The sequence below is a fragment of the Lithobates pipiens genome, unplaced genomic scaffold (assembly GCF_037356315.1).
Source record: "Lithobates pipiens isolate NorthernLeopardFrog02 unplaced genomic scaffold, aLitPip1_a1.2 Scaffold_3, whole genome shotgun sequence".
Taxonomy (NCBI): Eukaryota; Metazoa; Chordata; class Amphibia; order Anura; family Ranidae; genus Lithobates; species Lithobates pipiens.
The window spans coordinates 219,542,763-219,686,941 of record NW_027507790.1 but is presented as its reverse complement, the minus strand read 5'-3'; positions in this window follow the sequence as shown (position 1 = coordinate 219,686,941).

Genomic DNA, 144,179 nt, shown 5'->3' with positions numbered 1-144,179 from the left:
CCAAGCTATTTGCTGAGAGGCATGTTGAGTCCATGGAATATTTTATATTTTGCCACAAGTTGCGGGAAAATTACAAACTTTTTTTTTTTTTTTTTTTTTTCACAAAGTTGTCACTAAATGATATATTGCTCATGCATGCCATGGGCATATGTGAAATGACACCCCAAAATAAATTCTGCTGCTTCTCCTGAGTACGGGGATACCACATATGTGGGACTTTTTGGGAGCCTAGCCGCGTACGGGGCCCCGAAAACCAAGCACCGCCTTCAGGCTTTCTAAGGGCGTAATTTTTTGAGTTCACTTCTCACTACCTATTACAGTTTTGAAGGCCATAAAATGCCAAGATGGCACAAAACCCCCACAAATGACCCCATTTTAGAAAGTAGACACCCCAAGCTATTTGCTGAGAGGCATGTTGAGTCCATGGAATATTTTATATTTTGCCACAAGTTGCGGGAAAATTACAAACTTTTTTTTTTTTTCACAAAGTTGTCACTAAATGATATATTGCTCACGCATGCCATGGGCATATGTGAAATGACACCCCAAAATAAATTCTGCTGCTTCTCCTGAGTACGGGGATACCACATATGTGGGACTTTTTGGGAGCCTAGCCGCGTACGGGGCCCCAAAAACCAAGCACCGCCTTCAGGCTTTCTAAGGGCGTTACAGTTTTGAAGGCCATAAAATGCCAAGATGGCACAAACCCCCCCCCCCAAATGACCCCATTTTAGAAAGTAGACACCCCTAAATTTAGGGGTACACTAGTGAGACTAGGTAATAAATATACAAAGTGCCCTGAAACTATAAAAAAATAACTAACCAACCAGCGTCACCTGTAACAGTTATATGGTGATCACTGGTGAAAGGGTTAACTAGGGGGCAATCAGGGGGCTTTATGCGGTAGTATATGGGGGTCCCTGGCGCTATAAAAAGCTGCGGCGAACCTAAATACCTACCTGCCTAACTAGCGTCACCTGTGACACTAATACAGCGATCAGAAAAACGATCGCTTATTAGGCTGGGTTCACACTGGAGCGATGCGGGAACGCCACGAATGCGCGGCGGGTTCCCGCATCGCATGCCTCCCGGCGGCAGTTCACACTGCCCTATGCGAACTGCTGGGAGTGTCAGTGAAATGTTAATGACACCCCCAGATCAGTTCGCATATCGCAGTGCGATCTGCAAACTTGGATCGCATGGTGTGAACACCCATGCGATCCGATTCTGCTGCGGACCAAAAAAAGGGTCCCGTGCGAGTTTGCGGCGGGTGCGGCGGGTGCGACACGAATTCAGCCATACTATCTGTATAGCTGAACTCGAATCGCACAGAGATCGGATGTGATTTGCACTGCAGTGCGGTGCGAATCACATCCGTTCTCATAAACCGCTGCAATGTGAACCCAGCCTTAGTGACACTGGCGACGGGGGGTGATCACGGGGTTAAACCTTTATTGGGGGGGTTAGGGGGGTACCTTAGAACTAAAGGGGGCTAACCCTAACTGCCCTAACAGTTATTAGTCACAAATGACACCTGCCGGGTGATCAGGGGGTTAAACCTTTATTAGGTAATAAATGGCGGGTGCCCTGAAACTATAAAAAAATAACTAACCAACCAGCGTCACCTGTAACAGTTATATGGTGATCACTGGTGAAAGGGTTAACTAGGGGGCAATCAGGGGGCTTTATGCGGTAGTATATGGGGGTCCCTAGCGCTATAAAAAGCTGCGGCGAACCTAAATACCTACCTGCCTAACTAGCGTCACCTGTGACACTAATACGGCGATCAGAAAAATGATCGCTTATTAGGCTGGGTTCACACTGGAGCGATGCGGAAACGCCGCGAATCCGCGGCGGGTTCCCGCATCGCATGCCTCCCGGCGGCAGTTCACACTGCCCTATGCGAACTGCTGGGAGTGTCAGTGAAATGTTACTGACACCCCCAGATCAGTTCGCATATCGCAGTGCGATCTGCAAACTCGGATCGCATGGTGTGAACACCCATGCGATCCGATTCTGCTGCGGGCCAAAAAAAGGGTCCCGTGCGAATTTGTGGCGGGTGCGGCGGGTGTGGCGGGTGCGGCGGGTGCGGCGAATGGCTGAACTCGAATCGCACAGAGATCGGATGTGATTTGCACTGCAGTGCGGTGCGAATCACATTCGTTCTCATAAACCGCTGCAATGTGAACCCAGCCTTAGTGACACTGGCGACGGGGGGTGATCACGGGGTTAAACCTTTATTGGGGGGGTTAGGGGGGTACATTAGAACTAAAGGGGGCTAACCCTAACTGCCCTAACAGTTATTACAGTCACAAATGACACCAATGCAAAAAAAAAAAAAAAATGACATTGGTGTCACTGTGACTGGGGGGGCAGGGGTAATTGGGGGGGTGATCGGGGGGTAAAGGAGGGGTGTGAGTGTGCCTGGCATGTTCTACTGTGTGTGGGATGTGTTGGTGCAACTCACTGATCCGCTCTCCTCCGTGTCGGAACGAAAAATACCGACACGGAGGAGAGAATACATCACTTCCTCTCCTGTGTTTACATTACAGGAGAGGAAGTGATGTCACCGGGGATTTCCATTCGTCGGGAGCGATCGCGAGGGGGTGGCCATGAATGAATGGCCGTCCCCTCGTCCGGGATCGCTCCCGAACGAAAACCGACCGCCGCAGGCACCGGGCGGGGGCCCGATCGGGCCCCCGACCCGCGGGAGGCAAATCACGTACATGTACGTGCTTATGCCTGCCCGTGCCATTCTGCCGACGTACATCGGCGTGCGGCGGTCGGCAAGTGGTTAACCACTTCAGCCCTGGACCATTTTGCTGGTCAAAGACCAGACCACTTTTTGCGATTCGACACGGCGTCGCTTTAACTGACAATTGCGCGGTCGTGCGACGTGGCTCCTAAACAAAATTGACGTCCTTTTTTTCCCACAAATAGAGATTTCTTTTGGTGGTATTTGATCACCCCTACGGTTTTTATTTTTTGCGCTATAAATAAAAATAAAGCGTCAATTTTGAAACAAATGAATTATTTTTTACTTTTTGTTATAATAAATATCCCCCAAAAAATATATAAAAAAAAAATGTTTCCCTCAGTTTAGGCCAATACGTATTCTTCTACATATTTTTGGTAAAAAAAATTGCAATAAGCGTGTCATGGTTTTGCAATACCTGTTTCCATGTGTTCATCTCTAGAGACCAGCCGACCCTCACCTGACTGCTTTTGTAATCCATCCTCTGGCATGACTCCACCCTAGCTCCTATCAGAGAGCTCTATATTAACCTGTGCACTGCAGGCCAACCCTGCTGATCAACCTTTGTGTGTTAACTTCCTGTTACCTGCCGTGTGCTCTTCTGTTGTTCTGTTACCGACTTTGGCGTGTCCTTGACTATCCCTGTTTGCCTGTGATCCTGACCTATTGGTGTGTCCCTGACTATTCCTGTCTGCTTGTGGCCCCGACCTTAGCTTTATCCCTCACTATCTCTATCCTCCTGTTGCCTACTGTGGGTGCGAGCTGGGGGACCCTGGGGGTCGCGACCTGGAGCCAGTTGCAGCCCAGTTACAGCCCAGTCCATCCTCACCTTTAGAGGCTCTGGTGAACACCTGCTGGCTCTTAGACTCCGTGCCCCAGGGAATCTTAACCCCGGTGGGATCCCCCGTCCGCAGTAGTCAGCCGTAGGGTCCACAACCTTGCGGTGCACTCCTGATCCCTACGGTGTGCATCTGTCACCTCGCCTCGAGGTGACCTGACAAAGCGATTATAGTTGGTTTGCGCAAAAGTTATAGCGTTTACAAAATAGGGGATAGTTTTACGGCATTTTTATTAATAATTTTTTTTTACTAGTAATGGCAGCGATCAGCGATTTTTATTGTGACTGAGACATTATGGCGGACACATCGGACATTTTTGGGACCATTGCCATTTATACAGCAATCACTGCTATATAAATGCAGTGATTCCTGTGTAAATGACACTGGCAGTGAAGGGGTTAACCAGTGGGTGGCAGTGTAGGGGTTAAGTGTTCCTTGGGGTGTGTTACTAATTGTGGGGGGCTGGGCTTCAATTTAGTGAACACTGATCTCTGCTCCAATAACATGGAACAGAGATCAGCGTCACTAGTTGCTAGGCAGAATGGGGAAATGCTGTTTACAACGGCATTTCCTTGTTCAGCTGCCCCGTGAGACGATTGCGGGTATGCCCGCGGTGATCGAGTCCACGGGACCCACGACTGGACTCACGGGGGTCCCGACCAGCACACGAGTGCACAGCCGGCGGCGCACTCGCGATGGTAGGGCGGCATTACAGATTGGACGTACCTGTACACCAATATGCCTGCCCAGTGCCATTCTGCCGATGTACATCGGCGTGCGCTGGTCGGGAACCGGTTAAAATTATTATAAAACTTTGGCTTTTTTTTTTTTAATAACAAACGTTATACTTACCTGCTCTGTGCAAGGGTTTCTTCTTTTCTGGGGTCCCCCTGCAGCACTCCTGGCTCCTCCTCTTCGTCTGGGCGCTCTCCCGGGATCCTGGGGGGCGGGCCGAGTCCTGCTGTCTGTGTCAAAGGACGCAGCTTGACTCGGCCCAGGATCCCGTGTCACTGGGTTTCATTGACAAGAAGAAGAATGCTGTGCATCCCTGTTTTCCGTTTCAGAGACAAATTGGGGCCGAATCTATGCCTGAATTTGGCCCTGAAATGGAGACAAAGACGCATTTCTGTGCAAGTGCGCTCCGTAGCCGTCCTAGAGATATGTCAACCGGTTCCATAGAGAGTCATTGGCTCCTACTGCTATCAATCTATCCAATGAGGACCCAAGACAGCACTGGCGCTGCTGTGCTTGTCCCCATCGCTGGAACGATCAGGCTCAGGTAAGAAAAGGGAGGTGGGGGGGGGGGGGGTTGCTACAGCACAAAAGGTTTTTCACCTTAATGCATAGAATGCATTAGGCTGGGTTCACACCTATGCTAATTGGAAGTGGGTTTCCCCGCATCCAGATCGTATAGCAGGAGAATGTGATCGACTCTCTATGAAGCCAGTTCACATATCTCCGGGGCGGCTGCAGATCGCACTGCACAGAAATGCTGTGCGTCTTTATCGCCATTTCATGGCTGAATTCAGGCATAGATTTGGCCCTGATTCGTCCCTGAAACAGAGAAAAGGGACGCACAGTTCTTGTACAATCCGCAGCCGGTTCCAGTGTGAACCAAGCCTTAAGGTGAAAAATTGTGAGGGTTTACAACCCCTTTCATTTTCTATGAAATCCATAGACAAAAAGGCATATAGCACTTACCCCCGAAGGAGCCGCTTAACCCCTTCACACCGACCGTACGCAAATATGTAACCCCACTGGACTGGGCTTTTTTCAGCACACGGCGCACTCCCAGCACAGAGACCGAGGTTTCTGTAAAAAAAATAAAAAAAAATACCTAGATGAAGGTTTTCTCTAGGTCAGTGGCAGGTATAGTGTTTGAATCAAAGTTAGGGTCAAAGATCAGGGTCAGGATTTAATTTTATTTATTTTATTTTATTTATTTTATTTTATTTTTAGTATTAGTGTGTTTTAGGAAGGATAAAAAAAGCAAAATGTGCACTATTGTTTTTGGGCTGTACTACGGGTACAAACAACAACAAACATACACATATGTGGTATTACTGCGATCGTTAGGAGCAGGAGAATTTTATTTGCGCTGTTCTTTGGTGGAAGGCTGGTAGTAGCAATATTCTTGTGACCACGACTCTGAAAACAGCTCTGTGCTCTCTTACACACTTGGCTGGGCTGAGGATATAGTTGTATATACCTGTATATGTATATACGGTATAACTGCTGTATACAGTTTCTCACAAAAGTGAGCACACCCCTCACATTTTTGTAAATATTTTATTATATATTTTCATGTGACAACACTGATGAAATGACACTTTGCTACAATGTAAAGTAGTGAGTGTACAGCTTGTATAACAGTGTAAATTTGCTGTCCCCTCAAAATAACTCAACACACAGCCATTAATGCCTAAACCGCTGGTAACAAAAGTAAGCATATTACATGAGCACAGTGTGGAGGTGGAAAGACCCATTTATATAATAAATGAGTTTGAGGTACAGTAATAATTATACTTGTGGGTTTATTTGATCAGAGAGATTATTTATAATGTTTGAGTTCTGCACTTTTTTTATCCTGACTTATGTATTTTATGTGAGTGAAACACATACACAATGCTAGCACGCTCTTTATTATTGAAGGAGATTGCTGTGGGGTGACATTAACCACTTCAATACAGGGCACTTAAACACCTTCCTGCCCAGACCAATTTTGAGCTTTCAGCGCTGTCGCACTTTGAATGACAATTGCGCGGTCATGCTACACTGTACCCAAATGAAATTTTTATCATTTTTTTCCCACAAATAGAGCTTTCTTTTGGTGGTATTTGATCACCTCTACGGTTTTTATTTTTTGCACTACAAATAAAAAAATACCGAAAATTTTGAAAAAAAAAATGTTTTTTTTTGTTTCAGTTTCAAAACTTTGTAAATAAGTACGTTTTCTCCTTCACTGATGGGCACTGATGGGGCTACACTGATGGGCACTGATAAGGTGGCACTGATGGGCACCAATGTGGCACCAATGAAGTGGCACTGATAGGCGGCACTGATGGGCGACACGGATGGGCGACACGGATGGGCAACACGGACGGACACTGATAGGTGGCACAAATTGGCACTGATAGCTGGCACGGATGGGCGGCACGGATGGGCATGGATAGGCGGCACAGGTGGGCATGGATAGGCGGCACAGGTGGGCATAGATAGGCGGCACAGGTGGGCATGGATAGGCGGCACAGGTGGGCACTCATAGGCGGCACAGGTGGGCACTCATAGGCGGCACAGGTGGGCACTCAGGCGGCACAGGTGGGCACTCAGGCGGCACAGGTGGGCACTCAGGCGGCACAGGTGGGCACTCATAGGCGGCATCGGTGTTATAGTAATGGATGCCAATCAGTGCCAAACAATAATGCATGCCAATCAGTGATGCCCATTGTGGGCACTGATTGGCATCCATTATGGGCACTGGTTGGCACCCATTGTGCTGACTGGCATCCCTGGTGGTCTAGGGAGGATTATGGATTTTATTACCTTTTCCCTGGTGGTCTAGTGGTGTCCCTGGTGGTCCAGTGTGGGCATCCTCGGGGGGGCTGTGCTGATAATCGATCAGCACAGACCCCCCCTGTCAGAGGAGCAGCCGATCGGCTCTCCTCTACTCGCGTCTGACAGACGCGAGTGAGGGAAAGCCGATCACCGGCTCTTCCCATTTACACTGTGATCAGCCGTGATTGGACACGGCTGATCACATGGTAAAGAGTCTCCGTCGGAGACTCTTTACCGAGATCGTAGTTGCCGGGTGTCAGACTGACACCCCGCAACAACGATCGCCGCGATGCCCGCCCCCGGGGGCGCGCAGCGGCTCATAATCCTAATCACGTCATATGACGACCGGTTAGGATTATGAAACCACTTTGCCGCCGTCAATTCCCTATAGGGCGGGCGGCAAGTGGTTAATTTGTATATACTTAGGCCCATGGTGATTGTATAAGAACAAGTTGTGAGGTGTAAAAGTTTTTTCAAAGCACCCTGTTCTAATTACATAATTCAGCCACCATGGTGCCAAGATATAGGGGGAAAGTGTTAGTTGTTGAGGAACAGGGTTAAAGATATGAATTGTTTTCAAATCTCTTCAGTGGAGATAAAACAGCATTACCCACATTCCTGACACTCGTTAAAACTGGGCGAGCTACTTGTATAGCACCCTCCTAGTTCAGGGTAGGCTGCTAGGAAAATTTTGTTGGCTCTTCTGTAGGCAGAGGAGTTGATTACTTTAGGCTGTTCAGTGTCTACATACGCTGTTGTTCCACTACTCCCCCCTGTCTTTTGGAGATCAGTAGAAGTATAGAGGGAGCGAGAGCAGAACAAGCAGCTCATATATTCATGGGTCTCTAGCCAATCCTTGGAGAGGACTGTCTAGTAGGTGGATGGGGAATCTATAAATATTTTGAGGCCTAGCTGTCAAGGTGCAGAGTTCCAGGGTCCAACCATCTGGAGGAAACCCCTGTGCTGGGCGCTCTGTCCCTGGGACAGAGACAAGATAGAGAGAAGCCTCAGGAGTCTAGTCAAGACATCAAGGTCCCAGCTAGGCTTAGCTGAAGGCCCTACTAGAGAGAGAAACAAACTGGGTCAGAGTCTGGATAAGAGCCAGGAGGTCAAGTGTGAGGAAGCTCCACTATTCTTTGACTGAGTACTTGACCCTGCTACACAGTGGAGAAGTGACTATAAGGTGATTTTCATTACAAGTCAACAAGTCAGTGCTGGGATATAGATAGGGATAAAAAAAGGGGGGTATGGCGCTGCCTCATATATACACCTTCATCTTTTTAATATTCGTGATAAATTCATGTAGCGCTGATATTTTTACCTTTTACTGCTTTACAATGTAAGTCTATGGGCAGTGTTAAATAGCCCTGTACACACGGTCGGAGAATCTGTCGGAATGCGTCTTATCGGACCGTGTCGTCAGATAATCCGACTGTGTGTGGTATGCATCGGACTGATTCCGTCCGAATCTCCGTCCGACCCATTTTTCCAACATGTTGGAAATATTTCCCGACCAACTGGGCCAGTCGGACCTAATCCGATCATGTGTATATCATTTTGATCAGACCAAGTGCCACGCATGCTCAGATCAAATTCCTACATCACAGCTATTGGCTACTAGCCTGAATGTAGTCCCATCGTAACGAAATTACGTCATCACGTTCTGAAAGATCGGATTCTTCGCTAACTTGGCCCGACCGTGTGTGTGCAACAGTTTCGGACACAATCCGTCGGACTAAATACGACGGGCAAAATCTGACGGATTTGGTTGGCAGAATCTCCGACCGTGTGTACAGGGGCTTATAGCTTAGTAATTGGTGCCATCTAGCGGCTAAATACAGAAAATGGACTTCAATTCGTTTCCTTTTTCAAGCACTAGAAAGATAACAGGAAGTGACTGTTGTTTACATTTTTACTAAGACCTATCTACCCAGAATGCCAGGTGACCTACCCATGATCACCCTGTACTGAACTGCATGCTGGGTAGGCTATAAAAGGAGACGAACGGCCATTTTTTCTCTCTTCTGGGTGCATGGCCTGCCTGTGAGGACCTGTGAGGAGGTTTTCACAGCACTGCGGCCTGCTCGGTTTGGAGCAGCAATCTAAAGCCAGAAGAGGACTTCACACCACATTGTGCTGGGATAGCAGTGTGGTCGGATCGGGAAGGATCCAGAGGCAGCCTGACGGAGGTAACTGAGAGCTTCTGGTGACCTTGTGAAGCGGAACAGCGTGACAGCGTGGCCTCAGCAAATGGACTGAGATCAGCGGAGTGGAGCTGTCTTACTCTTCAGACCCAGTTTGGTGAGAGGGCTTTTGCCCACAGTTTCCCAACACACTTTGTTACACACCTACACAATGACACAGTGTTGCTGGGACCTGTAGTCCCACAGAGGAGAACCTAACAGAGACTGAGTTTAAGCAGGCCTCATGCCTATTCATCACAACACTATTAGCACTGTGTTATTCCAAAGCAATTACACCAAAGGGAATTACATGTAGATTACTATTGGATTACAATTGTTATAAATACAAATAGCTAGCAGAAGACTGACGACTAAAGAGACTGCATCTGTTATTGCAAGGCCTTGCATCCTATTAAAGTAGGGGGAGCTCCCTTGTAGTGGTGTTATACTTCATTATTGACCCTGCATTTCTGTAGTAAACCGAGTGTGCTGGAAGTGGGAAGATGCCCAGAGTAAGGGTTAGTCACTCTGAGTAGGGATGAGCCGAACACCCCCCGGTTCGGTTCGCACCAGAACTTTCAAACGGACCCCAAATTCGTACGAACTTTAGAACCCCATTGAAGTCTATGGAACTCGAACGTTCTAAATTAAAAGTGCTAATTTTAACGGCTAATATGCAAGATACTGTCCTAAAAAGGGTTTGGGGGACCTGGCTCCTGCCCCAGGGGTCATGGGTCAATGCCTAAAATGTTTTTAAAAATGGCCGTTTTGGCGGGAGCACTGATTTAAATGACGATTAAAGTGAAAAAAAAAAGTGAAATATTCCTTTAAATATCGTGCCTGGGAGGTGTCTGTAGTATGCCTGTGAAGTGCCACATGTTTCCCGTGTTTAGAACAGTCCCCGCACAAAATGACATTAAACGGAAATAACATCATTTAAAACTGCTTGCGGTTTTAATGTTATATCTGGTTCCTGCAATATGGTTGAAAATCATTGAGAAAAATGGCATGGGTAGCCCTCCCTGCCCATTACCAGCCCCTTTGGGTCTTGTACGCATATTAAGGGGAACCCCGTACCCATATTAAAAAAAGAAAATGCGTGTGGCCCCCAGGACCTATATACTCAGAACAGCAGTATACAGGCGGTGCAAACAAGACAGGGACTGTGTAGGTTTGTTGTGTTAAGTTGAATCTGTTTGTAATTTTCAACTGGTACATTTTTAAAGTGTAGCTCCAGTCAAAAAAACTATTTTTAAGCTTTTTGGAAAACATATGGAAGGGTTATCACCCCTGTATAATTTGTTTTGTCGTCCATCTTTTTTCATCTCACTTGCTGTTGTCTCCTTCCGTTTGCAAGTAGGAGATGTTTGTAAGTTGGATGTTTGAAAGTAGGGGCCTGCCCTATATGCTCTGCAGAAATGGCGGAACAAGGTGTTGGTTTTGCCACAACATTGTAAGCCCTGAAAGTGACTCTTGGTGGGCGTTGGAGCACCCTGCTGTGAACGATTATATCAAGAATTGTAATTACATGCCATTGTTGAACAGTGGTAGAAAAATTGACCTTTGGTGGTTGTGGTGCTGGTGCCACAACACTATAAGTCCTCACAGTTACTCTGGGTGGGCACAGGAATGGGCCCTCCTGTGAAATATTATATCAAGAATTGTAATTACATGTCCCTGTTAAACAGGGGCAGAAAAATTGGGCCTTAGGCACTGGTGCTGGTGCCACGACACTGCAACCTCTCCCATATACTCTAGTTTTAGTGCAGGAATTAGCCCTGCTGCAAAGCATTGCATCAAAAATTGTAATTAAACGCCCCTGTTAAACAGGGGCAGAAAAATTGGGCCTTAGGCACTGGTGCTGGTGCCACGACACTGCAACCTCTCCCATATACTCTAGTTTTATTGCAGGAATTAGCCCTGCTGCAAAGCATTGCATCAAAAATTGTAATTAAACACCCCTGTTAAACAGGGGCAGAAAAATTGGGCTTTAGGCACTGGTGCTGGTGCCAAGACACTGCAACCTCTCCCATATACTCTAGTTTTATTGCAGGAATTAGTCCTGCTGCAAAGCATTGCATCAAAAATTTTAATTAAACGCCCCTGTTATCTCTTTGTAGACTTAAACTGCTTCCCCTTGGGGATCCGGCGAACTTTAAGCCTCCTTGACAACCTGGACCCTAAACTGTGTATTTTTTCTTTTTTTAAGTCTCCCCGTTCTTTTCACCCACTCTAGAGGGCATTTACCCAAGGGCTACAGAATGTAATTATTTAGTTGGTATACTTAGATCGTTTGGTCTGATAGGACCTGTTCGGGTCCGCTTATTACAACACAAGAGGAAGGTTAAACAGGGGCAGAAAAATTGGGCTGATGGCATCACCCAGAACCAGAAATGTTCTTCCAACATATCAGCGGAGGAGGAAGAGGATAGACAATCAACATAACAGGACAGTCACTCAGCATCAGCATAGGCAGTCTTGAAGGGATGTGATATTTCAAAAAAAATTATTCGGTTACATCAGCTTCAGGTGCTTGGTAGCTGTGGGTGATCCAAGACTGATTCATCTTGATGAAGGTCAGTCGATCAACTGATTCGGTGGACAGGCGCACCCTGTGATCGATAACAAAGCCACCAGCAGCACTGAAGGTGCGTTCCGAAAGAACGCTGGATGCAGGACAGGCCAGTAGCTCAATTGCATACTGTGCAAGCTCTGGCCAGTGATCCATCCTCAAGACCCAGTAAGCCAGAGGATTTTCAGTGGGAAAGGTGTCCAAATCTGACCTTGCCCCTAGGTATTCCTGCACCATGTAAATCAGACGCTGGCGATGGTTGCTGGAACCGATCATACCTTGGGGCTGCGGACTAAAAAATTGTCTGAAAGCATCAGTCAGACGGCCACCTTCTCCACCGCTCCTTCTGACCGATGCCTCAGCAACACGTTGTCCAGGACCAGGAGTTTGTAACCTCCCAGTCTCTGGGAACGCGTTGCACAGACCTTTCTGCAAGGCCTCCCGGAGATGTCTCATCCTCTGCTCCCTCTGCGATGGCAAGATAAGGTCGGCAACCTTACCCTTGTACCGTGGATCAAGGAGAGTGGCGAGCCAGTAATGGTCCCTCTCCTTGATCCAAAGAATACGAGGATCCTTCCGCAGGCTTTGCAGGATCAGGGAGGCCATGCAGCGTAGGTTAGCTGAGGCATTCGGTCCGGAGTCCTCTGGGTCACTAAGGACAACATGATCCGCAGCTACCTCCTCCCAGCCACGTACAAGTCCACGTGTTTCTTGGGACTGTAAATCATCCCTACAAGACTGCTGCTGCTGCTGCTGAGTGCCAGCCTCCACCTCCATGCTGACACAATCATCCTCCTCCTCCTCTTCCTCCTCCTCATCCTCTTCCTGTGTGATGGGTGGCACAGCAGGAACACTGTCTGGATAAAGGGGGCCTTGAGAGGCAAGGAAGTCCTCCTCTTCCTGCCTCTGTTCTGCCTCAAGTGCCCTGTCCATTATTCCACGCAGCGTATGCTCCAAGAGGTGGACAAGAGGTACAGTGTCACTGATGCATGCAGTGTCACTGCTCACCATCCTTGTGGCCTCCTCAAACGGTGACAGGACAGTGCATGCATCCCTGATCATGCCCCACTGGCGTGGTGAGAAAAAACCGAGCTCCCCTGACCCTGTCCTGGTGCCGTAGTCGCACAGGTACTCATTGATGGCCCTCTGCTGCGTGTGCAGCCGCTGCAGCATGGCCAACGTTGAGTTCCACCTGGTGGGCATGTCACATATAAGGTGGTTCTTGGGCAGGTTCAACTCCTTTTGGAGCTCAGCCAGCCGAGCACAGGCATTAAATGATCGGTGGAAATGCACACAGACTTTCCTGGCCTGCTTCAGGACATCCTGTAAGCCCGGGTCCCTGCCCAAGAACCGCTGCACCACCAGGTTAAGGACGTGAGCTACACAGGGCACATGGGTCAGTTGTCCCTGTCGGAGGGTGGAGAGGAGGTTGGTGCCATTGTCGCAAACCACCATTCCTGGCTTAAGCTGGCGTGGCGTCAACCACCTCTCGGCCTGCCCCTGCAGAGCTGACAAAACATCCACCCCAGTGTGGCTCCTGTCCCCCAAACAAACCAGCGCAAGCACGGCATGGTATCTTTTTGCCTGCGTACTTGCGTAGCCCCTGGAATGCCTACGGAGCACCGCTGGTTCTGAGGACAGAACACTGGAAAAGGCCATGGAGGAAGAAGAAGAGGAGGGGGTGGAGGAGAGAGGTGTTACAACCAATAGTAGCATTTTGGAGGCGTGGTGGTGGAGCAACCTCCAACACTACTGCACCTTGTCCTGCATCCTTCCCAGCTGCCAGAAGAGTGACCCAATGGGCCGTGAAAGACAGGTAACGTCCCTGTCCATGCCTGCTGGACCATGAGTCAGCGGTAATATGCACCTTACCGCTGACCGCCCTGTCCAGTGAGGCAAGGACATTGCTTTCCACATGCCGGTAGAGAGCCGGAATCGCCTTCCGTGAGAAAAAGTGGCGTTTGGGGACCTGCCACTGAGGAACCGCACATTGTACAAACTCACGGAAGGGGGCCGAGTCTACCAACTGAAAAGGCAGCAGTTGAAGTGCTAGCAATTTAGCCAAGCTAGCATTCAACCGCTGGGCATGTGGATGGCTGGGAGTGAACTTCTTTCGCCGGTCCAGCAGCTGGGGCAGGGACATTTGCCTGCTATAATCGGACGTGGGTGTACTGCTAGCAGAGTGCCCGGAAGCACTTGGCTGTGACACACCTAATTCTACACCTTCATTCCTCTCAGAGCAGGTTTCAGAGAGGACTGAAGGTCTAGTGGGGTTGGAGATGCCAGCTGATGAGGAGCAAGGAGAGGTCCGCTTTGTTCTTTGGTGTGGGTCTTTGAGGTACGCTTGCCAACGAGCTGCATGGCAGGTCAACATATGTCTGGTCAAGCATGTGGTGCCCAAGCAGCTGATGTTTTGGCCACGCGAGATACGCTTGAGACATATGTTGCAAATAGCAGCGGTGCGATCTGATGCACTCGTCTCAAAAAGGCCCACACCAAAGAACTTTTAGAATAACGCGCAGAGGCAGCGCCCTGCACAGGCGGAGCTCTGCGGTGTGATTCAGTCGGTGTGCTGCCCCTAAGCTGGCCCCCGGAGGGCATCCTGCCTCGTTGGACATGTGCCTCCTCCTCTCTCCTACCAGGCACCCACGTGGAGTCAGTGCCCTCATCATCCCCTCCCTCTTCATCGCTGTAGCAAACCTGGCAGTATGCTGCAGCTTGTGGAACATGACTGCCAGATTGCTGTCCTTCTTGAGCATCCCCTCTCTCTGCATTCACGCTACTGCCTTCCTCTAGCTGAGTGTCATCATCAGAGCCTACAAAACACTGGGCATCCTCCTGGAGCATGTACCCAACACTGTGCTCAAAGAGTTCAGGAGACTCCTCAGGAGGATGTGGTGGGTCTAGGGAAGGAGTCACTGATGATGACATTGAGACGAGGGAAGATGATGCGTTGGCAGCTGCTTTGCTAGTACCCTGAGACTGGGTGAGAGAGGATGAGGAGGATGAAGAGGGCTTGGTCATCCACTCTACCAAGTCGTTGGCATGTTGCGGCTCAACATGTCCAGCTGCCGAAAATAAGGACAAGCATGTTCCATGGCCACGTGCTGATGACAATGCACCGCGTCCATGACCAGCACTGTTGTCTCTAGACACAGAGCCTGCTTGCCCTCTTTTATTGGCTCGCGCCTGTCTGCCTCTCCTTGCTGGCCTTCCAGACATGGTAATGGCCTGAAGGGAGTTGGGTAAAACAGCATTTGGGTAGTGTATATTGTGCTGGAGGCACACAACACCCACTAACTCCTGCAGATGCCTTTATTATAGAACACCAGCAATAAAGGGTAGATAAAGGGGTATACTGTACTGGAGGCACACAACACCCACTAAGCCCTGCAGATGGCTCTATTAGAGAACAGCAATAAAGGGTAGATACAGGTGTATATTGTGCTGGAGGCACACAACACCCACTAATTCCTGCAGATGCCTTTATTATAGAACACCAGAGATAAAGGGGTATACTGTACTGGAGGCACACAACACCCACTAAGCCCTGTAGATGGCTCTATTAGAGAACAGCAATAAAGGGTAGATACAGGTGTATATTGTGCTGGAGGCACACAACACCCACTAACTCCTGCAGATGCCTTTATTATAGAACACCAGCAATAAAGGGTAAATACAGATGTATACTGTGCTGTGCTGGAGGCACACACAACTTCCAATAACTCCTGCAGATGGCAGATGGCTCAAATAGAGCAGAGCTATGTAGGTGGATATAGCGGTGTGTACTGGGTACAGAGCACGCAGACAGCACGCACAAGCTCCTAACACTGACTGCAAGCTCTATTATAAAAGATAGATATATCGCTAGCTATATAGGTGAGGTGAATATAGCGGTGTATACTGCGGTCAGGGCACGCAGACAACAACCACTACAGAAGAGCAAGATCGAAAAATCGGCCAATAACGATCGGTGTATACTGTGTTGAAGGTACACAGAACACCCACTAACTGCTTCAGATGCCAACACACTACACAAGGCCGCCGCGCTGGCGGCCTTATATAGTGTGGGGCGTGTACTACACAGCCTGAGCTATGATTGGCTCTCCTCGCTGTTGGCGCTATGATTGGCCAAGCATGCGGGTCACAGTGCATGCTTGGCCAATCATGAGCCAGCAAAGCACTGCGCCATCGCAGTGCATTGTGGGCCATGAGCGCCACACGAATTTGGCGCGAACAGCCCATAATATTTGGAATTCGCCGAACGGGCGAACAGCCGATGTTCGAGTCGAACGTATGTTCGACTCCAACACGAAGCTCATCCCTAACTCTGAGCACTAGTCCCAATTGGAGACACATTCTCAGGAATCACTTAAGACAACTGTACATGTGCATACTGTTGTGTGTTCCTACTGTGCGGTCACATTATGTTGGTGTGACAGTGCAACTGTTGTAATTACCATTTTACATTACCGAATACAAGTTCCAGTAAAAATACGTTTCTGGTTAAGTACTTTGGTGTAGAGTGTTGTTCCTTTTTCAGCAGCAGGTGGAACTATCCGATACCCAGGTAATAACAAAGTTATACTGTTATTATATCGCATATTGTGGGTTTATCCTTCACCATTAGTTCCACACCAACATTGCACCACAGCTGGGTCAAGTCAGTGGGGGTTCACTAGCAGAGTACAGGCCCAATCATATTCAGCAGCTCCTTCGGGGGTCAGTGCTACATTCAGAAAAGCAAAATATTTCCAAAAAAGTATTTTACAAAGGAATATATATACTGTATGTGCAAAAAATAGTCCAAATACATTTCTTCAATAAATCTTAACAAAGAAAAAATCCAATCACCGTGATTCAAATGATCATCTTTGATGATCAAGCAATGTGACTTAGGAGAAACATATATACAAACATAGCGCAATAAGTTTAATGCTAGTCTATACAGTACAAGCAAGTAAGTAAAGCAATGCACACTTACATTAGGTTGTGCTATAAGTTAGCACCGACATGTACAGCTTAGAATAGGTTTGCACACTGTTCTATCAGCTGTGGCGTGTGTTTCAAAGCAAAGGGTCAGGAACCAACAAATCCGGATATGACGTCAGTGGGGAGCGGACATGCAGCCTCTATGCATTTCGTGTTATACACATCATCAGGAAGCTTGGTGCAGCCAGGAGTTGTGCAAGACAACCAGAAACATGCCCTACACAGAGACAGTGCTTAATACAGCCAAGAACAGTGCAAGACAGCCAGGAATTGTACTTAATGACTATAAGAAGGTACATTGCAGCCTAAGGGTGACATGTCCGCTGACATCTGATCCGCTTCAATCCGAAAAAGTGTGACGGAGAAAAAACTTACTTTTCCATCCGTCTGCGGATCGGATCGGGTGACGACGGACTCTGTAGTCCGTTGTCATCTGATCTCCCATAGGGGAGAGCGCCGCTCTGACAGGTCCATCCCTGCGCAGTGTGCAGAGACAGACCTGTCATCTTCCCGCTCAGCGGGGATCGACGGAACGATCTCCGCTGAGCAAGCGGATGTCCACGGAGCGCATTATCACGGATCCGTCCCATGTGAAAGAGTCCTAAAGTTGTGCAATACAGCTTGTAACTTGTAGAGAACAGTAAAGCCCCGTACACACGAGAGAACTTATGTCCGACAGACTTCCGAAGGAGTTCTGCCGGAGTTCTGCCGGAGTTCTGCCGGAGTTCCGACAGAGTTCTGACGGACTTTTCGACTGAACGGACTTGGCCACACACAATCACACTAAACTCCGACGGATTCGAACGTGATGACGTACGACTGGACTCGAATAAGCAAGTTCATAGCCAGTAGCCAATAGCTGCCCTAGCGTCGGTTTTAGTCCGTCGGAATAGCATACACACGAGCAAATTTTTCGGAGGGACCGGGTCCGGCGGAGTTCCGTCGGAAAAATTTGAAGCATGTTCCATATTCTAAAGTCCGTCAGACTTTGGCGAATCAAAAGTCCGTTGCAGCCCACACACGATCGAATAGTCTGACGGAATCAGTCCGTCGGACTTTGGATGTTGAAAAGTCCGCTCGTGTGTACGCAGCATTAGAAACCTAGTAGTCCTCAAGTTCTACAGTTTTACAGTTTGGGGTATCCCCTGCTCCCCATCCCTATCCAAGTTCTTGTTTGCTAAAAACCCTAAAAAGAAACCCCAGACTGATTCTTGAGAATTTGAAATAATGCCAAAAATGCCCTGTGCCTGGTTGTACATGCTGTGAGTGGTGGAAATAGGCCCAATTACCAGCGGCTCCTGCAAGGGTAGCGCTAACTTGGATGGGTGCTGAAATGTCTTCAACACCTATGAAGCTTCTCATGTATTCAGGTCATGGTATACAGTACCTTTAAAAAGTATTCATACCCCTTGAATTGTTCCACATTTTGTCATACTACAATCAAAACGTAAATGTATTTTATTAAGATTTTATGTGATAGACCAACACAAAGTGGCACATAATTGGGAAGTGGATGGAAATGATAAATGTTTTTTCAACATTCTTTATAAATAAGTGTGTGAAAAGTGTGGCGTGCATTTGTATTCAGCCCCCCTGAGTCAATACTTTGTAAAACCACCTTTCACTGCAATTACAGCTGCAAGTCTTTTTGGAGATGTCTCTACCAGCTTTGCACATCTAGAAAGTGACATTTTTTTGCCCATTCTTCTTTGAAAAATAGCTCAAGCTCTGTTAGATTGGATGAAGAGCGTCTGTGACCAGCAATTTTCAAGGCTTGCCACAAATTCTCAATTGGATTTAGGTCTGGACTTTGACTGGGCCATTCTAACACATGAATATGCTTTGATCTAAACCATTAGATTGAAGCTCTGGCTGTATGTTTAGGGTCGTTGTCCAGCTGGAAGGTGAACCTCTACCTCAGTTTCAAGTCTTTTGCAGAATCAGGTTTTCTTCTAAGATTGCCCTGTATTTGGCTCCATCCATCTTCCCATCAACTCTGACCAGCTTCCCTGTCCCTGCTGAAGAAAAGCATCCCCACAACATGATGCTGCAACCACCATGTTTCACGGCAGGGATGATGTGTTCAGGGTGATGTGCAGTGTTAGTTTTCCGCCACACATAGCGTTTTGCTTTTAGGCCCGAAATTTAAACGTTGGTCTTATCTGACCAGAGCCCCTTCTTCCACGTTTGCTGTGTCCCCTACATGGCTTCTCACAAACTGCAAATGGGACTTCTTATTGCTTTTTTTCAACAATGCCTTTATTCTTGTCATTCTTCCATAAAGGCAAGATTTGAGGAGTGCATGACTATTAAGCCCCATACACACTATCAGATTGTCTGCTGATTTTTTCCTTCAGGTTTACCAAAACCATGTAGTACAAGGGCCTGCCTGATTGCATACACATTGAAACCCCTAAGGTTTGACCTCATATTATGTGGTTTTGGTAAATCTGATGGAAAAAATCAGCAGACAATCTGATAGTGTGTATGGGGCTTTAGTTGTCCTGTGGACAGATTCCCCCACCTGAGCTGTGGATCTCTGCAGCTCCTCCACAGTCACCATGGACCTCTTGGCTTCTCTCTGATTAATGCTCTCCTTGCCCGGCCTGTCAGTTTAGGTGGACAGCCATGTCTTGATAGATATGCAGTTGTGCCATATGCTTTCCATTTTCAGATGATAGATTGAACAGTGCTCCGTGAAATGTTCAAAGCTTGGGATATTTTCTTTATAACCTAACCCTGCTTTAAACTTCTCCACAACTTTATCCCTGGCCTGTCTGGTGTGTTTCTTGGCCTTCGCGATGCTATTTGTTCACTAAGGTTCTCTAACAAACCTCTGCGGACTTCACAGAACAGCTGTATTTATACTGAGATTAAATTACACACAGGTGGACTCTATTTACTAAGTAGGTGACTTCTGAAGGCAATTGGTTCCACTAGATTTTAGCTAGGGGTATCAGAGTAAAGGGGGCTGAATACAAATGCATGTCACACTTTTCAGATATTTATTTGTAAAAAAAAAAATTGGTATCCATTTATCATTTTCCTTCCACTTCACAATTATGTGCCACTTTGTATTGGTCTATCACATAAAATCCCCCAAAAAATACATTTGTTTTTGGTTGTAACATGACAAAATGTTATCAAGGGGTATGAATACTTTTTCGAGGCACTGAAGTCATGGTAGAGTTTTCAATTGTACAGAACAAGTGTAGTTGAACATGAACAACTACTACTAACTATACTACACCCTGGATAAATGAGAACCTTCACAGACAACACAAGTGCTAGTTAATCTATCCTGTCCTGTACAATATACAAATCATGTTGCAGGTACAGTACTCTATAAGTGTTAAACCTGGTCCAGGACCCATCTTCACCCTTCTTTCCCTGTTAGTGTCTAATCTCGTATCATGCATCACACAGAACTAACCAATGACACTTTCCACTCTTCTCTGTAAATATAGCAACTGAAGACGTGAAACAAATGATTATTTTCCTAAAAATAACAGTGAAATAATACAATTAGCTGTTATTACAAGGTTTTCAGACAGATAGCGGTGGAGATTAACATTTGTCTGATTACTGCTCATGAAAAAGATTTATTAAGCAAATTACAAAACAACTTTAGCAAACTGTTTCCACCCAAAACTATTCTGTCATTCGCTGTTGATTCCAGATGGGTAAAGGAAAGGTTCCCTTTGTATAATACTCACATGAATCACTTCACAAATTGTTCCCGGAGAAAATGACTCTATATCTTGTTGACAGAAGATGATTCGGGGGGCCAGGTAACATGTTTTGCGTTGAAAGTCTAGAAGACATAATCACATGCACAGGATAGTACAATCCATCTAAATCAAGGCAAAATGGATCTTCCAGGAAAAATAAATCATTTTGTCCCTTGGAGCAGCTGCGAGGAATAGAGGACAGCTGATTATAAGGACATTTACTAGAATGATGATGTACATGGTGATTGCCAGTCAGCAGAGGTCTTATTAATTACTTCCATCCTCCCAAATTATAATTTATCACCATGTGACATGGGCCAAGGACCTAAGCAGTTCATTGTGGGAGTAAAACTTGAGCAAACCCAAACACTGTCACATGAGGAAGAATGGCCAACACCATCCAACAAGGACCGTTCCCAGGGTTTGGATTTCCAATTTTGATGGAGAAATGGAATGGAAGAGGAGTGGTAGGGAAGGTCAGTATCACTGGCACCTGTCACTTTGTCTTCAATAGGTTTGAACACGGAAGCTTTTTTTTTTTACAGAAACAGACTGACAGCATAAACGGGATTGGCTTGACTCTTAGCATGTCTCAACAGTAAAAGACAAAGCTAAAACTGCTATAGATAAAAGATAGTGAAATTAAATTCAAAACGTGAAGATATGCTATGTCATGGAGAACATTTTGAAGTGTTATAAGTACCTAAAGAATACCCTGAAAATCTACCTTTTGTCTTAAATTCCTCCTTAGAAAATAGCAGTGTACTTCCCGATACGTGAGTGTGCCTAGGTACTCCTTTATCTACCCCATCATAGATGCATATGTGTAGGTGGAGATCTAAATCCGTCCTGCCCCTGACTGCTAGTCTCAAGATATTTGGATTGAGATTTGATGATGTCAGTGGCGTAACTAGAACCTTCAGGGCCCCGATGCAAGAAACCATGAAGGGCCCCCCTGAACCCCAGCCAGGGCCCTTCCCTCCGAGTCCGGCGGTGGAACTCCATGGCGTGGTCACAGGTATGACCTTTGTGAGCCCTGTAGTTGCACCACTGGCATCAGTAGTTTTTTTTTATTATTTTTATTTTTTATTTTTAGGTGCCCCATCTGGCTGGGGAGAACAGACATCGGACTGAGCGGCAATGCATGGAGCAGGAGAGGGGTACTCTGAGGAGCTGGCCGAGGACACAGGTCATGCGGAGAATGCACAACTAAAGAGCAGCCTGTGCGATAGTCAAGCATGGAGCTCTGCTAGTCACTCTCCACCTCCAGCCACCCGTGTGCATGGTGCACTGGTACCCCTAGCTGCCTATGCTGCTGCCAGCCATATGTAGAGGGGGCTGCATGGGCCCCGTGCAGCACAGGGCCCAGTTGCGGTCGCAACTGCTGCACCCCCTATAGTTACGCCCCTGGATGATGTTACTACTATGCTGCTCACTGTTCTTCTTCCTGAAAGCTCTGACATGAGGAAGTAAGGACCTGCCTCTACCAAGATGACCTCCTCTATAGGACAAAGCATGGTAAGCCAGTAATGGGGAAAAGATCAGCTACAGGGAGACCACAGGTAATACTACTGATGACTAGTCATTTCTCCTTTGCCTGCCTTTTTGTGCTGAGCTTCCAGAGTTCAGTTCCTCTTTAAAAAAAATTGGCAGTTATTTTATGAGTTGACTCTGTAAGGGCCTGTGTCTATGGGCTTTTGATTGCTCCAAACAGTTTTTCTATTGCCATACATGGAAAAAAAAAAAAAAAAAAACAGGAAAAACAGGTAAGCTGCAGGTCAGAAGGTGGTCAAAATTCAGGTCAAATGCACTTGTTAATGTTTATATGATGGCAAATGATTATATAATGCCAGGATTTAGAACTTGACTGGCATTATGATTTTACTATTTTAAGCAGGATCTTTCTGTAATACCTGTTATTTATCTTTTCCAGGTTGCAATGACTGTATCATGGTGTCCAACATCTGCCAGGAACCACTGTGGTAACAATGTCATGATAAAATACTGTAGCGGGGTCTCTTTAAGGACTATAAAACTACTGTTCCCAGAACCCCGCTGGTTCCCAGGATGTTTTGAGTTATGCCCCAGAGACTTATGGGGGAGGGCATATAAGGAGGGGGAGAGGCCTAGTTCGCTCTCTTTGGACACCCCCCCTCTCCTAGCAAGAGGAGAGCTGTGCTGAACTGCTGAGGCACAAGGCCTGAAGCCAAAGAGCTCTCTGCCAGCCTAGTTGCACCTGAGAGACATTTTCTCATTCCTTGCTGCAGTACACCAGAAGGATTGAAGACTCGGAGGTCGTGGATTCCTGTTCCTAGACGAAAAGGCAGAGAAACCGGACTTGGACTTGTCCGGGTGGTGAGAGCTGTTTAAAGACAGATGCTTTATCTTTATTATTCGTTTGGATTACAAAGTTGTTCTTCAAGTGCACCACCGAAAATTCGGACGCATGGCAATTCGTATTTCGGATCCTCCCGAATGTACGAATTTAGGGAAATTCATACGAATTTGAGATTCGTACGAAACGAATCGCACATGTCTAGTGACCATTTCCGCTGACATCCGATCCACTAAATTCAGACGTATGGCAAAACTTTGCATCCGTCCTGGCGATTCGTATCAGATGAGATCTGATGAAAACAGACATGCTGTCTGTTTCGTCCGATCCCTCCAATAGGAATCAGCGGCACTCTGACAGGCCCCTCCCCGCTCAGTGAGCAGAGACGGACCTGTCATCCGCCGGCTCAGCAGAGATCAATGGAGAGATCTCCTGCTGAGCTGGCAAACTCTGCGGAGCAGATCCGCCTCGTGTGAATGAGGCCTAAGACATTGACTAACACAGTCATGACTTTCAGAGGCGGAGGCATGGTGAGATTTATAGTTTCACCACAGCTGGAGTGCCAAGGTTGCCTCCCACTGGGGTAGATCTTTCTTGAATAATAAAAATAATACAGTATTCTGTAGTATGTCATAAATGTATGCATGCAGACCTGATTAATTGGAGTTTACCAGCAACACAGAGCAGAGACACAGGAAATGAGTGGGGACAGGGACAGAGCACAGGCACAGCTAAACCAAAAAGAAAACTGTTCGGAGTTTCATTTTAAAATACAATTTTAAGCAAATGTATCTTTTGGATGTTGCTAATGCATTTTACTTTAGCTGGGAGTCCTCCTTTAAAGAATCTCTTGAAGGGAAACTTATGGAAAAGCCGGCAATACATCTGCTGTGATCTATGTTATCTATAACCTACAGAACCATTAGAAATAAGACACACACTATAAAATAAGAGTAAGGAAGCTGTCACTTCATTCCGTCACAGCGAATGATTTAAGTCACATGAAAACATGGCAGCCGTCTGCAGACACATTGATTTATTCACAATGAGACCAGCTGAAGGTTGAAGTTTTATGTAGCAGATCAATGACATCCTAAATTAAACCATTTCTCTGTACGTGAAACCTGCCGACACTTTCTTTGATTCTCCAACCCTTTATCCGCATCTTATAGAGCGCACAAGCTGCAGTGCTGACTCCAAACTTTTAACTTGCTAGAATTTTACTGCTTGTCAACTCAAATAGTGCTGATGAGACAAAGGTGGCAAAGCTGGCAAGATTTATGTATTAATTGTTTGTTATACCAGTGGGATTCCTCCTGAAAGGCCAAGTAAATTAAGGGATAAAGTTAAGGCTCGGACAAATCAGATGAAGAATAGACTGAAATACAGGAGAAAAGTGGGCACGAGAATAAGTTAATATTTAAGAAGTTCTATAAAAAATGTAAAGCTTTAAATAAGAATTACAGGTATGAATATATTTACATAGTTACAGTGCCTTGAAATAGTATTCATACCCCTTGAAATTTTCTACATTATGTCATGTTACAACCAAAAATGTAAATGTATTTTATTGGGATTTTATGTGATAGACAAACCCAACGTGGCACATGTGAAGTGGAAGGAAAGTTATAAATAGTTTTCAATTTTTTTTACTAATAAATATCTGAAAAGTGTGACGTGCATTTGCCCCCTGTACTCTGATACCCCTAACTAAAATCTAGTTGAATCAATTGCCTTCAGAAGTCACCTAATTAGTAAATAGAGTCCACCTGTGCATAATTTAATCTCAGTATAAATACAGCTGTTCTGTAAAGTCCTCAGAGGTTTGATAGAGAACCCTAGTGAACAAATGGCATCATGAAGGCCAAGAAACAAACCAGACAGGTCAGGGATAAAGTGTTGGAGAAGTTTAAAGCGGATTTGGTGATAAAGAAAATATCCCAAGCTTTGAACATCTCATGGAGCACTGTTAAATCCATCATCCGAAAATGGAAAGAGTATGGCATAACTGCAAACCTACCAAGACACGGAGAGCATTAATCAGAGAAGAAACCAAAAGGCCCATAGTAACTGTGAAGGAGCTGCAGAGATCCACAGCTCAGGTGGGAGAATCTGTCCACAGGACATCTATTAGTCGTCCACTCCACAAATCTGGCCTTTATGGAAGAGTGGCAAGAAGAAAGCCATTGTTGAAAGAAAGCCATAAGAAGTCTTGTTTACCATGTGGAGGACACAGCAAACATGTGGAAGAAGGTGCTCAGATCAGATGAGACTACAACTGAACTTTTTGGCCTAAAAGCAAAACGCCATGTGTGTAACACTGCACATCACCTTGAACACACTATCCTCATCCTGAAACATGGCGGTGACAGCATCATGTTGTGGGGATGGTTTTCATCAGCAGGAACAGGGAAGCTGGTCAGAGTTGATGGAGCCAAATACAGGGCAATCGTAGAAGAAAACCTGTTAGAGTCTGCAAAAGACTTGAGACTGGGGCAGAGGTTCACCTTCCAGCAAGGCAGCAACCCTAAACATACAGCCAGAGATACAATGGAATGGTTTAGATCAAAGCAAATTCATGTGTTGGGATGGCCCAGTCAAAGTCCAGACGTAAATCCAATTGAGAATCTGTGGCAAGACTTGAAAATTGCTGTTCACAGACGCTCTCCATCCAATCTGACAGAGCTCAAGCTATATCTCAAAGAAGAATGAGCAAAAATGTCACTCTCTAGATGTGCAAAGCTGATAGAGACTTGCAGCTGTAATTACAGTAATAATGAGCAAACTCTATGTTTTTTTTTCAAATTTAAGTTGTCTGTGCTGCAGTTTGGCTCAGGCTAATTAGTCCAAAGTTCTGGTTTCTGTACAAGTTCAGCTGGGTTGCGCTAATTTCCACTTGGCCGTAGGTGTCGCTATCACCACCGGTAAGTGTAGAAATGCAACAGGCTGGATGCATTGAATACCACCTTTGCTCGGAGATAGCCCAGTGGGAGTGCTTCATCCGCTGTGCATTCTGGGCGCGGGTATTTAAGCTAGTGACGCCATTTTGAGGAGTCTCTTTTCTGGGGTTCACTATCCTGACCTCCTGGCCTGGAGTGTATGCTGCATGTTCCCGTGCCTGGGTGCCGGCTGGCCCAAGGCTTTGCAACTGAGAGAGTAGGCCCAAAAGTTTTGGGGCCTACTGATCCAGGGGTGGTCCTGTGCTGTCTTGCCTGTGAGGAGAAACCAAGCGACTGGAGGATCCAGGGGAAGACTTTTCCAGGAGAGGACCGAGCGTCAAGGCTGGTATCTCTGGAAGAGCCTGGAGACTCGGTTGGAGGACGCAACCCGGGTCATCAGTCACACGGTATTGCCGGGACGGCTGAGGGAAACTGGTACTGTGTGACAGTTCTTTAATTTCTCAAGAAATCTCATTTAAATTGACAAGTCTGTGGCAGAGACTTTGTTTGAGCATCCCACAGGCTGCTAGGTCAGTGAGAGAGGCCCATCCAGTGATTGCTGGATCCGGTTTGTGGAAGCTGTTTGTCCTCTGGATAAGGAAAATACATATAACCCGCAATTACCAGGTACCTGAACTCCCCTTAACCCTCTAACCCTCTAACCCTCTATTGAAAGACTTTATGTTTATCCTAAATAAATCTTGAAAAAAGGACCAAGTGTCGGAGCTCACGTTAACCACTTGCCAACCAGCCGCCGCAGTTGTACTGCAGTAGAATGGTACGGCTGGGCAAAACAACATTATTTAACGTCGCTTCGCCCTGTGGCCACTAGGGGCCCCTGCTCACCCATGGAGCCAATGCGAGTGCCTGGCGGTCATGATCACCGCCGGGCTCCTGCGATCGCTCGGGGCACACCGAGAACCGGGATCTGGGTGTGTAAATACAGTTTCTGGTTCTCTGAGGGGAGAAGAGACAGATCGTCTGTTCATACAGAGTATGAACAGACGATCTGTATGAACGTCTGTTCATACAGAGACTCGACGAGGCAACATCTGAATAAGAAGAAGAGAAGAACAGAAGAACAGAAGGCGTCGGCGGCGACAGAAGACCGGGCCACCGCCTGTAAAAGAGCTAGAAGAAGGCGCGGTGGCCCGGCAGAAGAACTGAAGAGGGGGACAAGACCCCCGAAGTCGGAAGAAGAGGCCGGCGGCGAGGAAGAAAGCCGGGCTCCTCCGCTAGTAAAAGAGCTACAAGAAGATAGCGGAGGAGTCCGGCGAGAAGACCCCCGAAGACGGAAGACCCCCAGAGCTGTGCAATAAACTATTTTTACCCTGTGTTGTGTTTTTTTTTGTACTTTTTTTCACAGATGAATGGGTAGGGGTACATTATACCCCATACTCATTCACATAGGGTGGGGGGGCGGTATCCGGGGGCCCCCTTATTAAAGGGGGCTCCCGGATTCTGATAAGCCCCCCGCCCGTAGACCCCGACAACCAACGGCCAGGGTTGTCAGGAAGAGGCCCTTGTCCTCATCAACATGGGGACAAGGTGCTTTGGGGTGGGGGGGCACCCCCCATGTTGAGGGCACGCGGCCTGGTACGGCTCAGGAGGTGGGGGCACTCGCTCGTCCCCCCCTTTCCTGCCCGGCCGGGTAGCGTGCTCGGACAAGGGTCTGATGTGGACCTGGGGGGGATCCCCACGCCAATTTTTTTCAGCGTTGGGGTTCCCCTTTAAGTCCATACCAGGTGGCGGGGTCAGCGACATCTCCTTCGCGGTCCCCACCTACCTGGAGACCCGCTCGAAATTAGCAGACTTTTCTCCGGGCGGGAAAAGTCCGCTCATTTCAAAAGTACGGCGGACTGGCATACGCACGGCCGGATTGCCCACCAAAATGCAAGTCCGGCGGGAAGATTGGAGTGCAAAACTACTTTCTAAGGCTGCGTACACACGAGAGGATTGTCCGTCCAACTTAGTCCGCTGAAACGTGTTTCAGCGGACAATCCGCTCGTGTGTGGGCTTCAGCGGACTTTTTCAGCGGACAGTCTGGCGGACTAAGTCTTTCGGAATTTCCGTAATATTGTCCGTCCAAACTTGGTTTCAGCGGACAATCCGCTCGTGAGTAGGCTAGTTCGACGGACTAAGTATGGCGCATGCTCAGAAAGGATTTACACGGCCGAAGGTTGCATTGCAGTGTATTGGACGTCGAATTTCTAGTCCCGTCGTACGTGCCGTACACGTCATCGTGCAAGCTTTCAGCGGACTGTCTGTTCGTCGTGTGTGGTCAAGTCCGTTCATTCAAAAGTAGGACGGACTGTCTGTCGGATTGTCTGACGAACTTAGTTGGCCAGACAATCCGCCCGTGTGTACGCGGCCTAAGTCCGCCGTACTTTCGGGTCAAAAAAGTACGCCGGAGGCTACACACGGGGGGATTGTCCGGCGGACTTGAGTTTGCCGGACTTTTCCACCCGATTGTTTGATCGTGTGTACGCGGCATTTGAGAATGATGTTGGAGGAGAAGGCCTGGCTCAAGTCTCCGCTCTAATTCATCCCAAAGGTGTTCTATTGGATTAAGGTCAGGATACTGTGCAAGCCAGTCATGTTCCTTCACCCCATTTATTGAAAAGTCAGCAGGAACGCTCTGATTCGTTTCATGCTAAGGTACAGTGCTTTCTCAAAGAATGCCATAGACTACACTCACAAACTCATTGGGGTTGGTTTAAGAAAGTCAAACAGACTGTGCATTCTTCAAGTACATTTGCTCCGGAGCTTAGTAAATGTGATGAAGCTCTGCTGACTTCCATAATCCAATCTTGTGCAAGCAAAAATTCATTTATTTTTCCCTTGCGTGTGATTGAGTATTCTTTGCAAATTGAAAATTCATTCATCATATCATTTACTAAGCTCTGGGGCAACTGCAGTTGCACAGTGCACAGTCTATTTCCCTTTGGTAAATCAATCACAGTGTATAGACGTATCAATCAATTCCCTCATGAAAATTAACACTTTTTTAATTTCTACTATACTACTTCAGTGTGTTTTAAACCCATATTCAACATTTTCACCATTTAGTTACTCTTTTGCATGGATTTTTTTTTTCTCCTTCTCCTCCCTTTCTTCTCCTTTTTTTTCTTTTTTTCTTTTGCATTGCTGTAGGCCATATTTGTACATTCATTGTATTTAATATTTTAATTGTTATTCATTAATTGTTATGCTTTTTTGTTCCTTGTTCCTTCTACACACCTAAGGCTTTGCATATCTTGTAATTTTATGTCTATTGAATATTCTCGTACTTTTCCTGATGAAGCCGACCTGGCAAAACATGTTGAAATAGTGGGACAAGAGAATAAACCTGTATGTGACCCCAGTTCTCTTGGCAGTTAGGCTTAAGATGTGTGTTATACCCAGAATGTTGACTGTAACTGTGGTCCTTACTTTTATCTTGTTTATGTTTAATAAATGATTTATATATTGCTTTTTTACATTGTTGTCTGTTTGGGTATATGGTGTACCTTTAAAATCCCAGTTCCTCAACTTTTTGTGTCTTTTCATGGATATTTCATTTAAATTCAAGGAATTACGGTCAGTAAAATGTTCTTCCAGCAGAGGTCTGCATCTCATGTTTGTGCTGTGACTCAGATTCTAGTATATTGTAATCAATTTATATCTATCAAAATATTAAGAAATGTACAATTTCATTATTATTCAGTAATATTTTTTTGTCAATATTCAGTGTCTCCCCTTAAATCAGGTGTTCACATCAGAATTCTTCCGTATCTTTGTATGCTATAGACATACACCCCAATTTTACACTGTACAGCCACAGGTGGTCTTTTACCCTTAGGCTGGCCATATAGGAGTCATTTTTTTTTTCACTCAACATATTGAACGCAAAGACTTGATTCACACATTCAACGTGGAGGGGGGGAAGCCCTCCCACTGAGCTTTTGTACTTCGACAGCTGGGAGACTTCTCCGCAACCAGAATACACTGATCAACATCACATGGATTGAAATTCATCTAGTCCCAGCTAAACCAGCTGAATTTTGTTTCCTGTAAGGCCGGCTTTAAAGAGAACTGCGTTTACATGCTTGTTTGTCATTAATCCTGCTTCCCTAGTGTACACAGAAGGGCAGCAAGGTACAAGAGCATCAGGCAATAGCAGAGTCAAACACAAGCCGGGATCAGGTAGGCAGGCGGAGGTCAAGGAGAAGGTTCAAGTCCTTCTTTACCCTGTGCCCGTACTTATGCACAGGCATGCGTCTGTTAGCCGGACTTCTCTTACAGATTCATGAGACTCCATTTAATTTGTCTAAGTCTAACTAGTGATATCTCTCAACAGGTTCAATTAAAGAGTATATCCCCTCTGTGGAATACTGATACTTTGCAAAAACTGTCCATTCGGTGGATTTTGCAGTCTTGTTTATCTTATTATATTGATTTAATATATTAAATGTTCTTTTTGTCTGTTTTTTGGGAAATTGTACACAAAGTCCACAATAAGCTCCTGAGGAAGCCATGTTGATGGTGAAACATGTAGAGCTGAAAATCCTTTGCACCATGATCGTGTGAATTTTCAAATGTTGATTTTAACATTTTTTATGTTTATTTAATAAAAAATTTGTATATTTTGATTTTGTTTCTATTTGCACAATTTTGCACCTCAAAACTCCCATTTTCATATTTTTTTGATAATGTCCTTATTTTGGGGAGGCAGTGCATTATAATAAGACCTCCCATCCTTAGATAAAAATGTATTGTTATCATTCATGAACTTTGTATAAATATACAAAGGAACTTCATAAATGCTGATTCAGTCATAATTTTAAGTACATGTCCAAGCATACACTGTTTTTCCCTTTGCAATGCTGCAAATACAGAAAACTTTCCTTTGATCTGCCAGAAACCCAGTGAGCTCCTAACTTCCTGTTTGGGTTTGCAACACACTGCCTTTGCTGCACTGAAATCTCAAGCAATGTTGTTGTGTGTGCCTGAGTTCTCCTATGCTGGAATGTAGAATACCTTCCTCCATTGGAATTACTGTAATGTAAGGGGAGGCGTTCTGTGATCTGGCAGGTAAGAAATTAGGCAGGCCTGACAATACTGCTTTGGGATTTCTTATCAGCAGATACAGAGTTGTCAGCTCAATAGAGGATTTACCCTGATTCCTCGAAAATAAGACCTAGCGTGATTGTCGGTGATGGCTGCAATATAAGCCCTACCCCCCAAATAAGCCCTACCCTGTTTCCCTGAAAATAAGCCCTACCCTGAAGGTAAGATCTACAAGGACTTTAACTAGGGCTTATTTTGGGGGTAGGGCTTATATTGCAGCCATGACTGACAATCAGGCTAGGTCTTATTTTGGGGGAAACAGGGTAGGAACTCAGTGGACTTCTGGCAGGTTCAATCGTTGTTTTTCAGTATTTGCAGCATTTTTTAAAACATAGGGGAAATGTGCATGCATTGAAGATATCTCTACTGCATATGTTTTATAAGTCTTGTTTTGCAAAAAAAAAAGTAGTGGTAAAGTGCTTCATTTTCTCATGAATATAATAGTCCACTTTTAGTCTAAATCCTTTGGGCAAAAGTACTTGGAATCACAGTGCAGTCCTGCCAGTTCATTAAAAAAAATCACCTTTCAAGCTTTTAACTGTAAGCAGTCACCTTAATGCCATTACACTGTATCGTAAAAAAGCAGATAAAAGAAAATGTTCCCCACTGTTCTGTACATCCCCACAGCACTCTATTACATACACATTAATGGCTGACTATTATTGCTGTATGGGTAGCAATATATAGGGTGGAATAAGTGCTCAGTGCTTTTAACTACTGTGTATTTTACCTTGCATCAAAATGCGAAGTTCACCTTTTATTTAACCACTTGGGATCCGCGCTATTGCAAAATGACGGCAATAGCGCGGACCCACATTTTCGGGACTACGTCTATTGACGTAGTCCCGGTTACGAGCGGCCTGCGCGCCCCCTGAGGGGCGCGCGCGGCGCGCTCTGTGATCGGCGAGTCCGTGAGACTCGCCTGATCACCGATCCGTGTAAGGGGTCGATCCCGACCCCTTATCACGTGATCAGCTGTCAGCCAATGACAGCTGATCATGTGATAAAACGGAGCCGGTAATCGGCTAGTATTCCTCCTCGCGCTGACAGCGCGAGGAGAAAAAAAAAAAGCCGATCGCCGGCGGCCGTGTTCGGGACATCAGTCCCGATCACGGCCAGCAATTTAAAAGGACACCTGCCCCCTGCCAGTGCCCACCTGCCACCCGCAGTGCCATCCTGAAATAAAGTAAGTGCCCCCCTGTCAGTGCCACCCAGCAGTGCCCATAGTGCCCACAGTGCCACCCAGCAGTGCCCACAGTGCCACCCAGCAGTGCCCACAGTGCCACCCACAGTGCCACCCAGCAGTGCCACCCACAGTGCCACCCAAAATCTGCCTCAGGTGCTGCACCCCAGTGCCGCCCATCAGTGCCCAGCAGTGCCGCCCATCAGTGCCCAGCAGTGCCGCCCATCAGTGCCCAGCAGTGCCACCTATCAGAGCCACCTATCAGTGCCACCTATCAGTGCCCATCAGTCCCATCTATCTGTGGTACCTATCAGTGCCCATCCGTGCCACCCATCCGTGCCACTTATCCGTGCCACCCATCCGTGCCATCTTATCTGTGCCCATCTTTGCCCATCAGTGCCGCCTTATCTGTGCCCATCGGTGCCACCTTATCTGTGCCTATTAGTGCCGCCTTAACTATGCCTATCAGTGCCCACCAGTGCAGCCTATCAGTGCCCACCAATGCAGCCCATCAGTGCCCACCAATGCAGCCCATCAGTGCCCACCAATGCAGCCTATCAGTGCCGCCTAATCAGCGCACTTCAATGAAGGAGAAAAATGACCCGTTTGCAAAATTTTATAACAAACTATTAAAACATGATTTTTTTTTTTTTTTTTTTTTGCATCTTTTTTTGTTTGTTTAGCAAAAAATAAAACTCCGAGCTGTAACTAAATACCACCAAAAGAAAGCTCTATTTGTGGGAAAAAAATGATAAAAAATTCATTTGGGTACAGTGTTGTATGGCCGCGCAATTGTCATTCAAAGTGCATCAGCGCTGAAAGCTGAAAATTGGTCTGGGACTGAGGGGGGTTTAAGTGCCCAGTAAGCAAGTGGTTAAACTCGCGCATACAAAAATGTGGAAAAAAGGAGAAAAATAAAAAAATATACTTACCCAACACCCTGGTTTTACCAACAGTGCCCAGGTGAAGGTGAAGTCATTGGCCTTTCAGTGGGATTTTGAGAAAGCTGAAGATCCCAAATCTCCCCAGAAAGCACTTCTGAACTGTGCTGAAGTCTTGTGAGATTTGGGATCCTCAGCTATCCCAGCATCTTGGCGGAAGACTGTGTGACCATTAATCCAAAAGGAGAGAAAACTGTGGAGGAATGAGGGACATAGGGATTTAGTTCCAAAAGAGGCACATATGACCTTATTTAAGAGATTCAGAGTGCGATCTTAAATTGTCGTTAACAACAGAATGATCTAAGATTTGGCAACTGGTACCAAAAAGTATATTTTATTCTTTATAAATAGTTGTAAAATGACAATACGTATAAAATGGCCTAAAACCCCCACCACCACTGGCTCTAACCATCTCGTATAAAGGAAGTTAGATGTTAAATGCTTCATAAGAATAGATGTCAACAATCACTTAATGGTATCTTCAATGAGCCTGAATTCTGTTCTCATTGCAATGAACCATCACAGTGGAAAACTATCATGCACTGTTCACTGCCAGGACACACGTGTATTATAATCTCATAAACAGTGATCGTTAATAAGGAGATTTCTGAATGTAATGTCCAAAAGTGATATCACGGCATAATGTACGGGGGGGGGGGGGGTGTGTGGTGGTTGTATCAACGACACTAATGCCGCGTACACACGATCGGAATTCCGGCCAGAAAAAGACAGATGAGAGCTTTTCATCGGAAAATGCGACCGTGTGTACGCTCCATCAGAATTTAGCTGTCCGAATTTCCGCCAGCCAAAAATTGATTACATGTTCTCAATTTTCCCAACAGAAAAACGTTCTATTAGTAATTCCGATCGTGCTTATGCAATTCCGACACGCCAAAAATCACGCATGCTCAGATTCAACTACGAGACAGAAGCTATTGGCTAATGGCTATTGAACTTCCTTTTTCTAGTCACGTCGTACATGTTGTATGTCACCGCGTTATAAATGATCGGAATTTGATGTGACCATGTGTAGGCAAAACAGCTTGAGCCGAATTCCGTCGGAATTCCGTCGGGAAAACCATCAGAGCTTTTTCCGATGAGAATTTCTGAACGTGTGTACGCGGCATAAGGCTGCTGATGAGGAGGCTGTCATCCAGTACGAAGTAAGTCAGCAGCAATAGGCTAAGGTGAAACTTCAGAAGCAAATTGTGAGAAGTGTACGAGTGCCAGAATATAATTACTTGTAGCAAAAGCCCCGCTAGATTTAGGGTTCATCCCTGGCTGACTAATTTAGGAAAAAAGCTAGGCAGGAGTTCTGCTTTAACAGATGTCTAGTACATGGTTGAGGGGCTCTTGATTTTGTATGAAAAGGATAAAAATGTATCTCATCTCCCAGTTTCCCCCAATCACCCCAACCTCAATACCCATTCTCTTCTTATTGCCTATGGCTTGTCTCCTCTCTCTGTGTGCTTTGATTCACCTCTATTCCTCAACATTGAATTATTTATTTAATGTTGGTTCATGCAGAAATGTTGTGATGTTTTATTATCTCTATACAACATCACTCGGTTGCACCTGACCTACGTATATTGATTTAACGCCTTCCAATGCAGTAGCCCCTGCGTGGGCATGACTATTGTTATGTTTATTCTTTTCTATGAAAACTTCAATAAAATCCTTGAATGAGAAAAAAGGTACAAATAAAACAAAATTTAAAAAAAGTTGCAAAAGAAGCTATGGTATGACAAAGTATTGTCATACATTAGTCAGCGAAGAGAACAAGGCACTGTCAACGAGCTGGCTCAAATATGTATTACCGATACAATAAAGGTTAGCATAGGATGGAACCAGACTATCTAAGAGTTGCTCCTGTAGGTAAGTGGCTAAATGAAAAAGACAAGATTAAATGTAGCTTGAGCATAGTAAAAACATGGTATTTTAGCATCCCCACATTATCCCCACATTATCAAATGGTTAGCTGAACTTCTTTGAAATCTTCAAAATGGAGGCAATGATCTTAGGCACTTTGTCCCAATATTTTAGAATCTTTGTCATCACAGTGCAAGGTATCACATATATTATTCCATTGACTCTGTGGGACCTCATCTTGGAATTTTCTGCATTCCAGAAATCTCAGTTTGAACCCATGCAAGATATTCCTTTAGTCCTTTTGACTCGGAAGGTTATATCCTGGTTGCCATTACTTTGGCTCACAAAACGTCAGAATTGGCCGCTTTCTCTGTAAGGAACCATTCCTGGTGCTCCACTCTGACAAGGTGGTTCTATAGCCTCTGCCATTATTTTGACCTGTGAAGATTTCTTTGTCCTATCTCAAAGACTTTATGTTGCTTTTTTTTGTCCTAAGTCGCAGACACCAGGGACAAGGCTCTTGACACTTTGGATGTGCTTTGTGCTATCAGGTGTTTTTCTTAAGGTCGGCTGATATGGTTTGTCGGTCGGGTTCCCTCTTTGTGCTTCCTGAAGGCCCAGAGAAGGGTCACACAACATCCAAGTTTTTAATCTATGAATAGATTCATCAGCTTTTTTTTCAAGCTTGGGGTTTAAAAGTTCCATTGTTTCCAGTGATGGCTCATTCTATGAGTGTGGGTGCTTCCTAGGCTATTTGACATCAGGCATTTGTAGCTCAAGTTTTTAAATTGTTATCTGGTCTTTGGTTCACTCTTTTACTATGTTTACCAGGTGGATGTTAGAGCCACTGCATGAGGTTCTGACATGTTTTGGGTTGGTTGTTTGAGGCCAGTTGGCTTGTTGCCGTGTTGCCCTTCCCTCATGCTCAGTGCTTTGGGCCATCCCTATTGTAATGAATATGAAGATGTTCTGTGTGTCGTGATGCACAATAAAGAAACAAGGGTTTGACCCATTACATACTTGCAAGGAAAAAAGTCTTCTAGCCCCACTCCAAGCAGATGAAGATTTTCGAAGTTATGTGGTAAATCTTCCTTGAAGTGACCTACTGAGGCCATTGTAGGGCAGGATTGACAGAATCAGAGACTCCCCTGTCTCTCAAGTCAACAGCTATGCCATTAAAAACAAGTGACTCTAAGAAGGATAGAGATCAGACCTTGTGACAGAAGGTCAGGTCAATCCGGAAGATTGACCTGACATTAGAGATTAGAGATTAGAGATTAGAGAGAATTTCTTCCAGTAAGATATTTTTCGGTCAGATCAGATGACCATCTCAAGTCAATGGTGCTGTAGACAATCCAGGCCAATTGTTTTGGGTGTAGGTGGGGAATACAGTTGATTAGACATGATAGTTAAACCTATCAAATCGCCACTGTTTCCTTACAAAAAGGCCTCCCTTCTCTCTAGGCCAAAAAAATAATGTTTAGCCAGGCAATCATGTGTATGGCAAAGCCAGGAAAATAGTGGTGTCAACACAACTCATTGTCCTCCTAGGTGTATGAAAATTTCAGAGAGGAAAGAAAGAAAGGAAGATGACAGCCCTGGACTTTCAAGCTGGGAATATGAACCTGTATTTCATATTAATAAAGAGTACCAAAACAGTAGTCAAATTTGTCAGAGAATCCTTTACATTACAGGACATAGAGCACCTTTATATGTATGACAATAAGGTTAACCTGCCACCTTCAGGTGATTGCTCACTGGCCAAAAGAAAAAAGGAGAGGAAATCCTGCTAGGCATAGCACCTCCCAGCCAGGCAAGGCTTCAGTTTTTTGCTAGTGTGCAAAGGTGATGGTCACGTCTGTGCAGTCTCTGCGCAAAACTGAATAGCTAGCTTCTCAACGTTTCTATCCAGGATTAGGAGACTGGCTTATTTCTGGATCCATTGACTATGGTTTTGCAATGCCCAGGGAAATGGTGCCCGGACCCCGCACTGGACAAAGTGGGGACAGTCTATAAGGTTGCTGGTTGGCAATGAATCCTGCAGAATGGGACCATGTGCAATGATGTATTGCCCTTTGGACCAGTAGAGTGAAATACAGGTCCAGAGCAATGATCCGCAGCTGGGTAGTCGAGTCCCTGAGGGCCCTCAGTGGAAGAGACCACCCTGATGGCTGAAGAATGGACCCCAAACACCCTAGGGGGTTCTGCAGTTGAAATGGTGAGTGTCCTGTAGTAACCTTAGTGCCTGCTGGTAGCCTTAGTGACTTAGTAACCCCCCCCCCCCCTAACCTAGGAGACACAAAGAAATGTTTTTTAGTATTTAGTGGCCTAATTTATTTTTTAACAGAACTGTACTAGCATGCTGCCCCAAGCTCTACATAGCAGTAACAGAGCTTGGGGGCAATCCGGAAAGCTTGAGGCACCAAAAGGCAGAGAGTATCTCTCCACCCCCTGGAAATTCCTTCAGGACTGTCAAGCCACACCAACAACATACTTGCAAGGAGGAAATACCCTAGCCGAACACCAAGCAAAATAAGATTTCCAAGCTCAGTGGTAAATCTACCTAGAAGTCGCTTTCCAAGCCTTAGTAGGGTAGAAATGACCATAACAGAGATGGGCCTGGCTCTCAAGACCTTGACCTCAATCACCTTGCCACTTTGTTGTCAGAGCCATTTAAGTGGTTTTACACACATGCACACAGGCCCTAAGATTACACATTGAGGATATGTTCTAGAAAAAATTACGTACTTTTGTTTTGGAACTATGCTTGCTGCTTCACTTTCCAGTTGGGGTGGACAGGGAGCCCTCACTGTAGTGGTCACATGACCACTCATGTCAGTAATGCTTTATCCCTCATCCACTGATGGTACTGCGCATGTATCCACCTGTCCAAGGCCTGGCATTTCATATTTACGTAATTACTTTTTCACTTTGATAACACAGTGCATGTACACCTTTCCAGGGTTAAAGCACACAAACCTTAGCAACAAGACATGACTACCCTCATCCCTAGTGGCATGAAAACGGGGCGTATGTGTGCCCATCACAGGTTGAAGTGTACATGTAAGGGTGGCTCTATGGGACCCTGAAAGGCAGTAGAGCCACTCTCAAGGTGGAAATAGAGTACAGAAACTTCAAATGAAGATTGCAAAAAAGTGACAGGCTGCAGAGAGAAAGAAAAGAGCAAACATGGTGAGTCTTGTAGTCTGCTTCTATATATCAAATTTCACATTGGGGGTTTAATATCACTTTAAGTGCAATAATCTACAGCAAGAAATTAGAATCCATCATCTGCTGGTCTGACTCCTGCAACATAAATTCTGATTGGTTGTTCTTTTTTTTTTACTAAGGTCACTTGTGCTTCCTGAACTACTAGGTCTAGAAAAAGAGCACTTTTCACGTCTGGTTTTGAAACGGTCTTGACTCCCTTTGACTATCCTGTATTTAATATATTTCTAAACATTTTGTGACCAAAAATAAATTCTGCTTTATTGGGATGGGGAATGTGGGAGTAAGCACTGTAAAGATGAGAAATTTCCCTTTCTATTTTCTTGTTCTGTAGCTCCTGGTTGCGGAGGAGTCTGAATCATCCAGATATACAGGACATGCTGTGACTCCCGCTAATGGCTCTGATGTTACATCTTCGTTTTTTTATACACTGTACTGAGCAGCTTATTATTGTAATTATATACAGATAAATCTGGAATGTTTTTTCATTCCTTAAATGCTCCTGTAATCTTCCTCTTTGAAATGATGCTATTAGGGCACACCAGGATATCGAGCCCAACAAATTAGCGATGTGGAATACACTTATCATCCTCGTGTTGGTTAATGTGTCAGGAAGTAACATACTTTTACTTGCAGGATGCATGTACTTTGTGTTCTTTTGTCATCATGTAAACAGCATGGAGTGCTCTGTACTAGAGTTAAAATGATGCAGGACGCTGAAAATAAACAAGTAAATCAAAGCAACAACAAGAACAAAAAAATTATGGAAATGTATTTTACATGATATTTTTTTTTGCTATCATTTTGGCCGTTTCAGGACAAGCCCCATGGGCCATCATTATTATATTATATAGTTAGTCTGGTTGAAAAAGACACAAGTCCATCCAGTATAACCAATAAAAGGGAAAAAAATTATACAATCCTATATACACAATCCTATACCGACAGTTGATCCAGAGGAAGGCAAAAAAACAGCAAATCATGATCAATTTACTCCAGCAGGGGGAAAAAATCCTTCCTGATCCCCCAAGAGGCAATCGGATTTTTCTTGGATCAACTTTACCTACAGTGCCCTGCAAAAGTATTAACCCTCCTTGGCATTTTTTTTTTGCCTCACAACCTGGAATTAACATGGATTATTTGAGGATTGGCATCATTTAATTTGCAGAACATGCCCACAACTTTGAAGATTTTTTTTTATTTTATTCTGAAGCAAACAACAAATAGGATAAAATAACAGAAAAAGTCAATGTGCATAACTATTCATCCCCCCCAAAGTCAATACTTTGTGGAGCTACCTTTTTGCGGCTATCACAGCTCCAAGTCACTTTGGATAAGTCTCTATGAGCTTACCACATCTTACCACTGGGATGTTTTCCCATTCCTCCTTGCAAAACGGCTCCAGCTCTTTCAAGTTGGATGGTTTGTGCTTGTAAACAGCAATCTTTAAGTCTGACCACAGATTTTCTATTGGATTGAGATCTGGGCTTTGACTAGGCCATTCCAACACATTTACATGTTTCCCCTTAAGCCACTCAAGTGTTGCTTTAGCAGGGTGTTTGGGGACATTGTCCTTCTGGAAGGTGAACCTCCGTCCTAGCCTCAAATCACAGAGTGGTACAGGTTTTGCTCAAGAATATCCCTGTATTTAGCACCATCCATCTTTCCCTCAACTCTGAGGAGTTTCCCAGTCCCGACTGCTGAAAAAAATCCCCACAGCATGATGCTGCCACCACCATGTTTCACTGTGGGGATGGAGTTCTTTGTGTAATGTGATGTGTTGGGTTTGGGTCAGATATAGCGTTTTCTTAGATGGCTAAAAAGTGAAATTTTAGTGTAGTGGATGACATTTTGGGCAAAGTGTCATTCATGTGTAAATTTATTTTTTTGCCTCAGAACAGTAGGGGTTCTGAGGGTTAATTATGTAGGTTAACTTTGACATCAGTTTGGCTTTGAGGTCACGTGTTTGGGAGAGGAGTTTGTGAGGCCCGTGTGGTCTGTTCTTGTTTCCAGGACCGGGGTAGCCCCGCGAGGAGTCCCGGTCACGGGTTGTTCGACATCCCGCAACATGCTTCTGTTGGTTACCCCCCAATAGACCCGTCTGGTCTGGGGTAGGGATCCGTCTGTTCCCGAGTCTCGGAACCGGCTGGTCCGAGGCGCAGTAACTGAGGGAGGATTCAAGGTGTCCGGGTGTGCTCTCGGCTTAGAGGGGCACCACAGCTCGTGAAAGTGACCGGGGGAGGACTCTTCGGAGGAGGGCCGACAAGTGGCATCCTGAGAAGTGCCTGGTTACTGAGTTGGGAAGGACATTGATGAATCCAAGCTTTTTCCAGTACTATCAAGGAGATAGAGAACGTTCCAGGTACTGAGGAAAAAAGTTCCTGTTCACTATCAGTTATAACTTGTACACATTCAGAGGAATTTTCCTCAACAATTGCCAATTTTAAAAAGATACATAAACAAGGAATATTGATGCATTGATGTAATAGCAGTCATAGTACATGGGCATCATACTACCCGACGCGTTTTGCGAGATCCAGCTCGCTCTTCAGGGGTGGATGTGTGCAACAATGTGCCTAGGATGAAAAAGTATATATTTGGCAATATGGCACAGTATTAATTATAAAGGCACATGGTAGGAGGGGTTGTGGATCCCCATACTCACCAGTGAGCTTGACCATGGCTACAGGTGTGCAGCTCCAAGAGGGCGGAGTCAGATGGGACACGCCAGGGGCCAAACAGAGAGCAGGCATGGCATGGATATAGAGATGTATCCCTAGAGACCTCATTAGTCCATAAAGAGTATAGGCAGTGAACATAAGTGTGTTTGTCAGGAATCTAAAGTAATGGAATCAATAAGTATTAACAGAAAGATACGTATATATGAATGAAAGGCCTGAGCCAAAGATAGTAGGGACATAGAGATGGTTAGAAACATAGGATAGCAGAGGGATACTAACAAGTGACAAGATAGGAAAAGAGAGAGAGGCGAGAAATGTAGAGTGTGATTGTGTAATGATAGCGTACTGATGTATCCCTAGAGACCTCGTTAGTCCATAAAAAGTATAGGCTATAAACATGAGTATGTTTGTCAGGCACCTGAAGTAGTAAAGTAAAATCAATGAGTATTGGCATAAAGATATGTATACATAAGTAAAAGGCCTGGGCCATGGATGGTGGAAAAAATAGTATAGCAGAGGGATACTAGCAATAGGAATATTTTATATTTTGGGAAAATGACAAACTTTATTTTAATTTTTTTTGCACTTTTTGTCACTAAATGATATATTACTCAAACATGCCATGGGCATATGTGAAATTATACCCCAAAATACATTCTGCTGCTTCTGCTGCGTATGGGGATACCAAATGCGAGACTTTTTGGGAGCCTAGCTGTGTACAGGAGCCCAAAAACCAAATCACCGCCTTCAGGATTTCTAAGGGCGTAAAATGGTGATTTCACTTCCTCACTACCTATCGCAGTTTTGGAGGCCATGAAATGTCAGGATAGCACAAAACCCCCTAAATGACCCCATAGACACGTCAAGCTATTTGCTGAGAGGCATGTTGAGTCCATGGAATATTTTATATTTTGCCACAAGTTTTGGGAATATTTATTCATTTATTTACACAAAGTTGTCACTAAACTATATATTGCTCAAACACGGCACGGGTATATGTGGAATTACATCCCAAAATACATTCTGATGCTTCTCTTGAGTATGGAGATACCTCATGTGTGAGGCTTTTTGGGAGCCTAGCCTTCAGGCTTTCTAAAGGCGTAAAATTGTGATTTTACTCCTCACTACCTATCACAGTTTCAGAGGCCCTTAAAGGCCCTTAGCACAACCCCCCCCCCCCCCCCAAATGATCCCATTTTGGAAAGTAGACACCCCGAGGTATTTGCTAAGAGGTATGGTGAGTATTTTGCAGCTCTCATTTGTTTTTGAAAATGAAGAAAGAACAGAATTTTGTTGTTAAATTTTTTCAAATTTCAAAACTTTGTGACAAAAAGTGAGATCTGCAAAATACTCAACATGCACCTCAGCAGATAGCTTGGGGTATCTACTTTCCAAAATGGGGTCATGGGGGGGGGGGGGGGAGTTGTGCTATCTGGGCATTTCATGGCCTCCAAAACTGTGATAGGCAATGAGGAGTGAAATCAAAACTTTACGCCCTTAGAAAACCTGAAGGAGGTGATTGGTTTTCGGGGTCCTGTACGCGGCTAGACTGCCAAAAAGTCCCACACAAGTGGTATGTCCATTCTCAGGAGAAGTAGCAGAATGCATTTTGGGGTGTAATTCTACATACCATGCTATGTTTAAACAATATATATAATTTAGCGACAACTTTGTGTAAAAAAATTTAAATAATTTTCCCGAAACTTGTGGAAAAATATAAAATATTCCATGGACTCAACATTCCTATCAGCAAATAGCTTGGGGTGTCTATTTTCCAAAAAGGGGTCATGGGGGGGGGGGGGTTTAACTGCACTGGCACTTTATGCACAACATTAGAAGCTTATGTCACACATCACCCATTCTTCTAACCACTTAAAGACACTTTCTGACACTTTTTTGTTTACATGAAAAAAATTACGGTATTTTTTTTTGCTAGAAAATTACTTTGAACCCCCAAACATGATGTTTTTTTGTTTGTTTTTTAAGCAAAGGCCCTACAGATTAAAATGGTGGGTGTTACAGATTAAAATGGTGGGTGTTCGTAAAAAAACACTTTTTTTTTAATTTCAATGAACTAAAACACACTATATTGCCCAAATGTTTGATGAAATAAATATGATCTTTTGCCGAGTACATGAATACCAAACACGACATGCTATTTAAATTTGCGCAAAACTACATACATTTTTAAAAGCCTTTAAAATCCTTTACATGTTACCACTTTAGATTTACAGAGGAGGTCTACTGCTAAAATTACTGCCCTCAATCTGACCTTTGCGGTGATACTTCACATGCATGGTGCAATTGATGTTTATATATGACACCAGACCGACGCTTGGGTTCGCCTTTGCACGTGAGCATGGGGATGGGGGGGGGGGGTACAATAGATATAGAACAATAGAGAGCAAACAATAGAGAGCAGACATTTTTTGTGTTTTTGTGGGGTTTTTTGCACTTTTATATAAACTGTAAACATTCTGGATTTGGGTCTCTCAAAATGTGATGGTCATCTCATCTTTCGAGACCCTTTTTAAGTGTGCCCTATGACTGTGCAATACTGTACTCCACTAGTGTGTGGTAGCGTTTGAAACAGTCATCGATGCTAAGACCAGGTTGGTCAGGACAGGAGGGACAATAAAAGTGGGTGTCATGCCTAAATCTGCAGTTTCTGCAGACATGACATTTTATTTGGGGATTTCTTTGGGTAGGGGTACCAGGGAGGACATACGGATGCCTCTCATGCAGCCGGCTCACTGTATTTGCATTGGGAAGGTGGGCCACAGCACCGTCTGGAAACAGAAGGGCTGTGATGATCTCTTCCTGGAATTTAAGGAAGGATCCAGTTCGTCCAGAAGCTTTGTATAACACATAAGCATTCAGCAGAGCCAATTGGAATAAGTATACAGACAATTGTGTACCAGCATCTGGTATTACGGGCAATTTGGCATGGCGCCAACAACTGGTCATTGAGGTCCACCCCTCCCATGTTAGGGTTGTATTCGTGGACAGAGAGGGGTTTCTCCACAACACCAGTCGCTGTAGGAATTTGGACTGTCGTATCTGTGTGAAGCGAGGAAAGAACGAAAACATTACATGTATCCCTCCACTTCACTGCTAACAAATTATTAAATTTCAAGCAGGCTCTCTCCCCCCATCTAAGTCGGGATTCTACAAGCCGACGATTAGATCGCACGGTGCCATGTGCGCCAATTCCACAATAAAAACAGTGACTAAAAAGTGGCAAGCTTGTGTTATAATTGTCCACATACAAGTGGTACCCCTTTCCGAATAAGGGTGACACCAAGTCCCACACAATCTTACCAGCGCTCCCTATGTAGTTTGGGCAGTTCTCAGGCTCCACGTGACTATCTCTTCCCTCATAAACCATAAAACTATATGTATACCCTGTTGCCCTGTCACAGAGTTTATACATCTTGACCCCATATCAAGGACTCATCAATGCAGAAAACGTAATCAGGGTCTTATCAACGCAGACTCTGTGATAAACAAGGCGCTTGGTTAAAGTGGTTTACAAGGGGCTGAATCTTGTGGAGCCGTTCGTATCCAGGGTCACCGCGAGGACAACAGAGTTCATTGTCATTGAAATGCATGAACCGCAAGATCTACTCGTATCATGTCCTAGTCATGGAGGCAGAGAACACGGGCATATGGTGAATTGGGTCAGTGGACCAATATGACCGCAACTCACTTTTTTTAGTTATGCCCATGAGGAGGGATAGGCCCAGGAAGGTCTTCAAATTTGGAGACTGTAACAGGTCTCCAATCTCTGGCAAGGGCCAAATGGGAATTAGCGGCGATTAATTGACCAGCATACAAATTGCTTTGGTCCACAACAGATCTATAGAAATCTTCCATGAAAAACAGCAATTGAAAAACAAGTGACATAAAATCAACTGTTTCCACCTGAATTCCGGGTTGGCCAGTGAATGGGGAAAGTACAGATGCAGCAGAAGTGGTGGGCTCCCAATTCAGATTGGCAAAGGCAGCAGGAAGGGCACTATGGGCTAGATGGGCCTGTGTTTGTCTTCTTGGTGGCTGCAGGAATCTACTTGTGCTAGCCACCTCACCAGCTTGAACTGCAATTTTGGGATTCGCCACGTCACCAAGTGTTACTGCAGTGCTGGATGTACGAGCAGGATGTACTAGGCCGCTGGTGCTTGCTAGTTCACCAGAAGTATGAGCGGCACTAGTATTGGCTCTCTGCTCCGTACAAGAGCCCTCCGGTTCTTGCACCTCAACAACAGCAGAAGAATGGGGTCAGGTACACCTGACCTTGGCAAGGACCACTACTCCTTCAGAGCTATCTGTCAGGGTGCCGCTGCTGTCTACTGGTTCGTACTCTGAAACAGAACCATACAGATAGGTAACTTCCTCTTCACTCTCATCTGTCAGGCTCAGAAACGTGTAGGCTTCTTCACTACTGTACCTTCGATTGGACATTTTAGCCTCTAAATTGACTGGTACATTAGCGCGACTCACAGGAAAAAAAGAGCACCTGACTGTCAGTGACGGCTTCAAATGTTACCAAAAAAACTGTTAGCATTTGCAGGGATAAGGCCTGACTCTGTGAATGCTGCAGTTATGTGTTTAGTGCAGGCATGTCCAAAGTCCGGCCCGCGGGCCAATCGCGGCCCGCGGTCCGGTTTTGGACGGCCCGTCTGGTTGTTTAAACATATATATCTTTTGTGGCCCCTGGTGATCTCTCAGCGCTGGGGCCACAAAAGATATATAGTCCAGCTATGTCGGAGGGAGGAGGCGGGACGAGTGCCGTGCACACAGGAGGGGAATTTCCTGTTTACACTGCAGCCTCTGTAATAGGAAGTCCCGTCTCTGCCATTGGACGACTGTGCTGTCCATCAAAGGTGGCGGGACTTTCTCTTAAAGAGGCCGTTGTGTAAACAGGAGATTCTCCTGTAAGATGTCTTTGGCACTCGTCCTGCCCTCCTCCATGGTTGCACTGATGGTAATGGTGGCTGCATTCCTGGCAATTGCAATTGTGGAGCTGCATTCCTGGCAATGGTGAGTGAATTCCTAGCAATGGTGGCTGCATTCCTGGCAATGGTGGGTGAATTCCTAGCAATGGTGGCTGCATTCCTGGCAATGGTGGCTGCATTCCTGGCAATGGTGGGTGAAATTCCCGGCAATGGTGGGTGAAATTCCCGGCAATGGTGGCTGCATTCCTGGCAATGGTGGGTGAAATTCCCGGCAATGGTGGCTGCATTCCTGGAAATGGTGGCTGCATTCCTGGCAATGGAGAGTGAATTCCTGGCAATGGCGAGTGAATCCCTGGCAATGGTGACTGCATTCCCGGCATGGTGGCTGCATTCCCGGCAATTGTGGCTGCATTCCTGGCAATGGTGAGTGAATTCCTAGCAATGGTGGCTGCATTCCTGGCAATGGTGGCTGCATTCCTGGCAATGGTGGGTGAAATTCCCGGCAATGGTGGGTGAAATTCCCAGCAATGGTGGCTGCATTCCTGGCAATGGTGGGTGAAATTCCCGGCAATGGTGGCTGCATTCCTGGCAATGGTGGGTGAAATTCGCGGCAATGGTGGCTGCATTCCTGGAAATGGTGGCTGCATTCCTGGCAATGGTGGCAGCATTCCCGGCAATGGAGAGTGAATTCCTGGCAATGGCAGGTGAATCCCTGGCAATGGTGGCTGCATTCCTGGCAATGGGGGCAGCATTCCCGGCAATGGTGGCTGCATTCCCGGCAATGGTGACTGCATTCCTGGCAATGGTGGCTGCATTCCCGGCAATGGTGGCTGCATTCCCGGCAATGGTGGCTGCATTCCCGGCAATTGTGGCTGCATTCCCGGCAATGGTGGCTGCAATCCCGGCAATGGTGGCTGCATTCCTGGCAATGGTGGCAGCATTCCCAGCAATGGTGGCAGCATTCCTGGCAATGGTGAGTGAATTCCTGGCAATGGCGGGTGAATTCCTGGCAATGGTGGCTGCATTCCTGGCAATGGTGGGTGAATTCCTGGCAATGGCGGGTGAATCCCTGGCAATAGTGGGTGAATCCCTGGCAATGGTGGCTGCAATTTTCCGGAAGCTTCCCTCTTAAAGTGAAGGTGCGTGTTATACACCAATAAATACGGTGTATCCAAATAATACACTTGAGTTCATCTATTCACCACACACAGCCACAAAGGCAAGAGAATTCTTGTTGGGCCGTGTATTAGTGCTCGGACGAACACACTTAGGCCGCGTACACACGCGGGGACTGTTCGGCCAACTTTGTCCGTCAAACAGTTTCGGCAAACAGTCCGCTCAAAATTAGCATGGACGGACATGGCCACACACGACGTACGAACAGTTTGCTGAAACCGTGCGCGATGACGTGAACGGCACGTACGACGGGACGAAAAATACGATGTCCTATACACTGCATTATAACTTTCGGCGTGTAAATCCTTTCTGAGCATGCGCGGAACTTAGTTTGTCGAACAAGCCTACACACGAGGGAACTGTTCGCTGAAACAAGGTTTCAGCGGACAGTTTTTCGGAAATTCCGAAAAACCTTGTTCAGCGGACTGTTCGCTGAAACTGTCCGCTGAACGCCCACACACGGGCGGACTGTCCGCCGAAACACTGTTCAGCGGACAAAGTTGGCCGAACAGTCCCCGCGTGTGTACGCGGCCTTAGACCGAATGTTAATGGTTCAAAGAATGTCAGGCAAAATGGTCGGCCCTCGTGCATGTTCACTTCATCAAATCTGGCCCTCTTTGAAAAAAGTTTGGACATCCCTGGTTTAGTGTTTTGTAAGTGACAGTAATCGATTGATACTGTAATTGGGTGGGCTGGGCGGAGGGGCTAAACACAGGTACTAGCAGGTATCTGGGCTGCTCCCGCTAACACTGCAATTTTTGGAAACTAAACTAAACTATTGGGGACGCTAATATAGTTCTGACCAGATCAAAGATCTCAATCCGTTCAGACACTATACTACTAAGGGAGGTGCGTGCGTGGGTGTTAGCACTACTGGTACTAATCTGACGCTAAAACCTAACTGATATAACCCGCAGGGTGATCAGGGGGTTAAACCTTTTATTAGGTAATGTACGGCGGGTGCCCTGACGCTATAAAAACGAACTAACTAGCATCAACCATGACACTAATACGGTGATCACTGGTGGCAAGGGGTGATCAAGGGGTTAAAACTTTATTAGGGGGGTTTATGGGGTCCCTAGACTTATCTAGGGCTACTACCAAGTACCCCAACACTGATTATTGTCACAAATAACACCAGTACAGTGAGCAAAGATAAATATGAACACTGCACTGAGTGACACAGTGACAGAGAGTGAAGGGTTCAACTGGAGGGGGGGTGACCGGGGGATGACAAGTGTACCTATGTGTACTGTGTCAGTGTAGTGTTGGTGCAACTTACTCTGAGATGTCTTCTCGCCTTTCTCTGGAACGGAAAAGAGTTCCACGAGGGGAGAGGACATCACTTCCCCTGCCTGTGTAAGTGTAAACACGGATTTCATTCGCCAGAACTGATCACCAGGTCCAGGCCTGGAGACTGATCGGTTCTGAAGCGAATACAATCGTCGAGGCAGCCGCACACAACTGGTGCCCAAAACTAAACTGCATATTCCAGATGAGGTTTTACTACTGATTTGTACAGGGAAAAATTTAATCTCTTTCTTTGGAATATCTCTCCTAATACAAGACATAAATTTGCTCGCTTTGGAAACCGCAGCTTGCATTGCATGCTATTATTAAGCTTATGATCTACTGAACACCCATATCCATCTCCACCATTGACTCCCCCAGCTGTTCTCCTCCTAGTATGTATGATGCATGCATATTCTTAGCCCCCAAGTGCAAAACTTACATTTACCAACATTAAACCTCATTTGCCACATAGTTGCCCAATTAAACAATGCATTGAGGTTGGCTTGTATGTTGGAGACATCCTGTAAGGACGTTATTCCACTGCATAGCTTGGTGTCATCTGCAAAGACTAAAATGGTACTTTTAATCCCAGACCTTGTATCATTTATATATGTATTAAAACATAAGAGTCCCAACGTTGAATCTGGGTACACCATTAACAACTCAAAACCATTCAGAATATGACTCACTAACCCCTTCCCGACCAGCCGCCAGAGTTATACTGCGGCAAGTTGGCTCCCCTGCGTGAGCCGTCGTAGCTGTACATCGGCTCTTTAAGACACTGTGGCAGGCGCGTGCATGCTACAGCGTTTCCTCTGAGCCGATGTGTGTGCCCGGCGGGTGCAATGACCGCCAGGCACCCACGATCACTCGTGACAGAGCGAGAACCGAGATCTGTGTGTAAATACACAAATCCCGGTTCTGTCAGGGGAGAGGAGAGAGATTGTGTGTTCCCACCAAGTAGGAACAACGGTCTCTCTCCTCCTCTAGTCAGCCACATTCCCCCCACAGTTAGAACAGGGAACACATTTAACCCCTTAATCACCCCCTAGTGTTAACACCTTCCGTGGCAGTGACATTTATACAGTAATCAGTGGCTATTTATAGCACTGATCGCTGTATAAATGTCAATGGTCCCAAAAAAGTGTCTGATTTGTCTGCCGCAATGTATCAGTCCCAATAAAAATTGCAGATCGCCGCCATGACTAACAATAAAAAAATAATAATGAAAATGCTATAAATCTATCCCCCATTGTGTAGATGCTATAACCTTTGCACAAACCAATATACACTTATTGCGTTTTTTTAGGGAACTCTGGACTTTTTAAATGATAGGCTTTGTTCTCTGTTTATGTCATTCCAGACCTGTATACTTTAAATGCATTCCAATAGGAATACACAAGGTTGTGAGGTTTGTTTAAGGGTTGCCAGCCTGAGTTGGAAGTTTGCCTATAAGCTTTTCTTATATATAGGAGCTTATTGGATATTTATTTCCCCTTTTTGCTAGTGTTTTGAGACCTAAGAGGTGTCGGCGCCTCCTTTTCTCCCCCTGCCTGGGGCTGTGTCCGTGACTCCCTGGTGAAGCTCCCTGGCTTGTGTGATTGCTCGGCATATACTATGCTTGCCCACCCAGTGTCTGGCTGCATAGAGAAAAATCTATTTTTAGATCCTCCTGAGTTACACTCTATTCATTAATTGTAAGTTAATAAGATCAATATATATGTGATTATTATGGTAGAATCAATGTATGATCAACATGTTTTTTGAATGTATATATATTTTTTCTAATTACCCCTTTTTTAATGCAACCCTTAAAGAAGCTGACAAAGGCGAAACGTGCTTGGGTGTGCTTTCCCTTTCTTGTGTGTGGTGTATGGGGGTTTCCAAATATCAGTACAATATATTGTTTACATACATAAAGAGGATCTCGATCTTCAGGGGTGATTTGGGTTTGAATATAAGTTGTATACACTTCCTATGGTTTTAAAAAGGATGTGTATCTCTAATAATACATATTTTTAAACAATTTTTTTTATAAAAATCTTTTTTAATCTATGACTGTGTACTGGTAACTAGTCTGAGAGGGGGTTCAATGCCTTCAAAGTTCAATTTGTTCGTCCTTTGCTATTGAAATCTTCCAATGGGGACACTAATTCTGGTGACTCCCATGGAATTCCCTCATTTTGGTGGGATGTTCTCTCAGATCCATGCCATGGTTTGGCTATAAGACAGGAAGTGAAGAGAAATCTCCCAAAAGGGACGCAGATTGCAAAAAAAAAAAAACTTGACAGGGGTTATAACCCTCCCTCACACTATCCAAAATGAAAAAGAAAAGGTTGCCTTCAGTTTTACTTTAAGCATTCACATTTGGCAGCAAAAGCTACCAAATAGAATTCTTGTCCTTCAAAAAGAGTTAGAACATTATTATGGCATTTAAAGCAGTTATTGTTGATTCAGTTGACACATATACAGATTGCAAAACTGTGTTTGATCTAAAAGGTTTCAGGGCTTAAAGTGGCTGTAAAAAAAAATGAAGTGACTGTTCTCAGGTGATACACAGAGATGAAACAAATCCTCCTACATAAGTTGTACCTGTTGATCTACAGTCTTCTCACTTTTACGTCCGGTCAAAGCCCAGAATTTATAAAGCTTGTCTGAGCTGTCAGAAAAAAGGGGGCCGGAAGCTTAAATTACACACTGCAGAGCTCAGCATGGAGGGTTCTAAAAGTTGATTGGAGGGAAGGGATACACTCCCCTTCACACAGCAACAGACCTGAGGTTTTTTTTTATTATTATTAATTTATTAAGATAAAATTGTATGTGTTTTCTTAATAAACCTCCAATAACACTGCCCTGTAAAAAAAAATTAACCTAAATCATAAACTCAAACAATAATAAATAGTGATAAATAAATGTTTTAACAATTAATCTATAACAGTGGAAAAAAAATCTTGCTGCCTCCTTTATAAAGAAATATATCTCTCCCGTGAAATCAATTCAATATTAATATATTCCAGAAGGTGCTAGAACAATGCTAGAAATTCAAAGCATGAAGTGTTAAGCCCCATACATACTATCAGATTTTCTGCTGAGTTTTGTCTTCAGCTTTACCAATACCATGTAGTGCAAGGGCCTGCCTGATTGCATACAAATTGAAACTCCTAAGGTTTGACCTCATATTATATGGTTTTGGTAAATCTGAAGGAAAAAAAATCATTAGAAAATCTAAAAGTGTGTATGGGGCTTTAATGTTCATTAAAAAGTCAGTGCAAAAGTCCCATGCATAATATACTGGCTGGTCTGAGTAATTCAAAAACTGCTGATCTACTGGGATTTTCACAGAGAATGGCCTGAAAAAAAGAAAATATCCAGTGAGCGGCAGTTGTGTGGACGAAAATGCCTTGTTGAGGGGTCAGGTGAGAATGGGCAGACTGGTTTGAGATGGTAGAAAGGCAATAGTAACTCAAATAACCACTTGTTACAGCCAAGGTATACAGAACACTATCTCTGAATGCACAACATCAAAATTTGAAGCAGAGGCTGCTCTGTAATTAGACAGTCGCCTAAGGAATCGCACTCCCAGGGGCCTTGCGGGCGCCTAATTTTCCTGTGATTAGTACTAATGTCAGCACCGGCGGCTCTGCCCACCTCCCCCCCCCCCCGCCGCCAGGACTCCTCAGGGGCGGACTGACCAATCGGGCACTGCCTGGGGCAATCATGGAGCATCCTGGTCCAGTGGCAGCAGGAGCAGGGAGCAGGACAGCAAAGGCCTCTAGGTGCCAGCACCTGGCTCCAGGTGCGATCTCAACAAGGTGCTCGGGCAGCCATAGGGCACACAGCTGCTGAGGTAGCTGGGCTGCTTCTTCAGCCTGCACTGCTCACCTGATTGCCAATTCAGTTCAGCAGTCAGGGACAGAAACTACTCAGCAGCAAAGCCCCATGACTGTGAAGGGGAAGGAGCTTCCATGGATTCAATCTTCTGATGCTGCCTGGCCGTCCAGGAAAATTAGGCTACAATTCACACAGAAAGTGAGTGCCTGGCCACGCAGCCCTTCTGTGCTCCTGGATAGAAAGAGCGGCGGTGCCTCTGCATATAGAAGAATTGATCTTTCCATATTCCTCCTGCAGCCGCTGAATGTCTGCAGGAGGGGGAGGAGAAACAAGCATTCACTGACTGCTCCTCCTATACAGCTATTATTTGCTGCCCCCTGGTTCCGCCCCCCCCATGATCTCCTCTGGCCTGACCCCTGTGCTCTCCTCTCCACCATGCTCTCAGTCCCCCATGTGCTCCCTGGTTTGCCCCCCATGATCTCCTCCACCCCCAGTGCTCTACACCCCATCATGCTCTCGGTCCCCCCTCCATGTGCTCTCTGGCTCTGCTCTCCTATGATCTCCTCCGGCCCCCCTGTGCACTCCACCCCACCATGCTCTCGGCCCCCACATGTGCTCCCTGGCTCCACCCCCCATGATCTCCTCCAGCCCCCCTGTGCTCCCCACATCTGCTTTCCAGCCCCCCCATCTGCTCTCCGCCCACCCATGCTCTCCACCTGACCTTGCTTTCCAGCTCTCCACACAGTGATCTCTGCCCCCCCCCCCCCCATGTGCTCCCTGGCTCCCCCAGTGCTTTCCGCCGCACTGTGCTTTCCAAACTCCCATGTGCTCCATGGCTCTTCTTTCTAGTGATCTCCACCCCACTGTGCTCCCCAGCCCCTGTGGTCTCCAGCTCTCCAATGTTCCAGTCTCCTTTCTCCCACTGGCTGCTGCAGGGGATCTGTCAGGATGGAGAGCGGGGAAGGAACCAGTCTTATGGACTGCTCAGTCTAAAATGCCTGGGCCCCTTTTTTTTGTCCATCTGGGCCTGGTAGGGAAGGTGAGCTGCATCAGTAGCAAGGACCGGTAGCCTTGGAGGGAGAAGAGCTCTTAAGACCTCCCAGGACCAGAGGACAGGCTAACTGGGGCAAAGAAAATGAGGATGAGCAGAAGGTGCTGGCGGTCAGGGACCACTCAATCTCACAGCAAACAGATCCTCTAGAAGGAGCAAAACACTGTCCCCACAGGAACAAGAATGGACCCTGCCTGCTGCTGGGCTTCATGAACATCCTTCTGGCATGGAAGGTAATGTACCAAGCATCACACAAACCTTCCTACAGACAGGGACTGCAGACTGGGACACGGGGCACAGGAGGGGCTGCAGACAGGGACAGGGCTAGGGATCTCTCTATCACCCCTCTCTCTTTCTCACCTTCCCCTCTCCCTGACATTGGCTGCATATGTCTGATGGGTGAGGAGTTTGCCTTGGAAGTGGTGCTGATCACCTGTGTGCTAAATCTGTGCATCTTTCTGTAGCTATTTTTCTTGCTTGAATTATTTTTTCCATTATGGGCAGAGTGGGGCCTCATGTCTAAGTTTTGCCTAAGGCCTCACAAAGCCTAGAGCTGCCTCTACCATGAAGCAGATGGGCTACAGAAGCAGAAGACCACACCCGGTACCACTCCTGTCAGCTAAGAACAGGAAACTGAGGCTACAATTCGCACGGCTCACCAAAATTGGACAATAGAAGATTTGAAAAACATTGCCTGGTCTGATGAGTCGTGATTTCAGCGGAGACATTCAGATGGTAGGGTCAGAATTTGGTGTACACAACATGAAAGCATAGATCCATCCTGCCTTGTATCAACAGTTCAGACTGGTGGTGGCGTAATGGTGTGGGAGATATTTTCTTGCCATACTTTGGGCTCCTTAGTACCAATTGAGCATCGTTTAAACACCACGGCCTACCAGAGTATTGTTGCTGACCATGTCCATCCCTTTATGACTACAGTGTACCCATCTTCTGATGGCTCCTTCCAGCAGGATAATGCACCATGTCACAAAGCTCAAATCATCTCACCACTGGTTTCTTGAACATGACAATGAGGTCACTGTACTCCAATGGCCTCCACAGTCACCAGATCTCATCCAATAGAGCACCTTTGGGATGTGGTGGAACGGAATATTCACATCATGGATGTGTGGCCGACAAATCTGCAGCAACTGCGTGATGCTATCATGTCAATATGGACTAAAATGTCTGAGGAATGTTTGGAACACCTTGTTAAATCTATGCCACAAAGAATTAAGGCAGCTCTGAGGGCAAAAGGGGGTCCAACCCGGTACTAGCAAGGTGTACCTAATAAAGTGGCTGATGAGTGTATATAACTGTAGTGCGTGTGGCTGATGTAGTGGGGGGGTATTATAAAGGTGGAAAGTAGACTTTACCTCACCTGTTACAGCTAATGCCGCGTACACACGACCGAATTGTCCGGCGGACTTAGTCCGCCAGACCGCATTACGCCGGACAATTCGATCGTGTGTGGGCTCCAGCGGACTTTCTCATGGTAAAGTCCGGCAGACTAAGAAAGTAGTTTTGACTCAAAATTTGTCCGCCGGACTTGGCTTTCAGTGGACAATCCATTCGTCAGTGTGCTAGTCTGGCAGACTAAGAATGACGCATGCTCAGAAGCAAGTACGAGAAGGAAGCTATTGGCTATTGAACTTCCTTTTTCTAGTCCCGTCATAGGTGCTGTACGTCATCGCGTTAGAAATCGCCGGACGTTCGGAGTGTCCAAGTCCGTTCGTTAGAAAGCCCGGCGGATTGTTTGCCGGACTAAGTCCGCCGGACAATTCGGTCATGTGTATGCGGCATATCAAAAAGAAAGGAAACCTACCTGCCATGCAACAGTATGGTTGTTCTTTGGTTGAACTGGATGGACTTGTGTCTTTTTTTTAAACCAGACTTACTATGTTAGCAGGCAGAGGGCAGGGTAGGCTATTTTGAAGGTGGAAAGTCAAGTAGACAACATTCTATCAGTACAGTACAACAGGCTGGAGGTCAAGGCAGACAACAGAAGAAACATAAAGGGATCCAAAGGAAAAGGCAGGGTCAAAGTCACACCAAAGCCAAAAGGAACTTTTTGCTCAAACTCTATATCAGTGCACTGATTTGAATTTTCCTTCCCAAAATAGTACCTGCACTTAACTGCCTCACAACTTAATCTTTAACTCATCCCTTCAATTACTGACATATCAGGTTAATTAGATTCAGCCGGTGCCTTACCTTTCATTTATCAGCCTCCCTGTATAATTTATTTGAGTCAGTAATTAAACGGATGAGCTTGCAACCCCGCTAACCTCCTTGTGCTGCCATGGTAACACAGAGGTACAAAGTACAAGGTTTAGTGACACCGGCCCATTTGAAGATTGAAATCCTTTTTTCCCCCCCTTATTTCCCCTTATTTAGCACAGCAGAGGAAGATCTGCACCAATGCTAGACTCCAAATAGTGCATTGGCAGTGTGCATGTGTATATATCAATACCAACAATCAGGACATATGTTTTTCATTTTTAAAACATTATACAGTATTTTTATTAACATAGAGTTCTTCTTTAGGGGTTGATATGCACAGTGACTCTTTATGATGTACGGGTGTTGTGCAGATGTCAGGAGGAGCACCTTCCCAGGTCCGCAATGACAAACCTGTTTTGTACCGTATGGTGACAATCTGGATGATTAATGGCTCTCCTCTCTCTAGTCCCTTGTTCCTTCATAGAACATTCTCCAATATTTCTCTTCTCTTAAATATAATTATACATGGCTCATGGCAAATAAACATCAACAAATATTTCACCCTTATTTTATAAAGATAAAATTTCTCCTCTTCTTGTTCTCAGGGGTGTTACATTGTTTCAGAACATCATTTTTAAAATATGTTATTGAAGGTATTGCACTGTGTTGCTGTACTTCATTTACTTAGATACTTCGTATGTTTGCATTATTGTGTATAAAATCCATATTCTTTACTGATGTTGTCCCCCATCTATTTTGGATCATGTTATGTCTGTTTTTTTAAAAAGATTTCTACACAAACGCATGTATATAACGTGTAATGACCTTCATCTTATTGCTAAAAAAAACTTTGTTCAAGTGGTGCTATTTATCTTCCTAATGTTATGTAGGGGGTTTCGCTGAGTGGTATTATCGATTTTTGTGAGTCCACGCCAGTCCAAACTGTGGTTTTAGGGCTTGTTGGCAAACTTTTATTAAACAAACTTACAGTTTAACAAGAACCATTGCCCACGCAGGGGTTTCTACCATCAAAAACAGCTAAAAATAAGGCCAAGCCACCTAGCTTTCTCTGCAGGAGCACTGCTGCTTAGGCTTGAACCTTGGATAGTGGCTGGTCCCTCAGACCATCTTACCTGGTACCTCTGTTTATTCGTGCTTTCCCAGCTCTCCTGGTTCTCTCATTTTTTACAAAAAAGTGGAAACCACCCTAACCTATAACTAGCCTTTGCAGTAAGGTGCACATGGAAGGGCAACGCACATTACAAACAAAGATTTCCCAGCACAATTACAAGCTAGCTTGAAAAAAAAAAAAAACTGTCCCTGTCTAACAATTCACGTTAAAGTGCCTATGTCAAGGCTCCTGTCAGAGAACTGCTGTGACACGGCGGGTGAATGCATGTGCGCATGCCACATGTGCGCATGCCTTATGTGCATACTGTTGCACATAGAATTGTGCAGAGGTGAACAAATATTGGCAGGAATGCAAATGCATGTGAACGAATGCTCGCACTCGTCAGAGGACGTCCAGAGTCCTCATTGGCACCAGATGGCCTATTTAGATGTTCTGACTCCTGTTCAGAGCTGACTGGTCTTCAGCTATTTCCCTGTGTCCTGCTTGTATTCTGATTTATATCCGTTGCTGACCTGGCTTGCCATTGACCTGACCTTGGATTCCGTATGCTTTTTATCATCGGTTTCCGACTACAGCTTGCTCCTAACGTTGTTCCTGTCTGAAGCCTTGGTACCTCGCTGCCTGCTCATTGAGGACTCTGGCTATCCTTTGGACTATGCTTCAGTCTCCTGTTTGGCTTTGCATTACCTCCGAGTGCCAGCTCTGGCTGCCCCTCATCCCAGCTCCAGTGGACACAATGTGCTCCTTTCTCACACCTATAGGAGAGCTCCGGCAAACCACGCATCCTGAACCTGCAAGACTGGTGGAGTGCCCCTTTGACTTCGGCTGATCTGACTGACATCATTGCAGTTCCTGACCTGATGTTCGGCCTGTCTCACTGAGTCTACAACTCCGGCCACAAGCTCCCCAATCAACACCTACAGGCACTCATGTTCCTCCTGTCCCTTGGCACCATCTGTTCCACTCTCAGTGGGGCCTGGGCTGGAGATATAAGAGAGGGCGACTCCTCATTTCAGTCTCATGTCAGGTACATGACAGCTTCTCTATGTACTATGGTCCTAACTCTATCATTTTCAGAGTCTCCCAAGTTAGAGCACATGTAGCAGTGGATAGATTAAAGGCAGGTTTGATTGGAGGAAGTCCACTCCTCCTTAAAGGCACAAGGAAGCACAGGACACCCAGCAAAAGCACAGGGGCAGCTGAAGGCATCAAGTGTGTCCCTGCATACAATTCAACCAACTGTACACAGAAGAGGCAACCACCCCAGCCTATAACCAGCCTTTGCATTAAGGTGCACATGGCACTCTCAGCCTTTTCAGTTGCAGCACCCCGCTGTCCATTCCCTGGCCTCTTGATAGGGGCTCTCTTGACACCCCCCAGGCTCTCTCACTCCTTTAAGGCTTGGTTTACACTGGATGCCGATGCAGCTCACAGCAAGGGTCCAGTGCATCCTGGTTCACCATTTCAGGTCCAATTTTAGCCCGGATTTTGGGCTGAATTCCGACCTGAAATGGACCAAAAGATGCACAGGGCTCCTGTGCAAAAATCGCACTGGAGCCGCATCTCAGATATGTGAACCGGCTCCATAGAGAGCCAGTCACATTCTCCTGCTATCGTGAATTGGATGGTGGAAAGTCTGCATCCAATTCACAATAGCGTGAACCCAGCCTAAGCCCTTGTACACACGGTCGGACATTCCGACGGAAAATGTCTGATCGGACCGAGTTGTCGGATAATCCGACCATGTGTGGGCTTCATTGGACTTTTTCCGTCGGAATGTCTAACCAACAAAGTTTGAGAGCTGGATATAAAAATTTTCCGACAACATGATCCGATCGGACTTTGTCCAATCGTTTATAGAGAATTCCGATCGGACAAAGTGCCACGCATGCTCAGATTAAATTCCTATACCAAAGCTATTGGCTACTAGCCTGAACATAGTCCCATCGTAACTAAATAACGTCATCACGTTACGAACTATCGGATTTTCCCACAACTTTGTCCGACCGTGTGTATGCAACACCAGACGGATTTTGTTGTCGGAATGTCCGACCGTGTGTACAAGGGCTAAGACTTTCAAATTCCCTTAGTCCCCTGAATTCATCATCTCATCTTAGCTCTGTTTCCCAGTCTCATTTAGTCATCAACTCTCTCAGCCCTAGGGACAAAATAAATTAAACTAATCTACAAACACCAACTCCCACCCTTAACCAAAAATACATTCTAAATACACTAAGTTTTCTTTTTTGTTTAAAGTCAATTTTTCATATGCTGTTCAATAATGGAAACTGGGAGTTTTGGTGAAGTTTCACAAAAGGTGAAGTCATTTTGGTTGTAAATTTTCAACTGAATCACTTTCATAGAACTCTGCTCATACCTAATATTTGAAAAATAAAGTTAGAACTGAAATAACCAGAGTGACTTTTTGACTTTAAAACTGTAGCAGTATCATCTGGCTTGCTATATCAGTTCACCGAATCCACTAGATTCTTGGATTTACTTTTTAAAGCCCAATATTATAGCAAAATTCAGGAAAAATATGTAAAATGTACTATGGTAGAAAAAATACATTAGCAATACATTTACCCCCACTGTTGATTGCATTACCATCTCTAATTCTGCCAAGAAATCAGTACACTTTAGAAAATAGAAATAGTATATCCTGAAATCTAGATGAAAAAATAAAAAATAAAAAATAAATCTTCATCCTGAAAAATGTTTTTTTTTCTTCCAGATTAAAAAAAAATCCAAGTTACACATGAAATTCATCAACTGCTAATATTATCTAGGAAACAACGCAAAGGTGCCAGGGCCTGATTTCCATCACTGATGCCTGTAGGCACACAGCTTTTGGTGTCCTAAGTAACATCATTCTTCCAGGGTTATCTATTTGATAAATAAGATTTTCTTGTTTTCCTGGTCCTAACCTGGCTTAGAATAATGTGAAAATGAGAAAATAAGCTTATATGAGAAAACATTTTCCCAATAATTAGATTCAAATTGTTATTTATGAAGCAAAAAAGAAGGACTTTAAATGCACGCAAGAGGAAGAATATATCCTAAAATAACAGTGTACCATCTATATACTTTAAAATCCATTATTTAAAGGGTTTGTAAAACCTCGTGTTTTTTCACCTTAATGCATCCTATGCATTAAAGTGAAAAAACACCTAGCAGTGACCAGCCCCCCATTTTACTTACCTGAGCCCCGTATTTCCCTCAGCAAGGACACGCTGTCCCTCTCACCACAGGGTCCCGCCTCTTGATTGGATAGATTGATAGCAGCGCAGTCATTGGCTCCCGCTGCTGTCAATCACGTCCAATGATGCTGGAGCCAGGGGGTGGGCCCGAGTACAGCATTCGTGTCAAGGTAACCCCCCTGGAATAGCGCTTCTCTTAGGGGGTAATCTGATGCGGGGAGGAGCCATAAGAGCTGCTGGGGGACCCCAGAAATGGACGATCGGGGCCACACTGTGAAAAACGAACTGCACAGTGAAGGCAAGTATGATATGTTTGTTATTTAAAAAAATAAAAATAAATAAAAAAAAAACAGGCCTTTACAATCACTTTAAATGATAACTTAAAAAGCAAGAACACATTCTCTAAAATATATATTAGATATATGCATAAAAAGCTCAAAACACAACAGACATTTTTATTTTACCCATACAAATTCAAAGAAGATATGTATATCAAAACCCTTTATTCAACATGTTTTAAATGTCACTTCCTCAGGACTGGGTAATAATAGGTTGCTCCGTTGGTTTAGTTATACATGATAACACATAAAAATACTAAATATTGTCACAGGGTGTGATGCACAGGGTGTGCCTGGGCACACCTTAATCACCCTGTGTGATGCCGATTTCCCCTGCTTCTTGGCATCCCTTGTCTCTGCCTTGTATTGCTGCCAGCTTCCCTTCACTCCTCTCCTGTTGGCTGCTGTGGGGGATGTTTCAGGATAGAACACAGTCAGTGAACAGTCATGCTCGTGTTCATTCTTAACTGAAGCATTGGGAACTATGTTTCCTTTGCTTTAGTTTGTGAATGAACAGGAATGAACTCAGCAAAGAGCACTTCCTATTCATTCACTGTCCAGTGCAGCAAGGCTGCAGAGAATGGAACTGAGGAAACTCTGTCCTCAGTCCCTTTCTCTCTGTTTAAACCCTTGATATTTCACCAAAGCCCCCAACCAGGTTATTAAAAGATTGTAATATAAATTATTATTTTTATTTTACAAATACAATATTTTTTTTTATATATATATTTTTTTATTAACACAATTGTAAAAAAGAATTTAAAAAATAATTTAAAAAAAACAAAAACCACTAACAGTGTCCACTGTCCTACTGACACCAATCTCTGCTTTACTGACACTGCTCTATTTTTACTAGGAACTGTCAGCAGAAGGCAAATTTAGGCAGGCTTATGCTGCAAACTAGGCCTGTCTGTTTTGATCTGGGGGCTGGGAGTGGTCAGAGTAGCAGTGGGTGTGACCACCTGTGCTCCAGTTCTGAGGCACCTTCCCTGCTTCCAGGGAGAATATTCTGGAGCAGGGGCTGGGCCTAGAACTGGAGTGGCAGGCAGCTCATATGAGAGCCCTTAACCAATCCTCATCTGGTATTGGCAGGGGTGGGCCTCCTATATAAGCTGAGGTAACATGCCACTGGGGGAAGTGAGGAATGGAATGCTAGGCAGCAGCAGGAGGACACCCCCATCTGAGGGGGGGGGGGGTGTACCAATCGCAGAAGGAGGCCCACGGAGAGCTGTGAGGGGACTTTGCCTCTACACGGTCATTGGCAAGGTCTTTGCCACCACATGGTCGGTGGTAAAGAACTCCTGGAGCAGAGCAGTGAAGCTGTCAGAACACAAGGTCTGGTCAAGTTCCTCATCAAGGACTCAGGGCAGTGGAAGGTTGGTGAGTGTAACCACAGTAGAGGGCTGGATGTGCCACGAAGTCTGTGAGGGAACTTTTCTTCTACACTAAGGTGACCAGATTTTTTCAATTAAATCCAGGGACATATTTATTTATTTTGATTGACAAACGGTAAACTATTTTATAAGCATATTTTTCTCAAATTATATATGCAGTCGTTGGCGTAGCTTGGGTTGTCAGCACCCAGGGCAAGGCAAGAAATTTGCACCCTCTAACCCTCTGACTTTTAGAGAGCCCTTAGACTTTTACAGTAGTACTGACTAACTTGATTCTTACAGGGATCACTACACTAACCTACCTAATTCATACACTAACCTACCTAATTCATACACTAACCTACCTGACCACTGCTCTAACCTACCTGCTTCCTACACTGATTCTTATACTGACCACTTCAGTGACCTACCTGATTCCTACATGACCACTACTCTAACCTACCTGACCATTTCACTAACCTTCACGATTCTTACACTGACCTACCTAACCACTACACTTACATACCTGATTCCTACACTGACCACTACACTAACTTACTTGATTCCTACACTGACCTACTTGACCAGTACACTGATCCACTTGATTCCTCTACTGTCCACTACACTACCTAATTTATACACTGTCCACTACACTGACCTACCTGATTCCTACACTAACCTGCCTGACCACTACATTGGCTTACCTGACCACTACACTGACCTACCTGACTCCTACTTCCTGCACTATTCGCACTTCCCCTCCCCGCACACATGTACAGTGTAGATCAGTTGATTTTCCTCACCTGTCTATGGCCTCCATGATCATCCATCAGAACAGGGCTCTCCCCAGCACCGAGTAATGTTCTGGAGTCCAGTCACCCAGCCACTCCTCAGTATTCCCTGTCAAAAGCTCCTCCAACAGCCGCCATACCACCCCTCCTCCTCCGCCGTTCTCACACACATGGACCACCCACACCAGAGGGATCATGTGGGACAGGCTGGACCACAGGAGGGGGGGGGTGCTGCAGAGCAATGCCTGAAAGTTGGACATGCCTCAGCAGAGGTGTAGGGGGCTGAGGGAGGCATGCTTCACATGGCCGCAACACGGCACACTTAGGGGGGCACAGTAATAATTTTGTGCCCCCAAAATGTTGCGCCCGGGGCGAGAGTAATGGCTGCCACACACACACACACACTATGCCATTGCAATTCTGGGACAAAACCAGGAACAGACTTGGTCCGGGGACAGTGTCCTCAGTCCAGGGACTGTCCCTGGAAACCGGGGACGTCTGGTCACCCTATTCTACACAGTCATTAGCAAAGTCTTCATCAGTTCACACGGTGAATGATGGGGAGTCCTGGACCAGAGGGGAGGCTGTGGGGATATGTGTCAAATCGGTGTGGCCTGAGGGCACGGGATTTGCAAGCTGGGCTATCTGGGAGCAGTAGTCAACCATTCAAGACAAATATGCTTTTAACCTACTGGGCCTCCGGGGAGAGTTACTGCAGACTTATCCAGGTACACGTTTTTCTACTTTGTGATGGCTGTCACAACTCTGATGAGGAACACTGGGGACACTCTGATGGGGATACCTGCTCTCTGGTGGAAGGAATAGTCCCCCATCATTGGTGTTAGTGGGAGGAATCGTACCCCATCATCATCATTGGTGTCAGACTGACAAGTTAACTTATTTTGTTTTTGTAAACTGGCACTTTACAATTGTCAGGGCTGGCTTAGCCCTTCCTTCTCTGGGCTGGCCGCTCAGCTGTCGGCTAAGTGCCAGCTCTCTTCTTTCTCCACAGTTACCAGCTGTTCCTGATGAGTCAAAACTGGTAGCCCTTACTTACACCAATGTTACCCAAGAACTGAGGTCTCTGTTACTCATTTACAGTTGTTGTCCTTGTGGATAAGTGACCAGACTTTGCAAAATAAACAAACATGAAATTCAAGATCTCAATACATAGATGTTATAATGCTCCGCAACAGCAAAATCTTCAACACTGGGCTCCACCCCTTGTGACTTTACCGACTCAGCATGCCCTTGGTCGGTGATGTCACAAGGGGGCGGGGTCGCCCAGTGACATCACCTGATGGCACACACCTTAATTATTTAAGAACTGTCAGAGGGCAGGATCCTTTCTTTAATAAAGGACTTGTTAAAAACTGCCTCCTGGTATTTTTTTTTACACTACACTTAATTTTTTGGTGAATGAGTAGGGGGGGGGGGGCAGGATCTATGGGCTCCCTTGTAAAAGGGGGCTTTCAGATTACAATAAGCCCTCCATTCACAGACCCTCACAGGGGATTCTATAATCAGAAGGACTGATAGAATAATTTTTTTGTCTCCAGGATCACTTCAACCGAATGGTTTGCTGTCTTCCTGGTGCCAGGGTTCGGCATGTGCTGGACCAGGTTGATAAATTACTGAGAGGGGCTGGGCATGACCCAGCTGTCTTGGTTCATGTTGAAACCAATAACAGAATATATGGAAGGTGGGAGGTTCCTTAAGAATCAATTTAAAGAACTAGGCTGCAAATTGAAGAGAAGGACCTCCAAGGTAATATTCTCTGAAATGTTGTGTCACTACCGAGGTTAGGAGGCCGAGATGCTGAGAGGGCTCCCCTTGCGGCCGAGTGCAGTGCAACCCTGGAGATGGCACAGGGATGCAGTGCCCACAGTAGCACAGGTTGCCGGGTAGCAGCAGTAGATGGAAATGCTGAGCAGACCAGTCTCTGGAGGCAACTGTGCAAGAAGTCCAAGGCAGGGTCAGGGTCAAGCCGAAGGTCAAACACGGGAGGTCAATCCGGAGGTAAGAAGGATGGATACTGAACTGGAGACCAGGAACGGAGGTCAAGCCAAGCCGAGGTCGGGTGCCGGGAGCAGACAAGGAGTATCAGGGACAAGCCAGAAGTCGGAGCCAGGAGAGTAATCGGAAGCAGGTCAAACAAGCCGGGTCGGTAACAGGAGATCAGGTAGCAGAGATAACAGGCACGGGTACTCAGGAAGAGCTGACGATAAACCAGCAATGTGATGCTGTCAGGTGAACGTTTAAATAGACACGGCGCTTGGATTACGTCGTGAGCGCGCCACCGCGTCCGTACGCCTACGACGTGTAACGTAATGCGTTCGTACTACCCGGCGCACGCGTACTCGATCGGAGGCTCCATCAGGCGTTCGTCTGGGAATCATATTGCGTCTTCGTGGGCGCTGACGCGCGTTAACACGATCGCGTCCCACAAGGTAACTCCTATTTCCCTGACAGTGCCCCCCCCAAGGGGCAGCCTCCGGATGCCTAAACGAGCCCATTTTTCAGGATGAAGACATCGAAACCTGTGTATGAGTCTAGGTGCATGTACAAAACTTGCAGGTTCCCAAGAATTTTCCTCAGCCGAATACCCCTTCCATTTAATTAGAAATTGGATTGTCCTACCTCTCCGACGACAATCAAGGATAGATTCGACTTCAAATTCGGTTTCATCACCAACCTGAACCGGAGGCGGGGGCACTTCTTCTCTACCTGAAAAAGGACTGGAGATGACACGTTTGAGAAGGGAGACATGGAAAACGGGATGAATTCTAAGAGAATTAGGCAAAGCAAGTTCGAATGCTACAGGGTTAATTACACGTCTAATCTCAAAAGGGCCCAGGAACTTGGGTCCCAACTTCCGAGAAGGACATGACAGTTTTAAGTTCACAGCAGAGAGCCACACTTTGTCCCCTATCTTAAAGGCAGGGTTTATTCTCTTTTTCTTATCATAATGTCTTTTGTATTCCTCCTGAGCCTTCTTCATGGTATCCTGGAGCAACTGATAGTTCGTTTGGATGAGGTTTACTCTATCCTGAACGGCTGGGACCGTAGATTCAGGAATGGTATTGGGTAAGAACGAAGGGTGGAACCCGTAGTTTGCCCAAAAGGGTGATTGGTTGGTCGAGGCATGCACTGAATTGTTGTACGCGAATTCCGCGCAAGGGAGCAGGGAGGCCCAATCATCCTGGGAAAAAGAACAAAAGCATCGCAGATATTGTTCGAGCGTCTGGTTGGTTCTCTCTGTTTGTCCATTACTCTGTGGGTGGTAGGCTGAGGATAGACATATTCTAATCGATAACAACTTACAGAGCTCTTTCCAGAACCTGGAGGTAAATTGCACCCCTCTATCTGATACGATGCTGTCGGGTACACCATGTAGGCGGACAATTTCCTTAATGAAGATTTTTGCGGTATCCAAGGCGGAGGGGGTCCCTTTCATAGGCAGAAAGTGCGCCATCTTAGATAGGCGATCCACCACTACCAAGATGGTAGTGTGCTCTTCAGAAGGGGGCAACTCCACAATGAAGTCCAAAGAGATTTCCTTCCACGGTTTTTCTGGGACTGGTAGCGGCCTTAACAGGCCCCAGGGTCTAGCGTTAGACCCCTTGTTTCGTTGGCAGGTTGTACAGGAATCAACGTACTCTTTACAGTCGGATCTTAAGGTAGGCCACCATAAGGACCGCTGCACAAGATCAATCGTCTTCCGCACCCCAAAATGGCCGGCCAGTGGGTGGTCGTGGAAGGTCCTTAGTACGAGTAACCTGGCCTGCTGAGGCACAAAAATTTTGTTCTGGTGCCATAGAAGCCCGTCTTGACTTCTCAAGGAAGAAGCTTCTATGTCAGTACATTGGTTAGAGGCCTGTGCTATCGAAGCCCTTAGGTCCGGTTGCATTAGTAGGAAATTCTGGGGAGACAGAATTGTACTAGGTGTAGTCTTCTCTGAGGAGTCTGGGAACATCCGGGACAAGGCATCTGCCTTGCCATTTTTTGATCCTGGACGGTAGGTCACATGAAAATTAAACCTTGAGAAGAATAAAGCCCAGCGGGCTTGTCGGGGTCTCAGACGTTTAGCTGTGCGAAGATATTCTAAATTTTTATGGTCGGTGAAGACCAGGATGGGGTGAGCGGCACCTTCCAAGAGATACCTCCACTCTTCAAGGGCGGTCTTGATTGCCAAAAGCTCCCGGTCACCTACATCGTAGTTCCTCTCTGGGGGGCTCATCTTCCGTGAAAAGAAGGCTACAGGGTGCAATAATGCCTTGGGACCTTGTCGCTGGGATAGAATTGCTCCTGTGGCCACCTCTGAAGCATCGACCTCCAGAACGTAGGGTAAGGCGGGATCTGGATGCTGCAGGATAGGTGCGGTAGTGAAGAGGGTTTTGAGTTGGTCAAAGGCAGATTGTGCTGCTGGAGTCCAGAGAAACTTGATATGTTGACGAGTGGTCTGCGTAATGGGTGCTACTATGGTGGAGAAGCTCCTTATGAACCTCCGGTAGAAATTAGCAAACCCAATGAACCTTTGAACAGCCTTCTTGTCAGAAGGAGCGGGCCAGTCTAGGATGGATTTCACTTTCTGGGGGTCCATGGCGATTCCACCTGTGGAAATGATGAGTCCCAGGAACTGAATAGATTCTTTTTCGAAGTCGCATTTCTCGGCCTTAACGAATAGTCCGTGGGTCCTGAGAATACCTAACACTTTTTTAACATGTATTCTATGGAGTTCTAGAGTGGTCGAGAAGATCAGAATGTCGTCCAGGTAGGCGACGACAAAGTGGTCCAAGTACTCCCGGAGGACGTCATTAATAAAGTGCTGGAAAGTTGCTGGGGCATTGCACAATCCGAAGGGCATGACCAAGTATTCGAAATGCCCAAATCTTGTTCTGAATGCCGTCTTCCACTCGTCCCCCTTCCGGATACGGACGAGGTTGTAGGCTCCACGTAGGTCAAGCTTAGTAAAAATGCGGGAAGTGTGGAACCTTTGGAAAAGTTCTGGGATGAGCGGAAGTGGGTAGCGGTTCTTGAGGGTGATGTTATTTAGTTCCCTGTAGTCCACGCACGGTCTCAGAGTCTTGTCCTTTTTTTCTACGAAAAAGATGCCCGCACCAGCAGGGGATGAGGAAGGACGGATGAACCCCTTTGCCAGATTCTCATCTATATATTGTCTTAAGGCCTCAAGTTCAGTCTCGGAGAGAGGGAAAATCCGGCCGAAGGGAATGGGAGCTCCCGGCAATAATTCGATGGGGCAGTCATAGGGACGGTGCGGAGGTAAGATATCTGCCTTTCTCTTGTCGAATACGTCCCTGAACTCTTGGTACGCTGCTGGTATGTTAGGAGCGGGACTGAGTACGGGTTGGACGGTCAAACAGCTGGGCAAGTTTCTAGATTCGGGGTCCAGACAGTGTTGTTGGCAGTAAGCTGAAGTGAAGGCTATTTCTTTCTTGGACCAATCAATCCGAGGATTGTGTGCCTGAAGCCACGGGATTCCTAGGATGACAGGGAACATGGGAGAACACAGGACGTCGAACTTGATAAACTCCCGATGACCAGAATCTGTGGTCGTTAGGATGGGTCTTGTTTCCCTGGTGACATGGCCAGAGCTAGGTAGGGAGCCGTCGGCCAGACGGACAGTCAGCTTTTGTTTCTTCAAGAGAAGCGGGAGAGCAAGATTTTTAGCCAGGGTTGAGTCCAGAAAGCAGCTGCAGGCCCCAGAGTCCAGTATTGCCTGTAAGTGGATCTCCTGACCTGACATCGTCAATGTGACAGGAAGGGCGATGTGGGTTGAAGCGGGTTTCGTTACCTGGAGATGACATGGAGTGCAGAGGGTGGATTTACTTGGCCTGGTGGGACAGTGGTCAATACGATGTCCTGATTCCCCACAATAGAAGCAGAGATGTGCCTGACGGCGGCGAAGCCTCTCTTCAGTGGTCAAGGGAGAGCGGAACGGGCCATTCAGAACAGAGGATGCCGCTGGGCAGGCCGGAGGTGGAGCCTGGGTAGAGTTAAAGGTCCAAGTGGTTTCAGACCGGCGTTCACGTAGGCGCCTATCAAGCTGTGTGGTAAGTTGGATGAGTTCCTCAAGTGTTGGGGGAACCTCCAATCTGGCTAGCTCGTCCTTGAGGACCTCGGACAGCCCCATCCGGTACTGATATTTTAAAGCTGCCTCATTCCAGCCGACATCTGCAGACCAAGTACGGAACTCTACTGTATAATCTTCTGCAGGCCGCTCGCCCTGGCGGAGGGAGTACAAGGTTGCTTCGGCTGTAGTTGTCCGAAAGGGATCATCGTAAAGGCGGGCCATAGCTTGAAAAAACTGATCCAAGGTACTAATGGAAGAGCTGCGTTGCTCTAGTAAGCCGTGAGCCCAGGTCTGGGGATCGTCCCTTAGTAGTGAGATGGTAAAACCCACTTTGGTCATTTCAGAAGTAAATGTCTGAGGCTGCAGAGAGAAGTACAAGTAGCATGAGTTCCTGAAGGTTCTAAATTTTCTTCGGTCCCCATGAAAATATTCTGGTGCAGGGACTCGTGGCTCGGGAGAGGTTGAGACTATAGCGCTAGGATCTTGGCCAGAGAGGACAGATGGCTCAGGAGGGTGCTGCAGACGTTCCTCCAATCGAAGGTACTTCTCTTGGAGACCCTTAATCGCTGGGGTCAGGGCCATGACTTCCCGTAAGATGGCCTCTATCGGGGAGTTGCCTCTGTCGGCCTCTGACATCTGGCTGGTTTATACTGTCACTACCGAGGTTAGGAGGCCGAGATGCTGAGAGGGCTCCCCTTGCGGCCGAGTGCAGTGCAACCCTGGAGATGGCACAGGGATGCAGTGCCCACAGTAGCACAGGTTGCCGGGTAGCAGCAGTAGATGGAAATGCTGAGCAGACCAGTCTCTGGAGGCAACTGTGCAAGAAGTCCAAGGCAGGGTCAGGGTCAAGCCGAAGGTCAAACACGGGAGGTCAATCCGGAGGTAAGAAGGATGGATACTGAACTGGAGACCAGGAACGGAGGTCAAGCCAAGCCGAGGTCGGGTGCCGGGAGCAGACAAGGAGTATCAGGGACAAGCCAGAAGTCGGAGCCAGGAGAGTAATCGGAAGCAGGTCAAACAAGCCGGGTCGGTAACAGGAGATCAGGTAGCAGAGATAACAGGCACGGGTACTCAGGAAGAGCTGACGATAAACCAGCAATGTGATGCTGTCAGGTGAACGTTTAAATAGACACGGCGCTTGGATTACGTCGTGAGCGCGCCACCGCGTCCGTACGCCTACGACGTGTAACGTAATGCGTTCGTACTACCCGGCGCACGCGTACTCGATCGGAGGCTCCATCAGGCGTTCGTCTGGGAATCATATTGCGTCTTCGTGGGCGCTGACGCGCGTTAACACGATCGCGTCCCACAAGGTAACTCCTATTTCCCTGACATGTTGCCTGTGCCATGTACAGCACAGGAAAGGCAGGGAGAGATTAGAAAGCTGAATGCATGGCTTAAGATCTGGTGTAAGGAGGAAGGGTTTGGGATTGTAGAGCACTAGGCTGATGTTTCATTGGGGCACAACCTATATGCTAAAGATGGTTTTCACCTGAATGGAAGGGGTATGCTGTGCTTGGAGAGAGGTTTATGGGAAGGTTGGAGGAGTATTTAAACTAGAATTGGGGGGAGGGTGAACTAGAATTCAATTGGGCAGACAGGTCAGTTAGGGGTCAGATATTAATGGAGGGTGGAATGGGGATAGATGGGGGGAGGGTTATGGCAGGTGGCAAGAAAGTTCCCATGTTGCAAACAGCCATTGGAAATTATAGTGCCATTTTTACTACTAAAAAAACATATAAAAAACATCAGAGCAAAATGTAATAATGCATTAAAACGTTTGTTCACAAATGCCAGAAGTTTACCAAGCAAAATAGGCGAGTTGGAAGCTCTGGTGCACGATGATGCAATAAGTATTGCTGAAACTGGGCTTCATTCCTCACATGACTGGGTCATTAATATTCCTGGCTATGCACACTTTTGGAGACACAGGGTAAAAAGGAAAGGTGACGGGGTCTGTCTCTATGTGAGAAGTGATCTCAAAGAGAGTGTGAATGAGGATGCAATTGATGGAGAGTATGATGTGGCTGAAGCATTAAGGGTGGATCTGCATATAGATGTACGTAGTTCATGTTAATGAGGAGGTGGAGACTCAGCTCTCTGCACAGATGGAAAGGGTTGCAAGGGCTGGGACGGTGATAATAATGGGGGATTTTAACTACCTGGAAATTGACTGTAGTGGCACTGCTGGATCAGTTAAAGGGCAAAAATTTGTAAACCTATTACAGGAAAATTTTATGGTCCAGTTTATTGAGGCCCCAACTAGGAATGATGCTCTGTTGGACCTGGTAATCTCAAACCATGCAGAGCTTATTACTAATGTTCATATAAAGGAACATCCGGGCAGCAATGACCATAACATGATTTCATTTGATGTTAGCTGTAAGCAAAAAACACATAAAGGAAAGCTAAAAACACTTAACTTTAAGAGAACAAGTTTTTCAAGGATGAGAGCTGCTCTCCAGGACTTAGACTGGGAGGGAATATTGGCATCGATGAACACAGAACAGAAATGGGAAATCTTCAAAAAGACTTTGTGAACTCACTGCAAAGTATATTCCCATGGGCAATGAGTTTAAAGGGCTAAAAATAAAACCTATGCGGCTCACGGCAAAAGTTAAAAAAGCTATAAACAATAAGAAAAGAGCTTTTAAAAAAAATATATGTATATATAAAAAAGGAAGAATATAACAGAATATGTAAAAAGGAAATCAAGGATGCAAAAATTCAAAATGAACGACAGATTGCAAAAGATAGTAGGACAAACTCACAAAAACTCTTCAAATATATTAATAGTAAATAGGTCAGGTCTGATCATGTAGGCCCTTTACAAAATAATCTAGAGTGGGTGACAGGGGACAAAGAAAAGGCAAATTTATTAAATACATTCTTCAGTTCTGTGTATACAAAAGGAGCATGGGGGAGCTCAAGTCCATAATGGGGATGGTATTGACACAGCCCTAAATGATCCACAATGGCTCAAAAGTGATATGGTCCAGAAATATTTAGACAGACTAAAGGTGGATAAAGCACCTGGACCAGATGGCACCCACCTACGGATCCTAAAAGAATTGAGCTCTGTCATTTCAAAGGCATTGTTTATCATTTTTAGGGACTCATTAATAGAGATAGGAATGATACCACTGGATTGGCATAGGGCCAATGTGGTGCCTATATTTAAAAAGTGAACAAAGTCTTTACCAAGTAACTATAGACCTGTTAGTTTAACTTCTATAGTCGGGAAGATACTGGAAAGTTTAATGAAAGACCAGGATTTCTTACTGGAAAATATTTTAAGCAACAGACAACATGGATTCATTAAAGACAGAAGTTGTGAAACAAATCTGATTTCTTTTTATGAAGAGGTAAGTAAAACCTTGGACAAAGGGGTGGCTATGGATGTGGTATACTTGGATTTTGCAAAAGTGTTTGACACAGTTCCCCACACACGGCTAATGTGTAAGGTAAAGTCTATAGGCTTGAAAATATCAGTTTGTAAATGGATAGAAAACTGGCTAAAAGACCAAATTCAGAGAGTAGTGGTTAATGATTCTTACTCTGAATGGTCTAAGGTTATCAGTGGTGTACCCCAAGGTTCAGTGTTGGGACCCTTCATTTTTAATATCTTTATAAATGATATAGGGTCTGGGATTAAAAGTACAATTTCAGTCTTTGCAGATGACGCTAAGCTATGCAGTTGATTAACGTCCTTACAGGATGTCTCCAATTTACAAGCGGACCTCAATGCTCTGTCTAATTGGGCGAATATGCGGCAGATGAGGTTTAATGTTGATAATTGTAACGTTATGCACTTGGGAGCCAAGAATATGCATGCATCATACATACTAGGGGGAGTACAACTGGGGGGATCCATAGTGGAGAATGATCTAGGAGTTTCGGTAGATCATAAGCTCAATAAGAATATGCAATGCCAAGCTGCGGTTTTCAAAGCGAGCAAAGTTCTTTCTCGTATTACAAGAGGTATGGACTCGAGAGAGAGATCATTTTGCCCCTGTACAAATCATTAGCAAGACCTCATCTGGAATATGCAGTTCAGTTTTGGGCACCAGTTCTCAAAAAGGATATCAGGGAACTGGAGAAAGTGCAGAGAAGGGCAAGCAAACTGATAAGAGGCATGGAGGAGCTCAGCTATAAGGAAATATTAGAGGAATTTAATTTATTCTCTCTTGAGAAGAGGAAATTAAGGGGGGATATGATCAACATGCACAAATATATAAGGGGGCCATATAGTGAACTTGGTTTTGAGTTAGGCCGCGTACACACGCGGGGACTGTTCACTCAACTTTGTCCGCTGAACAGTGTTTCGGCGGACAGTCCGCTCGTGTGTGGGCTTCAGCGGACAGTTTCAGCGGACAGTCTGACGAACAAAGTTTTTCGGAAATTCCGAAAAACTGTCCGCTGAAACTTGGTTTGAGCGGACAGTCCGCCCGTGTGTAGGCTTGTTCGTCAAACTAAGTCTCGCGCATGCTCAGAAAGAATTTACACGCCGAAGGTTGCATTGCAGTGTATAGGACGTCGTTTTCTAGTCCCGTCGTACGTGCCGTTCACGTCATCGCGCACGGTTTCAGCGGACTGTTCGTTCGTCGTGTGTGGGCAAGTCCGTCCATGCTAATTTTGAGCGGACTGTCCGCTGAAACTGTTTGACGAACAAAGTTGAGCGAACAGTCCCCGCGTGTGTACGCGGCCTTATTCACTTTACAGTCAACACAGAGGACAAGGGAGCACTCTTTACGCCTAGAGGAAAAGAGATTTTATTTTTTTATTTATTTGTTTATTTTTATGGTTGAACTTTGTAAAAAAAAAATTTGAAAAACATTTATAATTTTGTTTACTCAATTATGTGCCACTTTGTGATGGTCCATCACATAAAATCCCAAAGAAACACATTTACGTTTTTGGTTGCAGCATGACAAAATTTCAAGAGGTATGAATACTTTTTCAAAGCACTGTATGCACAGTACATACCACCTATAGAGGAAATGTACTTGTCTATCAGAGTTCAGCTTTAAGTGATTTTTAAATGGTATTTTTTTTTTCATATCTTCCTAGCCCTGATTTTGAATTTTAACTACAATTGCACCTTTAATTTCTACACATGTGACAATTTATACGACCTTACATGATTAGAAAAAGGCTCAGAATCACATCTGTCAAACTGCAGGTGTTTCCCTCTCCTATATGCAGCATCTGAAATGCTTTTGCTGAGCTTCTCCATGGCGTCATGATTAATTTATACTACAACAATCTCACATAAGAAGGCTACTTGAATTTAAACGTGTGAAATAACCCCTTTCACATTCACTTAACCTAATTTGTCACATGTTTCACTTGCCTCGGAGGAAAAAAAAATTACATCCACGAAGAGCAGAAAAATGAGAGCAACACTGAAAAGAGAACTCTGGTGAGGACAGAATGTTTTGGTGACACACATGCACAATGGACGTCAGTAAACCCTGAATACTATATAATATAGTGTCCATTTGAAGTGGAACTTTACCTTTACGTTCCCCCCCCCCACCACCACCACCACATTTGGCATATCATATGGTGTTGAGCTGCACTTTGATTTTCGATTATTGGATACAAGATACAACCTGGTTGGCTAAGGCACTGAAGCTATCCTTTACCCTGGATCCAATTGTTGGTAGATATTTACGATTCCCTTTCTATTTTAAAACATGCTATGCTCTTGTGTCCTACTATTCCAGAAGGGAAATTCTTATCAAATGGAAACTTTCCACACCAACCCCTTACAATGCTTGCTACTTAGATATTAGATCTGCATATTCCCATGTACCAAATGACAAATGGGTAGAGTCTACAAATACAAATATAATTTTATATATATATATATATATATATATATATATATATATATATATATATATATATATATATATATATATATATATATACACACACACACACACACACAGTGGGGACGGAAAGTATTCAGACCCCCCCTTACATTTTCACTCTTGTTATATTGCTGCCATTTGCTGAAATCATTTAAGTTCGTTTTTTTTTCCCTCATTAATGTGCACACAGCATTCCATATTGACTGAAAAGCACAGAATTGTTGACATTTTTGCAGGTTAAAAAAGAAAAACTGAAATATCACAAGGTCCTAAGTATTCAGACCCTTTGCTCAGTATTTAATAGAAGCACCCTTTTGATCTAATAAAGCCATGAGTCTTTTGGGGAAAGATGCAACAAGTTTTTCACACCTGGATTTGGGGATCCTCTACCATTCCTCCTTGCAGATCCTCTCCAGTTCTGTCAGGTTGGATGGTAAACGTTGGTGGACAGCCATTTTAGGTCTCTCCAGAGATGCTCAATTGGGTTTAGGTCAGGGCTCTGGCTGGGCCATTCAAGAAAAGTCACAGAGTTGTTGTGAAGCCACTCCATTATTTTAGCTGTGTGCTTAGGGTCATTGTCTTGTTGGAAGGTAAACCTTCGGCCCAGTCTGAGGTCCTGAGCACTCTGGAGAAGATTTTCGTCCAGGATATCCCTGTACTTGGCTGCATTCATCTTTCCCTCAATTGCAACCAGTCGTCCTGTCCCTGCAGCTGAAAAACACCCCCACAGCATGATGCTGCCACCACCATGCTTCACTGTTGGAACAGTATTGGACAGGTGATGAGCAGCGCCTGGTTTTCTCCACACATATGGCTTATAATTAAGGCCAAAAAGTTCTATCTTGGTCTCATCAGACCAAAGAATCTTATTTCTCACCATCTTGGAGTCCTTCAGGTGTTTTTTTTAGCAAACTCCATGCAGGCTTCCAAGTGTCTTGCACTGAAAAGTGGCTTCCGTTGGGCTTCTCTGCCATAAAGTCCTGACTAGTGGAGAGCTGCAGTGATGGTCAACTTTCCACAACTTTCTCCCATCTCCCGACTGCATCTCTGTAGCTCAGCCACAGTGATCTTTGGGTTCTTTACCTCTCTCACCAAGGCTCAGGACTCACCTAGTCAGGACTCACCAAGGCTCTTCTCCCCAGATAGCTCAGTTTGGCCGGATGGCCAGCTCTAGGAAGGGTTCTGGTCGTCCCAAACATCTTCCATTTAAGGATTATGGAGGCCACTGTACTCCTAGGATCCTTAAGTGCAGCAGAATTTTTTTGTAAGCTTGGCCAGGTCTGTGCCTTGCCACAATTCTGTCTCTGAGCTCTTCAGGCAGTTCCTTTGACCTCCTGATTCTCATTTGCTCCGACATGCACTGTGAACTATAAGGTCTTATATAGACAGGTGTGTGGCTTTCCTAATCAAGTCCAATCAGTATAATCAAACACAGCTGACTCAAATGAAGGTGTAGAACCATCTTAAGGATGATCAGAAGAAATGGACAGCACCTGAGTTAAATATATGAGTCTCACAGCAAAGGGTCTGAATACTTAGGACTGTGTGAAATTTCAGTTTTTATTTTTTAATAAATCTGCAAAAAGGTCAACAATTCTGTGTTTTTCTGTCAATATGGGGTGCTGTGTGAACATTAATGAGGAGAAAAAAATAATTTAAATGATTTTAGCAAATGGCTGCAATATAACAAAGAATTTAAGGGTGTCTGAATACTTTATATATAGTAAGATTGAGGTTATCAGACTCAAACGGTAGGTGCGTTTTCCAGTGAGTACACCAGTACAAAAAACTGTATTTTTAAAGGGCCTGATAGCCCACTTTTATTTTAAAGCAAGGAAAAGTTCACAAAGACATCAGTACCCACGCAGGGGGGTTCCACCATTACTGTATCTTGTACACTCAATCCTTTAGCCTCCTGGCTTACATTCTTCCCTTACGGCTGATTCAGGCCTTTAGCCTAGGCCTTAGGTCTGCTCCTCAGACCCAAAATAGTTTCTTAAAGTTAAGCTTTCTCCTAGCTCACTCCTGACCAGCGTCCTCTGTCACCAAATATGGCTGCCTCCTGCAGACATGCTCTGGCTACACCCATGCAGCCACCTGACTCCCATGCACAGACTTCCTGTCTGTTGGGTGGAACCCTGAGCCATAGCCAGGTCAAAACTAAATAGCCCAGCACACAGCTGTGCAATCAGCGTGCCTTTCTCTCCGAAATCTGGTGTAACCCAGCAATCCTCCAGGTAGCACAGGGTCCTACCGCCACAATATATATATATATATATATATATATATATATTGTAGACATGTCACTGGAGAAGTGATCGAGGGGGTGTACATCTCACCTAGGTTGCTACACAGTGTGAGATGGTAAATCCAGGATGGATCAGTTTCTCAGCAGCGATATGCTGCTGAGTTGTTATTTAATTTTGCCGGGCCTGGGTTTATATGGAATGGCAGGTAGGTTTGGTAGAGGGACCTGTCATTCCACATCCCCCGATCCAGTTCTGGGTTTGGGATCAGGTGAGCTTTGATCCTAATTAGCCTGGGAAGCTAAAGGCTCCGTAGGGTCTGCAGGTGATTGCTCTCAGCCAGGGAATGAACGATCTGTGTGTTGAAGGAAGCTGCAAGCACAGCCACTGCTGGAGCTAAAACCCATCCTGCGATATCCAGGCGAAAGACGCTGTGTTTGTAAGTGTCAGATAGGTGAGCAGAACCTGTTAGTAAGCGCCCAGCCGGGCTAGGACTTTTATTTTTGTTGTACTTAGAAAGCACGGTGTTGCTGTATATTTTGTTTGCTGGACTGTTTGTACCACGAATAAACGCCAAGATCTGCTTTATAAATTCCAAGTCTGCTGTGAACTGTGTCCAAACACACCCTACCCCGGGAAGATCCCTTACAATTGGTGGAGGTAGCGGGCAAAGTCGGTTGCTAGGGGCAACGGTGTGGACAGACTTGGCTACAGCTGCTTATGTCTTGGGTGAAAGCTGCAACTACACTCCAAGAACAGTCCAGCAACATGGAGGAGATGCTGAAGCAGTTTATGCAAGTGAGTTTGCAACAACAGCAACGACATGAACAGTCCATGGCGGCACAACAGCAGATGCATAAGGAAGAGTTGCAAGCTTTGCGCCAAAGCCAACAACAACTTATCGAGCACCTGATAGTAAATCGTGAGGCGCCTTTGGTTACTAATCCACCCACAATGGAGGGAGCCGCTCCAGAGATTTTTTTTGGGAGAAGGACTGTGCAGAAAGCGCTGCAAAAGATGACTGCTGAGGACGATGTTGAGGCCTTTCTAACAGTATTTGAGCGCGTGGCTGAGCGAGAGAAGTTACCAGCCGCTGAGTGGGCAGAGGTAATTGCGCCCTATTTAACAGGTGAACCTCAAAAAGCCTACTATGACCTCAGTGAGCAAGAGGTTAAGGACTATACTCGGCTAAAAGAGGAGATACTTGCCCGACTAGGAGTTACTACTGCAGTCCGTGCCCGGAGGGTACGCAACTGGAGCTACAGTCTGGACAAATCAGCGAGGTCCCAGATGTATGACCTAATCCATTTGGCAAGAAAGTGGTTGGAGCCAGACACTTCTACTCCTGCACAAATCCTAGAGAAGGTCGTGATGGATCGCTACCTCCGAGCGCTTCCTACTGACTTGCAACGCTGGGTGGGACAAGGTGATCCTAAGAATGCAAACGAACTTGTCAACCTTGTGGAGAGGTTCCAGGCGACTGAGGACTACCTCCGTGATGTTCCTGCAGCATCTTCACCTCCCCGGAGCGCCAGATCTGTGCCGTCAGCTGGTAAGAGACTTCCATCTATTGGGGGAGTGTGGAGGGGTGCTGATGGGGGGAAAAGGGCTCAAGTGGTGTCTCAGGGACAAAAGACTGGTGATGGTCCAGGGTGGCTAAGGGGCTCTGAAAAGGACTCCTTGCCAAAGAGACCAGGCCCTATCCAATGTTGGAGATGCCATGAGGCGGGACACGTGTCGGCCCATTGCCCTCTTACCTCTGAACCCATGGAATGTGACGCTAGCCGGCGTCAGTCGCTATTTGCGGAACCATCTTGTGCTGCAGTTCCTGGACTAGAGACTGAACCGCAAATCTGCAACATCACAATCAATGACTTTCCTGTTAAAGCGTTAATGGACTCAGGAAGCCTTGTAACCTTGGTGCATGCTAGCCTGGTGACTGGGGACTTAGAGTCTAAAAAGCATATGAGCGTTGTGTGTATACATGGTGATACAAAAGTGTACCCTATAGTGCTGGCTAAAGTCGGGACTGAACAAGGCACAGTACAATATGAAGTGGGTGTGGTTAAAAACCTCATGCATAATGTAATATTGGGGCGCGATTTTCCTTTATTCTGGGCTCTCTGGGAAAAAAGAAAAATCCCCAAAAGGAGTGAGGATATCTCTAAGGTGGTTGCTTTCTCCACTGTGAATGATAAAAGTGTACAGGATGAAAATGATTGTTTTCCTTTGCAGGTCCTGGCTGGGGAGGAGGAGGCTCCTCCCACTGAGAAAAATATACTAGACTTAGAGGTGTCTAGCGATAATTTTGGGGCTGCACAATTACAGGACCCCACTCTCAAAAATGCGAGAGAGCAAGTTGCTGTTATGAACGGGGTACCTCAGGAACCAGATGCTGAAAAAAGATTTCCACATTTTTCGGTGACTAATGATCTTTTCTATAGAGTCAATAAGGTTAAGGATGAGATTGTGGAACAGCTTCTGGTACCTAAGCCGTACCGGCGTCAGGTGCTTGACATGGCACATAACCATGTTCTTGGGGGTCACTTGGGGACTGACAAAACGCGAGAGAGGGTTCTCCAGAGGTTTTTTTGGCCGGCCATATATGATGACATTAAAAAATACTGTGAGTCGTGCCCCACATGTCAGGTTAGTGCCCCAGTGTCACATTTTCGCAGTCCTTTGGTTTCGCTCCCTATTATAGAGGTGCCTTTTGAGCGTATTGCCATGGATTTAGTGGGTCCCATTGTAAAGTCAGCTAGAGGACACCAGTATATTTTGGTAGTCCTAGATTATGCGACCCGCTATCCTGAGGCTGTACCCTTAAGAAACACTGCATCTAAAACAATTGCACGTGAGTTGTTTTATATGTTCTATAGGACTGGGATCCCCAAAGAAATCCTAACTGACCAAGGTACGCCATTTATGTCAAAAGTAATGAAGGAGTTATGCAAACTATTTAAAATCTCACACATCCGTACCTCTGTATACCACCCCCAGACGGACGGATTGGTGGAGAGATTTAATAAAACTTTGAAACATATGTTGAAGAAAGTGGTGGCAAAAGATGGTCGTGACTGGGATCATTTATTACCCTACCTCATGTTTGCTATTAGGGAGGTGCCCCAAGCGTCCACAGGGTTCTCACCATTCGAGTTGGTCTATGGTCATCACCCTAGGGGTCTACTGGACATTGCAAAAGAGACATGGGAGAATGAGTCCACCCCATACAAGAGTGTTATTGAGCATGTAGCACAAATGCAGGACCGTATAGCCACTGTAATGCCCCTGGTAAGGGAACACCTCCAGAGGGCTCAAGAGGCCCAAAGTAGAATTTACAACCGGTCCGCAAGAATCAGGACATTCAACCCAGGCGATAGGGTCCTTATACTAGTCCCCACTGTTGAGAGTAAATTCTTGGCGAAGTGGCAAGGTCCCTATGAAATTGTTGAAAAGATCAGTGAGGTGAACTACAAGGTGCACCAACCAGGTAGAAGGAAGCCTTTCCAAGTTTATCACATAAACTTGATCAAGCCCTGGAAAGACAGGGAATCCTTGGGGGCGACAAATACTGTTAATAATTTGTCACAACCAATCCCTCCAGTCAAGGTAGGTGATACTCTATCAGTGTCACAGAAACAGGAGGCTCAGGAATTTTTACAGAAAAACAAAAACAAGTTCTCTGACCTCCCAGGGCGTACACACCTCATCCATCATCACATTGAAACTGAGCCTAGAAGCAGAGTAAACCTTAAGCCCTATAGGATACCCGAGGCACGTAGGGAAGCCGTATCTGCCGAGGTAAAACGTATGCTTGCTCTGGGGGTAATTGAGGTGTCACAGAGTGAATGGTCCAGCCCAATTGTGCTAATCCCAAAGCCCAATGGAACTTGGAGGTTCTGTAACGATTTCAGAAAGTTGAATGAGATCTCCAAGTTCGATGCGTATCCTATGCCCAGGGTAGATGAGTTGATTGAGAAGTTGGGTAACGCCAGGTACATAACCACCCTCGATCTCACAAAGGGCTACTGGCAGATTCCACTTTCTGGTGAGGCTAAAGAGAAAACTGCATTCTCCACCCCTGATGGGCTATTCCAGTATGTAGTGATGCCATTCGGGTTACATGGAGCGCCTGCAACTTTCCAGAGGTTGATGGACTTGATTCTGCGACCACATCGTGATTACTCAGCTGCCTACCTCGATGATGTGGTCATTTTTAGCCCTGATTGGGAAAGTCACCTCTGTAAGGTACAGGCCGTGTTGGATGCCATAAGTGATGCGGGGTTGACCATAAATGCCGAGAAGTGTGCTCTAGCCCTAGAAGAGGCCAAATATCTAGGCTACATTATTGGGAGAGGGTTGATTAAGCCACAGCTAAATAAAATTGAGGCAATACAGAATTGGCCTAGACCCCTGACAAGGAAACAGGTTAGAGCTTTCCTGGGTATTACGGGGTATTACCGTAGATTTGTGCCGAACTTTGCCTCAGTTGCTGCTCCACTAACTGACTTGACAAAGGGCGGAAAGACAGCAATGGTCACGTGGACCCCAGAGGCCGAGAAGGCTTTCCAAAGCCTTAAGTCTGCCTTGTGCCAACCACCTGTCTTAGTTACCCCCGATTTCAGGCGAGAATTTCTGGTCCAGACAGATGCCTCTAACACAGGCTTAGGTGCAGTACTCTCACAAGTAGTAAATGGTGAGGAGCATCCAGTGACGTACTTGAGTAGAAAACTAACCCCGGCCGAGAAAAATTATGCCATTGTGGAGCGAGAATGTTTGGCAGTAAAGTGGGCCCTAGAATCGTTAAAGTATTACTTGCTAGGCAGGAAATTCAAGTTGGTGACAGACCATGCCCCCCTAACATGGATGAAGTTAAACAAGGAGAGAAATGCAAGAGTGACTAGATGGTTTCTCTCCCTACAAAACTTTAATTTCACTGTGGAACACAGGCCAGGGAAATTACAGGCAAATGCTGACGCATTGTCAAGGGTAAGTTGTCTGTGGGGACAAAAGGCTCAGCCCTCCGGTCTGAAAAAGAGGGGGGGGATATGTAGACATGTCACTGGAGAAGTGATCGAGGGGGTGTACATCTCACCTAGGTTGCTACACAGTGTGAGATGGTAAATCCAGGATGGATCAGTTTCTCAGCAGCGATATGCTGCTGAGTTGTTATTTAATTTTGCCGGGCCTGGGTTTATATGGAATGGCAGGTAGGTTTGGTAGAGGGACCTGTCATTCCACATCCCCCGATCCAGTTCTGGGTTTGGGATCAGGTGAGCTTTGATCCTAATTAGCCTGGGAAGCTAAAGGCTCCGTAGGGTCTGCAGGTGATTGCTCTCAGCCAGGGAATGAACGATCTGTGTGTTGAAGGAAGCTGCAAGCACAGCCACTGCTGGAGCTAAAACCCACCCTGCGATATCCAGGCGAAAGACGCTGTGTTTGTAAGTGTCAGATAGGTGAGCAGAACCTGTTAGTAAGCGCCCAGCCGGGCTAGGACTTTTATTTTTGTTGTACTTAGAAAGCACGGTGTTGCTGTATATTTTGTTTGCTGGACTGTTTGTACCACGAATAAACGCCAAGATCTGCTTTATAAATTCCAAGTCTGCTGTGAACTGTGTCCAAACACACCCTACCCCGGGAAGATCCCTTACAATATATATATATATATATATATATATATATACATATTTAATGTGCAAAACTACTTTCTTAGTCCGCCGGACTTTTGGGTAAAAAAAAAGTCAGCGGAGCCCGCACACTTTTCCACCGGATTGTTTGATCGTGTGTACGCAGCTTTACTCCAGGCACTGCGTTAATTTAACTGACAATTGCATGGTCGTGCGACGCTGTACCCAGATAAAATAGATTTTTTTTCCTTACAAATAGAGCTTTCTTTTGGTGGTATTTGATCACCTCTGCGATTTTCATTTTTTGCGCTATAAACAAAAAAATAACAATGTTATTTACTTTCTGCTTTATACATATCCAGTTAAAAAAAGTAAATCATCATCACTTTAAACCAATATGTATTCTGCTACATATTTTTGATTTAAAAAATCCCAATAAGCGTATATTGATTGGTCTGTACAAAAGTTATAGCATCTACAAATGATTGGATATTTTTATAAAATTTTTATTTTTATTTTTTTTACTAGTAATGGCAGCAATCAGAGTTTTTAGCGGGACTGCAACATTGCGATGGACAAATCGGACACCTAACTGGCACTTTTGACACTTTTTTGGGAACCAGTGATACTAATACAGAGATCAGTGCTAAAAATATGCACTGTTACTGTACTAATAACACTGGCAGGGAAGAAGTTAACACCAGGGGCGATCAAAGGGTTACATGTGTCCCTAGGGGGTACTTACTAACTGTGCGGGGGGTTCTCTGACTGGGAGAATTCAGAGATATGTGTTCCTGCTTACCAGCAACACAAGATATCTATGGTCTTCCTTGTCAGAATGGTAATCTGCCTTGTTTACATAGGTAGATCACCGTTCTGTTCCTCTGTTCCCTGGGGAATGATCACGGGTGGCCGGTGGACATCACTTCAGCCGGAAGGGGTTAAACTGCGTTGATCTTATAACCTGCTTGTGCCTATATATATATATATATATATATATATATATATATATACTGTTTATAAGTTGTTTTTATTTCGCAGTGTCACTATTACTGTTGTTATGTGACCAAAGCCGCTTAGGAAAGATACTTTCTGGTTAACTACCATTTGTGTCTATTTATGTTTGTGCTGCAGTGACACTGTCTATTAGGTGTGCCAGAGGAGCAGAGACCGTTCTTGGGACTGAGAGGTAGAGCACAGAACCTAATATACTCAAGCGGCTCCTTCTGGGGTGGCGCTACACTTACTAAAATAATAGCATTTCCATGTTCTGTGTACTGTGGGAGGCCAGATATAGTGAATGCAGGGTCCTAGGTTTAGTAACACTTTAACACTGACAAGACAATATGACTTGACAAGTGCTGTAAGTGAAGTAAAGTTTAAAAATATATAAACCTTCTTCGGTTTTCTTTCAGGTCATCCCCGTCTCTATATCAGATAAAACTGTTTTCATTCTATTTATTTTTCAGACTGAACATAAATCACCATTAACTGACTGAGGCCTTTTATCCAAATAATGAGGAAAATCTCTTCTATGATAAATGATGATTAAAAAAATATTTTTACTGTTTATTTGTTTTTTAAACTCTGAGTTAATAATTCTCGCCCTTCACAAATTTAAACTTTGATGTTAACCAAAATCGAAAAAAAAAATACTCAAGAACCTTTTAATCAAAAATATTTCTCACTTTGTTGTTAATCATTTTTTACTTTGAACTTAAAATCCTGTAAACAAATTATTTACTTATATCTTAATATTTATTTACATTTTAAAAAGTCTACTTCCAGATATTTTTTATTGCAAAGTCTTTGATCAAGTCATCAAAACTAAATTGGTATAACAAATTTGCTTCTATATTTAGCAGAGAGAAGGCATCCAACCTATCTTGTTGCATAGTTGACGTTTTTTTGGAAGGTTTAATATGCTTGAGTTGAGAATATGGATGCTTTGCTGTGCAGTTTAGCTAGGGGCGAAAATCTATGGTGCCCCCTTCCCTTGATGCCTTAAGCACATGCTTATTTTGATTGATGGTTAATCTGGCCCTGACATCATTGCATTAAACAATGTGGCTCCTCCCAGTTTCCTTCTTGTGTTCTCCCTTTTAATTGACAGCTGCGTTTAGTAAAACAAGTAACAAGTCGTACCAAAGTCGGACCAAAAGTAGTGCAGGAACCTTTTTCTAAGTGACTCAAGTTGCACCAATTAGAACAGTTCCATTGCACTGAATGGGGTCCAACTTCTATTACCACAAGTGCCCCAAGGTCGGAATGATTGTCGTATCAGTGTGAACCGGGCCTGAAGATAGCATTGTTCAGCTACATAACTACCCGATTGCATGTCCGATTCCTGACAAACAATGAAAGTAATTACTTATTAAAAAAATATAATATCACTTCCCTCAGATGGCAGCACCACCTTCATCACCTCCAACTAATGCTGAGAAAGTAATGGAAAAGACTCTGGGTGATAACATGAAGCATGGATCAAACAAAAGCTAACAGATTTGCAAGTGTAGAGCCACCCCCGAAGGAGCCGCTTGGTAAATTTGGGATCTATGATCTCTGGCTCAACCCCACCATGACCTCAGCACCTCTGGCACACCTGGTTAAATGTAATTACTGCAAATACATTTAAAAACTCATGTGGAAAATACTGTTATCCTGGCTGTGGATTATCCCAAAAAACAGACACACACCTGGTAGTGATATAAAATTGAATATATTATCACGATTTAAAGCATATGGAAGCTTACAACACTGTTAAACCTTTCTAATAAGAATCAATATATTCAAAAAGACAACCTTCAATACTTAGCAACTGTAAATTTAGAAAAGGGCAGTAATCTATATGCCAATAACACCGACGCTGAGAGGGAGGAGAGAAGATCTATCAACTTCTCAGCTCCTTCTGGGCCACAAACACCATTGAACGTAACAATACAAAAAGAAGAAATGGGTTAACAGGTACAGGTACAGTAAGCACAGGTCTGTTACATTACAGGTCCTGAGTTGAAGGATACTAGTGCTTTCTGCTAGCAAATATTGGGTCCCTTGCTAAAGTAGGTAGGTTTAATCAATCAAAAGTGAGACAGAAATACTATTAGGTAGTGGTTTGTAAGAACAGAATGGCTAAGGCCGCGTACACACGCGCCGACTGTTTGCCCAACCTTGTTCGTCAAACAGTTTCGGCAAACAGTCCGCTCAAAATTTGCATGAGCGGACTTGCCCACACACGAGCGGACTGTTTCAGTGAACTGTTTGCCAAACAGTTCGCTCAACTTTTGAAATGAACGGACTCGCCCACGTAAGGAGGAGGCAAATCCGCCCATTTCGAGCGCGTGTACAGGTAGGCGGGGCCCGCGAAGGAGACGTCGCGGGCTCCGCCGCCTGGAATGGGCTTAAAGGGGAGCCCCAACGCCGAAAAAAATCGGCGTGGGGGTTCCCCCAAAGTCCACACCAGACCCTTGTCCGAGCACGCTACCCGGCCGGCCAGGAAAGGGGGGCGAGCGAGCGCGCCCCCCCTCCTGAGCCGTACCAGGCCGCGTGCCCTCAACATGGGGGGTGCCTTGGGGAAGGGGGGGCCGCGCGGCCCCCCCACCCCAAAGCACCTTGTCCCCATGTTGATGAGGACAAGGGCCTCTTCCCGACAACCCTGGCCGTTGGTTGTCGGGGTCTGCGGGCGAGGGGCTTATCGGAATCCGGGAGCCCCCTTTAAGAAGGGGGCCCCCGGATACCGGCCCCCCACCCTATGTGAATGAATATGGGGTACAATGTACCCCTACCCATTCACCTGTGAAATAAAGTACAAAAAAAAACACAACACAGGGAAAAAATATTTTATTGCACAGCTCCGGGGGTCTTCCGTCTTCGGGGGTCTTCTCGCCGGACTCCTCCGCTATCTGTGTGTAGCTCTTTTGCTAGCGGAGGAGTCCGGCTTTCTTCCTCCCCGCCGGTGGCCTCTTCTCCCGACTTCGGGGGTCTTGTCCCCCTCTTCGGTTCTTCTGCCGGGCCACCGCGCCTTCTTGTAGCTCTTTTACAGGCGGTGGCCCGGTCTTCTGTCGCCGCTGTCGTCGCCGCCGCCGCCGCCGCCTTCCGTTCTTGTTCTTCTTCTTGTTGTTCTTCTTCTTCTCCTGGAGATGTTGACTCGACGAGCTCTCCGGCCGGAATGCCAGAGCCGCGCTGTGCGGTCACTTATATAGTGACAATGGGGCGGTGTCACATGGTATATGTCACATGGGTTGGTCACATGGTGACCCCGCCCCCTTACGATGTCATAGTCCCCATGTGACATCAACCCATGTGACCAACCCATGTGACATATACCATGTGACACCGCCCCATTGTCACTATATAAGTGACCGCACAGCGCGGCTCTGGCATTCCGGCCGGAGAGCTCGTCGAGTCAACATCTCCAGGAGAAGAAGAAGAAGAACAAGAAGAAGAACAAGAACGGGCGGCGGCGGCGGCGACGACAGCGGCGACAGAAGACCGGGCCACCGCCTGTAAAAGAGCTACAAGAAGGCGCGGTGGCCCGGCAGAAGAACCGAAGAGGGGGACAAGACCCCCGAAGTCGGGAGAAGAGGCCGGCGGCGGGGAGGAAGAAAGCCGGACTCCTCCGCTAGCAAAAGAGCTACACACAGATAGCGGAGGAGTCCGGCGAGAAGACCCCCGAAGACGGAAGACCCCCGGAGCTGTGCAATAAAATATTTTTTCCCTGTGTTGTGTTTTTTTTTGTACTTTATTTCACAGGTGAATGGGTAGGGGTACATTGTACCCCATACTCATTCACACAGGGTGGGGGGCCGGTATCCGGGGGCCCCCTTCTTAAAGGGGGCTCCCTGATTCCGATAAGCCCCCCGCCCGCAGACCCCGACAACCAACGGCCAGGGTTGTCGGGAAGAGGCCCTTGTCCTCATCAACATGGGGACAAGGTGCTTCGGGGTGGGGGGGCCGCGCGGCCCCCCCTTCCCCAAGGCACCCCCCATGTTGAGGGCACGCGGTCTGGTACGGCTCAGGAGGGGGGGCGCGCTCGCTCGCCCCCCTTTCCTGGCCGGCCGGGTAGCGTGCTCGGACAAGGGTCTGGTGTGGACTTTGGGGGAACCCCCACGCCGATTTTTTTCGGCGTTGGGGTTCCCCTTTAAGCCCATTCCAGGCGGCGGAGCCCGCGACGTCTCCTTCGCGGGCCCCGCCTACCTGTACACGTGCTCGAAATGGGCGGACTTTCCGAGCGGGAACAGTTTGCTCATTTCGAAAGTAGCCTACACACGGGCGGACTGTTCGCTCAAACACAGTTTCAGCGGACAGTTTTTCGGAATTTCAGAAAGACTTTGTCCGTCCAACTGTCCGCTGAAACTGTCCGCTGAAAGCCCACACACGAGCAGACTGTCCGCCCAAACACTGTTCAGCGGACAAGGTTGGGCGAACAGTCCGCCCGTGTGTACGCGGCCTAAAAGTGGCAGCTCCAAACAAGCATCCTCTGACAGTAGAAAGGGGAATAGGTGTCTGCACGCAGTGTCTGTACTGTGCTAAGAAAGATGTTGGGTTTACACCTACTCACCAATCCTCTGGGTGATAACACAACGGAAGTCCAAAATGGTGCTTCAGGCTCCTGGCAATGTTGTAAGGTACTGGATCACCTCCTGTCGGCCAATCAGGGTGGCTGGTAGCTGAACTGGCAGGGTGATGGGACAATGGACAACAGGACACCTGGATGGGTCTTTTGATCCCTGAAGTGGTCTGTGGGTTGTCTCTGTTGGGCTAGATGGCGCTGAGTTGTTGACCAGGGTCCCTGGGCTGAACGGTGGAGGACCGTGTGGGTAGCACAGTTCCAGGCTCAAAGAAGAAAAGTGTGACCTGACCTGTCCACGGTAAAAGGCCTCAATCCCTGGCCACATGAAATAGAAACAAAGAAAAAGAATGGAACTTTAAATGAGGCTTATTGCTGCAAAAATGAGAGTATGTAGTAAATATATGATAAAACCTTTAGTGCATCAAAAGCAATTCCATGGTCTAGAAATGCATGATAATGTTTTTAAAACATACATAACCATATACAAAGGCTGACATTTGGTAAAAATATACCATAAACTACCATAAACGCATACATTGTATACAATGATGATATATAATTATACATATCCATACATGCTGTATAAAAGCCAAACTGTCTTGGCATCACATGACTATAAAAACTCTATGCGTTTTGTGAATCACGTTTACTCATCAGGAGTATGGATGCAAAAATGTATTCGCTCTAAGTACAGAAAAATCATATATTTAAATATAATAAACAAACAAGGAAAAGTGGGTGTCTTCCACCCTTATATAGTAAAAGGAGAAAGGTGTGACCTGACCTGTCCATAGTAAAAGGCCTCCATCCCTGGCTATATGAATTAGAAACAAAGAAAAAGAATGAGGCTTCACTTACACAACACACATTGTTACAATAAATGTTGATGGTGACAAGGGTCTCTTCCCCACAACCCTGGCTGGTGGTTGTGGGGTCTACGGGAGGGGGGCTTATCAGAGTCTGGAAGCCCCCTTTAACAAGGGGCCCCCAGATCCCAGCCCCACCCCTATGTGAATGAGTATCCTACTCATTCACCAAAAAATTGTAAAAAAGTAAATCAAAATGGCAATCACGACACCTACCGCCACCACCGACCCAAAAAAAAGGGGAAAAAAAGTCTCTGGTCCTGACTAGGGATGGCCAAACGGTTCGCCCGGCGGTCGTTTCGTGGCGAATTTCAGCTGTGCGCCGTCCGCCCGATCGGCGGACTATTGCCGCCATTCGCCCAGCGGACTTCCGTGTTTACTGTGTAAAAGAACTTTGACCTATGATGACACATCAATCATGGGGTACAGGACAGCCAATTGAGACATTACAGCACATGGACACTTGGACATTCCCCCTAACTTATAAATACACCCGATTCGGCGGCCATTTTACATTCTTTCTTCTGTCACTATAAGGAGAGGTTGCTGTGTGGAGCAGGGAGAGACTGCAGTGACCCAAATCGCTAGCTATTTGGTCCACAAAAGTTCTTTTCAGGACTGGTATAGGTGTTAGGTGTAGTTCAGGATATAGGTTTGAGACACTGCTGTGCTACTGATTTTTGCAGCAGCCTGTCTTTTGTCAGTGTAGAGAGAGGGACAGGACGATGTGTGCTGCAGGGACAGTCAGTTTAATCATTAGCTGTTACTATTAGGTCCACAAAAGTGCTATTCAAGTTATTGTTCCAGCAGCCTCTGTTTTGTCAGTTTAAATAGGGACAGGCAGGACACTGTGTGTGAGGCAGTGAGGGACAGTCAGTTTAATCAGTAGCTGTTACTATTAGGTCCACAAAGGTTCTTTTCAGGACTGGTATGGTAATAGGCTTGTACACGTATAATATTTTTTCTTCCAAATATAGAAAGAATATTATACTTGACTGCTGCCCTTCTGCTGCAGTAGTCCTTTATCAGTATAGGGACTGAGGTACAGTCTGCTAATCATTCACAACCTACTTGTTCCACAAAGGTCCTTATAAGGACTGGTAAGGTATAGGGTACTACAGTACATAGGGTTGAGTGAGGTACAGTCTGCTATTCCTTAAGGACTGGTATAGGTCCACAATACATAGGGTTGAGGTGCACTACTGCTGACTGCTGCCCTATACTGCAGCAGTCCTTTATCAGTATAGGGACTGAGGTACAGTCTGCTAATCATTCACAACCTACTTGTTCCACAAAGGTCCTTAGAAGGACTGGTAAGGTATAGGGTACTACAGTACATAGGGTTGAGTGAGGTACAGTCTGCTATTCCTTAAGGACTGGCATAGGTCCACAGTACATAGGGTTGAGGTGCACTACTGCTGACTGCTGCCCTTCTGCTGCAGTAGTCCTTTATCAGTATAGGGACTGAGGTACAGTCTGCTAATCATTCACAACCTACTTGTTCCACAAAGGTCCTTATAAGGACTGGTAAGGTATAGGGTACTACAGTACATAGGGTTGAGTGAGGTACAGTCTGCTATTCCTTAAGGACTGGTATAGGTCCACAATACATAGGGTTGAGGTGCACTACTGCTGACTGCTGTCCTTCTGCTGCAGTAGTCCTTTATCAGTATAGGGACTGAGGTACAGTCTGCTAATCATTCACAACCTACTTGTTCCACAAAGGTCCTTATAAGGACTGGTAAGGTATAGGGTACTACAGTACATAGGGTTGAGTGAGGTACAGTCTGCTATTCCTTAAGGACTGGTATAGGTCCACAATACATAGGGTTGAGGTGAACTACTGCTGACTGCTGCGCTATACTGCAGCAGTCCTTTATCAGTATAGGGACTGAGAGTTTTGTCACAGGGTCATTTAAAAAATGACAGGCAGAGGAAGAGGCAGGCCCTTCCGCAGGGGTGGTAGGGGTAGGGCAGGAGCAACAGGCTTGAGCCAAAGTGGGAAGTTGCAGAAGGTGGGTTCAATTACTTTAAAGGACGCACCAGACTTGGTTGAGTGGCTCACTCAGCCTTACTCTTCTGCACCCACTCATCCTCTTGATCTGCACCCTCTTCTTCACTCTCTGCTATGTGCACCCCCAAAGACACTACCACCAACAACACCACCACCACCACATACCTTCCGCTTGAGTCACAGGAATTATTTTCCGATCCATATCAAGACATTTCTGATGTGCAGCCACTCTTGGTATTGGATCAGGAAGAGGAGGTAGCAACAACCGGCACTCAGCAGTCTGACAACAGTACCCAGATCAGCCCAAGGAGGAGGTTGGTCCCTGCTGTTGCTGCCTACTCCGAGATCTCTACTTATAGTGGTGGGGAAGGTGACGTCGATGATGAGGTGTCTAGTGATGTCACGTGGGTGCCCACAAGAGAGGAAGAGGAGGGGAGTTCAGAGGGAGATATGGACCAGCAGATAGGGAGGAGAAGCAGGAATAACTTACATTGCACAGGAGGGACAAAGCAGACTGCAAATGTATCAGGAGCGAGTCATCGACCATGTACGGTCACATCTGGCTCTCCCAGGACACCGGCACATGGCTCCGCAGTTTGGGCTTTTTTTAACGTGTCCGCTGCTGACAATAGCGTTGCCATCTGCAATCTTTGCAGTCAACGCATTAGTCGCGGTAAGCCCAACACTCACCTAGGGACGACCGCCTTAAGAAGGCACATGAGCAGCCATCACCAAGCCGAGTGGGAGCAACGGAACACACACAGCCACACTCCAGGCTCTCACCGTCCAGCCTCGTCTTCTACTTCTCCTTCTCCTCTCTCCTCACAATTGTCCTCCACTCCACCTTCCATCACGCCAAGCTCACGTTTTTCTGCAAAAAGGCAGGCTTCCGTGGGCCTAATGTTCGAGCGTAAAAAAATGATGACGCCGGATAACCCTCTTGCCCAACGGTTGACGGCTGGCTTGTCAGAACTGATAGCCCGCCAACTACTGCCATATAAACTGGTGGAATCGGAGGCCTTTCGAAAATTTGTGGCCATTGGAACACTACAATGGAAGGTCCCAGTAAGGAAGTATTTCTCAGAGAAGGGCATCCCAGAGCTATATGGCCATGTTCAGCGGCAAGTGAATGTATCTCTGGCACACAGTGTCGGTGCCAAGATACATCTGACCACAGACACGTGGTCTAGCAAACACGGGCAGGGAAGGTATATCACTTTTACTGCCCACTGGGTGAACCTTCTGACGGCCGTCAAGCATGTAACCCGTGGCACCCGTGTAGATTTGGTTTTACCACCACGGATTGCATGCAGGCCTGGCTCTTCTTTTCCTCCTCCTACTCCATCCTCCTCCCTCTCCTCCTCGGCTGACTTCTCCTTTTCCGCTGCTAGCTTCTTTTCCGCTGCTAACGTCTCTTCCGCTGCGCCGCCCAAGCTCCCCAGAACCTATTCGACATGCCAGGTGAGACGTTGCCATGCCGTGCTGCGTCTGTTGTGCCTGGAAGCCAAGAGCCACACTGGCCCGGCACTCCTTTCAGCTTTGCGTTCACAGGCAGATCAGTGGCTAACACCGCTCAATTTGACAGTTGGTAAAGTGGTGTGTGACAACGGTGCCAATCTGCTTAGCGCATTGAAACAGGGCAAAAATGACACACGTGCCATGGCACACGTCTTAAACTTGGTGCAGTGATTCGTTGTCAAATACCCTGGGGTCCAGGACATTTTGTGGCAGGCAAGGAAAATCTCGGCCCATTTCAGAAGATCTTACACGGCCATGGCTCGCCTTGCTGACATTCAGCGGCGACACAATCTGGTGGTCAGACGTCTTATTTGCAATTGCCCGACGCGATGGAACTCAACCTTCTATATGCTTGATAGGCTGCTCCAGCAGAAACGTGCAGTTAACGTCTACCTGTATGAACTCTGCGGCAGAACAGGTTCTGGGGAGCTGGGGTTTTTTTTCACTGCGCCAGTGGCTGCTCATGCGCGACGCATGCAGACTTCTGTGGCCATTTGAGGAGATCACCAAACTGGTCAGTCGCAGCCATGGCGCCATCAGTAACATGGTACCTTATGCCTTCTTTATGGAGCGTGCATTGCGTCGTGTCATTGATCAAGCTGTGGAGGAGCAGGAGCGGGAAGATGAGGAAGTCGCAATGCTGGATGAATTCCCAGGGGGGGGCTACTCTATCTGAGACAAGTCAACAACAGGAGTCTGAAGAGGAGTCAGAGGAGGATGGAGCCGAGGCGGATGAGGAGGAGCAAGAAGAGCATGCTTTAAACCTTTCTGGGATCCCTGTTGTTTAGTGCAAATGGGGGCCTTCATGCTCCAGTGTTTTAATAGGGACCCCTGTATAAAAAGCATAAGGGTCAAAGACCAGTACTGGGTGGCAACGTACTTAGACCGCCGGTACAAACACAAAATGGCGGAAATGTTACCGCCGTCACAGAGGGCTGTCAGAATGGGGCACTTCCAGTACTTGCTTCGAGAAATGCTGCATTCTGCTTTTGCGTGCGCTGGCAGAGAAGCAATTCCCACTCCCAGCGAAGGAGTTGCGGGTACCAATCCAACAGCGCCTAGCTCGCCTAGCTCACGACAGTGTTAACTACCTCACATTTCTAAAAATGAATGAGGCATGGATCTCAGAGGAATTCAACACATGTGACCAGTAGACCATGTATATGTCTATAAACAATTTTTTTAATCGAGCACACAGACCTTCTTTCTTCATTTGGCTCACTTCCTTGTCCAAAAAAAGCACACCGTACTATATGCCCGTACCCTCCTGTTTGAAGAGGTTGAGTGGTGTCATATTTCTACTGGGGCTGCTTATTATGAGGGGCTCCCACCATCCCTGTGCTGTGCTGACTTCCTCCTGGGGCTGCTTATTATGAGGGGTTCCCACCATCCCTGTGCTGTGCTGACTTACTCCTGGGGCTGTACCTCTGCTGTGCATATTATGAGGGGCTCCCACCATCCCTGTGCTATGCTCATTATGAGGGGCTCCCACCATCCCTGTGCTATGCTGACATCCTCCTGGGGCTGCTTATTATGAGGGGCTCCCACCATCCCTGTGCTGTGCTGACTTCCTCCTGGGGCTGCTTATTATGAGGGGCTCCCACCATCCCTGTGCTATGCTGACATCCTCCTGGGGCTGCTTATTATGAGGGGCTCACACCATCCCTGTGCTGTGCTGACTTCCTCCTGGGGCTGTACCTCTGCTGTGCATATTATGATGGGCTCCCACCATCCCTGTGCTATGCTCATTATGAGGGGCTCCCACCATCCCTGTGCTATGCTGACTTCCTCCTGGGGCTGCTTACGGTGCAGGTGTCAGTGCTGTATATCACGGTGCTGGTGTCAGTGCTGTATATCACGGTGCTGGTGTGAGTGCTTTATGTCACGCTGCTGATGTCAGTGCTCTCTATCACGGTGCTGGTGTCAGTGCTGTATATCACGGTGCTGGTTTCAGTGCTTTAAGTCACGCTGCTGATGTCAGTGCTCTCTATCACGGTGCTGGTGTCAGATCACTCTATCACGGTGCAGGTGTCATTGCTGTATGTCACGCTGCTGATGTCAGTGCTCTCTATCACGGTGCTGCTGTCAGATGACTCTATCACGGTGCAGGTGTCATTGCTATATGTCACGCTGCTGGTGATCATCTCCTGCACCCTCTTCTTTGCCTACCCTGACCTTCCCTCTCCTCCATTGCCTTCATGCGTTCCACAGTCCTGAATTGTCACAACAATTTCACATATAAAAAAAGAATGCTTGTAGTTGTCGATCCCAGATTCACCTCATACATGTGTTATGCCATTGGCCATGTGGTGGGACTATGTTTGCACAGCTAGTAATTATTTTGTGGCTGCAAATTTGACCTGTAGGTTTGCAAAGTTCGCCTCCCATCGAAGTCAATGGGGCCCGCCGCGAACGTTACGGTTTGCGAACTATCGGCCGCGTTCACGGTCCGTGTTCACGAAACATCCCGTCGGAAGTTCGTCCATCACTAGTCCTGACAAAAGATCCTGCCATCTGCCAGCTACACCTTCTGACAGCTCTTAAATGAACTAAGTGGTGGGGCCACCCAATGATATCATCTGGGTCGATGACGTCACAGGGGGGCACTTTTTGGTGAATGAGTAGTGGTATTGTGTACCTCACACTCATTCATATGGGGGGGTGGGATCTGGGGGTCTGGGATCTTCCAGATAAGTTACCCACCTACACCCCCCATAACCACCATCCAGGGTTGTGGGGAAGAGACCCTTGTCCCCATCAAAATGGGGGCAAGGTTTTTTGGAGGGGGCTCCAAAGCACCCCCCCATGTTGAGAGAATGTGGCCTGGTATGGTTCAGGAGGGGGGGGCTTCCGAAACGAATCAATGAAACAAATTGCCCAGCCCCCCCATGCCACATGGTTGATAATATATTGTCTATTAGTCTTAAAAATGGGCAGAAATCTATGAACATAACCCAAGTATATGTGGCTCATCGCTATCAGTGACCACAAGGAGGAAAGGGGGGATTCATTTTGGGAAGGAGCACCGAGCCCGGAATCTGGCTTTAAGCCACACCTGAACTCACAGGTTACAGTGTCTTTCTACACAGACTGACTGTATGTCACTTTCATGGCCAAAATTATTTTCCGACAAAGGTTACTAAAATAACCCAAACTGCATGCTTGCAGAGAACACAAAATAGTTTCCCTTTAAATGTAAACTAACATATAAAATTGATCTGCAGCAATTACATACAGTCTATAATTTATTTGTTTGACAACGACTTCATTAATTAGTGGCATATCCATTTGAAGGAAATTTCGCACACAATAGCAATCTGAGCTCAAAGCCATGTGCTTCAATTAGGAGACATTTGCTGCAAATGCATAATCATTTCTAGCTGTGGATTTTAAACGAACTTGTTGTCAAGCCACGATCTGCATTCTTGCCCTGTGGGAACAGCAATAAAAATCACATCAGTTGTCATCGACAATGACAAGTTCACCATCCGGAGGTTGTGTGGCTTATCTTTTAAAATGCCGCAAAGGGGAGGAGAGCCCAGTTCCTAGCACTCTGTCTCTGCATCTACCAATATACAGTATGTCTGCTTACACACAGAATCTCCATAGACAGCACCAGTATCAGCGTGGAAATATAAAGACCCCATAGCACTTGCAGCATATCAGCTCATACCTGTATGAATATTGTCATGAATGAAGTCCCTAAAACTTGCTAGATCCTGTGCAACTACCCAAACAACTGAGAGCTGCTATTTTTTTCCTTTTAAACACACCACTGCAACCGCACTATACTCCCCACAATAATAATGTCCATCCAGTACTGATATTTACACAGCTCTGCTGCACAGCACAGCCTTGTCTGGCAAAGTAGGTCCCCCAATGTGTCTCTGCTGTCGTACATTTATAGGACTTGTCCTTCCCCCAGCCTGAGACTGGGCAGTGAAAGGAGAAGCAGCAGACTGATGAGCTCACCTGAATGCCACTCTACTCTCTCTTCCTATGTTAGCTATGAACACTTCAAAACAAGTAGCTGGCTTTCTGAACTGCTTCTCCCTCCCCAGTCTGAGCTCTGTTGTGCGGGGAGATTTAAAGAGGCTGATACCAAGTTAAACTCAGGTATTTAAACTGCTTGCAAAATGCATTTAGCAATTTACTAAAAAATAAAAAGCTACATTGATTTGTGTTTATTTATTTGTTTTCTTTCTAGTTTAATTTTTGTGACAATGATGCTTTATTAGTAAGGGCTTATGCAAATGGCTGTATGATTTTATGCAGGATTTTCCTATCATTACACTGTACGCGTATAACTTTTGTGCACAGCTTACACATGTACAGAGCAAATGTCCCTGTTGGTTGCTAGGAGGCAGGCTGTCAGAAACCATGAAATCAGACCGAGACAGAAGTACAGTTAAATCACACTTGTTTAATAATAAAAGTAAAAAGAACAAACGTAGTCAAAACATAGCCAAAATCCAGTAAACGGAACGGATAGTCAGCCAAGCCAGAAGTCAGGGATCACTGTAGAGGAATAGCAAGCAGGATCTGGAGCCAGAAGGGATGCAAAGCCAGTCTTTAAACAGGAACGCATGAGATAGTTTCTTGGGATGTTGACCAAGGCAAAGGCAGTGCTCCTCTGTTTCAAATGACTTTTTATTAATTTTTAAAACATACATCATATTACATTTATTCAATATCCAACAATCAAAAACACATTTCCATTCCTAACAACCACAACAAAAGAAAAAATAGTGCTCCTCTGGACTGGACTGCTTAAATAGACAGGACTGACGAGAAGGGTCATCAACAGCTGAGTAACTGTGGAGAGAGATGGAAGCTGGCAATTAGCCGACAGCTGAGCGGCCAGGTCAGAGAAGGAAGGGCTGAGCCCAGCCCTGACACAGACATACCCCCTGCCACATACTGTCTTTGGTTACTAGGACGTAGCCCCCCTCCCCCCCCCCCCGCCACTTTGCATCTTTGGTTGCCAGGGTACAGGTGGCCTCTGCAACATAGAGTCCTTGTTTGTTTGTAAAGATGCTACCAATGGACCCTCTTGGTTGCTAGGACACAGGTTGCTCCTGCTACTTAGTGTCCATGGTTGCTAGGATGCAGACAGCCCCTTCTGTGTAGTGTCCATGGTTGCCAAGATACTGGGGGCTCATGCTGACAGCTCCTGCATCCTAGCATCTTTTGTTGTTAATACATAGATGGCCCCTACTGTACCCTGTGCGCATTTAACATTTGTGCTATTGATTACATGCGTACAGCACAATTGTACTCTATTGGCTACTAGGAGGCATGTTGCCCCACCTAGTGTCCAAGGTTCATAGAACACAGATGGCCCCTGCTGCCTAGTGCTCTAGGTTGCTAGGATGAAGGCAGCTCCCAATGCCTAGAATTTAGTATTTTTAACAGAATTCCTGGATTGCCATATATAAATATATGCATCACCACATAGGAAAAAGAGTGTTTCAAATACAACATTTCCAATAATCCTTCATACTGTGAAATATCCACAAAAACTCCAACCAAACAATTTTTTTCATTTTGGATAGAGGAAGGAAGGCTAAGAACCTCTGCCGGGTTTTTTTTTTTAAATGCTGTCTGTCTTTCTATTAAATTGTGCTGTGCTGTCTGTCTCTCTGTTAAATTTACCATCACTTCCTCTCGAGTGTAAGTTACCTCAAAGCAACATTGATAGCTAAAAATTCCAATTCTAAAAAAGAAGCCACTAGGGAAAATGTCCTTATTGCAAACTGTATCTCACCTCATTTCTTATTCTGCCTGATACCAATCAAAAAGACAATAGGACATCAAGAAAAATATAATTAGCACTATCCAAAAAAAAACTGTCTTGGATTGGTCTTTAACCACTTCAGCCCTGGAAGATTTTCCTGCTTAATGACTGGGCCATTTTTTGCGATACGGCAATTTGTTGTACCCAATGTGATGCTATAGCCAAACAAAATTGATGTCCTTTTTTTCCCCACAATTGGAGCTTTCTTCTGGTGGTATTTGATCACATATGCGATTTTCATTTTTTGCGCTATAAAAAATAGCAAAAAAAAAAAAAACAATATTTTTTTAATTTTTGCTATAATAAATATCTCCAAAAAATTTTTTTAAAAAACAAATTTCTTCATCAGTTTAGACGAATATGTATTCTTATATATATTTCTGGTACAAAAAAATCGCAATAAGCATATATTGATTGGTTTTCGCAAAAGTTATAGTCTCTACAAAATAGGGGATATATTTATGCCATTTTTATTATTATTATTTTTTTTTTACCATTAATGGTGGTGAACTCCAATTTTTAGCATTACTGCGACATTGCTGCAGACAGATTGGACACTTTTGACACCTTTTTGGGACTATTGACATTTATACAGTGATCAGTGCTATAAAAATCCACTGATTACTGTGTAAATGTCACTGGCAGGGAAGGGGTTAACACTAGAGGGCGACCTATCCAAAGCTAAAACTAATACGTTTTGCACGTACACCCACTTTAATCTAGAAAAGGGTAAATCCACCAATTTTTACATTATCAGTAATATCAGTTTACAATCTTCTTGGTCTTTAAAGCGGACCTTCAGTCATTTTTTCAGCTTTCCATCTATTAATTCCTCTGCCTTTGTTGTTTTAACTTTGGATAGTAAAACATTTTTTTTCTGCCAGTAAATACTTTATACAGCACACTTCCTGTTTCTTGTCTGGTCATTAGCCTAGGCTAATGACATCATGCACAGCTCTCTCACTTACTCTTGTGAGAGTTTACCAGATACGGAGGGGAGATGGGTCATAAGAGGGCCAGTGAATGCTGCAGAGCTGGAGGTGTGCCTCTGTGTGTCTGTGTAAATCCAGGAAGTGAACAGGCAGCAGCTTCAGCTGCTCACAGTTAAAATGACACAACCTCTTGTTTGTGCATATTATGCAGAAAACAATAAACAATTCAGAATGGCAAATATGTTTTTATTACAAATTACCCATTGCACTCAAGCATCTACAGTAAGTGTAGCTGTTTTTCCCCTCTTCCCCTACTCGCTGACTATAACAGCAGCCTTCATCCTTAAGCTGGCCATAGATGGATTGAAATGTGGTCGGTTCAGCAGGGATCACCTACATTTCTATCAGTGTATAGTCATGCCTGCTTGCCAAAACTCAATTATTTGGTCAATGTCTGTCAAAGGGACATACTAGAAACCCTTTGTCAATAAGCAGCTACAGCCATTGATCTTTGCATTCTTACAGCAGCCCTGCGAGTCCCGCTATCAGAATACATTGTCACAATTCAATGGGGGTATTCCGCCATTCCCCTCGCTTGTGTGGATGGAGGAATCTGTTGGCTGGATGAAAAAACATCACCTGTCAGTGGGCAGATTTACCCACCATTAAACAAATATTCTCCCTCCATTTCCCCCTACTACATCCCAGCACTTATTAAAAAAAAACTGCAGAATAGGCCTAAAGTACCTGCCCACCTTAGCTTAGTTTCTGTCACTCAGAGTCAAGAAGCAGTGGCGTCACTAATGTGGGGCCAGAGGGGGCCCTGACCCCCCAACATTATGCTGTGCCCCCTCATGTGCCCCCTAATTAAAATGCCTTTTGTTGCAATGGTCCGCATCTTGCTCGTGCCGCTGTCAGAATAACATAGGCTCCCCTGAGAAGGAGAGCGTCCTCCCTCCCTTCACTCCCTCCCTCTCCATCCACGCTGACACTCTGCAATCTGAGAGAGAGATGCCCAGGCGTTCAGAGCGCAGTGCTGGGAACACAGCGATAACAGCTTTCATTTCAATCGCCGTGTTCCCTGCCACTCGCTGTCAGATACAGCCCCATCTCCTGGTCCCGGGAATAAGGACTTTAATAGATCCCAGTAACGGGTGATCTGTCAATCAAAGTTCCCTGACCAGGGGGCGGGGCTGTATATGATGCTGCATGGTGAGAACACAGCAATTGAAATGAACGCTGTTATCGCTGTGTTCCCAACGCTGTGCTCTGAACACCTGGGCGGCTCTCCTGTTCCTCTCCTGCACTGCACAGGTAGGCAGCATAGTGGACACAAGGCTGCATTGGTGGGCACAAAGCTGCATGGTGGACACAAGGCTGTTTTGGTGGGCACAAGGCTGTATTGGTGGGCACAAGGCTGCATGGTAGGCACAAAGCTGCATTGGGCACTGGGCACAGGGCTGCATGGTGGGTACTGGGCACAAGGATGAATTGGTGGGCACAAGGCTGCATAGTGGAAACAAGGCTGCATTGGTGGGCACAAGGCTGCATTGGTGGGCACTGGGCACAAGGCTGCATTGGTGGGCGCAAGGCTGCATGGTGGGCACAAGGCTGCATTGGTGGACACTAGGCACAAAGATGCATCGGTGGGCAAAAGGCTGCATGGTGGACACAAAGCTGCATTGGTGGGCACAAGGCTGTATTGGTGGGCGCAAGGCTGCATTGGTGGGCGCTGGGCACAAAGCTGCATTGGTGGGCACAAGGCTGCATGTTGGGCACTGGGCACAAGGCTGTATTGGTGGGCACAAAGCTGCATGGTGGAAACAAGGCTGTATGGTTGGCACAAGGCTGCACTGGTGGGCACTACGCACAAGGCTGCATTGGTGGGCACAAGGCTGCATGGTGGGCGCTGGGCACAAGGCTGCATTGGTGGAATCAAGGCTGCGTTGATGGGCACAAGGCTGCATTGGTGGGCACTGGGCACAAGGCTGCATTTGTGGACACTAGGCACAAGGCTGCATTGGTGGGCACTGGGCACAAGGCTGCATGGTGGACATAAAGCCGCAGAGGAAGACGGCCAGGACGAGGAGCAGGTGAGCTTACACTTTAATGGCCACTGGAGCAATACTAAAAAAACATCCATTTATTTAAATAGGCAGAGGGATTTGGGATAGTACGCAGGTAACCTTCTCCTTTGTTTTTTAGTGTATGTATTGGGGCATTGATGCAGGAGTACAGGGCTTAATATTGTATATCTGTATGCATTTTATACTAATTGTCAGGATATATAAAGTGTGATATATAATTGCGTTTTATAGTTGGCCCCCCTACTTCTGTCCCTGCCCCCCCATGTGCCCCCCCCCCCAAATATGAAAGCTGGAGATGCCACAAGAAGCAGTCTTTGCAACTTTACTCTTTTTGTTTAATTTGGGTAAATAGAACTTGGATGGTGATAGGGTGCATATGGGATGCCCGCTTAATTGTAGAACTTTATAGGGACTCAACTGTATACAGTCAAGTTTATACAATCTCTCTTCTTCTACTTCCAGCACAGACTTGGTGGCAGACTATTACTCCCAGGGCCAGCTAGCACTGATGTGGGGATCCGACACTGGCTCTGTTGGACCCAAAGCAACTCCCTTTTGCAGACAGGGACCACGGGCCCCTATGGTGTAGCAAAATGGAAGTCTTTAGTGCTAGCTGCCCTACATTTGGTTACTGCTCCCAGTACCACCTCTTCAGGCCCTGCCAGCCCTCCTGGCTGCAGCTGCCTCTTTCCACTGCCCGTGCCACCACAGTCCTCCTGACTGGCTCTGCACCCATCCCAGTCCTCTAAGGCATGCCTCCCATTCCTTCTGACTGTGTGTCACTCACCAGCCCTCTTGACTGTTCCTGTTGCACCTGTACACTTGCCACTCCCACTCTCTTCTCCTTGCTCTTGACCAGGACACCTCTGTGGTTTTGGGAAGGTCCCGTCTGCACCCGAGCCCAGGCCCAAGGTCACCCCTCTTAGACTGTTGAGCCCCCTCAAATGCCACGACAGGCTAATACTCCATTTCCAGATTCCACTGAACTCTCCTCCCCAGTCAGGTGGACCCAGAGTATTTGAGGGGGCCTGCCCCCTGCCAATCCAAATTGGGGATTGGGCAGCTCCACCTTACCTACCCTCCCTTCTTTCTAGAAGGTTCCAGTACATTCTAGAAATCGAGGGGAGGTCTCAGTGATGCTGCCTTTGAGGCATCCAGCTCTCTATGGATCTCTGCCCAACCCAGGAAAAATACAGACACAAATTTACCTACACTAAACAAAAATCTCACCTCTGGCACCGCTAGGGGGTGCTACACTTGCACACAATTTTTAAAGGAACTCCGAATGTAGGTTGTTCTAAACAACTACCTACAGAACTTCTATGGGTTTAGGCTGCCTCTAATCATTCTGTCACCTCATGTAATCGCAGACAGATTCGATGTGGAGATCAGGGCTCTGTGAGGGCCAAACCATCACATCCAAGACTCCTTGTTCTTCTTTATGCTGAAGTTCTTAATGACATTGACTGTATGTTTTGAGTCATTATCCTGCTGCGGAATACATTTGGAGCCACTCAAATGCATCCCTGATGATAATACATGATGGATAAGTATCTCCAATCAAAATATTTGCTAGTGCACTATTTGTTTGTGATGCGTGTTGTCCTTCCCTTGGTTATAGGTTGGGGTAGTTGCCACTTTTTTGTACGGTTACGATGGATAAGTATCTGCCTGTATTTCTCAGCATTGAGGACACCACTCATCCTGACCAAATCTCCAACTCCATTTGCAGAAATGCAGCCCCAAACATCCAAGGAGCCTCCACTCATTATTGTATCGCTCTCCAGACTCCATGAACAAACTGCTTCCTGCTACAGCCAAATATTTCATATTTTGACTCATGAGTCCTGAGCACCTGCTGCCATTTTCAGTTCCCATGTTTTCATGCATAGTTGAGTTGCTTAGCCTTGTTTCCATGTCAGAGGTATGGCTTTCTGGCCACAATTCTTCCATGAAGACCACTTTTAGCCAGACTTCTCTGGACAGTAGATGGGTGTACATGGGTCCCACTGGTTTCTGAAAGGTTTCTGCCAGTTCTGTAATGATAGCACTACTCCAAAAGACCCTGAACAGCAAATTTTGAAACCCCAGTCTGCTTTGAAATCTTGGCCTGGTAGAGATCTTGCTGATGCAGTATCTACCTTGTGTCTTGTCGCTGTGCTCAGTCTTGCCATGGTGTATGACCTGTGACATGAAACTGTCTTCCACAACCTCACCTTAGTACCACCTGACTTTGGCGGTTTCTCACTCAGTTTTAGGCCTCCTACACAGTTGTTTCTGTGTCAAATACTGACTGTGTTTCAACCTACATATGAACTTGATGATCATTCGCACTTGCTTGATATAATTGGTAAATCATACACCTGATTCTAATCCTTCAAATTCCCTGACTTTGTGCAGTGTACAAAGTATGCAAGTGGAAGAATTTCTGCAGGTTTTAAGTCAAAAGAGATAGTCAAACCAATTTTTCTTCTGTTCGCTCATGTAAATTGATAAAAATAAACAATTAAAATATATATTTTTGAAAGAATTTTTACTTTACATAATTTCTTCACACCAGCCTAAAAATTTTGCACAGTACTGTACATAGGTTGTTCAAATTTCACACTTTGGAAGAGTAAGTCTTCCTCTATTGTAACTCTTCTTCTTTTTCATTGCAGGTAATTAATGGATTCCAAGCAGAAGCAACGTGTCGCCATTGAGTTCTTGGCGATGAAGTGGTGCAAGCTGTCCAACATTGATGGCCTCCCACTGCATGCTTTGTCTTCAGTGCTGGTTTCCCCTTCTTTAAACTTCTTCATCCTTCTGTGCACACTGCTCTTGTCAATGTGTCATCTCCATAAATATTCTGTAGCCTTCAGTAGATATCAGACAGCATGCACCCCTCCTTTGTCAAGAGCTCAATGACGTCATGTTGCTTCTGCTTGGAATCCTTTATTTACCTGCAATAAAAAAGAAGAAGAAGTATTACTATTGATGAAGAGTTACTCTTCCAACATGTGACATTTTAACGACCTATATAAGTACATATGTATGTAAATACAAGTGCCCACTTTTGCATTACTGTTGATGTAGCCCTTGTATTTTGTTTCTGTACAATGTCCGCAATAAAGATTAAAAAGAAAAAAAAACATTGTATTCACCCTTTAAAGCAGAGGTAGGCAACCTTAAAGAGTTGGAGATCTACCTGAATAACATGGGAGAAGTCAAAGATCACTGGGCACAGGGTCAACTCATCAAACCTGATTTAAATGCCTAATTGCAGTACTACTGTGTTACAAACGTATGCATTGCACAGCAATCATGGGTTTAAATCAGGTAGTGAGAAGGCAACATATCGCCTCCTCACCACCTATCAACACACACTCGGAACGCTTTTCAGAGGAGCAGCAACTGAATGAGCCATTAGTTGCATTCAGCAATGGCACGTAAAGTTGGGGGTGGTAACACAGCAGGATATAATTGAAGTCTATGGCTAAGCACAGCAAACCCGCAGGAAAGCTGCAGATATACTGCACTGTACCCACAGTGTGGGTAAATCGCAGCACATCAGTGTGAAAGCAGCCCCATACTATTATGCCCAGTGTATTACTTCACACTAACCTGAAGATCTTTTATCTCCTGCTGCTGACACCACTCTGGAGACCGGTAGCTGGCATAAGAGGTGGAGTGCAGTTGGTAGCACTCCGCATGGGACAGGAACCAGCACTACAGAGGAAGCATCGGCTTATGCGGCTCTTGCTCCCTACTACAGATCCAACTTTACAAGTAGTCCTTCTGCATTGCACTCTGTTTAATGCTGTGGAATGGTGGGTCAGCAAACCCAGACCGAGATCCACCAGTCACCTGTCCACGATCTACTGGTAGATCACGATTTACAGGTTGCTGACATCCCCCCGCCGCTTTAAAGGACTGATGTGGAATATGCACACTGTCTCCTGAAAATGATTAGAAGCCCTCAAACTGATTTCCCTCATTGCCTGGAGTTTCTTTTTAATGCTAGCAGCCGATTACATTGCTTAACCGTACAATGAAACATCTGTCTCTTCCTTCCCTTTGTATTCCAGAGAAGAAAGCTGCCTGCCTATCTTTTTATGTCTGTTGTTGATAATAATTCAGTCATAATATTCAGAGCATTTACTGATGGAAGAAATAAACACTGTTAGTAATGGACGACAGCGAACTTTGATCATAACTCTCGCTGAAATCCCTGTTCACATTCATCTGTGTCATTGAACTGGTTTATTACTTGTAGATATGGGGACTCACATAGAGCAACAAATAACTAGAACAACCAACCTTCTCTTTTTTTTTCTTGCTGTGCATATATTCTTATGTCGCGTACACACGATTAAACTATCCGGTGGAAAAGTCCGGCGGACTCAAGACTTTTTTTTACCCAAAAGTCCGGCGGACTAAGATTGGAGTTTTGCACATCAATCTGTCCGCCGGACTCGCATTTCGGCGGACAGTACGGCCGTGTGTGTGCCAGTCCGCCGTACTTTTGAAATGAACGGACTTTTCCCATCCGGAGAAAAGTCCGCTCATTTTGAGCACGGCTCCAGGTAGCCGGGACCAGCGAAGGAGGCGTCGCTGGACCCATCACCTGGTATGGACTTAAAGGGGAATCCCTACGCCGAAAAAATGGAGTGGGGGCCCCCCTCTAGGTCCATATCAGACCCTTATCCATGCACGCTACCCGGCCGGCCAGGAAAGGGGGGGGACGAGCGAGCGCCCCCCCTCCTGAGCCGTACCAGGCCGCGTGCCCTCAACATGGGGGGTGCCTTGGGGAAGGGGGGGCGAACAGAAGACGGCGACAGCGGCAGCGTTGACAGAAGACCGGGCCACCGCTTGTAAAAGAGCTAGAAGATGGAGCGGTGGCCCGGCAAGAAGAACCGAAGAGGGGGACAAGACCCCTGAAGAGGGGGACAAGACCCCCGAAGTCAGAAGAAGAGGGTGGCAGCGAAGAAGAATGCCGGGCTCCTCCGCTAGTAAAAGAGCTAGCAGAAGATAGCGGAGGAGTCCGGCGAGAAGACCCCCGAAGACGGAAGAAGACCCCCGGAGCTGTGCAATAAACTATTTTAACCCTTGTGTGTCGTGTTTTTTTTTTACATTTTTTTCACAGGTGAATGGGTAGGGGTACATTGTACCCCATACTCATTCACATAGGGTGGGGGGCCGGGATCCGGGGGCCCCCTTATTAATGGGGGCTCCCGGATTCCAATAAGCCCCCCGCCCGCAGACCCCGACAGCCAACGGCCAGGGTTGTCGGGAAGAGGCCCTTGTCCTCATCAACATGGGGACAATTTGCTTTGGTGTGGCCCCCTTCCCCAAGGCACCCCCCATGTTGAGCGCACGCAGCCTGGGATGGCTCAGGAGGGGGGGGGTCGCTCACTCGTCCCCACCCCCTTTCCCGGCCGGCCGGGTAGCGTGCTCGGATAAGGGTCTGATATGGACCTGGGGGGGACCCCACGCTGTTTTTTCGGCATAGGGAATTCCCCTTTAAGTCCATACCAGTTGACGGGGCCAGCGACGCCTCCTTCGTTGGTTCCGGCTACCTGGAGCTGCGCTCAAAATGAGCAGACTTTCCTCTGTGTGTGTGGACGAGTCCGTTCATTTCAAAAGTACGGCGGATAGTCCGGCGGACTTAATCCACCGGACCTAGTCCGCCGAAAAAGTTCTGTGTGTGGGCAGGTAACTCGTTCGGAAAGTCCGGCGGACAGTCCGGCGGTTTGTCCGCCAGATTAAGTCCGCCGGATAGTCTGATGTGTGTGTACGCGGCATTAGTTGATATATACTTTATGTTTTGTGAACTTTGCTGTAGGTAAGTTTTTACCAGAGTTTACCAACAGAAAGAACACCTAGAAAATGGTATCACTGCTTGAAACAGAACTGAAGGGGCTTATTAGGACTTTGGTGTCCAACCAGCTGGTCTTGCAGACAGTAGTCTTCATTGTGATGCCTTCTTATCCAAGCCTTTGAATGAAAAATATTAGACTGGCTTGTAGTAATTAAATGATTTGATGTAACGCTCAGTTACATATGCTGTCCTTCCCTTTTCTCTTTTTTGTTTCTTACTTTTTTATGATCTTTGATAATGGATCTTGCTAAGAGAAATATCAAATGTGACACAAGTGATTTTAAGGGGATACAACTGTAGATGCATTGCCTTGTAAAAGGGCAGTAATAGAAATGATTTCTTCTGTATCAGAATGTTGAACCTGCCCTTTAATCGGCAGTGCTATGCTTTTGGTAGGTGGGAAGAGACCAAACAGTCCATAGAGAAACAGATTAGGGAGAAAGAAAAGTCTACCACCTCTTTATAATTGGATTTCACAAATGGAACACATCAGGATAAAGATAGCAAGATCCAAAGTCTATACATATTTTCTGGAGATAACAATTTTACTATTTCATTTATTTACATTTTGAATAACTTACTTATTCACTGAATGAGGCACCAACAAATTAAGCAGCTCTGTTCAGATAAGTCCAACATATGACAAACCATTTTGATTAGTCCCTCTCTGCCCTTTGACATAACCAAGGAGACGTTCATAATATTCAGTAAACTAATCCTACTGGAAGCTGTCAGATTGCAAAGATGGTCAGAGAATACTTGTATGCTACAGGAGATGGTCAGAGACTAGAGGTATGCTCATACACACCCCAACTTCCTGAAATGATAAAGAGGGACACCTTTTGACACACAATATAGAGGCAAAAGACACTTCCCTATCACTGCCCTGGTATCATGGACCGTGAATATCGAAAATGCAGAACATTATTGGCTAAACCACTCAAGTGCTTTTTTGACCTTCATTTTTCCAGCAAGTGTTTTGTTGCACTCAACTTTTTGTCCAACTTTTATATTACTTGTATTACTATTTATTTTATATTTATATTTCTTGTGTTTGTTATTTTGAAAAGCCAATATGAAGGAAAAAGAGGTCAAAAAAGCATTTGAGTGGTTTAGCTAATCATTTTCTGCATTTTAAATCTTTGAGGTCCATGTAACCAAGACTGTGGTAGGGAGGTGTCTTCTGCCTCTATACCATGTGTCAAAAGGTGTTCCTCTTTATCATTTCAGGAAGTTGGGGAGAGTATGAGCATACCTGTAGTCTCCGACCATCTCATGTAACATACAAGTAATCTCTGACCATCTCATATAGCATGCAAGTAATCTCTGATCACCTCATGTAGCATGCAAGTAATCTCTGATCATCTCATGTAGCATGCAAGTAGTCTCTGGCCATCTCGTTTAGCATACCACTAGTCTCTGACCATTTCTTTTTTCACATTTGCAATCTGACAGCTTCGTGTAGGATTATGTTCCCTGAGTATTATGACGGCTCCTTGGTTATGTCAAGGATTGCACCTGAGCCCTCCTACATCAGGTAGGTTAACCACCACTGCTATAGACTGCAAGCTCAGGGGCAGAGAGGGACTAATCAATATGGTCTGTCATCTGTAGAACTTATTAGAAAGGAGCTGCGGAATTTGTTGGTGCCTCAGTAAGTTATTCAAAATGTAATTAAATTTAAATTAAATAGTAAAATTGTTAGAAAATATGCATAGACTTTGGATCTCACTATCTGTATCCTTATGTATGCCATTTATGAAATCCAGGTATAAAAAGGTGGTGGACTCTTCTGTCTCCTTAATCTCTTACATAGTTACATAGTTAATCAGGTTGAAAAAGGACACAAGTCCATCCAGTTCAACTATAAAATAAATAAATAAATAAAAAATAATATCATACAATCCCATACACACAATACCCACAGTTGATCCAGAGGAAGGCAAAAAACCCAGCAAAGCATGATCCAATTTGCTACAGCAGGGGAAAAAATTCCTTCCTGATCCCAGAGAGGCAATCGGATTTTCCCTGGATCAGCTTTACATATAAATGTTAGTACCCAGTTATATTATGTACATTTAGGAAATAATCCAGGCCTTTCTTAAATCAATCTACTGAGCTGGCCAGAACCACCTCTGAAGGGAGCCTATTCCACATTTTCACAGCTCTTACTGTCAAGAAACCTTTCCATATTTGGAGATGAAAAATATCTTAAGCAACAGACAGCATGGATTAATGAAAGACAGAAGTTGTCAAACAAATCTCATTTATTTTTATGAGGAGGTAAGTAAAACCTTGAACAGAGGGGTGGCTATGGATGTGGTATACTTGGATTTTGCAAAAAAAGCGTTTGATACAGTTCCCCCACACACGGCTTATGTATAAGATAAAGTCTACAGGCTTGGAAATATCAGTTTGTAAATGGAAACTGGCTAAAAGACAGAATTCATTGAGTAGTGGTTAATGATTCTTACTCTGAATGGTCTAAGGTTATCAGTGGTGTACCCCAAGGTTCAGTGCTGGGACCCTTACTTTTTAATATCTTTATAAATGATATAGGGTCTGGGATTAAAAGTACCATTTCAGTCTTTGCAGATGACACTAAGCTATGCAGTGGAATAACGTCCTTACAGGATGTCTCTAATTTACAAGCTGACCTCAATGCTCTGTCTAATTGGGTGATGTGACAGATGAGGTTTAATTAATGTAAAGTTATGCACTTGGGGGCTAAGAATATGCATGCATCATACATACTAGGGAGAGTACAACTGGGGGAATCCGTAGTGGAGAAGGATTTGGGGGTTTTGGGAGATCATAAGCTCAATAATAACATGCAATGCCAAGCTGTGGTTTCCAAAGCGAGCAAAGTCCTTTCTTGTATTAAGAAAAGTATGGACTCCAGAGAGAGAGATATCATTTTGCCCCTGTTCAAATCATTAGTAAGAACTCATCTGGAATATGCAGTTCAGTTTTGGGCACCAGTTCTCAAAAAGGATATCGGGGAACTGGAGAAAGTGCAGAGAAGGGCAACCAAACTGATAAGAGGCATGGAGGAACTCAGCTATGAGGAAAGATTAGAGGAACTTAATCTATTCTCTATTGTGAAGAGGAGATTAAGGGGGCATATGATCAACATGTACAAATACATAAGGGGTCTATATAGTGCAGTTGGTGTTGAGTTATTCACTTTACGTTCAACACAGAGGACAAGGGGGCACTCTTTCCGGCTAGAGGAAAAGAGATTTTTCCAGCAAGAACTCATCTATGTGGTCTTCAGTAACTTCCCAACTATAGAAGCTAAACTAACAGGTCTATAGTTACTTGGTAAAGTCTTTGTTCCCTTTTTAAATATAGGCACCACAGTGGCCCTACACCAATCCAGTGGTACTATTCCTGTCATTAATGAGTCCCTAAAAATTTGATACAGTGGCTTTCAAATGACAGAGCTCAATTCTTTTAGGATCCTTGGGTGGATGCCAACAGGTCCAGGTGCTTTATCCACCTTTATTCTACCCAAATATTTCTGAACCATATCACTTTTGAGTCATTGTGAATCATTTGGGGCTGTGTCACTACCACCCCCATTGTAGATTTGAGCTCCCCCATGCTCCTTTTGTATACACAGAACTGAAGAATGTATTTAATACATTTGCCTTCTCTTTGTCCCCAGTCACCCACTCTAGATTATTTTGTAAAGGGCCTACATGCTCAGACCTGACCTTTTTACTATTAATATATTTGAAGAATTATGCACTGAGCAAAGCCTTCAACCCTGCTAGCACTAATTTCCCAGTTACAATGCAATTACTTATAGCAAGTTTAAGACCTTACTTATAGGTTAGAAGTCTCCTGTCTTAACTCCTATTTTCAACTCCTAGTTATTAACTCTCCACTTTAGTTCAAAAGTCCACTTATATTCCCAAAATCCAGATGCAAGCCAGCATTAGCAGGACTCTATGGACTGTGTAGCCTCTTCCCACCTACCAGCAGCATAGCACTGACAATCAAAGGGCAGGTTCAACATTCTGATACGGACGGAAACTGCTTTAATAGTGGATTCTTAAAGTGGTTGTAAACCCTAAAAAAAAAAAAAAAAAAAAAAAAACCTTGCAAGACAAAGGCATAATGAGCTAGTATGCATAGCATGCTAGCTCATTATTAATTACTTACCCAAGATCGAAAGCCCCCTTGGCGGTCCTCAGTTACTGCTCCTGCGGCCCACATAGCTCCTGGAGTTACTTCTGGGTATCACAGGATCCGGTGCTATGATTAGCTGGAGCCGCGATTACGTCACTCCCGCGCATGCGCATGGGAGCCGCCGGTAACGGCACAGGCTAACTGAAGTGCGCATGGTTCAGTGCACATGTGCCAATGACATTGGCACATGCAAATACAGGAGATATCTCCTAAAATGTGCGGGTTTAGGAGATATCCAGTGTAGCTACAGGTAAGCCTAATTATAAGCTTACCTGTAGCAAAAAGTGGTTGTAAAGGGTTTACAAACGCTTTAATGGGACCTCTGCTTATTGATACAATAGGATCTTTATGTAAGACATATTTATACAGTATCAAAAGCACATTAACTGTGTCTTCTTGGATGCCACAATCTGAGTTTAAGAGAAATCACATACTACAGACTGGAATCTGGGAAGCATGGTTTTGGAAATAAAGAAAATTCCCCATTCCTTAACAGTGATGCATTGTGATACCTTCATAATCTGCTCCTTCATCTGTTTCTAAGGAACTCCTTTGTTCTGTGCTGTTACTGATGCTGTTTTGTCAAAAGTCAACAACTCAGCTCTCATCTCCATCTGTAGACATTCCCTCTGGTGCTGACATATGGAGAGAGCAATGACACACGATCATCACTGGAATGGTAGAGGCCTCCTTGATGAATGAGTTATACTTTATGTTGTGTGAGGTTCAGCATGGTTGCACCCAATAGGGGAATAGCTGGATTTTAGGGACAGACTGGAGCAAAGTTATTTTCCACTGATTATGTACTAATGAGAGATTTATAAGATGAAATGTTTGCATATAGTGGCAATTTCTGTAAAAAAAAAATCCAAAGCAAAGGGGTTACTTTATTTGGTTTTAGTTTAAATAGTTTATACCAATCCTTATATTTTCAAACTGATCTAAGAAAATATGTCTTGATGATGTGAATGTATCACAATCATGTTTCTCAGGGAAAATTAATTTTGAATACATTTTTTTTACTTATTTGTATAGTGGAAGGTAGTATAATGTGTAATTGATTTACTTTGTTTATGGTTTATTTTTTAACCTAATGATACATTTATATTTTTACATGACTATGTATAGTGTATTCATTGCATGTGATATGAATATGTATGAGCTGAATCAGTTGTGACAATTATGTAGTTAGTAACTGTGAGGCCTAATGTTGGTGTAGAAAAAAAATATATATTATTGCACATAAATATTTGTAATTTACATATTTAATACAGCAATTTATGTTTTAATAACCCTTTGATTGTGTCAAAAATGGTATTGCATATATTAGTTAGGACATATTTTCCACAGAGCTCCCAGTTTGAGCAGCTGTTTATTACATTTTTGTTGTAATTAAATTGCAGGATTTGATGGTGGTCCAGCAGTGACAGGTCCTTAAAGGGTAACTCCACTTTCGTGAAAAAAAAAATGTATATATTGATACAGTATCTCACAAAAGTGATTACAACCCTTACATTTTTGTAAATATTTTATTATATATTTTCATGTGATAACACTGAAGAAATGACATCCTGTTACAATGTAAAGTAGTGAGTGTACAGCTTGTATAATAGTGTAAATTTGATGTCCACTCAAAATAACTCAACACACAGCCATTAATGGCTAAGGCGCTGGCAACAAAAGTGAGTACACCCCTAAGTGAAAATGTCCAAATTGGGCCCAATTAGTAATTTTGCCTCCCCGGTGTCATGTAATTCGTTAGTGTTACAAGGTCTCGGGTTTGAAAAGGGAGCAGGTGTGTTAAATTTGGTGTTACCGCTCTCACTCTCTCATACTGGTCACTTGAAGTTCAACATGGCACCTCATGGCAAAGAACACTCTGAGGATCTGAAAAAAAGAATTGTTGCTCTACATAAAGATGGCCTAGGCTATAAGAAGATTGCCAAGACCCTGAAACTGAGCTGTAGCACAGTGGCCAAGACCATACAGCAGTTTAACAGGACAGGTTCCACTCACAAAAGGCCTCACCATGGTCGACCAAAGAAGTTGAGTGCAGGTGCTCAGCGTCATATCCAGCGTCTTTGGGAAATAGATGTATGAGTGCTGCCAGCATTGTTGCAAGGGTTAAAGGGGTCAGCCTGTCAGTGCTCAGACCATACCTGCACTGTATCAAATTGGTCTGCATGGCTGTCATCCCACAAAATGTTGGCTGAAGACAAGCAAACTAAGGACATAGATTTAAAAAAAAATGTTTTCTCAATTGTGGTAGAAAAAGCAGCACTCAGATGTGTAACTCTGCAAATAACACACATTATTAAGTGCAAAATTTCTAAATACCAATGCCCATAAACTAGTGCACTGTGAAAAGCAAATGACTAAAATGTCGTTAGTCATTAGGCATTCAGTATAGTGAATTGAAAAAACTCATATACAAAGTAACAACCCTATATATATAATGACCAAAAAACGAAATAATTAAATAATCCAAATATATAGTGCAGTGTCTCTCCCCCATCAATCAAAGTCCATCAGAGTGAAACTTTTTCAATAAAGTCTATAAGTGATGATCCAAAAAGGGGAGAAACCACAAATAAAAAGTGATGACCAGTGCCTCTTAGTTCGTTTTTTTACACTATTGATATTGTTTATAGTAGCGGCTGGGGTTAAGGGATTTATTTTCACTATTTTAAATATTTTCAATATTTAGCGCAGTGGCGATACACGTTTGTGAGGGAAAGAGTTTTTGTATCATTGATTTAAGGACATAGATTACTGGAACCATGCCCTGTGGTCTGATGAGACCAAAATGAACTTATTCGGTTCAGATGTGTCAAACGTGTGTGGCAGCAAGTAGGTGGGGAGTACAAAAACAAGTGTGTCTTTCCTACAGTCAAGCATGGTAGTGAGAGTGTCATGGTCTGGGGCTGCATGAGTGCTGCTAGCACTTGGGAGCTATGGTTCCTCGAGGGAACCATGAATGCCCACATGTACTGTGACATACTGAAGCAGAGCAGTATTCCAACATTGACCACAAACACACCTCCAAGACGACCACTGCCTTGCTGAAGAAGCTAAGGGTAAAGTTGATGGACTAGCCAAGCATGTCTCCAGACCTAAACCCTATTGAGCACCTGTAGGGCATCCTCAAACGGAAGGTGGGGAGCACAAGGTAACATCCACCAGCTCCGTGATGTCGTCATGGAGGAGTGAAAGAGGACTCCAGTGGCAATCTGTGATGCTCTGGTGAACTCCACGCCCAAGAGGGTTAAGGCAGTGCTGGAAAAATAGAATTTTTGTACTCACTGTAAAATCCTTTTCTCTGAAGTTCATTGACAGACACAGCATCTTCATCTTAACCTTAGGGTTATATCGCCCCTTTAGGAGAGGACTAGACAGAAAGTGTTAAAAACAGCAACACTTGCACAGTACCACCCAGGGGGCGGTCCTACTGGCTATATCCCTTCACACTGCATCCAGCAGCTCAGTTTGTCAAAAGCAGTCCAAACATAAAAAGGAGGGGTGGGTGCTGTGTCCGTCAATGAACTTCAGAGAAAAGGATTTTACGGTGAGTACAAAAATCCTATGTTCTCTTTTGTCCATTGATGGACACATCATCTTCATGTTGACCTTAGAGATGTCTCCAAGCAGTGTCAAAGAAACAAGGCGTCGGAACAGCAAGAAAATAACTTCACCCATAAAAACCAGAGCTCCTCAACGGAGGAGTTTCAACCTTAAACAGCCGCCTGCAAATCCTTGCAGCCGAAGCAAGCATCTGAAGATGCACTCACATCAAGCTTGTAAAATTTTGTGAGAGTGTGAACGGACGACCAGATTGCCGCCTTACACACCCGGGAAACTGATGCTTGATGTCGGAAAGCCCAAGAAGCACCAATTGCCCCGGACGAATGTGGCGTGACAGGAAAAGGAGGCACCCGTCTCCTTAGGGCATAAGCCTGAACCCCAATCTGTCTGATCCAATGAGACCGCCCGTCCCTTCTTCGGACCAGCCACGGATAAAAACAGCGGGTCCGACCGCCGTAGCGGACAGATACACCTACAGAGCCCAGACCATGTCTAAGGAATGTAAAGCCACCTCTTTGGGGTGTGACAGCCGAGAACATAAGGATGGAAGCACAATGTCCTCATTTAGATGAAAGGCCAAAACAACCTTTGGCAGAAATGAAGGCTGCAGCACCGCTTTATCCTTGTGGAGAATCAAGTAGGGAGACTTGCAAGACAAGGCCTCCAACTCAGAAACCCTCATGGCAGATGTAATAGCCACTAGAAAGACTACTTTCTGAGAGAGTGCCAATAAGGGGATCTCCCTAATGTTTTCTAACTGCAGTTTCTGAAGCACTGAGAGCACCAGATTCAAATCCCACAGAGGTAGCGGTGGTCAGAGGGGCCACATGTCGAACTCCCTGAACAAACGTACTCACCAATGAATGAGTCGCCAAGGGTCACTGAAAAAAGACAGCCAAAGCTAATATCTGCCCCTTGATGGTGCTTAAGGCAAGTTTCTGATCCACTCCTCGCTGCAAAAACAGCAGGATCCTAGAAATCGAGTGTGTGCAGATGCCATCCCATCTCCTCACACATGGAGACGTAGGCCTTCCACTTACGATGATAAATCTTCAAAGAAGATGACTTCTGTGCCCTCATAGTGGATATTACCGAATCCCACAGACCTCGGTCCCTTAGCACCTGGCTTTCAACAGCCATGCCGTTAAAACCAGTGACGGTAAAGCAGGATGAAGTATTGGACCTTGCGACAGAAGGTCCTCTCACATCGGCAGTCGCCAAGGAACATCCGCCACCATACGTACTATGTCGGCGTAGCACGGACACAGAGGGCAATCTGGGGCAATCAGAATTACCAGAATCCCCTCGGCCTCCAGTCTGTGAAGCAGATGTAGTAGAAGTTTGAGTGGGGGAAAAGCATAAATCAGCCGATAATGCCCCCATGGAGCTACCAACGCATCTGCCGCGTCTGCCCAGGGATCCTTTGACCTGGCCACAAAACTCTGTACCGTCTGATTGAGCCGAGAAGCCAGGAGATCCACATCTGGCATGCCTCACCTTAGGCAAAGGAATCAAAATACATCCAGATGTAGTGACCATTTCCCTTGGTCCAGCATCTGACGACTTAGGTAGTCCGCTTGCCAGTTTTCTACGCCCAGAATGTACACGGCCGATAGAGCCGGCACACGCCGCTCTTCCCACCACATGATGTGAGCGACCTCCAGTGCTGCAGCCAAGCTCCTTGTTCCTCCTCGATGGTTGACATACGCCACCACTGTGGCGTTGTCTGACTGGATCCTGACTGGACTCCCCTGCAGCCTCTGTGACCATGTGGAGAGGCACAGCCTGATCGCCCGAAGTTCAAGCACGTTGAGCAGGCAATCCCTGACTAGTTGGCTCACCCAAATTTGACAATCCAGGGACAACAGAGATTTGTCCCATTTGGACAGGATCTCCTTTTGCAAAATTCGAGTTTGGAATTGAGCATACGGTACCACCTCAAAAGTTGCTACCATGAGACCCAGGACTCAAAAGTGACTACCATGAGACCCTCACTGCCTTAGCAAAGCCAAAATTGGGGATAGCACTTTGGTGAAGACACTCGGTGCCGACGTCAGGTCAAAAGGGAGAGATACAAATTGGTAGTGCTTGTCCCTGGCCGCAAATCGCAGAAACTTCTGGTGCTTGATGCATATGGGGACATGCAAGTACGCTTCCTTGATGTGCAGGGATGCCAGAAAATCCCCCTGATGGAGTGCAGCGACCACTGAGCGAACTGATTCCATCCTGAACCTTTGTACCTTCTCAAAGCTGTTGAGGGCCTTGAGGTCCAAGACTGGACGGACCCCTTCCTTCTTTGGGATTACAAACAGATTGGAGTAGAATCCCTGAAACCTTTCTGGCGTTGGTACAGGTACCAATGCCGGAAAGGTCACCCCATACAACAGCAGGTCCTGTACTGCCCCGAACAGGGCTTCCCGATGAGCTGGAAGAAATTGAGGGTTGGAAGGAAAAAAACAGTTTGGCGGACAAGAAACTCTATCTTGTATCCTGATGAAACCAGTTTGCAGACACACTGGTCTGAAAGTAGGGAGGTCCACCGTGCTGCAAACTTCCCTATGGTGACCCGACCCACCCGAGAGTCGAGCGGGGGCAAACCTTCATGCAGTAACAGATTTTCTTGCAGGCTTGTGAAACCAGGGACGCTTTTGTCCTTTAGCAGGTACCTTATTGGACTGGGAACGCTTACCTGCTGACTCAGGCAGACAAAAAATCTGCTCCCGAGCAAAAGGAGGGCCTTTGCTTATGGCGTGGCTCCTTACCTTTTCCGGACTGTGGGAGCAAAGTACTCTTACCCCCAGTAACATTCTTAATAATGTTAACCAGCGAGGCACCAAATAGCCTCTCTCCCTGGAAGGGCAAGTCCGCCAGTGCTTTCTTAGATGCCTGGTCCGAAGACCAGCATTTCAGCCAGATCAGGCGAAATAGCACTACTGCTGATACAGCGGCTCTGAAGAGCAAGGGGGCCATATCTAAGGCCGCATCACAGACATACTTAAGGCCCTGCAAAAAAAACTGGTCCGCCAGCTCCACGCAGACCGGGGAAACAGCCTCGGCCCTTCTGTCGACAGGGTACTTGAAAGCAGGAGTCCCTTTCACTGGAATCGTGGTTACCTTATTTAACCTGGATACTGGGGGGTCAACAATTAGAGGAGATGTCTATTTCTTCAGGAAACTCTCCTCAAAGGGGTAACGCACTGCCATGCATTTCCGGACTGAATAGACCACTGTGGTTTTCCCAACTCCTTGTAAATAAACTTATCAAAATAAGTAGGAAACAAGAAGAAAAACACCTTAGCCGTGCGGGCCGGCTTGTGGGACCCAAAAGGGAGCAGCACCTCTGTAGATGCCCCCGCCGTATCCTCCATCTTTAGGATATCCCGCACCACTGTAATAAGTGCTCCTACAAGCGCCTTTTCCTGTGCTAAACCGGACATGGAGTCATCCTCACTGTCCGAATGGTCCTGGTCCGCATCCTCTGATACGTCAGAACAGGGCCCGCCTGTCACAGCGGGGCCCGAGTCTGAATCAGAGCTTTCCCCATAAGACAGTGGGGGGAGGGGGCATTATTTACCCCCCTTGCGCCCGCACGCCGCTTCCACCCTGGCAATAAAGGCCTCCAGGACTGCCGACAGAGCGTCCATAGGCACCTCAGGTGCAGGGGAACCAGTTGCAATAACAGGGATGTCTGGGGAAGAAGCGCCTGCTTCCGATGCCATGCTGACCCACACTCGCCTGTCACCACTTAGGGACCTAAGGCAAGTCACACAAAATGTCCACCCTCCTAGCTGCCACAGACTGAGGGGCCCCCCGCAGGACTCACCATCCTGACCCAGGTACTGCGCTGTGCTGCTGCTGTCCGCTCTCCCCTGTGTCATCCATGAGGTGTCTCTGTGAAAAGTGCGCTGTTCTAGAAGGAAACAAGCACCCAGTGCTAGAGGCAAAACTACCCGAGGCCACTAGAAAATGGCCGCCGGCCACCTCAGCAAAAACGCCTGAGAACGCCAAGATGGCAGCCAAACTTTCAGAAAATGGCTGAAAGGCAAAAACTGGCTGTGCCTACAAAAAATGGCCGCGGCCCCAGGAAAATGTCAGTGGCGCGTGTGGCTGCCTCCCCAAACACAGCACAAACACCCCACCATGGCCCAGAAACAGGGAAGAGGACGAGCAGACCCCCAACATCCAGCGCAGCCTCCTGCCAGGACCTCCGGCCAGGTGCGTTCACCACACCCCCATGTGCCCAGTCACACAGTGGCCCATAGCATGGGGAGGAGGGAAGGGACAGGGAGAGAAGAAAGGGAGAGTGAGAGACCCCCTAGTCGACCTCCCAGGGAATGCCCAGCTGCTCCGTCCTGCCGAGACAGGTGGAACCATACTTACCACTCTTGCAGGGACCGCTGGATGCATTGCACAGACAGACCCATCACCCGAGCAGTACAGGGTCGCTGCTGGCCACAGCACACTGTGACACAGACACCAGTAGTCCAGTCATATGTGTGCCCCGTAGCATATAGCTCACCGCCTGCCCCTGGATCAGACGGGCATGCCGTGGCCGACCCAGCGGGCAGCTGTTGATTGTAGATCACAAGAATCAAAAATGCTGAAAAAATAAAAAAAATTCCCAGGACCAATGGTCCCACCGGGAGCCAGGTCCTTCTCCTACACTAGGCAGAAAAAAAACTGAGCTGCTGGATGCAGTGTGAGGGGTTTTAGCCAAAGGGACTGCCCCCTGTTTTTAACACTTTCTGCCTAGTCCTCTCCTAAAGGGGTGATATAACCCTAAGGTCAAGATGAGATGCTGTGTCTGTCAATGAACGAAAGAGAAATAATGGTGGCCACACAAAATATTGACACTTTGGAGCCAATTTGGACATTTTCGCTTATGGGGTGTACTCACTTTTGTTGCCAGTAGTTTAGAAATTAATAGCTGTGTGTTGAGTTATTTTGAGGGGACAGTAAATTTACACTGTTATACAAGCTGTACACTCACTACTTTAAATTGTAGCAAAGTGTTAATTCTTTAGTGTTGTTGCTGTTAAAAGATATAATAAAATATTTACAAAAATGTGAGGGGTGTACTGACTGTATGACTGACTGTGTGTGTGCATGTATGTGTGTGTGTGTGTGTATATATATATATATATATATATATATATATATATATATATATATATATATATATATATATATATATCACTATATTGTCAAAAGTATTGGGATGCCTGCCTTTACACACACATGAACTTTAATGGCATCCCGGTCTTAGTCTGTAGGGTTCATTATTGAGGTGGCCCACCCTTTGCAGCTATTACAGATTCAAATCTTCTGGGAAGGCTGCCCACAATGTTTAGGAGTGTGTCTATGGGATTGACCATTCTTCCAGAAGTGCATTGTGAGGTCAGGCACTGATGTGGACGAGAAGACCTGGCTCAAAGTCTTTGCTCTAATTAATCCCAAAGGTCTTCTATCAGGTTCCAGGCCCGTCAAGTCTATGTCTTTATGGCCCTTGCTTCATGGCTTGGTTTGTGCACTGACATGCACTGGTAACTGGGGACCTTATATAGACAGGTCTGTGCCTTTCCAAATCATGTCCAATCAGCAGAATTTACCACAGGTGGACTCCAATAAAGTTGTAGGGGCTCTGAGTTATGGATGGCTTTGTAAATTATTGTTAGTACTTTGAATTTTATTCGTTGGGTGAGTGGAAGCCAGTGCAGTGATTGGCAGAGAGGGGTGGAGGACAATGAATGGCTGGTAAGGTGGATGAGTCTGGCAGCGGCATTCATTATGGACTGGAGGGGGGATAGTCTGTGTAAAGGTAATCCAACGAGGAGGGAGTTGCAGTAGTCGAGGTGAGAGATGACCAGGGAGTGAATTAGAAGTTTGGTGGTGTCATAAGTTAAAAAGGGGCGTATTCTGGAAATGTTGCGGAGGCTATGGTGGTATGATTTGGACAGGGCTTGTATGTGGGCCTGAAAGGACAGTTCGGAGTCTAAGGTTACCTCTAGCACTCTGGCATGTGGGGATGGACTGATAGATGTGCCATTAATCTTGACAGAGAAGTCAGGCGAAGGGATACGTGGGGGAGGAAATATTAAGAGCTCGGTTTTAGAAAGATTAAGTTTGGGGAAGTGGTGTGACATCCAGGCTGATATGTCTGTTAGTAGATCAGTGATGTGTGAGGAGATTGATGGGGTGAGCTGAGGGGTAGAGAGATAGATTTGGGTGTCATCAGCATATAAATGGTAGTGAAAGCCATGGGAGGCTATCAGCTGACCCAGGGAGGACGTGTAGATCGAGAATAGTAGAGGTCCAAGGACAGAACCTTGGGGGACCCCAACGGTAAGAGGAGTTGGAGAAGAGGAAGTGGAGTTGTAAGTGAGTTGTAAGTGACACTGAAGGTGCGATGAGATAGGTAAGATTCAAACCAACGGAGAGTGCAGCCATGGAGACCAAGCAAATTGAGTTTTTTGAGGAGGAGGGGGTGGTCAACTGTATCAAAGGCAGCAGAAAGGTCCAATGCCGCGTACACACGATCAAACAAGCGGGTGAAAAAGTCCGGCAAACTCAAGTCCGCCAAACAATCCCCCTGTGTGCAGCCTCCGGCATACTTTTTTGACCCGAAAGTACGGTGGACTTAGAATGTAATTTTACACTCCAATCTTCCCGCCGGACTCGCATTTCGGCAGACAATCCAGCCGTGTGTATGCCAGTCCGCCATACTTTTGAAATGAACGGACTTTTCCCGCCCGGAGAAAAGTCCGCTCATTTCGAGCGGGTCTCCAGGTAGGCGGGGCCCACGAAGGAGACCGCCTGGTATGGACTTAAAGGGGAACCCCAACGCCGAAAAAATCGGCGTGGGGGTCCCCCCAAAGTCCACAACAGACCCTTGTCCGAACACGCTACCCGGCCGGCCAGGAAAGGAGGGGCGAGCGAGCACCCCCCCTCCTGAGCCGTACCAGGCCGCGTGCCCTCAACATGGGGGGTGCCTTGGGGAAGGGGGGGCCGCGTGGCCCCCCCACCCCAAAGCACCTTGTCCCCATGTTGATGAGGACAAGGGCCTCTTCCTGACAACCCTGGCCTTTGGTTGTCGGGGTCTGCGGGCGGGGGGCTTATCGGAATCCGGGAGCCCCCTTTAATAAGGGGGCCCCCGGATACCGGCCCCCCACCCTATGTGAATGAGTATGGGGTACAATGTACCCCTACCCATTCACCTGTAAAATAAAGTACAAAAAAAAACACAACACACAAGATAAAATAATTTATTGCACAGCTCCGGGGGTCTTCCGTCTTCGGGGGTCTTCTCGCCGGACTCCTCCACTATTTTCTTGTAGCTCTTTTACTAGCGGAGGAGCCCGGCATTCTTCTTTGTCGCCGCGGCCTCTTCTTCTGACTTCGGGGGTCTTGTCCCCCTCTTCAGTTCTTCTGCCGGGCCACGGCGCCTTCTTATAGCTCTTTTACAGGCGGTGGCCCGGTCTACTTATTAAAGGGGGCTCCCGGATTCCGATAAGCCCCCCGCCCGCAGACCTCGACAACCAACGGCCAGGGTTGTCAGGAAGAGGCCCTTGTCCTCATCAACATGGGGACAAGGTGCTTTGGGGTGGGGGGGCCGCGCGGCCCCCCTTCCCCAAGGCACCCCCCATGTTGAGGGCATGCGGCCTGGTACGGCTCAGGAGGGGGGGGGACGCTCGCTCGCCCCTCCTTTCCTGGCCGGCCGGGTAGCGTGCTCGGACAAGGGTCTGTTGTGGACTTTGGGGGGACCCCCACGCCGATTTTTTCCGGCGTTGGGGTTCCCCTTTAAGTCCATACCAGGCGGCGGGGCCAGCGACGTATCCTTCGCGGGCCCCGCCTACCTGGAGACGCGCTCGAAATGAGCGGACTTTCCTCCGCGTGTGTGGGCGAGTCCGTTCATTTCAAAAGTAGGACGGATAGTACGGCAGACTTAGTACGCCGTATTAGTCCGCTGAAAAAGTGCTGTGTGTGGGCAAGTAGCCCGTTCGGAAAGTCCGACGGACAGTCTGGCGGGAAGTCCGCCAGACTAAGTACGTCGGAAAGATGGCTACGTGTGTACGCGGCTCAAGAGTAAGAGTATGGAATAATGACCGTTGGTTTTGGCTGTTAATAAGTCGTTAGTGAGTTTTAGAAGGGCAGTTTCTGTGGAGTGCTGTGGGCGAAATCCAGACTGAAAAGGATCGAGAAGTTTATTTTCAATGAGGTGGTTGCTCAGTCAGTTGTACACTAAACGTTCAAGGAGTTTGGAGGCAAAAGGGAGTAAAGAGATGGGTCTTAAGTTGTTAAGATTGGTGGGGTCTGAGGCCTTTTTTGGTATGGGAGTGACTAGTGCATGTTTTAGAGGGTTGGGGAAGATGCCAGTAGAGAGTGAGAGGTTGAAGATATGAGTTAAGGAGTGTAGGATTGAGTCAGATGGTGACCGTAGTATTTGAGAAGGAACAGGGTCCAGGGGGCAGGAGGTTAGGTGGGCATTAGAAAAACGTTTAGTGACTTCCTCTATAGTAGCTGGGTCAAAAGAGGAAAGTATTGATTGTGCAGGAGGACAGGGAGTGTAAGGTGAGGGAGATGTCTGTAGAGCGGAGATCTCGAGACAAATCGTCTCAATCTTATTTTTGAAGTGATAAGCAATCTCCTGGGCAGTGAGTAAGTTAGTGGTGGGGGTAATGGAGGACGAAGTAGAGTGGTAAAGGTAGAAAAGAGTTGATGGGGACCGCGTGAGAGGGTGTTAATGAGAGTGATAAAGTAGGTCTGTTTGGCAGCGTGCAGGCAGGAATGGTATTTGGTCATAGCAAAGGCTATGAATAATTATGTACATGGGGATTTTTTTTGTTGTTTTTTTTTTTTTATAAATTTGCAAAGATTTCAAACTTTCACGTTGTCATTATGGGGTGTTGTTTGTAGAGTTTTGAGGAAAATAATGTATTGAATCCATTTTGAAATAAGGCTATAACATAGCAAAATGTGGAAAAAGTGAAGCGCTGTGAATACTTTCAGGATGCACTGTACATATCTCGTATACAATTGCTATACAATATTTAAATAAATGTACTTTCTTTTTTTGCAGCTGCTGTAATGTTCTCAAAAAAATCAATGCAGTATGGCAACCTGGATGCCTTCTGCACAGAACTTCCCTAGAAGTTCCATGCTTGTTTCATTGGCTTACCAATTTTCCCAGAAGTCTGTGCTAAGTAAAATTTTACCCATCCTCTGCAATAGGAATCATATAATTGGTGAGATACTCCCTAAGATATACTAGCAGATTTAAATACACTAACAAATTGAGTCAAAACTCTATAACGCTTTATACTTTATAAGCAGTTACAACAAACTGTTTTTTTATTTTGCGATAATAGGATTAAGCACCCCTACCAGTGTTAAATGGTTTGGCTTATTCCTGTTACTACTACATCTGCAGGGCAGCTTGTTCTTTTTAAAAAGAACAAGCTGGCCAGATTTCAGATGAAAATAAAGAAAGAAAGCCTACAAAAGAAATCTAATGCAACCATTACATTTAAGAATTGGTAAGCTGCAATGCAATAAATGTTTGCTTTTTGGGTTAATACCACTCATCTTTAGTTCTAATGAGTGTTAGGAAAATACCCCAGCATTTATATTGACAGATATGGTAATCAACCACCATGTAAAGACAAAAGTTAACACCTATGAAGCCTTCCTGAAACCATGAATGGGAACAGTGTGGTTCCACAATTCTCACACCTCCCATCCTGTTCTTGGTCAATCAACATTTCTAAAATGTCATTGTGATTGAATCAACGTGTCAGTGCTACAGGCATGTATGTAAATGCTGGGGTATCTTCCTGATACTCATTATTAGAACTAAAGAATTGGACTCTGTGCAGGCATGTCAAGTTCCTTTGCCCCAAACGTGCCCATCCATGTCTTTATGGACCTTTCTTACATTTCTTATTGCATTCCTTGTAGTGCTGGAATGCTGACAATGAGCCCTCAGGCTTATATTTCTCAGAGGCCATTTTTTTCTCCTTAATATGCCTTTTTTTGTGTAGTAACTAAAAATGCTAGATTGTTTTTATTTTCTATATGTTTATTTCACAAAAGAGGGGTTAGCCTACGGCTCAGCCTCCGCACTCAGTTGATTTGTATTTGTTTATTTACTGCACTCAGTGCACTCATTCAGGGCCCCTGTAAAGCACACTCCACAGCCTGTCCCATCACAACTCCCAGCTTTTTCTACTGCAGTTTCCAGCATCCTTACCTGCACTATACTCTCAGGCCTAAGTCCACCTACAGCAGCCCAGGCAGTGCAGTAGGCAGAGAGAAAGCTGCTTCCAACTCAAAGTCTAGTGCCAGCCCTGGAAGCAAATCCCACCCACACCCCAATGACTGTATGTGTATTAACCACTTAAAGATCAGGCCTTTTCTGGAACTTTTTGTTTAAAAGTTTAAATCAGTATTTTTTGCTAGAAAATTACTTGGATACCCCAAACATTTAAAAAATTTTTTTAGCAGAGATGCTGGAGAATAAAATGGTCGATTGTTGTAATATTTTATGTCATTTTTTGGCTTAAAATACACTTTAATGAATGAAAAAAAACCCACAATACTTACCCCATTTTTGTAAAATGTGAAATATGATGTTACGCTGAGTAAATAGATACCTAATATGTCATGCTTTAAAATTTGCACACGCTCATGGAATGGCGAAAAACGATGGTACTTAAAAATCTCCATAGGCGATAATTTAAAATGTTTTACAGGTTACCTGTTTATAGTTACGGAGGGGGTCTTGCACTAGAATTATTGCAGTCTAACGTTCACGGAAATACTTCCCATGTGTGGTTTAAACACATACATTGCCTACATTGCGTAGTTCTAGGAGTGGTGGTGTGGGGAAGTTGTGGTGAATACACCTGTCTTGGAGAGCTGTCAGCTGATAGTACCCTGGGGGAGTGCACGACAGGAAGGTGACAACACTTGGGTAGCATTGAATCCCTAACACCAGATGTAAAAAGACAAGCTGTACCTGGAAGGATCAAAAGGCTGAAGGAATAAAAGGCTCTTTAGCTCTCTAATTGCTCACATCGAGTACCCAAGCGGTCCCTAGGGACCACCTCCGGGAGAGAAACAGAGTGACCCCCGCTGCATAAATTATACTTTTACTGGTATAGAGGAGGAACTCGCTGGATCCATCCCCTTTCTATCTCCCAAATTATGTTACAGCAGTGAGGTAATTACCTAGTATATTACACGGGTGTCATTAACATCGAAGGATCACTTCTCACAGTGTCACCAGATGTGTTTTATCTTAGGAAGCTTTCACATGACGTTCCCATAAGAATATTCACATACCTGCACTTTGGACCCAGATCCGTGTCCAAATATTCACTTATTTATATTGGACTGTTATATTGATTTTTTTTGGCCAGCAGTTGTTTGCTCCCCACATTGCTATTGTTTTTATGTATCACGTGATTTTATAATTTTAAGTTCTGTCTATCAGAATTTTTTCAATAAACCATCATTGGTTGTATTTCACCATGCGAGGCGTTTTTTATGCTTTGTTCCTTTTATGGTGAACCCTCACGAGACTTCTGGCACCAAGCTCTACAGTAGTTTATGGTACGGAAACCCTACTAATTTTCCCGATCCGGATACTGTAAGGAACCCTGAGAGGAAAATAACATCTGGTCGGTGTACTGGGGTGAGTGGCTGGAGCCCCCCCATAAGCTCGCAAGACACACTACTATACGGTGGATGTGTCCAACCCATCTGGTAAGAGTATCTACTTTCTCTACTTGCCTATAACCCATTTTCAAGAGCTTTTGAAATATGAGAACGTGACAAGATATTTCACCTTGAATGCCATCTGAGGACTTTTAATTAAGCTCTAGATGCACCAGAGTGATTCATTTTGGGACTGTTCTTAAATATTTCATGGACTTTCCATTCACTTGTTTGTTTGTCAGATATGCACATTTTTTTTCACCTATTTAAATAGGTGCCTTTAAGCGCAGCACTAATTTATATATGTTATGTGAACTTGGTTTGTTTGTGTGCTAGCAGCTGGGCTGTGTTTCTCACAGAAATTTTGTAGTTTCACTACTTTTCTTCACTTTTTTCATTTTTGAAATAGTGCAGTGTTTTTTCTTTTTTGTTCTGTAGCACTTTATACTGTTTATGAATTTTTATTCAGTATTTGTTTTTTATATATTTATTTGATATTTTGTTTACCACGTAGGAGAGACAGCTATATATATATATATATATATTTGTTTGTTTCACATATAAGAATCGTTGTCACAAGATTAATTATTTTCATTGTACTAGGAGCAAAACACCATCACTTTATCACTGATTTTATACTAAGGATTGTTTGACTCACACGGTGTCTGCAGCACCCTATATCTATACCTTACCATCCCAAAGTAGCACGGGAGTACTTACTATACATATTCCAGAAGTGATGTCAGCATACCCAGCTACCGATAGCATTGGATCATTCCCTGACTTCACCAATGGGCCAAGTAAGACCCGGAATGACTGGGCTAAAAGTGATTTTATCGGATAGAGAATCGGCCATAGTATAAAAAAAAAAAAAAAAATAGCTGCTGCCATAACACCCATTACACCGGTATATAACGTCAAACAAATTACATATTTTTACTATTGGCAAGTGGTTCTCAAAAAAATCAAGGACTGGTTGAGAAGACAATGCTGCACTGTGCTATTATGAGTATTATTGTTACACAGGATTTATAGAGCTCCAACAGTTTGTGCAGCTCTTTACAACATGAGGGCAGACAGAACAGTTACAATACAATTCAATACAGGAGGAATCAGAGGGTCCTGCTCGTTAGAGTTTACAGTATAGGAGGGCTACAGATTACAGATTCTTCTCCCAAGATTCAAAGTACTCAGTATTCTTTGGAATCTCGTCACCAGGATGACATCACCCCTGTCCGACCGAAGGAAGGGAAAAGGTAAGTATAAACCTATCAGCTATAATTTCATGACCAGTGACAGGTTAAGAGAATAACATTGATTATCTCATTACAATGGCATCTAAAAGCCCTTGGGGTATATTAGGTAGCTATTAAACATGTTGTCTCTGAAACTGATGTTTTGACAGCAGAAAAAAATGGGCATCACAATTTGTTGTGTATGGGTTTACATAGCTGCAGAGTGGTCAAAGTGCCAAAAGCACCTAGAATGGCATTTGAGCATCGGTTGTGGCGCACAGAGCAATGGAAGAAGGTGGCCTGGTCTGATGAATCACATTTTCTTGTATATCATGTGGCTGGCTGGGTGTGTGTGAATTGCTTACCTGGGGAAGAGATGGCACTAGGATACAGTTTTGGAAAAAGGTAAACCGGTGGAGGCAGTGTGGTGCTTTGGGCAATGTCCTGCTGGGAAAACTTAGTTCCTGCCATTCATATGGCTGTTACTTGACATGTACCACATACCTAAACATTGTTGCTGACCAAGTACACCTCTTCATAGAAACAGTATTTCCTAATGGCAGTGGCCTCTTTCAGCAGGATAATGCACCCTGCCACACTGCCACACTGCAAAAATGGTTCAAGAATGATTTGAGGAACACAAGCATGAGTTTGAGGTGTTGGTGTGGCCTTCAAATTCTCCAGATGTAATTAAGCATCTGTGGGATGTGCTGGAAAAACAAGTCCAATCCATGGAGGCCCCATCCCACAATTTACAGGAATTAAAGGATCTGCTATTTATGGCGTGGTGCCAGATACCACAGCATACCTTCAGAGGTCTAGTGACATCAATGCCTTGATGGGTCAGAACTGTGTTGGCAGCAAAAGGGACTACTCAATATTAGGTGAATGATCATAAAGTTATGGCTGATCGTGGCATTATCTAACTTTTTTTGCCCTACAGGTGTTTTTTCTACATTTTTAAAATAACGTAAAAAGCATACATTACTTTAATGTAGGGTTGCACCAATAGAGGTTTTTATCGACGAGTATGGGTACTGGTACATATCTGGGAAAATGCTAAATCTGCATAGTCTCCCGGTCCCGTCAATGATAGAAAATCACAGCTGCTGTAAGTACTCATAGGACTGGAGGAGAAGTTCTGGGACCCCTGTGGGTATAGGGTGCAAGTGATGTCAGCTTGGGGGCAGACTGCCTCTACATCTCCTCCAGCCCTGTGAGCACCTCCAGCGGCCGTGAGTATCTATCATTACCAGGACTGGGACACTATGCAGATTTTGCATTTGATATGCAGACATGTACTTAATGTGAGTTATAACCTTTTGTTCATTTTGTAATGATGCAAATCATACCACAAAGTATGGGTTTCAGTATAGGGAGCATTTGCATGAGTACAAATACTCACACAAATGCTTGGCATTGGTGCATCCCTACTTTAATGTAATTGCACACAATGATTGGGAGCACAAGTGGTTGGATAACATGGAGGCGACCTCAGGGAAAGGAGTGACCACTGAGATCCAGGAGATGAAGATAAGCTGCTGGGATATCACCATGGAATATAAGGTGACTCCTGAGTTTTCCAAGAGACTTGACAGGGCTAAAGCAGATGTCAGAATAAGTGGATGTATTACTAGTGCCCAGACTAACTGATAAAGAACAGAAGTCATAGTATGAGAACCTTTAAATATTTACCAATGTTATAAATTGCTGAAATGTATTTAACCTTTTATTTTAGCTATACTGGCCCTTTAAAGTCTAACTTCACCTTTTTTTCTAATTTCCATATCCCCTATGTACCAATATAGCATTAATGTACCTTTTTTACAAAAATATAAAATCTTTACATTACATCTACAGACACTTACTTCACTTGTCCTCATCCATGTTTCCAAACATATCCATTGCTTCTGCCTTACTTCCTGGTCAGGCTTTAGGTCACGACACAGGAAGGAGTTGACAAGCCTACCTCATTAGCACACATCCTGCATCATCCACCCTCCTACGTACCCACCTATTCCCAGCTACAAGTTTTTTAAATGAAATGCAATCAATCAGTGATCACCCTTCTCACTAAATACACAATTGTATACACAGATTGTATAGTGTAGGCCCCCTTTATACAATTATAAAATTGCTAGTTGCGCTTTCAGTGCAATTAATGGTTAACAGCACACCAAACACAAATGCAAAAACACATTTTGCCATTTGAAAAAAATGGGTGGCAAATGCAAAACACAAAGTAAAAAACATGCAACCCACAAAACACCAAAATGTCCCATAAGCCACATGTGGCCCAGCCCATTGAAATCAACAGGCTGCCCTATGCATGTCACAGGAAAAAGCGAGCCACAAAATGCTCGCTCCCACTATGTTAGATGGGAATGGGGCCTGAAAGGGAAATTGGTGCGTTAACACAAAAACAATGAGGCTCCATTTACATCTGTGCGTTTCCTTGAATTTCAGAAATGTACTGCACCAAAAATCAAAGTAAAAAAACTCACCAAGCTCCGCTATAAAAAAAAAAAAATTCTGAAGCTTCTTTGGGGTGATTGCTGCGTGCAGGACAGCCCATTCAGGTGGGCTGCCCTATGTGTGATGAGTGAAAATGCTAAAAAAAAGGCCCCCCCCTCACTAAAAAAAAAACACATGTGGGAATGCGAGTTCACGCTATGCAGATATGTGAATGTGGCTTGACAGCTGAGTGTTTCTGTCCACTCCCTTCTATGTACTCATATAAAGATGGCCAAACACTATGCAGTATGATTGTATATTGTGTATTTAGTGAAAGGGGTGATCACTGATTGATTGCATTTCACTTAACTTAACAGCTTGCCAACCGCCTCACGCCGATATACGTCGGCAGAAGGGCTTGTACAGGCAGAATCACGTACCTGTATATTGCCCTTTAAGAGGTGGCCTGCGCACCCCCGAGACCAGCTCCATGAGTCGGGTCGTGGGTCCCGTGGACTCGATCGCCACGGGGATATCCGCGATCGCCTCATGGGGAGGAAGAACGGGGAGATGCTAATGTAAACAGGCATCTCCCCATTCTGCCTAGTGACAGTGTCACTGATCTCTGCTCCCTGTGATTGGAGCAGAGATCAGTGATGTGTCACACACAGCCACGCCATCCACCGTTAGAAAAACGCCCCAGGACACACTTAACCTCTACACTGCCATCTAGTGGTTAACCCCTTCACTGCCAGTGTCAGTGCATTTGTATAGCACTGATGGCTGTATACATGACAGTGGTCCCAAAAATGTCCAAAGTGTCCACCATAATGTCACAGTCACGATAAAAATCACTGATCGCCGCCATTAAAAAAAAATATATATTAATAAAAATGCCATAAAACTATCCCCTATTTTGTAAATGCTATAACTTTTGCGCAAACCAATCAATAATCGCTTATTGCGATTTTTTTTAATCAAAAATATGTAGAAGAATACACATCGGCCTAAACTGAGGAAAATTTTTTTTTTGGGGGGGATATTTATTATAGCAAAATGTAAAAAATAATGTGTTTTTTTTTCAAAATTGTCGCACTTTTTTTGTTTATAGTGCAAAAAATAAAAAACAGCAGGGGTGATTAAATACCACCAAAAGAAAGCTCGAAAAAAAGGACGTCAATTTTGTTTGGGAGTCATGTCGCACGACCGCATAATTGTCAGTTAAAACAACGCAGCGCAGGATCGCAAAAAGTGCTCTGGTCAGGAATGGGGTAAATTCTTCTGGGGCTGAAGTGGTTAAAAAATGTGCAGCTGGGAATCGGTGGGTAGGTAGGAGGGTGAATGATGCAGGGTGTGTGCTAATGAGGTCAGCTGGTCAACTCCTTCCTGTGTCATGACCTATAGTCTGACCAGGAAGTAAGGCAGACGCAATGGATACGTTTGGAAACATGGATGAGGAGTGTCTGTAGATGGAAAACTTTGATATTCTTGCAAAAAAAGTACATTAATGCTATATTGGTACATAGGGGAGCTGGAATTCAGAAAAAAAAGTGAACAAATACTAATATAAGTGTACAGCCAAAGCTACCAAAAAAGAAAAAAACGGTGTCATGCATTAATTAAATTAGAAAGGACTCGTTAATTTGTCACTATTGTATATTTGTATGAAATCACTGTGGGACTGGAGCAGATGCCTATAAATATGGAATCCTGCGGGAAGAGGAAATCAGAAGTTTAATTTGCTTTATCTAAACTTGCATAACATCTTGTCAGCTAAGCGCAAATAACAACATGCAACATCCAATCTGCTGCCTCTGCTCACACTGAGAACGGTGCTGAAACAAGCTGATATCTGCCATCTGCAATGTGTAGGCTGAATATTTTATAATATTTATATAGCTGGGATGACCATATAAAAAGCAATGAGTATTGTTCATTATTCCACGGCTGAGTCTTGTTCTGATCATTGGCCAGAACTCCTGCAGATCGTCTTCTGCCCAGTGACTTAGAAGGAAATGAAACAAGAGACACAAATTATATTAGAGGAAAACAGCTTTATGGGAGTAAGAAGATGCTAAAAGTCCATTGCTAAGCAGCTGAGATTTTATAGTGGCTGTATAATCTCAGTTATACTGAAAGTCAGATAGATGGATGCACAGGTTTTGGTCCTGGGCCCAATTTTAAATTATGTGGTATTTTTACACAGTTTATGTAGTTCATTATATTAATATTTTATATATTTGTTTTTTAAATCGTCTATGCAGTTCATTTATTATAGAGACCATTTTACAGTCCATTCCTAAAATGCAGGCCATAGTGTGGAGCCTAAGGTGTGTCTCTATGCTGTAACAAAGAGAACTCTGTGATTGGACAAGAGGCCAGATGTCACCAGCACACCATAGGACTTCAAAAATGGGTCCAAAGCTTTATTCAGTGATCACATCTTTACAGAAAGCATCAACGTTTTGGAGCCTCACAGGACCCCTTCATCGGGCATGTGATGACCCATTTTTGGAGACTCATTGTGTGCTGGTGACATTTCCCACTCTGATTGCTCATGGTTCCAGCCGGTGGTCGCTTCAGCACCTACTTATACATACAGCCACTTCTACAGGAATGTGTGCATTGGGAATAGTCCGATGGAAAAGAGGCCATTATTTTGCCAGCTCACATCCCTGGGTGATTTTCCCAGCTTTTTTTTTTTTTAACTATTCATTTTAATAGCACTACTATGGCTTCTAAATCCAAAACGTATCAGAGCACTAGACACAACTGTAAAACAGACCATTGTGCTTTATAAACTGTTATTTGTTTTTTTTTATTCTCCACAGTAAGGCCATGCACTTCTTTAAAAACAGATCCCAAAGTCTTTTTGGGTGACGTAGTTCAGCAACTCTCATTTCAATTAAAGCATACATCCTTTTAGTATGTAGAAAGACGGCTGTGCTGCAGCTTTGAGGAACGGGCTGAGCGCTCTGTGCCCACTCTCCTCCTTCAACCCATGCTATGCGTAAATTCCCCATTCGCTCCTGTGCCCCTCCCCACCTTCTAGCAGCAGGGCAGTGGATCAATGAGAGATAAAGGGAGAGGATCATGGGACCCGTAGGTCTAACAGGAGCACGGTAGAGGGCAGACTAATGGGGTCTTGGACTTCATCAACCAGTGATGCAAACCAAGGGAGGAGAGAAACAGAGTTTTCCCAAGCAAATTACGGGAAAGCAAGGTCTTTTCCTTCTAGCGCCCAACAGAGGGACAGCTACAGAGAAGACAGGGCAGCAAACAATCAGGTTGCTGAAAGACTGAGCTACAGAGAATTGCTGTGTCTTGGGACACAGCAATTTATGTCTGTTTTTAGGCAACATTTTTTTTTTTTTTTTTTGACCTATGATTGGTTTCTAAAAAAAAAAAAAAAAAAAAAAAAAAAGGATGCTAAAAGAGATGTAGACTAATGTAAACTGAACTGAGATAAACTGAAAAAGAACTGAAGAGAACTGAACTGAAGTGCAAACCGATGTAAACTGAATTAAACTGAAGGAGAATGTGCAAATTGATGCAACTTGAATCATTGTTTTTTTCTTAGCAAAAAACATGACTGAACTGATAACACCCATTGTGAAAGGCCCCCAATGATATGATAATACCTTTCTACCTATTTTTTATGTAGTTCCACAGAATTTCCACATGCCTTTTCCAGTTGCACTACAAATTAATTTGTTGCCAAAGGCTAACGAGTCAGACAATATTAGCCAGACTGGAAGACAAATCCATATTTATGCTTCATAGTACTTTTTATATCATACATCTTTTTAGCTGCACAACTCTATACACCTATACACTGACTCAAATACACCTCATATAATGATTAAATTAATCCCCATGTGGGGGAATATTTTACCATTTAAGAAAGCTGATGACTCTCGAAACAAGGAACAATCTGTGAGTTTAGGTACATTTGCCACCCAGTCCCCTAGTTTATATGTCCTGCATAACAACAGGATAGGATAACACTTTGTTATAAAAGAAAATATATATATATATGGTCCGGGCATCCTTTTGTAGACTATAGCCAGATTGATGATCTAGCTTTTTCTTTTTTTTCATAATCTCTTTATTGTTTTAAAGCATAGAAACAATTGCAGGTGCAGGCCATACTGGACAACAAAGTTCTAAAAAAAATAAAAAGTCCCCCAACTAAAATAAAAAAAAAAGGACAAAATAAAAATACAACAAAAAATGTAGGTGTGTGTTGGCTCATGTGAAACTCAAGATTACACCAATAAGAACAGTAATCCAGGGTCCCTTTAAATATCAGGATGAAATCAAGGTGTAAAATAAACATGCTCTACCCCTGGGGTAGGCACCCTCGGCCCTCCAGCTGTGGTGAAACTACAAGTCCCATGAGACATTGCAAGACCTTGACAAACACAGGCATGGCTGGAGACAGAGACATGATGGGATTTGTAGTTTCACCACAGCTGGAGTGCCGAGGTTACCTACCCCTGCTCTACCCCAACCCAAAGCCCACACTCATATATATGCTAATACTATACAGTAGTGTCATCTTCCAGCCAGCTGGTCCAAATTTTGTCAAACTTTCGGAAGCAGTCCCTATTTGCATAAGTATGTTTATAAAAGTGGAAGTTGAGAATTAACTAGCTGTTTCCAATATGCAATGGTAGGAGCCGTAGGTCTCTTCTAGTGTAATGTTAGTACTTTTCTGGCATAGAAAAGTAGAAGTCCCACTAGTGTCCTACCTGGGTTGGTGTTCAAGAGGCCTTCGACTAAGCCCAGTAAGCAAACCTTTGGAAAAGGGCAAAAGGAAATCTGAGCTACCTTGCTTATGATGTCAACAATAGAATCCCCAAAAGGACTGAATAACTAGGCACATCCAGACTATATGGAAGAAGTCCCCTTCAGCTCTGTTGCATCGCCAGCATGTAGAAGGGATGGTACCTCCTACGATGTGTACATGCGCTATGGTGAAGTCACGCCAGCTGATTGTGACCGCGCATGTGCTGGCATTTTTCGACGGAGGGCACTATTCGATAGAACACCGGCACTGGGGAGCTACAGTTCATTGAGGGAACCATGAATGCCAACATGTACTGTGATATACTGATGCAGAGCATGATCCCTTCCCTTTGGAGACTGGGCCACAGGGCTGTATTCCAACATAACGACCCCAGACACACTTACAAGATGACCACTGTCTTGCTAAAGAAACTGAGGATAAAGATGATGGACTGGCCAAGCATGTCTCCAGACCTAAACCTTATTGAGCATCTGTGGAGCATCCTCAAACGGAAGGTGGAGGAGCGCAAGGTCTCTAACAGGCACCAGATCCTTGATGTTGTCATGGAGGAGTGGAAGCAGACCTGATTGGTGTCACTGATGGGCACTGATTGGTGTCACTGATGGGCACTGCTGGGGCTATATTGATGCTCAGTGCCCTGATTACCTTTAGACTCTCTGCTGCAAAGGGATGCCACTGATCGGCTCTCCTCGCCTCACACTATGTTAGTGTGAGGCAAGGAGAGTCGAAAAATTGAACTTCCGTAATTAAATGTGACCCGGCTGTGATTGGACACAGCCGATCACATGGGCAAAGAGCTGTATCATTGGCTCTTTACCCAGATTGGAGGTCGCGCTGTATCCTGGAGACCCGGCACGACCACAATCGCCCAGTGGGCACTCCAGAGCAGTGACAATGTGGCGACATCCAGAATGAGAGGGGATCCCGCCCTCTGTCAATTTACTATACGGAGGGCGGGAGGTAGTTAAACTTGCACTGGAAAAACAGGGAGAAACGCAATCTGGTTAAAGCATAACCATACAGGAGAACAAAAATGTAAAAGAGTTTTGCTCTCTAGTTCTGATCTTTCTGCTGTGGTGGAGGGGATTAGTAGAGGTGAAGATGGGAAGATATGTTAGTAGTCCAGCCTGTGTGACCACCATGGCTCCCTCCATAGATTCAGTGGATGATTGATTGCAGCCACCCAGGGCCAGGATGTGTGTTATTTTCAGGATTATCAGGGAATAATATGATACCCCTGTATAGACCTTGAATGGAGGAAGCAATGTGATTTAGAAAGATTGTTTTATTTTGTGGAAAAACGTGGAAAATCTTAAAAAAAAAAAAAAATCTGATTAAAAAAAAAGGGAAAAAAAAGCCTTATATTAATATAAAAAACGAATGTCATCGCCACATCTAAGAACTGATATTTATTGAACAAAAAAATATATGGCACAGTACATGGATATTTTTTTGACCCCCCAAATAATCGGTCCATGCAGGTATGTGGCCTAAAATTCTGCGATGTCCATTAAAATGAGCAGGGCCAAAAGGAAAGCACAACAGTAGGCAGCTCCACCAAAGGGATATGAATCAACCTCTGAAACATAACAAAAGAACACAAGGGGGTGCCCACTAAGTGCAGTATTGATGATACCTTTAATGCAGCAGCCAAATGCAAACTCACATTATGTGGCCTAAAATTCAGTAAGTCCATGAAAAAAAATGAATAAAAGTCTATGAACAGGGCCCTGAAATGTCAGGAAAGTACAAATAACCCCCAAATGACCCCTTTTGAAAAGTAGACAGTCAAAGGTATTTAGTATAAGGCATGGTGAGTTTTTTGAAGTTGTAATTTTTTCCCACAATTCTTAAGTTTTTTTTTTTTTTCCACAAAATTGTGATAATAAAGTTATTTCTCACACACAGCATATGCATACTTCCAATTATACCCCAAAATACATTCTGCTACTCCTTTCGAGTATGGCAATACCACATGTGTGTGACTTTTACACAGCCTGGCACACAGAGAGGTCCAACATGCAGGGAGCACCTTCAGGGGTCTAGGCAGGGCTGGACTTATCATTGGGCTTGACTGGGCTAAAGCCCATGGGCCCCATCCAATAGGGGGCCCCGTGGGCCCCCCTGTTTACGTTTTAAATACTGTATCTTCTTTACGTTTTAAACACTAGGTGTCTGCGCTATAGCCAAAAATGGCTACAGCGCAGACTCCAATTGCCGGGAGGACGTCCCTGGCCATTCTCCTGTTTACTTCCCCAGTGTGTGTCCCTTGGACATAGCCAATCACAGATCGTGCTAAATGGCCAATTACAGTGGCCATTTAGCACTCGATCGCAGTGTCCAATGGGAGATGATCTCATATGTAAACATATGAGATCATCTCTCATCGCCAGCTCTCCCTCCTCACACAGAGACAGCGTGTGAGGAGGGAGAGCAAACAGAGGCAGCGTCAAGGTAAAAAAAAAAAAGGGGGGGAAAATAAAGTGCTCACAGTGCCACGTATAAGTGCCATCTGTCATCAGTGTCACGTGTCATCAGTGACACCTATTAGTGTCATCTATCGGTGTCACGTATTAGTGCCACATATTGGTGGCATCTGTCATCAGTGTCACGTATTAGTGCCATCTGTCATTAGTGCCACGTGTCATCAGTGCCACATATTAGTGCCATCTGTCATCAGTGTCACGCGTCATCAGTGCCATGTATTAGTGGCATCTGTCATCAGTGCCACATCAGTGTAAGATGTCATTAGTGCCACGTCAGTGTCACGTGTCATTGTCCTGGTGCTCCAGGGCCTTCAAAAGTGTAATAGGTAATCAAGAAGTTAGATGTGTAATTTATGCTCCTAGAACAGGTGATGGTGCTCCCTGCATGTTGGGCCTCTCTAAGTGGCCAGGCTGTGGAAAAGTCCCACACATGTATTATCGTAATACTCAGGAGGAGTAGTAGAATGTATTTTGGGGTGTCATTTGTGGTATACACATGCCGTGTGAGAGAAATAACCTATTACAATGACAATTATTGAGATTAATTTAACATTTTTAATAGACTTCAGCAATTAATATAAATTATGTAATTTTGTTTAGTTGTTTGTTCAGAATCGTGATCTCTATTTTTATTCTCAGTTTATCCTGAATTGTGTAGCTCTAATACATAGCTTGTGTATGTATCATTTTGTTCTATTTAAAGTAATGTATAGAAGGTAGGGCCCGAAAGTGACCCAAGCCCAGGGTCCCCCACCACCCTAAGTCCTGCCCTGGTTCTAGGAGCATAAATTACACCTCTAATTTCCTAACGACCTTGTAAGGGAAGTACTTACCGAGGCCGAGATGCCGATAGCGGTTCACCCTTGCGAATATGCGCAGTTCGCCCCCTGGAGGTGGTACAGGGAGTGAATGGCACAAAGAGGCACAGGCTACCCAGGTGGCAGGAGAAGCCTTGCGTGAAGGTCCTTGAAGAGGTGAGCGCCTGTGCAAGGGCTGGGAGGGTGGCAAGTGCAGCAGGCAGGAAGTCCCGAAACAGGCCAAGGGTCAAACACTGACAGTCTATGATGTAAACACAGGCAGAGGTGTAGTGTCTTTGAGAAACACAAGGCAAGTCCGGGTCACAGGCCGAGGGTCAAGGCAAGGTGATAGGAGGCAGGTCCGGGTCACAGGCAGAGGGTCAAACACTGGAGAGAAGCAGAGTCCGTTTAAGCAAGCCAGGGGGTGAAGGTCCAGGAGATAAGCAACAGCGTCAAAGAACAATCCGGGTCACAACGGGTATACAGATGCAAGGAACAAGATCAAATTAGCAGGAGCTGAAGACAAACCAGCAATTTGTCTGCGCACCAGAACAGCTTTATATAGGCCGCAAAGGGGGCGCTAAGCGTGCGCCAGTGTTCATGTGCGTGTGTTGGAGTGCCGGGCCGCAAATGCGCATGTGCCGCTCAGCCACACATGCGCATAGGAACTAAGGTGCCTGGAATGTCTATTTCCCTGACAGACCTATTACATTTGTGAAGGCCCTGGAGCACCAGAACAGTGGTATTACCCACAAAATTACCCCATTTTGGAAAGCAAATACCCCAACGTCTATTCTATGAGGCATAATGAGTCTTTTAAACGGTTCATTTTTTTCCACAAGTCTTCAGAAAATGTGGAAAGAAAATTAAAACTTATTTTTTTTTTTTACACAAAGTGGTCAGTTTATAAGATATTTTTAACTCAAAGCATGTATATAGCAAAAATGACACCCCAAAACACATTTTGCTACTCCTTCTGAGTACGGCGATACCACATGTCTGAGACTTTTACACAGCCTGGCCACATACAGAGGCCCAACATGCATCAGGCGTTTTTGGAGCATAAATTACACCTCTAATTTCCTAATGACCTATCACACTTTTGAGACCCTGGAGCACCAGGACAATGGAATTACCCACAAAATGAGCCCATTTTGGAAAGCAAACACCCCAACGTATATTCTATGCAGCATTATGAGTCTTTTTTTGATGGTTAATTTTTGTTCACACAAGTCTTCAGAAAACGTGGAAAGAAAATGAAAATCTTTTTTTTTTTTTTTTTACACAAAGTTGTCAATTTATAATATATTTTACACATATATACTATTTACACATAGCATGTATATAGCAAAAAATTACACCCCAAAACACATTCTACTACTCCTGAGTATGGCGATACCATGTGTGAGACTTTTACACAGCCTGGTCACTTGAAGTAGTACCTTCAAGCGTTCTAGGAGCATAAATGACACATCTCATTTCATTCCTACCTATCACACTTTTGAAGGTCCTTGAGCACCAGAACAGTGGAATTACCCACAAAATGATGCCATTTTGGAAAACAAACACCCCAATGTATAATCTATGAGGCATGGGCTGCAGATAGGTACTCGGTTACTCTGATGGGCTGGTGACAGGTACTCGGGTACTCTGATGACCTGCTGACAGGTCCCTGGGTACTCTGATGGCCTGGTGACAGGTACTCGGGTACTCTGATGGGCTACAGATAGGTACTTGGGTACTCTAATGGATCTGGTGACTGGTACTTGGGTACTCTGATGGGTGATGACAGGTACTTAGATGAGCAGTGACAAGTACTCAGGTACTCAGATGGGCTGTGACAGGTACTCCTTTACTCAGATGGACTGTGACGTGTACTCAGATGGGCTGTGACAGGTACTCGGGTACTCAAATGGACTGTGATGGGTACTCAGATGGACTGTGACGGGTACTCAGATGGGCTGTGAAAGGTACTCAGGTACTCAGATGGGCTGTGAAAGGTACTCGAGTACTCAGATATACTGTGACAGGTACTTTAGGTATAATGTGGCAGGTACTCAGATGGGCTGTGACAGGTACAGGTGGTTGTTGCCATATTTTATGTCACACATTATTCGTGCAGCTGTTTATTAAGTGCAAATTTTAAGGGAAAAAATACACTTAAATGCATTTTAGTGCACACAAACATCATATAATACCTATTTTTTTTTTTTATAAAATATAAAACATGAGGTTGAGATGAATGAATAGATACTCAAAAGGTCAACATTTAATCTTTTTTTTTTTCTAACTGACAAAAAAAATTCAAATATGAATATGGTCATATCACATGACCTGTTTTTTTTGTTTTTCTAACTAACAAAAAGTCAACATATAATATATTTTTTTTTTGCAAAAAAACCCTTTGCTGCCAGGGACAATTTTGATATTTGTTGCACAATTGTTAAATTAAACATGTTTTTTCGCAAGAAAATGGCTTATAATACCCGAAAAATTATATATTTTATGAAAGCAGCAACCCTGGAGAATTAAATGGTGGTTGTTGTCATACACCAAAATAAATTCTAGTGCATGCAAACACAATTTAATACCTGTTTTTTTGGGGGTAAAATATAAAATATGGTGTGGCATCCAGTAAATAGATATCAAATATGTGAAGATTTAATATTGCATATGACTGTGAAATAGTGAAAGAAAACGACGGTACCTAAAATTATCCATAGGTGGCGCTTTAAGAGCCTTTACAGGTTATCAGTTTAGAGTTAATGGTGGTTTCTGGGCTAGAATTATTATCTCGCTGTAATGTTCACATGTAGGTATTGCATTTGTGTTTGAGCATGGGGGAGGGGGTGCTTTAAAAAAAAAAAATAATAGTAGTAATTGAATTACTTTTATTTAAAACATTTTTACACTTAAAAAAAAAAAAGTAACTTTATTGCTGTTACCAAAAAAAAAAACAACAGTTTGAGAGATACACATTATTCATTATACTTTAAAGCGGGAGTCCACCGGGACTCCGCGTTTTTTTTTTTTTTTTTTTAAAAGCCAGCAGCTACAAATACTGCAGCTGCTGACTTTTAAATAGTGACACTTACCTGTCCAGCGCGCCCGCGATGTCGGCACCCGAAGCCGACCGCTCGCTCGGCTGCCGGGTCCCGCCGCCATCTTGGGTATGGGAATCAGGAAATGGAGCCTTTCGGCTTCATTTCCCGGTTCCCTACTGCGCATGCGCGAGCCTCGCGGCGCAATCAGGACGGTCCCCGCTGCCTCTGGGAGCTGTGTGTTTCCCAGCAGGCAGCGGGGCACTTGCTGAAGGGGGCGGGCGCTTGCGGAACGGGGCGTAACGTACGCCCCGTTCCGCAGAGAGCTAGCCCGGAAGTGGGTGCAGTTACCTGGATTATCCAGGTAACTGCACCCCCTCCCCCCTGAAAGGTGCCGATTGTGGCGCCGGAGGGGAGGGGGATTCCGATGAGCGGAGGTCCATTTTAGGGTGGACCTCCGCTTTAAGGACAAGGTATAAAAATCCTATAACAATAAAATATGAGAGGATGACATCTGATTGGTGGATGCATGATGTCTGCAGACATTTTTATTTCCAGGTCAGCTCCTTACTGGGGGGGAAGAGAAGGTCTGAGAGGTCACCAGAGGCTCCATTATGCTTTTGTATCACATTGGTGTCACTCCAGGACAGAACATCCTAGCCACACCCCCTATTCCACCTTCTCCCTGGCCCGACTCCGCCCACACCCTTATATGAAGCCATTTATAGTAAAATATGTGCCTCACCCCCCCCCCCCCCCCAGGATCGCCCATAGGGCTGCCACCTTTCCTTCAAACCAAACCCGTACAATTTAGCGGGGCCTAGGACACCTTTGGGTGCCCCCAAGGAGAATAGTAATGCGGTGTGCATAGCACGCAGCAGTGAACAGTAGGTGTGGCCAAATTGTTCTTGCCCTGCCGCCCAGTAATGCTGAACCTGCCCCCAGACAGCTGCCACAGCTCCTGGACAGGAACAGATTTGTGTGCGACTATCTTGGTTACTTGGGGAGCCACAGCCTGGTCTGAACAATGTGAACACATGATTCAAAACCCGGAGTGTCCAGGTGAATCCCAGACAGGCGGTAACCCTATACTGACTTCAGCGCCCTGTTGTTTGTTTTCTTCTACATTGAGGTGATCCTACCCAGATGCAGGAGCTGCACAGATTCCAATCATGATCCCTTCTTCTATTCAGCCATCCATCCACCCAGTTGTCTCATCCATTCCTCTACCCTATTGATGGTCTACAGATACAGATGAAAGTTTCAATGGACAAAGGTACTTTGTACTTCTCCTAGGAGACTTGTACACTCTTTGAATATGTCATTTACGGCCCCTTCCTTTTCTAAATGAACTCACTCACGGTGTTTCACAAATAGAAGCATAGTAAACAGTTAAATATGCTCTGGTGTGTTTGAGCTTTGGGGTGCACATCCTAAAACATTAGGCTGCCACACCTATGGGTGGATCCATGCCATCCATAGGGGGCATGGATCCACCCATATGAGAGAACACTCCTCCTCGCACAGGACCTACGTCCTGTACGAGGAGGAGTGTTCTCTCATGTGAGGAGGACAGGTACAACAAACACATAGTGCCCTCCACACCACTTGTCCTGCCAACACTCACAGAGACACAGGCAGTTAGAAAGTTATGAAAAACACCTCCTGAGGGGCCTTGGAGGGATGCAATTCCTTAAAGCACCCACTGATTTACAAAGGACAAGAAAGAGAGCAGGACACACAGACAGACCCCCCTCCCCCACGCCTCATCCTCAACTACTGAGCCCTACCTGCAATGTACAGACCCCCAACTACCAGCCCCCCCCCCCCCCCACACACACACACTGCCAGCGAGAAAGGATAGGTGCAAAATAACTAGCAAGCTTTAAGTAGTGGCTGCTGGTTAAACAGTAAAGGTGCCTGGCCATTGAAGGGTTAACTGATCCTCCCACTCAGCTCCCTTGCCAGCAGCAGTGAGGTTAATTCTGCATCTGTCTGATAGATCCACTGCTCTCCTCTGCCCTACTGACACCATCCACTGCTCTCCTCTGCCCTACTGACACTGTCCACTGCTCTCCTCTGCCCTACTGACACCATCCACTGCTCTCCTCTGCCCTACTGACACTGTCCACTGCTCTCCTCTGCCCTACTGACACCGTCCACTGATCTCCTCTGCCTCTGACACCGTCCACTGCTCTCCTCTGCTCTACTGACACCGTCCACTGATCTCCTCTGCCCTACTGACACCGTCCACTGCTCTCATTTCCTCTGCCCTACTGACACCATCCACTGCTCTCCTCTCCTCTGCCCTACTGACACCGTGCTCTGCTCTCCTCTGCCCTATTGACACTGTCCACTGCCTACTAACACCGTCCACTGACCTCCTCTGCCCTAATGACACCGTCCACTGCTCTCCTCTGCTCTACTGACACCGTCCACTGCTCTCCTCTGCTCTGACACCGTCCACTGCCCTCCTCTGCTCTACAGACACTGTCCACTGGCCTACTGACACTGTCCACTGCTCTCCTCTGCTCTACTGACACCGTCCACTGCTCTCCTCTACTCTACTGACACCGTCCTCTGCCCTACTGACACCGTCCATTGCTCTCCTCTGCTCTACTGACACCGTCCTCTGCTCTCCTCTGCCCTACTGACACCATCTACTTCTCTCCTCTGCTCTACTGACACCGTCCACTGCTCTCCTATGCTCTACTGCCATCGTCCACTGCCCTCCTCTGCTCTACCGACACCATCCACTGCCCTACTGACACCATATACTGCTCTACTGACACCATCCACTGCCCCACTGACACTGTCCACTGCTCTCCTCTGCTCTACCGACATTGTCCACTGCTCTACTGACACCGTCCACTGCTCTCCTCTGCTCTACTGACACCATCCACTGCTCTACTGACATTATCCACTGCCCTACTGACACCGTCCTCTGCCCTACTGACACCGTCCACTGCTCTCCTCTGCTCTACTGACACCATCCACTGCTCTACTGACATTGTCCACTGCCCTCCTCTGTTCTACTGACACTGTCACTGCCCTACTGACACCGTCCACTGCCCTCCTCTGCTCTACTGACACCG